The sequence below is a fragment of the Mustela nivalis genome (genome assembly GCF_964662115.1).
Source record: "Mustela nivalis genome assembly, chromosome: X".
In the NCBI taxonomy this organism is placed as follows: Eukaryota; Metazoa; Chordata; class Mammalia; order Carnivora; family Mustelidae; genus Mustela; species Mustela nivalis.
The window spans coordinates 39,239,136-39,381,277 of record NC_139040.1 but is presented as its reverse complement, the minus strand read 5'-3'; the positions used below and the strand labels follow the sequence as shown (position 1 = coordinate 39,381,277).

General features: G+C 49.4%; 2 protein-coding genes across 5 annotated transcripts; both read left to right on the top strand.

The window, feature by feature from the left end:
* The first annotated feature begins 21,365 nt into the window (after positions 1-21,365).
* FRMPD3 (FERM and PDZ domain containing 3) lies at positions 21,366-96,196 on the top strand. 4 transcript variants are annotated; one of them, XM_082716950.1, is made up of 13 exons: positions 21,366-21,520; positions 41,601-41,662; positions 53,965-54,069; positions 57,691-57,798; positions 60,514-60,645; positions 62,288-62,407; positions 67,004-67,140; positions 67,469-67,595; positions 69,693-69,782; positions 71,637-71,816; positions 80,825-80,969; positions 89,728-90,549; positions 92,221-96,196. In XM_082716950.1, the coding sequence occupies exons 4-13, from the start codon at positions 57,694-57,696 to the stop codon at positions 95,253-95,255; spliced, it is 4,893 nt and encodes a 1,630-aa protein (XP_082573076.1). In that variant the 5' UTR covers positions 21,366-21,520; positions 41,601-41,662; positions 53,965-54,069; positions 57,691-57,693; the 3' UTR covers positions 95,256-96,196. The 4 variants fall into 4 exon arrangements, with proteins under 4 accessions (XP_082573076.1, XP_082573074.1, XP_082573075.1 ...); XM_082716948.1 differs by having other exon boundaries at positions 41,601-41,703; XM_082716949.1 differs by lacking the exon at positions 41,601-41,662.
* A 12,096-nt stretch (positions 96,197-108,292) lies between these two features.
* Positions 108,293-128,579, top strand: PRPS1 (phosphoribosyl pyrophosphate synthetase 1). Its single transcript, XM_082717400.1, has 7 exons — positions 108,293-108,580; positions 118,847-119,030; positions 119,991-120,089; positions 121,240-121,364; positions 124,278-124,451; positions 126,596-126,755; positions 127,493-128,579. The coding sequence occupies exons 1-7, from the start codon at positions 108,459-108,461 to the stop codon at positions 127,583-127,585; spliced, it is 957 nt and encodes a 318-aa protein (XP_082573526.1). The 5' UTR covers positions 108,293-108,458; the 3' UTR covers positions 127,586-128,579.
* Positions 128,580-142,142: the final 13,563 nt, after the last annotated feature.

Sequence of the window (142,142 nt, the reverse complement as noted above, 5' to 3'; positions counted from 1 at the left end):
GAAAGGAAAAGGTGTCTGTATCCCAGCGTCACAGTGTAGCTTCCTGCTGGTCTGGTGCCCTAGCCAGGTTTTGCCGTCATCCCTGTCCAGAGACCCAGATCTCTCCTTGCTTCTAAACCAATGAGGATGGGCTGAGGGCAAGGCTTCCAGCAGCTCAGTCTCCCCGCACCTCAGTGTGAAGGAGGAGAGTCACTGGCTGCGGTAAGGGCTACCAGGCACAGTTGTGCAGGTTGTCAACTACATAAAGGTGCTTAGCCAAGGAGCTAAGTAGGAGGCAGAAATCCAGCCCTGCTCAGCTTCCTGAACCCTGTACTCTGGTACAGGGCTGAGTCCACTTGGATGAAGGGGTACTTTTTTTTTCTGCCAAAGCCATACCGTTATTGAGGCTGTGATCACGCAGAGGGAGTAGCTTCCTCTAAGCTTTATACACAAAGGCACTGACAAGACTACTTGTGGCTCTGGCTGCCATCAGCCGTGGGCTCCTATGCTCCGTGGTGACCCATCCCCAGGCTCCTAAGCTTCCCAACTGAGGCTCCCTCCCTCCCCGTGTACGTCCTGGTCCCAGGCTCTTTGTTCTTGCCAGCCACCTCCTGAGTACGAGGGCAAGAAATCCAGCAAAGGCAGGTGTCTTGGAGGCCGGGGACCACCACATGAAGAGTCCTAGGCTTCTGAGCTCCCTGAGCCCTGCATCCTTCTGGCCCTGGGCTCCGCCCACCTGTTCGGTTCAGCTGCCACATCTTGGATGCCTGCTCCCTTCCCAGGAGTCTGGTGCCAACTGCTTCTCTGAATCGGGGCTCTGACTGCCATGGCCCCATCTTCTGTGCCCTCCCCTCCCAGCTGCCTCTCTGTAGTCCGCCGTCAAAGCCAGAACACAGCCCTTAGGCCAGGAGGGCCCAGATGCGAGGGCAAAGGGAGGGGGGTGCCGACGACTCGCCTGGAGCAAGCAGTTTGTTCTGGCTCCCCGCCTGCTGGTCTGGATGGAGGCCTCCTTGTCGATGCTCCGCATTACAGAGGAGCATATGTGCAGGGTAGGCCGGGAGGATGACGGCGGCCAGGAGTCCTTGGCTGGAGAGTTTTGTCATATCCACATAGTGCAGTGGAAGGACCCCACCAGACACCCAGCCTGTTCCCCTGGGACTGCAGGGAAGGGGCTGTGTCAGCAGTAGGAACGGGCTGTAGAAGCCTTCCAGGTTTGAGGGGGAAAGGCGTCCAGGTTGTCCTTGGGATCAGAGTTGCTCCTTCTGGCTAGGCCTAAAATGTCCCCTCCCCAACTCCCGAACCACACAGGCCCAGGGCTTCCAAATGAACTCAGCAGGCCCTTCCAGAGGCCAGTGGATTATGGGGCTAGATGGGCCTGAAACAAACCACCCAACAGAGTGCTGCTGGGGAAGAAGGGGGCCTCAGGTCAGGACCAGCATGGGGCTAGCCAGAGGGGAGGAGACAGGGAGCAGGGGGGAGCAACCAGATTCCTGAAGCCTCTCCACTCTGAACAGGGAGGCCAGCATCTTCTCAGCTGAGCCGCTTCAAGTGAGGACAAGCAAAAGCCCTTGAACAAAGAAGAATGTGAATGGAACAGCAAAGCATTTTCCCTCTCTGCCTCCTCCCTCCTCTCCAAATCCCAGAGCTAGAAAGAGCCAGACAGTGGAAGAAGGGGCAGGGAAGGAAAGCAGAGGGCCTACCATCAATCTTCTGCCCCACAAGCTGCGGGGTCATGGGCGTCACTGGCTCCAGCTGACTCCCCTGGGGAGGGGAGCTGGGTGTGGTCCTAGCCCAGAAGAGCAGGGGGTTTGAGACACACGACAGTGGCAGTTGGGTTCTGAGTCTTAGAGCCAGGACCAGTGCAGAAGGCTGGGATTACCTCCACAGTACCAGAGGCCCCAGCAAGCCAAGTAAGTCCAACGCTGAGTGGATACTAGACAGGAGCCAAGCCCTGTAGAGTCCAACAGCAGTTCCTCAGCTGCCTCTTGGGGAATAGAAACCACTGGTTTCCCAATGCTTCTTTCACCACCATATCCACACATCCACCCCACCCCCACCCCGGGACTTTGCACAGCCCAGGCCATTACCCAGAGGTGGGTGCAAAGCCCAGACAGATATTGTTAGCTAACTGGAAAGGCCAAAGATCTGGTCATGCCAAGTTGCGAGGCTTACAAAGAGGAGGGAACCCCAAATCAGTTAGCTCTCAGTCAGAAATGTCTGCTTCCCGGTTATTTGAACTCTCCTGGAAAGAGCCACACAGCCCGGGAGAATGTTCCAATTTAGTCACGCCAGTGGGCTAAGCCAACGGAGTAATTTGGTGAGGGGGAAGGAAGGGAGAAGGTGGCCTGCAACGCAAGAGCCTCTCATGCCGTGGAGCTTGGGTTCCTCTGCTGGTGAGGCCCTTCTTTCTCAGGAGTCTGACTGAGGACCTCACAGCAAGAACTTATCTGTTGGGATTTTCTCGGGGCGGGGGGACAGTGGGCGGAAAGATGGGGAGTGCAGGAGAGAAGACTGAGACAGAGAAGAGCATTCCCAAACAAGCATCTACCAGCTCTGGAGAAAGTTCCTGAACCAAATTAAATGTTCAGTCCACTTGCTTAAATTTTGTTCAGTATGTTACAAAATATACAGCTTCGTTCTAGATTTAATTGGTTTGCTAGGTCTTAAAAAGCACCCCAGCATAGTATTCCATTGTGTATATATACCACATCTTCTTGATCCATTCATCTGTTGATGGACCTCTAGGTTCTTTCCATAGTTTGGCTATTGTGGACATTGCTGCTATAAACATTCAGGTGCACGTGCCCGTTCGGATCACTACGTTTGTATCTTTAGGGTAAATACCCAGTAGTGCAATTGCTGGGTCATAGGGCAGTTCTATTTTCAACATTTTGAGGAACCTCCATGCTGTTTTCCAGAGTGGTTGCACCAGCTTGCATTCCCACCAACAGTGTAGGAGGGTTCCCCTTTCTCCGCATCCTCGCCAGCATCTGTCATTTCCTGACTTGTTGATTTTAGCCATTATGACTGGTGTGAGGTGGTATCTCATTGTGGTTTTGATTTGTATTTCCCTGATGCCGAGTGATATGGAGCACTTTTTCATGTGTCTGTTGGCCATCTGGATGTCTTCTTTGCAGAAATGTCTGTTCCTGTCCTCTGCCCATTGCGACAACATGGATGGAACTAGAGCGTATTATGCTTAGCGAAATAAGTCAAGCAGAGAAAGACAACTATCATATGATCTCCCTGATATGAGGAAGTGGTGATGCAACATGGGGGCTTAAGTGGGTAGGAGAAAGATGGGATTGGGAGGGAGACAAACCATAAGTGACTCTTAATCTCACAAACTGAGGGTTGCTGGGGGAAGGGGGGTTGGGAGAAGGGGGGTGGGGTTATGGACATTGGGGAGGGTATGTGCTTCGGTGAGTGCTGTGAAGTGTGTAAACCTGGCGATTCACAGACCTGTACCCTTGGGGATAAAAATATATGTTTATAAAAAATAAAAAATTTTAAAAAAAAGCACCCCAGCTCTGTGTTCAATAAGAAAAGAATTCGAGTTCCATGAAGGAAAAAGTTCAGCTAAGTACACGTCTCATTCACGGTTTGCTCAACTCAAGCTCCTATGCCTGGGGGAGCCATGGTAGCCTCTGGGACCTCGGGCTCCTTGCAACCTCACCTTATCTCTAGCTCTTGTACCAGGGTGGAGGGCAGGGAGGGAGGGAGGGAAGGAAGGAGGGAGGGGTACTGAGGAAAGGGAACCCTTCCTCCTTGATCCTCTCCTGCTTAATGGTTCCCCCCCCCCCCCCAGAAGAGCACTTATTTGTCACATTGAGCTTCAGGAGGTATGACAGAATGATCCATCCCTCAGGCCGGGGCCCATAAAAACCAGGGACTTGGCACCTGCAATCTGCCATTCTCTCCCTCTGCCTTCTCTGGCTGCGGCTAAACTACCCCTGAAACGCTGACTCCTGCCTTATTCATCATGGAGTAGCACGGCCTGTAGAGCTTACTTTATTCAAAGCCGCATAAAATGCTGGAGGGGTAGGGGTGCCTGCGTGGCTCAGTGGGTTAAGCATCTGCCTTCTCTGCTCAGGTCATGATATCAGGGTCCTGGGACTGAGTCCTGCATTGGGCTCTCTGACCAACAGGGAGCCTGCTTCCCCCTCTCTCTGCCTGCCTTTCTGCCTACTTGTGATCTTAGTCTGTCAAATAAATAAATAAAATCTTTTTTTAAAATGCTGGAGGGGTAAAGAGTGAGAAGGGCCAACAGAGGGGCAGGGAGGAAGACACTGGTGGCCTGGCCAGTTGTGGGAGGAGCCCTGTGAGGCTGGGATGTGTCTGGGTCTTCCCTGGGGGCTATCCCCGGGCACACCCAAAGAATGGGCCCACCTGTTCCAGACCTTTCTTGGATGGGGCTCTCCGGTAAGCAGCTTCAAAGCCCCTACATGGCGTGCTTTGAAAACGTCCACACGTCCCTCCCGGCCACAAAATACATTCTCCATGCTTGGCCATCATCCCCGAAAATTATATTACTGTGTGTTGAGTCATTGTCCTCCTCTGAAGACCCTCATTAAAAATGGACATTTTTTTTTTTTATGTCTGAGAGAAGTTTTCATCTATCAGACTCATTGGCTTCTACCTGTCAAAAGCAGGGTCACAAATAAATGAGATCCAGGACAAATATAGCCTGATGGGAAGGGGAGACAGGATATGTTTGCAGCGAGGTGGAGTGCAGTGAGCTAGCTAGGTCGTGAGTGATCATCGCTCAGCCAGGGAAGGGAGGACTGGGGACAGCCCAGGAAAAAAAATCGAACAACTGCCACCGGTTATCCCTGGAATCTGGTTGTCCATGTGTTCTCCCCTGCCTCCCCAAGAGATAAGATTCCTTCAAAAATCCATGCCCTCCCAGATCTCTGCATCTCCAAGGAAAGCCTCCCTTCTTGTTCCCAACCCTAGGCTGCAAGCACCTGGTTCTCCTGAGAATTCCAACCACGCTGGTGGGGCTACACCCAGGTTCCTCATTCAGAATCATCTGGGGAGCTTTGAGAAGGTTTGATGCCAGACCCCCCCACACATGCCAAACTAAACACATGAGAATCTCTGAGGGGAGGCCCCAAGGGCATCTCAGGTGATTCGAATATGCAGCTAGCTAGAGATAAGAAGTGTGGGTTTAGACCTTCTATGTCTTGTATCTTTTCATGCCGACCAAAATGTGGAGCCCGGTCCTCTTCCTTAATCCCACCCAAATAACCATCCTCCAGAGGAATTGTGCGTAAAAGGCTTTTCGGGGACAGAGGGAGTGAGCTCACAGAAGCACAGACAACTTAAAATGTGAAGTCAGGAAGCCCCGGACCTAAGGAGTCCGTGGTCACTCTCCCAGTGAGGCTCTCACCTCCCATCCTGTTCCTGCTCCCCTCTCTTCCCTCCGTTTACTCCCCTCCTCTTTGTTCCCCCACACCCCAAAGTTCTGTTCCTTTTCACCACCCAGCATTACGCTTCCTCCTCTGTTGCCTTGGCACCTGCCTACCCGTGCTGTCAAGGCAAGCAGCTTATCAAAAATCTTTCCCTAAAGACAGTTCCAGTTCTCTCCTTCAGAGGGATTCTGGTGCCAACTGGCGAGCTAATTGAAAGTTCACCCCAGATCCACATGGTTTCGACAAGAGCCCTGGATGGCCTCATCGTTTCGATCTCCACTGCCTCCGAGAACCATCACAGATGCGGGCTCTGCTATTTCCATCCAACGAAGCAGGGCCCACATCTTGCAGGGGAGGCCCAAAGTTGGCAAAGCATTTGAAGAGTGACTGTCTGTGTATCCACTTGAGGGAGTCTTTGTGTACTTGTGGGTGTCTAGCCCTTATGGCTAATATTCAAATTTGGCCCGTTTGCAGACTCCCAGGACTTTCCCAGGGAAAAACATCCCTGACACAGGACCTGAAAGAATATATACTGTGACTACAAAACGACTTTGAGGTGAAAACATGACAATCTATTCAGTGGATATTTACTGGTCATCATATGCCAGCCGCTGGTCTAGGGGCTTTGGCTTGGGGGTAACCCAAACCTGTGTGCCTGGTACTTCTAATCTAGTGAGTTCCAGCACTCTCGTTTTTGAGTTCCTCTGTTTGAACTAAAAGGCACGATTTCAAAAACAAACAAAATGAACACTGAGCTCCAAATCAGGAGTTTCCACACACTGGAAATTCTGCTCGGCAAACAGGTGTGTTTCTGTATTCGGCCTGAGCACATTTCCTTTTTATGTGTGTCACATGGTAGCATTTAAAAGACACTCGGTGGTCTTTTGTTAGTCTGTGATTCTCAAACCAGACTGTGAGGACACCTTGACTCGTAAAACCTTCCCAGAGCTCTGTCAAGTTCTCGGACACTGGCTCAACTAGCTAGCTGAATAATAGCTCTCAGCACTTACAATACCCCAGGCACCGAGCTTGTGGCTTCACATAGGTCGCCTCATTCTGCCCTCACGACTGGGAGATAACTAGAATTATCATACCTGTTTTACAGCTGGAAAGACGGCTCACCTACTACTCAGTAGCAGAGTCGGGATTCAAACCCAAGACTGTGTGACCACAAAGCCGTTCAAAACACACCACCTCCTGACACTAGCCGCCAAAGCAGGGCTAAGGGGAAGCAAGCTCCCTCATCATCATCATGGTCACTGTCATCCTGTCACCATCATGTCAGTGATTGTTTGTCAAACACCTTTGTATCAAGCACAGCTTTCAGTAATAATAAACCAAAAGAATATTACCAACAGTTAAGAGTTAGTGAATTCTTATTATGTGCCAGGCACTGTCCTAACCATCTTATCAAGATCACCCTAATCCCTCCTCACTCATCCTTCCTCACTGTACTGCTATCAGATAGATCCTAGTCATAGCCATGCTCTAGAGAAGAGAAAACTGAGGTTCAGACAGGCTCCCAGCAAGCGTGTAGCAGAGCTAGGGTGTGATCTCAATCTGACTCCAGAACCTGATCCCCTGTGTTGTACAGCCTCCCACGTCAGGGGGTACCTGCTTTTCCCTTGCTTTCTAGTTCAGGAGTGCTGCCTGCCATTGGCTTCTGATAATGGAAGAGCTCTCCCAGATCCATCTGCGAGCTGGAGGAGGGCATGGCGTAGCGGACCACCATGGGCGTGAGCAGACACCCTCCTACAGGAGCTGACAGCCCAGACCCTCTCCATCCTGTAGCCAAGGCTGTGAGCATGAGAAATCTGCCCAGAGAGGGCCTTCCAGGCCAAACACTTTGCACAGCAGAACCTTGGGAAAATATGCAACCGGACCTGTATAGGCAGGGGTCAGGCAAATGAGGTAACTCCTCCCTTTGTGTCTTTTCCTCCTCCTTCTCTAGGGGCTGATTCCAATAAGTGTATATTTTCTCCTCATTATGACCACACACACCCTGCCCCAGGACATCCTGCCCACCAGCATCTCTTGCTGATGCCTCCCTCTTGCCCCTGGCCTCCGCTAACTCCTGGGTCCCTCACCTCCTGTCTCCTCTCAGTGTTATTTCTTCATCACGTCCTTCCATTCCCCTTTGGAAAATACCTGTTCCTCTCTGCTCCAAATCACCTTACTTTTCCCTGCTTTCATTTCAGCTCAAGGCACATTAAGGTTGTAAAGCATTTTGGAAAAGAGCAGGCATGGCAGGATGGTAAATAGAGTTTTATGGTGTTTTGCTGTCATTGAGCTTGGAGCCTGAAAACCAATGGCAATCCACAACCCTGGCTTACCTTCGTCTTTGCAGGACTGTTAACTGGCCCCAGATGAGGTCCCCGGGGCCGTGACCCCAAATGTCTACTTCTCAGACGATGCAAAATTACTCTGGGTAGAGGAGTGTCGGCCTAAGCAGCACTTCCCAAACTGGCTTCCATAGTACCCTGAGTTCGAGGAATTAATAGGTATCATGGGGAGAGGAAAAAAAAAAGATTTCTGAGTACAAACAAGTTTGACAAATGCTGGGTTAGAGAAGCTAAAGTTACGACACAGGGCTTTGCGGAGCGCTTCACGTGTTAATGAGAATGGTGAATCCCCAAGAGGACTGACACTTAGACCCTTGCCACCTGAAGTGTGGCCGAAGGATCAGTGCACAGGCACCACCCCTGGGAGCTCGCTGGACATGTAGATGCTCAGACCTCCACCCCAGACTTTCAGAGTCAGGATCGGCATTGTAACAGTATCTGTGGGTCATCCGTGCACAGGTTCAGTCTCAAGAAGTGCTGGTTCAGAGGCCTTTATGGAGTCTCTTTTGTGCCTTGTGTCCTCTGAGACATACTTTTGGGGGAGAGACTAAGGCTAGAAAGGCCTTCGTAGGAATTTCTCATTGTCTAGAGACTCCATCAGAAGACATCAGCCAAAAGGACATTTAGAAATGAGGGGGGGGGGTGGATTCATTACATGGTACCCAAAGACTCACTTTCCTGGGGCATTTTTTCTAAAGATTTTATGTATTTATTTGACAGACAAAGATCACAAGTAGGCAGAGGCAGGCAGAGAGAGAGAGGGAAACAGGCTCTCCGCGGAGCAAAGAGCCCGGTGCGGGGCTCAATCTCAGAACCCCGGGACCACGACCCGAGCCAAAGGCAGAGGCTTTAACCCACTGAGCCACCCAGGCGCCCCTCCTGGGGCATTTTTTAAACAGCACTGCTTGGTCTGTTCTCTGGCCCAGATCAACGTGTTCGTTTCGGAAACCTTGAAGCATCTCTGGAGTACTAGAGCTCAGGATCCGACCCTCTAAAGAGTGTCTCATGGTCGGTCCCCTGCTGTAGGACATTAGAAAGGCAATTTTCTAAAAGCTGGGCAACTTTTCAGTCCGGTGTGTTCTGTTCAGTTAAGCTGTCGCTGTTTTTCTCTTAGGCCTTTAAGCTGTTGTGCCAAACACTACAATAGCACTAGCTATTTTGTATTCATATCTTGCGACTCATTTGGGGGCATTGTTAATATTTTATAAGGAACTTCTCATTTTTTTCCATTCACATTTGTGATTTTCAAGTGTGTGGCTGCATTGCATTCATAAACGTGATTTTTATTAAGTCTCAGGGCTCCATTTTTTTTTCCTCCTCAGAGAAATACATCTCCAATTTTATGTGAGAAGTTAAATGGAAAATAGCCTTTGATATGTGAAAATTTGATTTGCAAGAAATTTGTCCAGGAGGCAGTCCTTCTGTAGAGGAAGGGGCTGCCATGCCCAGGCTCTGGTTAGGACATTGGCAAAACTCAGCGAGGCTTCCTGGTGGGTGTCATCTGGGCCACTTTCTCCTTGGCCACTTTCAGTGGCTGGCCAGGATTGCTTGCTCAGAGCAGTCACACGAGAAGAGGAAGTGACACGAGCAGCAGGATGTCATGTAGGGAAGTGTGAAAGTGGCCCCTCAGGCCAGAGGGCCTGCTGACCCCTGAGGCTTTCTGCTCTGGGTTTGGAACCATCGCTGGGATCTCTCCCGCCCTCCCCCCAGGACAGAAGTGGCAGAGAAAAGAGGGAATAGATCATGGACATACCTCCTCACATTAGTTCGGAAGATCCAAGGCTTCACCCGAAGGTCTTACCTGCTCAGTGATGCTGGAAACGCTACTGTTCTGAGCCCCATCAGTTTAGAGCTTACTTCAAACCCACCCAGGAAAGGTGTCCATCGACGCCAAGATCATCTCAACCTCTCTCATGTGACAAATGCCCATTTGTAATGTTAAAAAGTGTAGGACACTCCCTATGATAGCGATTCTACTTGAATTTTTTTTCATTCTACTGATTGATCTACAATTGACATATTCAAGAATTTTCCTTGCAAGATATCCATAGGCTTTTAGGGGACTGAAGGCACACAGATTGTTCTCTATGCTTTATACCTAGGTGTGAATGAATTAAGTATGGCTTCCATTTTGGGGGTGTTTACTATGTGCCAGGCACTGGGCCCAGCATTTTACATGCAGGACTCATCTAATTTTTGTAATACCGTACTATTTCCATTTTAAAAATAAGGCATTTGAAGCTCAGAGAAGTAGGTGACTTACCCAAAGAAAGTCACAGCGAGTTAGCTGCCAAACCATGAGGAAAGCCCAGATCTAGGGGGCTCCCAAGCTGTGCTCTTTATTCATCAAGCTGGGGGGACTGGCCTTCATGGCAGAGAGCATCAGAAAGCCTCTGAATTCTGAGGGGAGCAAATGGGCTCCCGGGAAAGCGAAAGGACTAGGGTGTCGAGGAGTGGTAGACATGAGCATTTGCCTCATAATTTTGCCTAGAGCTAGGCCTGAAGCTAGCCAAGGTTAAGGTTAAGGTTAAGGTGGACCTCAAAAGCCACCTAGAGGGCTAATGACAGAGCCCAGCCTGATTCCACCTGTATACTCATAGCCATTCATACGCAGTGCCCCAGACCAACTTCCAGGCTTGCCGGCCTCCTTCATAGTCCTTGGTCGCTTGAGACACACTCCGTCCCTGGGTCTTGCACATGCTGTTCCTTGTGCCTGAGAGGATCTTCCCCCTGGGAGCCATAGAACTCACTCCTTCCTTTCCTTCAAGTCTTTGTTCAGCTGAGGAGCAGAGGACTTCCCTGACCGCCCTATTTAGAATTGCAACCATTCATCCAGAAACCCATATCCCCCTCCTTGTTTCATCTTTCTCCAAAGCACTCATCATTCCTTAAAATATCAATCATTTCACCTATTGATCTGTTCATTGTCACTGAAATGCAAACTCTGTGAGAACAGGGATTTGTATCTGTTTTGTCCACTGCCATATCCCTGGCATCTAGAACAGTGTCTGGCACATAGTAGGAGCTCAATAGATACCTATTGAACAAGTGACCAAATACGCAGAGAGCTTTAAACATGGTCCCCCAGGGGCACCTGGTTGGTCAGTCGGTTGGGTGATTGCCTTCAGATAGGGTCATGATCCCAGGGTCCTGGGATCGAGCCCTGCGTCGGGCTCCCTGCTCAGCAGGAAGCCCGCTTCTCCCTCTCCCTCTGCTGCTCCCCCTGCTTGTGTGGTCTTTCTCTCTGTCAGATAAAATAAACAGAATCTTTAAAACAACAACAAAAAACCATGGCTTTCCACCCCTGTCAGATATGCAGAGAAACACAGGCTCTTTGAGCCAAAACAGGAGGTGAACATGAAAGAGAATGAGTGCCTTTGTAGGTGAGAGAATGTGGGGAGTATTCTGTGCACAAAATGCCCATGATCCTTAACCTGGCTAAAGTCGGGGAACCATATCGTGGACCTCTCTTGACAGCAGTTTTACTCTTCACATCCGGTGATTGAGGAACATGGAATGACCACAAACTAATATAAACGTATGCAATTTTAACATGAATTTCGTTAATTATTATGACATCTACCTAATGTTTGGAAAATAGTGATATGTATCTGTGTGGGATGTTTTAGGGTAGTGCTTAAATGCCAGATCTTCGGCATCTGTCAGCCGGTATTCAATTTCTGGCATTGCCACCAATTACCCGTATGATATTGATCAAGTTGCCTAAACCTCTGTCTTCATGTCCTTGTCTGCAAAACAAGGCTAATGAGAATACCAAGGTTCATAGGGTTGTTACAAAGATTCAATGAGATCTTGCATGTCAGGCTTATGTAAAGTCTACGCCATGGAGTAAGTGCTCCTCAAATGGGTGCTGCCATCACTGTCATCATCGTCATTGTCATCGTCATCATCACCATCATCATCATCACCTATTGATTGACATATCCACAGGGGATGCTGCCAAGTGTATGGCTGCCATCCTTCCTGCAGTCTTCTGAAGTCCTGGGATACTGGGCCCACAATTCTGGGAGCCAGAGTGGTAGACAGTGGATGGTTTTGGAAGTCGAGGAAGAAGGGTTGGCTGCTGGGTGAATAGGGGCAGGGGCATGGGCATGGTGAGAGTGGGAAGGTAGACAAGAGGGAGAATGGCCCCAGGCACCTGGGAATGGTGGCCAAGTGCACATAATCAGAGAGGAGGCCAAGCACCTACTCAAGGAGCCTTCCAACCCTTCTGAAATCCTCACTGTTCTAAAGATGGCTCAGGAAGATGGACAAAGATGATTATCACCAAATAGCCCCAGTAGAAGCTGGACGTGTTTTATTACCTCCAAGTGTTAGCTCTTGGCATGTGATGAGGCTGCTGTGATCATCACTGCAGCTGGCCTTGCATTCCAGAGAATCCTGAGTTCCAGATGGTAGCCCATTGGTGGCAGGTTGGTCTGGGTGACCTGGACACTTTCTCTGCGAGATTTTCCGCTCGTCTGCTTCCTACCCCCCAGATGGCGGCTCCAGAAAACTGTTTTCGAGACACTCTGTGGGGGCTGTGGCACCAAGAGCAACCAACCCGCGGATAGTGGATCTAGGAGCAGAAGTGGATAGCAAGTGGGCAGGGATACTTTCTACCATGGCACTTACAGAGCGGGAAACACAGGCTCTTTAATTAATCAGAGGGTTCAGTGAGTCCTGGTGGTTCAAGAGATCAAACAAGAAGGAGGTTAGGGATGGAGTTCAATGTGGGGTGCAGGGGTGAGGAGGAGTGGCCACCCTCTGAGGCTAACCACTATTAGACAGGAGCCAGTCCACCCATGGAGAGAGCATGCAAGCTGTGCCCATTGGCTGATTGATTTGATGAGAGTTGAGTATAGTCGGTGATTTTTTTTTTTCTCAAAATGGGCAGTAGAGCCAATTAAACCTTCCCAGGGAAGAATAGGGAACCCTAGCTTTCAGTTTTATTTTAGGAAGCTGATCTTTCTGGAAAGACAAAAAACTCCACTGACACTTGGTTACATGCCAAAAGGAGGCTTCTTCCTGACCTTCACGTGGAGAGCTCCAACTCTGGCACAAGTAAGGAATGTTTGTCCTCAGACCAAGGATCTTAGAAAGATAGCTTTGTCAGTCTTGTATGAATTGGCCGGGACCCCTTTCCCATTCCTCTGGAAACCTTGTCTTCATTCTCATCATCATGTAAGTGGATCGTTTGTACCTGTCCAGCCCCTTTCTGGACCTGATGGGGCGTTCTCCTCTGGGGCATCATTTGCATAGACAAATGCAAACTGGCATCTGTCAGCTTAGCACCTCAAGCCAAGGAGCTGGAGCTGTGACGGGCAACCTTCTGGGCAAATACCCTAGATATTGGATTCAAAAATGACAGTGTCAAATTTGGGCTAATTTGCATAGGCTTATCAGGTTAATTACTACAATGTCTCCAGGAACTTGAAAATCCTTGAATTCTTATGCAACCAGAATGCTCAAAGTCTGTTGCTATGAAACTTGGAGTGTAAATTACCATGAATACCATTAATCTGTTCACTAGGAGGTTAATTTGCAATTTGTTGGCAAATCACATGTGGGTCTTATAGCAAAAATGTGGGTGGTGTTTTAGTGCCAGCGTGTGGCCCCGCCTATGTCTCTGGGTGTGTGTGTGTGTGTGTATGAGTGTGTGCGCTCCCGCACACACGTGCGCGCATGTGGCATTGGGACCCGCACTCTATGGGAGCTCACGTCCTTGGCTTTCTCACTGCTTGCTAGGTCTCATCGGGCTCTTCTGGCACATTCTGGCTCCTAAGGCATGTGTTCTCAGGGTTGGAGGGCTGTTGTGCCGAGCAGTCTTTGGCCCAGTGCCAGTTTACGAGACATTAGCTCCTCCTGAGACAGGATTGCAAAGGTATCCATTAATGCCTTAGAATCATCTGACTTTTCTGAAAGATGCTCTTTCCAGTTAATGGTTCTCAAGTTGTTTTTGTATGCCAGCAGGTTACTCCTGGCAAAGGAACTCAGTCATCAGGAGGAACCAGGGGAGGGATGTTGCATGGGAGTAGGAGATGGTGACACGGACCACCCTGGGTCGGGGTGGGGAGGAGAAGACTGTCGAGCAGAGCCAGGAGGCTTCCGTGGCTGCCCTGGGTTATTGTTCATGGGGGGGTGGGCAGACAGAGTGGGTGATAGAGATCTCACCCCAGCTGTCCTCACCTGCTCCCTCACAATAGACCAGTATTTACAACAGAGTACGAAAAATCCCCTGTTGACCTAGGGGACAGGCTGTGAGGTGTGACTGAAGGGGTATTGGAACCCCTCTCACCTAGAAATAGCTCCCCAGCTAGCCTCCCTGGGCTGGCAGTCCACTTTGGTTGGAGGCATTGGAGATTGATATTTGTTTTCTGGGAAGGAAGACCCTCATGGGAGGGCCTAAAGGGAATGGGGCCATGAAATATCGCCATGTGGATGTGCAAGAGGGATCCCCCAGGAAGTGCCTGGTGCTTTGGGGACACCCTGAACAGCCTGGGAATGGAAGCATGTGAAGGGCTGTTCAAAGGAACCAGGGCATGCTGAAAAGGATGCAGAGCAGCACATCAGCCTGCCCCTGCCCCACAGGTGAGCCTTAGCATAACCCCCCCCCGGGGGGGGGCATAGAGAATTGATGATGTGAGTTTGAACAGCTTGCGGGGGCAAGCAGAAGGAGATTTAGGAGGTCTGCCAGACCAGAGAGCCCCAGAAAATGTAGCTGCTAGGCTGTTCTCTCGAACCTTCCTCTTCCTGACATCCCCGTGCCCCCTCCCCCTGCCCGGCCCATGTCAGTCAGCATTTCCCAAGTACCTCTACTCTACTCCCTTGCCCTGCCCCCAACAAGCTCACATTCTGAAGGAGGGTAGACCTTTAAATTCGCACCTCCTGGGGAGGCAGAGGAGGCTCAGCGTGGGGGTCCCAGAAATGGTGACTCAGGCAGAGTCCAGAAAGATATATAGGAGTTTGCCAGGAAGAAAAGGGGGTGGGGGGCATTCTGTGTAAGGAAAGAGCAAGTGTAAAAGCATGGAGGTATGAAAGAGTCCACTAGCAGGGCAAGAGTGCCTTCTCCCTAGAGAAGGAAATGCCGTCCTCCAGAATAAAATGTGACCCAGAACTTCCACGATGGCCCCGAGAAGGAGACCGTTTCAGTGCGGAAGAAGCATCTGTAAGATTCACCTTCCCCCGTCTCGTTGACCATCCCAGGGTATTGTTTCGATCAGGCAGACACTTTCCAGACAAAACCCTATATTAAAGGCTAGGGGATGACAAAAGGGAAACCAACATTTGTCAAGGACTTTCTCTGAGCCAGGTGTTATTCTAAATGTACATGTATTATTATACTCACTGAATCCTCAAAATAACCCCATGAGGTAGGCATGGTCCTATAATTATCATTGTGTCCATTTTATAGATAAAGGCCAGGAAGCTAATCTAGACAGCTTGCCCTGGAAAGTACCACCCATCTTTCACTGCCAGGGTCCTCTGGGGACCCATTCTTCCTTCCTAACTCCCAGCATGCCTCAATGGGCCAGAGGCCACCTACACAGTCCCAGCCACCTACAAGTGCCCCCACCACAATGAGCGCCCAGCCTTCCCTCTCCCCACATTAAAAAGAGGCAGTCAAGGGGAATGGGGTGGTTGGATCATAAGCTCGGACACCTCCCAGGGCCAGAGCTAAAGGAGACAATATATTCACTAGGGCAAGAGCAGATGTATGCCCAAGAAATATTTCAGTATCCTCTTTATTGTTCTCTTAATAAGAATAGCACCACAACAGGACCAGAGCAGTATTGAATGGCAGCCCATACCTGACCCCGTGGCTAAGGTACAGAAAGCATGGTAGGGTTTAGAGTGACCTGGAGAGAGCCCATCCCCTCATCTAGAAGGGGCACTGCTCCTTCCCTCCAGCTGCTCACGGTCAGGTGGGACTTCACAGGCCCAGGGTTGCCAGATAGCCAGAAATCTAGATTCTTCCATGAATTCTGAGGATTTTTCAGTGTTAGCAATGAATCAATTGTGTGTTTTGTTTTGGTTATTTTTAATGCTGTGCAGGCCAAACAAAACACACTTGCTTACCAGCTGGGTGAACTTTGGGCAAGTGACTTCACCTTTGGGGCCTCAGCTCCCTAATATAAAGGAGGGGTAATACCACTACCTACTTCAGGGGATTAAGTGAGCTAAAAGAAGTGAAATGGCGGTTAGGGTGATTATTATTCCTTGGGAGTTCCCATCTTTTACCTGAGGAATATCTCTTCCTAGGTGATTGACATGAAAGTCTCCGTCCACCTCCGGAGAGACCCGCAGCCGTACTCAGGGAATTTAGCTCCACCCCTGCCAGCAGAAGATTCTAAGGCTACACTTACACAGTAATTGGCCAGCAAGTATACATGGGGAGGGGGACGTGTCTCTTTCTTTATACCCTTCCACACAGCACGCTCAGAGCCGAGTGATTTACCCAGCCATCTAGGGCCTGGGGAAGGGCTGAGAAGGCCTGCAGGATGGTTCCCTTCAGGCAAAAAGGAGGGAACTGAGGCAGGGAAGCAAGGCCAGCGTCCATATTCTACCTACCTTCAGTTCTTTCTGCAGACAGCCATGGTTTTCAAGAACGCTCTCGGCTGCTAAAGTTTTTACACCCTTGTCTTCCTTCAGGCAATGATTCTCTCCCCACCCCTGGGTGTATTTGAGAAACACTGGGGTAGCTTTTAGAAAAGACTGATGCAGTGGGGGGGCCGGCCTTGAGAGATTCTGTGACCCCCCCCCACACACACACACAATCCTAAACAAAACTGGATATGCATGCGTACGCCTCTGTGCCGTTTTCTGGGCACTTGGCTGGGGCCTCAGAGGGCAGTGTCCATAGTGATGGCCTAAGCATGCGGGTAACAGCTGTGGTTCTAGGATCACACAGTATCTGCCCACACAGACTGGCCTTGTCACCTCTAGGAGCCCCAGATTTCTCCCCAGCCCTGCAGGGCACAGTCATCAACACCCTGTTTGTTTTCTCAGCGGTGGTGTGGGTGGACTGACCTACCAAGCGCCCACAAGGAAGGGCTTTGAAAGAGCCTCACCCCCTCTCTACAGGGGAGGGCCCGTTATTACAAGGTTAAGGAGGGTGTGGGTGGGGAGGTAACAGAGGCAGGAGAGAAACAGCATTGCACATGGAGAAAAGGCCATGCGCGTTAACAAAGCAGCTCACAAATGCGAGCAAATTAACACAGGGCCCAGCCAGAACAGAACATTCGCACCGCAGGGGCAAAGCACCCATTGGAGCAGCCAGGCCTTGGCATGGGGGAGGGGGAACGGAAGAATAGCAGAGGGAAGGGAGACAGGGGCCAAGCGAGGGGGGTTTTCAGTGCTAGGGAAGCTTGCTCTGGCGAAGAGCAGAAGGGAACCATGGGCGGTGGGATACGGAATTAGTGCCCCCTTTGGGGACTAGTAGGAGGACGGGTGCCTCCAACTTCAACACATTTGCCTTCACCCGCTGGCAACTGGATCCAGACCACAAGGCGGAGGGTCACCAGGGCAGCTGCTACTAACTACAGAGCCAGACCCCCCACTTCTTGCGGCTTCTTTATTTTCCTTCTGCAGACAGCCATGGTTTTCAAGACCAGGACCCACATGACTCAGAGACAAGGAGCAGGGTATCCCTCTGTCTGCGAAGCCCTTGACAAATCTTCACAGAGAAATGGCTGGGAAAGAGGGAGGGGCACTAGACACAACTGGAATCCCAGAGGAGGGTGATATTAAGAATATCCCTATAGGTGTATGGCCTGGACACTGACCAGGCAGGATGAACTGCCCCTTAGAACTAGAGCAGTGTTCCTGTGGGCCCCTTCTGGCCAGGCATTAACCCTCTGGTTGCTGGATCAGAAGGAGTCCGGGACCCGTCAGAGGGCCCTGGCGGTGGGGGTGGGGGTGGGGGCGTGTTGAGTGATCACTAAGTCAGGAATGTAAAATCTGAAGATGTGATGGTATCATGGGACAGGTGTTCACTGGTAAGCTCAGCCCTGACCTGGGACAGCTGGAATCAGCCCTGGAGGGCACCAGATGGATTAACCTGCAGAGAGCTGCTGCTGGCCACCTGAGGGTCCTGTCTGCAAGATGGGGCAGGAGCAATGAACAGATTCCACCTTTGTTCGCTGGCAAAGGTGGGTCGGACCCTGGTTGCACTGCTGAACAGCAAGGTCAGGCTCACGCCCACAGCGCCAGCCCTTTGCCCCCATCTAGCTCCTGTGCACACACAGTGCCATGCCTAGTGTTCTGGAATGAGGGCCCGTGCTGGAGGAGATATCAGGCTACTTCAGTGCTGTATAGCCTAGAATCTGAGCCTGGGAAGAATAGGAAAGGACCCTACAGATCAGCTCTCTTTTGACATGGAGAGACCGAGCTCTAGAAAGGGAAAGTGTAGGGCTGTACATCTAATTAGCTCCAGAGCCGGGATGAGCAGCAAGATGTCCCTGCTCCGCGCCCAGTGTATTCCAAGTCTTCATTATAGCCGAGGGAAAATGCCAGAATATCCTCAGGGCCAGCCTTACCCGTAGGTAAACATGATGTGATCAAATATGTCTTTTCAGTTGCCTGTCACTCTGCCTGAAATTTCACCATCAAGGGAGACTCTCCTTTGGATCTTGAAGCTTTCCGGTCTTTCAGGGGGATATAGGTGTGGGATTTATTGACAATCATTGAGAGAAAGACTTTGCAAATTGGACTCAGGCTATGTCATTGGAGGAGAGTAGCAATAGCCGGCCCCTGGAAGAGGACGCGGGTTGAGGTAGGCTTGCGGACTCCGGCTGAGGATCTGAATCCAGAGCCCAGGCCATGGTGGGGGTTGGGGGGCGGCAAGAAGGAGTAATTGATATGCCCACACCCAAAGCTTCCATCATACCCTGGCTCAGGTGCTCAGGAAACGTTTCTCCAAGAGGGTACTGTGACCGAGGAGGCCTGAATCACTGCTGTGTGGCCCATGCTGGGGAGAAGGGCGGGAGAGTGAAGGATAACATTGGGCTATCTAGAGTGGCTGCAGGGGCACTTTATTAAGAGGAGCAGCCTGGGAGAGATGGATGTGACAAGCGAATCTATGAAGACATTGAGAGGAGCCTCAGCTGCAAGAGGAATGGGGCTCCAAGACTGCCAAGGGAGGCTGGGTGTGTGGAGTCGGCCTGTTCGGCGCCTCCCCAAGGCACCTGCCAGCTGAAGGTGCCTTGGCCAAGACTGGGCTCCTTTTTGTTGCCGCCTCTGACTTCCATTCTCCTGTGGCTCCAGAGCTGGGCAGAGCCACTGCAGGCTTGGGCAGCCCTGGTGCCCAGGCTCCTGAGCCCCCTTCCTGTTCCTCCTCAGTTCTAGCACTTTCTTAGGGAAGGGGCTTCAGGGTGACAGTCTGATGGGAAGGGGGAGAGAGAGGAAAGAGGCTATCCGATCTGTCTGGAAAGGGTTTGGCTGGCGTTTCCTTAGAGTCTGTGTTCACTTGGAGTGGCAGGGTGTTGGGGAGAGTGCTTTGGGAACTTGGGGGATTTCGCTCAAAGCTGCATTTGCACAGCAAGCACGGTGTCGTAATTTAGACTGTGGCCTATTTAGGTTGAGGTGGCTTGCTGGGGTGAGCTGAGCCAGCCGAAGACCCTCCTGGAGGCTCCTCTAGTTCTGCTATAGATCTCAGCTAGCCAGGCCAACCCAGAACTCCTAGCTCCCTGCCAGAGAGAGCCTCCACCCTCAATGCCAGCTTGGGCTGTCTGGCATAAGCCTCTTGCTCCCTAAAGGAGTGTCTCTGGAGGCCTCGAAGGGGTTTCTACCCTTCTAAATGTGTGTGGTCCTGGGCTTGGTGGGCTCCAGTTGGGGGAGGGACGTGGCTGTTACCAGGAATTAGAGAATTAGAGACCCAGAGCCAAGACTGTCCCCTGGGTCCACTCAAGTCCCCCAAACAATCTCCCTGGCTTAAAGCCAGGCCATCACTAACCCAAGTGTCAGGGGCACTGCTGAGGGCGGACGATATTTCACAGAGCTGAGCCTCCTGCCCAGGTGCAGGACTGGCGATTCGGGGAAGACGGCATTCAGTGCAATCAATTTGGGAGAGTCAGCCAGGAATTCTTTTAAGCTTTACTTCCCAGCAGCCCTGCTTCCACCTCGGAGAGGGACTAATCCTTGACATTTGTCTAGTGGCTTTATACTTTTCAAAGCTCCTTCGCAACCATTATGTCCACTGAGCCTCACAAACACCCCCGTGAATTAGGACAGGAAGGTGTTATTACCTCTGTTTAACAAACAAGAAAACTGAGGTCTCAAAAGGATACTTGACTCATCCAGGGTCACACAACTATTTAGGCAAAGAACTGGGACTTAAAATCTGTTTCCAAACTTCCAGTCCTGTGTGCCTCCCCCCTCCCATGGGTGCGGACGCCCCCACAGAATCATGGAGGTGCCCAGCATCTGGCATGCTGTCTGGCATAAAGAGAGGCTAATAAAGTTTGCTAAATGAATGACTGAGTGGATAAGCAGGAATGAGGCAGAGTGGACTACAGACTGCTCTTTTCTGTGTGATCAGAATGGAAGGGTGGGAATACTGTGTTGTCTCGTTGTTTTGACCAAAAAGGAAGAAGTAAGAGATGGTTCCCATTTCACAGATGTCACTGTCAAGGTAGGAAGATGAGGATAGCTCCCTTAGGGAACCCACAAGGCTTAATCTCCCCACTGGCTGCTTTCTACGCACACTTGAAAGAGGAATGAGTGACGTGGGCCCTCACTCCGGGACCAGGAAGGAGTCACAATCAGCCCTATAGGAGGAACACCCTCCACACCCCGTCCCTCTGAGTCTCTTCTCTCCTCCTGTCCCTGCCAGAGGCTCCGTTAGAACACTGGCTGCTGGCCCCCTTAGGGCCTCTGCACCCCTCCCCTTTCGATCCTTCTAGCGTAACCCAGACCTCCCAGGCTCAGTGCCTATCTCTTGTATAGCACCTGGACCAGGACTAAGTCCTCTACCTTCTCCGGTGTCCCACAAGGCCAGGCACACAGTAGGTGACTCATCTGAGGTAGAGAGGGATGGCCACTCCCTGGCACCCGGCGCTGCAGACAGTAAGTATCCTGCTTCCCGGGGTCCCCACCTCCACCGTCCCCAGCAAATCAGCTGGAGTCGCTACTTATCACAAGTCCTGTCACAGAAAGGGGGAAACGGGAAGTGGAGACGTGGGTATTCAAATGTTGCTTTGCAGCAGCACCGAGGGGCTTTTGAGGCAGGCGACAGCGAACCTGAGATCCCCCCCCACACACACACTTATTACTAGCCCGTGTATCTGAGGTTATTTGCTTCGACCCCTGGACGTCGGTTTTAATTTCTACGAGCTGGGGAGGATGCCCGAGTGGGAAAATGGATGTGGAGCACGGGGGCCGGTCCCAAATGCTCGCCTGGCCGCAGCTGGATTATCCGCACCGGCCCTCCCCGGCTCCCCCGCGCCCCCCCGCCCCGCGGCCGGAGGAGGGGGGAGGACGGGAGGGGGGCTCCTCCGCGGCGGATTGCGGGCTGCCGAGAGGCAGCAGACGCCGTGTTTACCAGAGGCCTCGCTAGTTCGCCACCTCAGCCGCGGCTCTGGGGCCGAGCCAGTCGCCTCCTTCTTTAAGATTCTAGTCACAGCAGGGGCTGGGTTTCTAAGGCAGTCGTGATCTTTCTCTTCTTACAGACGCCGCGGCCGCTACGGTCGGCGCGGGGCACAGCCCGGGGCAGCGCGAGGGGCAGACGGCGACAGGGTTCCCGGGGCCGGGCAGCAGCCCAGCCCCGGCCCAGAGAGGGCGCCGACAGTAAGTACGGCGCTCCGAGCAGCCGGGGTCGGGCTCGCCTGGGAAGGGGTCGGAAAGCGTGGCACCCGGCTGCGGAGGCTGGGGGCTGCAGGGGACGGGACGGCATGGGAGTGGGGGGCCAGGGCCCGGCAGCGGAGCGCTTGGGCCCCCGCCGGCCCCTCAGAGTGACTCCGGGAGGCGCGGGCACGGGCCCCCCCCGGTCCCGGGCGCGCGCCCCCTCGGCGCCCGCTGTCAATGGCGGGAGTTGGCGCGTCGGGAGCCAACCTCCCTCCACCCGGCCCAGAGCCCCCCAGGGAGCCCGCGGGGCCCCTTCTCCGCACCGAGGAGACTAGAGGACAGGATGCGCGGGGCTGAGGATGTGGACGCCCGTGGAAAAGTGGCGGCGCGAGCAGGAAGTTTTCCGCCGGAGGGGGGGAGCGAGGAGGGCGAGCAGGAGCGAGGAGAGCGGGAAGCCGGGAGGGCAGCGCCTGGCGAGGGGGCAGGGGCGACCCCATCCGGGGCTCGGGCCGCTCCCCCCGCTCCCCCTATGCAGGGCTCCCCCCCTCCACGCCCCAGCCTATCTTTCCCACCACCCTCCCGCCTGCCCCTGAGAGAGGAGCTCCCGTCTCCTCCACTCCAGGCTTCCAGGCTTCCTGTACCCAAGACCCTGGCTTCCCCAGGGCCTCGACCCCCTCGCCTGCCTGCCTTCCTTGGAGTGCTCTCAGCGCTCACGCAGCATCATGAGGCCGAGAAACAAGATCATCCCATGAAGTGGTGCATTACTTGTAGAAACCTTCCAGATCGGGACATGCAGGCACATACCTGCCACTTTCTCTTCTTGAGCTGTGGGGGGGGGGGGGGTTGGGGGACAGCTGAGATCACAAAGGTGAGTTTATCCTAAGTCACTCAGTGCCACCCATGCTCAGAAAAGATCCCCCTTCCTTCTTCTGCCACCAGTCACTCATCTTTACTGACGGTAGGGATGGTCACAGTAGGTACTGATCACTTTTGTGCCCAGCATTGTGCTAACAAGCTGTTTAGGTAGCAGTAAGAATCCTGGTATGATAAGGAAGGTAGCTGGCACTCAGTCAGAGCTTTCTGTGTGCCTGCCACAGTTGAAAGTGCTGGGCATGTATTATATTTAAGCTTCACAACCCAACCCCCCCTTCCAGGAAATAGATCTTCCTATTATCCCATTTGACAGATGAGGAAATGGAAAAGATGGAAATTGAAAGGTGGACAAGCCCCAGGTCCCCGCAGCCGGTGAGAACCAGAGCTGGAATTTCCACCCTGTCTTACTTAGCAGCCCCACTATTAACCGCTAGAAATGTTCTGAGAAATGGGTTTTGCCGAAGTAGGAAAGTGGTTCGTTTTCCCCCACAGAAAAGCTAAGTCCTTTTGGAGATCTGAGGTCAGGGCTCAAGGTCCAGAGAGATCTGAACCACCCTCATTACGTTCTGTGGGGAAAGGCAGACCAAGTGGGCTGCAACAGGAAGGCAGACCCTGTTGGTAGGTGCTTATCTAATAATCATTGCTAATAGCCATGATCAATGGAGCGCTCACTTTGTATAATCAATCTTTACGGAGGTGGGTTGAAGGAGGTACTAGCAGGAGCCCCCTTTTACAGATGAGGGAACTGAGACTCGGTAGCTTGAGTAACTTGCCTCAGAGTTGGGATTCCAGCCCGGATCCACTACCTCCGGAGCCCAGACGGGAGCTAAGCTTTGGGAGATGTGTGCCAGAAGTAGAAATGCCCCGATCACCTCTCCTCTACCCCAGCTGGGCCCCTTGAGCTGCCCCCCACCCTCGCCAGTTGCCTGGAGTTCTGCGCTGTTCCCTCTTTTCCTGAGCCCAGGTTGGTATGAAAGAAGGGATCGTACAGGTTGCAGAAGAAAGGGTTTCCTAAAGAGCATGCAGCATTCTGCATGGATCTGGGCTTTGTTGTACTACTTAATGTCGTGCCTGTAACATCAATAAGTTGTTCTGCTTTATAAGTTTTATTAATTAGACAAGTGTCTGGTCTGCTGGCTTGGAGTTGTTAATCCAACATTATGGCTCTATCTGAGTACCTCTGTTAGGAATTATTTTCTGAAAAGTTTTTGGAGCCTTACTTGCAATGCTGAGCAAAGCTGTCTTCCCACCTCCTGGGGAGGGAGAGGGGGCTTGTTTCTTGGCCAGGATTCCAGCAGCAGGAAACACTGCCTGTACTTGCCTAGTAGAATTGCCCAGCGCTTGTTAATAAGTCATCCCTCCTTCCCCCAGGGTAGTCCCTGTGGGCTGAACAGAATATGGTCAGGTCCCAAGGGGAGGGGCTCTTCCTGCTTCTCTTGTGGTCCTGCTGTGGTTCTGCTGGTAGCTAGCTCCCCACCATGGGCCCCGGCCCATTGGATAGAGCTGGCTTCCACAGGCCCTCTTCAGTGTGGGCATAATAGGGTATGGGAGCATTGTGACTTTGGTCTCCATTACCATGGGTGCGTCTCAGTGTATCTGTAGGTGGTCTAACCTTCCCTCTTCCTTCTGTGATGCGGTGGGGGGGCCTCCCATGTGTACCTTTTGGGTAGTACATAGGGTGCATGGCTGACGACCCAAGGGCTGGGCGGTGTCCCTGGCTGTCAGTGTGGCCTCTTCTGAGTGCAGCACATCATCTCACAAAGCCGCATGAAAGGAACCCGTGGGTCACATAAGTCCTCTGCCCTCATTCCTGCAACCAGAAACTGAAGACTCCCTTCACTTTTGCTTGAATTGGTTCTCTGATTTCTTCTTTTCATTGCAGTGGCTCAAATACCTAGAAGTTTCCCTCTTTCCTAAATCGTCCTTATTATTTGTTTGCTGTCACGTTTGACATTCCTTTCCTGGAATGTCCTTCTCTGCCTTGACCATTGGCTGGACTCCCCCTCTTCACCTTCCCCATTCAGCTTAGCCTGGCAGGGTGTGTGTCTGCTGGAATTCGTGGGGGTGGTAAGCAACGGGCCCTACTCTGGACTCTCCTCACATCCTCTGCTGCCCCTTGTGGTTCCAGGTGACACACGGTTTTATGTTGTTCACATACCTGCCCTCCCCCCCACACACCTTCCACATTCCCCACGCCCCCCACACCTCCCACACCCCCCCCACACCTCCCCGCACCCCCCATTCCAGACTGCAGCCTCCCTCAAGGGCCTATTTTCTCTTCTTGTCTCCAGTACTCAGCACCATGCCTGGGCACATAGCAGGTACTTGGTAAATTTTTGTTGAATCTACGAATAACGCATGCCTGAGTGAATGTATCTAAAAACTGGTGGGCAGAGCCTTGCTCAAGCAAGAGACTCCGCTCTTATTCTTCTTACAAGAAGGGAGGCAGAAACAGACCTTGTCTTGTTCTGGAACAGAGTTCCAGCTCTGTAGATTTTAATCACTGAAAAAAATACAAATACACTGAAATGCCAAAACCCCAAAACCTGAATGCCTGGGGAAGGGCTTTTCTGGTTAATAGAACGTTCTGGGTGACTGAAGCTCAGGCAAAGAAAAACAAAAACAAAACAAAAGCAAACAAACAGAAAAAACCAAAAAACACCCTTTTTTTCTTACCCTTCTCTCTTCTTTCTGAAATGCCTGATTCTGGTTCTCTACCTTAGTGAGTCAACTCTGGGGTCCGTTTTTGAATCTGTGTTGCTGAGTAGGGAGCCTGCAAGCTCTCAGGATCCCCTAGGATAATGTCTCTCCCCAAGCCTGGTTGGAGAGTAGGGCGCAATCTCCTTACCACCACCATCCTCACCAGACAAGCCCACAGTCTCTCTGAAGTTTGCAAATTGACTGTCCCCACCTCCAGGAAACAGGCACCCCCACCCCACCCCAGACTAACATCACAGAAGTGCAGAGTGCTTGGGTGCTCGCTCATGCTCTCCGAGATACTAACTCTGAACCTGCTCATGCCTTTGGCTTATATTCTTAGGCAGAGGGTCCACCAACCTCCCTCCCCCTTTTCTGATTCCATAGGCTCTTCCCTTTTCCTTAGGAAAGACCTTACCATTCCTTCCTCCTCATCAGCGGGGAGAGGCAATCAGGCAGAATAGAAGGGCTCTGCTCCTGAAGCTGTATTTGGCACCTCAGGACACCTCCAGGCTGGGTGATAGGAACTTACCAGGCCTCTGCTCACATAACTTCTTTTATGGAGCTGTTTCTTGGCCCGTTTCCTGCACTGCCCCCACCCAGGTACTCCTGCAGGAAAAGCGACAGCGCAAAGACAGAGCACAGGGGGGGAAGCCGAGGGTTGCTCCCGTCTGCTCCCTCCCAGGAGGTCAGCCTGGTGCCTGCTGGGCATGGTGCCTGGGTTTCAGATACCACCTGCGTCCTGTCAGGCAAGGAGAGGGCAGACGGGCATGGAGGCAAAGCCACGGGATAGGTAGGCTTTTCTTTGTCCAGATATAACTAGACTGGCCTGCCCATCTCCTCACAGGCACCCCACGGGGGCACTAGGGAGAAGACCTTCTGCCCCAGCAGAGCCAGATGAGACAGAGGGAAAGAGCGAGGGAGGAGAGGAGCAAATGTTTACTCTCCATTTCCCTGCGTTGGCTCAGCTTCCTGCTTCCTGGCCCACCACTCCCTCCACCCCCTCCCCCTCCTCCACCCCCTTCCCCACTCCCGCTGTCATCTTCACACCCCTGCCATAGCCCCCCTACTCCCTTCTGTCTCCAGACCAGCATGCTCTCCGTTCCTGCCCTGCGGACTTGCCCAAAGGCAGACCCTTCTCTAGAAAGCCTTTCCCTGCCGCTTCTGGAAGTCTGTAGAGGGTGGGCAAGGGTGAAGTAAATAACCTCCCAGGTCCATGCCAACTGTGGGATTTGGCCGTCTGACCAGAGTCAGGGCCTGGAGGCATCCCAGGCTGGTGGCCCAGGCCATCAGTGCCTGACAGCCTCACAAAGAGGAGGGATACTGCACAGCCAGCCAGCCAAGGAGGCCCCTGTTTGGCTTCAGGAGGCTTTGCTGGGAGCCCTGTACAGCCAGAACCTGCCAGGCAGCCCCCTGAAGGGCGCGATTTGAGCCCTGCATCTTTGGCTCCTGGAGGCAGCCACTTGTTGGGATGTTCCCAGCAGCTCCTGCCCACACCTGCTCCCCCTCTCGGGCCTCCAAGCCTTGTTTACAGTTCAGCCCTTGGCAGACTAGCGGCTAGGATCCAAGAGGAGAGAGAGAGAGCTGGGTGGCCAGGGACCCTCTCCTGGCCTAGCATTCTGTGCCAGAGCACTGCCGCCCGGCCTGGCCTCGGAGAGACGTGCTCACTGAGGGGAAGAATTCAGGTCTGCTGCTCCCTTCTCTGCCAATTCTACTTTTCTCATCATGACCATTCCCTCCCACCTTCTGGAATCCTCTCCCCTTCTGATTTTCTCCAACTGAGTTCATCCTCTTTCACAAGAAAAAAACACAGCCTCTGGCGGCTGGGGAATCAGGCCAAGTTCGGATGGCGTCCTGGGTGTCTTCCTCAGGCTGTTTCAGAGGGGCCGCCTGGCTCACCATGGCCCCATCCATGAGACGGGCAGGGCCATCAGTGGTGTCAGTGGTGCGTAGTCACAGTGCCCTTCCCCAAGGAGCTTGATCACCCCAAGTCCTGTAGCAGAAGGTTCTCGTTGCCTGCCATGTGGCCCTCTCATGGCTGCGAGAGACTGAGGGCAGAGCTGGGGGTGACCTGGGCATTTAAAGAGCAACCTGCAAAGGGCTAATGCAGACTGGAGTTGGTGGCCAAGGGTTCCCTGCCAGGCTTGCCTTCCTCAATCAGGTCCTTTCTCCTTCCCTGTCTTGGAGGCCATCCTCTTGTCTCACTTCTCCATATCTGTGTTTTTCTCTGCCTCTTGTCATGTCCCCTCCCCCCCACCCCGGCCCTGCCTGACCCCCTTTCCCATCCAGCTGTCTTCCCCTCCATTCCTTGTCCTCTCCCCAGGGTCTGGCTCAATCTCTGCCTTTCCCTCCCTCGGAAGTGGAAGTCTTCAGTGTGGTATGTGGACAGTGGGGGCTGGGGTCCCCAGGGCTCTCCGGAAGGACACAACAACTCCTCTCAGCTCCTGTGAGGAGTCCATTGCTCCAGTTCCCCCTCCCCCCATCTCTGCCTGTGACAGGTGAGTGGGGACTCAAATGCGAGGACCTCCCAACTAATTCTGCCACAGCTCAGAGGCAGCCACTTTAGACCTTGTGACCCGCGGTGCCATATGGCATCAGCCTCACATCTGGCACAGGCCTCACAACTGTCACTGGGCTGGCAGCCCCAGCAGGAAGGGTTTAGGAGCGTGTCTGGGCCTATTAGACAATGTGTCTGAGGCTACAGGATGCGTAGCCCCTGAGGGGAGCAATAGGGAGGAGGGGGGTGCTTCCCAGAGGTCCCCCACAATGACCTCCCAGAAGCATCAAAGGGTCAGTCTTTTGTGAGGTGACTCCGGGCTTCCAGGTGTTTGTGGAAGGACAAACAGCCTTTGTCTCTCTACCTGCCCCTCGTGAGCTGCCAGAACGGGTGACAGGTGTTCTCCATTCCAGCCCACTGGGGAAAAGCAACTGTTTGGACAACCAGAAAATGAATCCAGACACCAGCAGGTTTTCCAGAAGATGCCTCTCCAGGCTCAGCTGAGGAGGAAGTTGCAGGGCCATGAAGACCTGGAGGAACAGAGGGAGGGAGGCAACCCTCAGAAAAAGAAACAGATCTTCTACCCAGAGACTGCCAGGAATGGGACGGGCTATCCGAAGTCAGCCTGCCCACCACCCCCCAGACCTCTGGCCATTCTGAAAGGAAGTTGTTTGCCCTTAAAAGAAACATTCCTTCCCTGAGAAGGAGTAGCTGTTAGATTTCCCACCCTCAGGTCCCCAAAAGGACCGGAGCCATGCCAGCTTCCATCTCTTCTTAGATCGCAGCCCTCCCGGAATCTTCCTTTCCTTCAGATCCCTCCCTGCCTTTGTCTCTGCCCAGAGATGTTAAGGAGTTTCTCTCACTGGCCAGACTCTCCAACCAGAAACCTTTCACAGGCTGAGACAGAGCAGTAGGCGTTCGGTAATGCATCACATGGACTGCCCAAAGAATCATGATCTGTACGCTTCAAAATCACTCCAACCCATGCGTCCATCCACCCATTTAGAAAATATTTATTAGTCACCTCCTAGGTGCCAAGTACCATACTAGTTGGTGGAGACACAATGTTGAACAAAAGAGACCCAGTCAATAGTCTTAGGGAGTTTATAGACAAATAATCACATAAATGAATATAGATCGTGATGAGTCTCCTGAAGGAAATGAACAAGCTGTAGCAATGGGAATCACCAGGCCAGAGTTCTCAGGGAAGGCCTCTATGAGGAGGTGACATATGGGTGGAGACCTGAAGGGTGGAAGACCAGCCATGTAGAGATTGGAGAGAGAGGTTTCCATAGGAAAAAGGAATACCAAGCAGGAAGGACTTGAGGTGGCAGAGAACTGGATGTGTTCAGAGACTGAAAAAAGGCCAGTGGGGCCAGACTGTAACAGACAAGAGTAAGAATAGCATGAGAGGGGGTCTGGCAAGGAGGGCAGGAGGAGACCACACTGGGCCTCTTGTAGGCCAGGAGAGAAGAGTCTAGATGTTATCCCAGAGAGGTCTCTGGGGTTGGTTCTAAACAGGGGAGCGACAGGATCTGATTTGGACTTGGCATTATCTCCACGGGGAGAACAGGAAGGAGGCTGCTACAGGAATCCAGGGGACAGATGATGGTCGCTTGAACAAGGTGATAGCCGTAGAGATGGGGAGAGTTGGGCAGGTTGTGAAGGAAGAGCTGCCAAGACTTACTGAGGGATTTGCTGTTGGGGGGCGGGGGAGGGGGTGGTGATGGAAAGGGAGAGACAGGACTCCAGGATGACTCTGAGGTTTCTGGCTTGAGTCATTAAAGAGATGATGGTGCCACATACTGAGATGAGGAAGGCTGAGCGAGGCCTAGGCTAGAGGGGAAAAGAAAATCGAGAGTTCAGCTTGAGACATCTTGAGTTTGATATCCCTGTGAGTCACCAAAGCCGAGAAGTTGGAATAGATCATTGGAAATAAGAGTTTGGGAGCTCACAGAGAAGGTGGGGGTAGACTGAGAATGTGGGATTGTGTGCATATGGGTTGTACTTAAAGCCAGGGGACTGGTGAGATCACCTGGAAAGAGAGCAGAGGAGGGAAGGCCTGGGACTGAGTCAGGAAGCATGGCAATATCCAGTAGTTAAGTAGCAGAGGAGAAGCCCATAAAAGAGACGAGGAAAAAAGCGAGCAGAGAGGTTGTTGGAGACTCAGGAGATCATCGCAGAAGTCAAGAGAGGAGAGCACCTTGAGGGACCGGCCAACTCTGTCCACAGCCAGGGAGAGGTAGAGTAAGATGAGAATGGAGAATTGACCTTGAAGGTCACTGGTGACCCTAACAAGGACGACTCTGGGGAGTAATGGATGTGGAAGGCAGATTATAGGGGATCGAGGGGCAAGTGGCAGATAACAAAGTGGAGACAATAGGTGTAGCAAAGTCTTGAGCAGTTTTGCTGTGAAGGGGAGTGGGCCAAAGAGACTGTGTAAGGGGACCATAGAGTGGAGGGAAGTGATTTCTGTTTATTTTCTTAAGAATGGGTGATTTTCATCAGCATGCTAGCATGATTCCGGAGAGGTGGAGAACTCCATGATTTAGGGAAGAGAGTGAATGCCCAAAGGAGCAAAATCCTTGAGAAGATGAGGGGATGGGACCAGAGCATAAATGGAGAGACCTGCCATTGGTAGAAGAAAAGAAACATCCCCCGTTTTCATTGGAGGGGAAAGGGAATCATGGGTTCAAAAATAGGTGGGGTGCAGTATAGACATGGTGTTGGTAAGATGAAGGGGTTGGGGTAGCTCTCATTTGATGGTTCACGTTTTCTCAATCACATACGGGGCAAGGTCATCAGCTGAGGCTTGTTGGGGTCAGTGGGGGAGGGGGAGAGGTGTGGAAGATCGAGGAGAGAGGAGGAGCTATGATATAGTCATCTGAGAGAGTGAGAAAGTGGTGGCCAGACAGCACTGAGGGCCCACACCAGGTTGGAGACAGTGAATATAAAGTGAAAGCCTTGGACCCAATTGTGTGGTTTTTCTCCAGCTGCCTTCAACTAGTTGGATGCAGGCATGGGGAAAGCATATAGCTGATTTCATCACGGAATGAGGTTTTGCAAGGCAAGAGTAGTAAAGGGAGAGGAAAGGAAGGGAGTTGAAGGTGGGTACGAGAGAATGATCATAATGGTGGGCCAGGAGCTCTAATTTGAACATGAAGGGAAATGAAGATAAGAAGGAGGTTGGGGGACAGTAAGAAAGTAAACAACTAGGAGAAAGGCTCCAGGAAGGCCTCTTGGAGGAGATGACATTTAATCAGAAACCTGAAGGGTGACACAGTCATCTTGCCGATGCAAAGACTAGAGGAAGAGATTTCTAGGGAAAGGGAGTACCAAGTGGGAAGTGAATAAGCGATCACGATGCTTCTGATTATTGCTGCAGTGGGGGTCCTGGGGAGGGAAACTGGCAGGATAAATGGGGTAGTAGTGTAATCTTTTTTTAAAAAGATTTTATTTATTTATTTGACAGATATCAAGTAGGCAGAGAGAGAGGAAGGGAAGCAGGCTCCCCGCTGAGCAGAGATTCCCGATGCAGGGCTCAATCCCAGGACCCTGGGATCATGACCCGAGCCAAAGGCAGAGGCTTTAACCCACTGAGCCACCCCGGCGCCCCAGTGGGGTAGTAGTGAATGGGATGTTGGCAAGGGTGACCAGGGAGGTGGTGTGCCCCAAGTCTAGGTGTGACGATGGAGTGAGTGATTGAGTGAAGGAAGCTGTTGTTGGAGGCCTCCCCATCATCATGTCTATGCTCAGCTCACCAACGATGATATCAAGAGTTGGAGTGGGCACACCCACTAGGACGGTTATCATCAAAAAACAAAAAAACAAAAACCAGAGAACAGTACCACGTGTTGGCACGCATGTGGAGGAACCAGAACCTGTTGGTACTGTGGCTAGCACAGTGCTGGCCACAGTGCTAGCACTGTGCTAGCCACACAGCTGTTGTAGAAAATGATAGAGCAATTCCTTAAAAACTTCAACCTAGAATTGCCATTCGATCCAACAATGCCACTTGTGGGTATCTATCCTGAAAGACATGAAGGCAGAGACTCAGACACTTGCACACTTAAGTTCACAGCATCTTTATTCACAAGAGCCAGAAGGTGGGAACAAGCCAAGTGTCCATTGACACATGAACAAAATGTGGCACATGTATACATTATTATTTATTTTTTATTTATTTTATTTTTTATATTATTTATTTTTTAAAGACTTTAAAGATTTTTAAAAGATTTTAAAGATTGTATTTATTAATTTGAGAGAGAGAGAATGCATAAGCGAGGGGGTCATGGACTGAGGGAGAGGGACAAGCAGACTCCATACTGAGCAGAGAGCTCAACTCAGGACTAGATCCCACAACCCTGGGATCACGACCTGAGCCGAAGGCAGATGCTCAACCTACTGAGCCACCCAGGTGTCCCACATATGGGATATTATTTAAACTTTCAGAAGAAGGGAATTACGACCCATGTTACAACACAGATGACATTATGTACAAATGCCCTACGCATCCACTTATGTGAGAATCCTAGATTCGGCAAATTCATAGATGCAGAAAGTAAAATGGTAGTTGCTGGGGACTGTGGGGGAGAGGAGAGGGGTATGGGGTGTTGGCGTTTTATAGGTCCCAAGTTTCAGTCTGGCATGATGCGAAGATTCTGGAGATGGATGGTGGTGATGGTTGCCCAACAATGTGATAAAGTCCACGCCACTGAACTGTACCCTGAAAAAGTGACTAAAATGGTACCTTTCATGTTCATGTTATATTTTGTCAGAGTAGGGATCGGAGTAGAGGGGAAGATCACATGCAACCAGGAACTGAAGTCCTCAGTGAAGGTGAGGCTACCCAGGAAGCTGTAGAGAGCAGCAATGGGGGAAATGGGGTGGTAGAAGTGGGCCGCAGGCGTGGTCCTCAAAGGAGCAGGATTTCTGGCAAAAGGAAGGGGGAGTACTGGCCTGGAGGTGGCACTGGCAACCAAGGAGGACACCTACCCCCATGTGTAGGTCCTGAAGGTGTTGAGATCTGAATGTGTGTCGGGGTGGGGGGAGCCAGCTTCCATTTGAGGGAACTGGTGGGCAAGTGATGTTTGTTCCTCGAGGAACAAATGAGGCCTTAGTGGGGAGAGAAGGGTGAAGGGTCCGTTCAGAGAAGAAACTGGCAACGTGGGAGAATTCGCTGTTGACTGAGAGTTCCAGAGGGCATAATGGAAGTGTTGGAAGGGAGGGGAAGGGTACCATTAGTGCGTGAACAGACCACTGTGGGGAGAAGAGAGTGTAGGTGTCCAAGGGACAGCCGGAGGTGAGGGGACATCTTTCTGGTGATGACTGAAGTTAATGGGCCCATAGTCAGACCCTATGAGCTGAAGCCCCCACCTGGGAGGGTGGACTTTGAGGCGTGTGAGAGGTCAGTTCTGAGTCTGCAGCATGTCTCCTCCGCTGGGGTGACTCAAGGGAGGCCGCTGTGACAGAGTACAGGGGTGTGTCCCATTTCACTTGTGGAGGAGGGGTCTGCTGAATCCTTCCACCTGGTCTCCTCGATGTCACCTGCTGGGCATCTGCTCAGGCCACAGGTTTTTGGCAGAAATGGTGTAGGAAAATGAGTTGCTTTATCTCTCCTCCCAAAGCTCAGTTTTCTTATCTGTAAAATGTGTCATTGTGGGACCAGAGTGAAGCCATATGTGGACAGAGTTGTTTTCTGCACTTTCCTGTCTTTGTTCATCCTCCTGGCCTTAGTCCTGATGTCTCGCGTCCTCAGGCTGTCCTTCTGCTGACCAAACTCTTCAGTGGAGCTAACTCAAGCCCACTCTCCTTTTCCCTAATGCAACCTTACTTGTCCTATTTCATATCCACTTAGAGCCCTCCCTGTTCCCTGGTTCAGACAGTGAGTCCTTCATTGGCATGATTTTATGTGTCCTTTTTCCAGGAAAGCATTTTTGTTTTAACCGGGGCCTCTGATGCCATAACCCAGTGAAATAAAAACCCCTCTGTTCTCCCACTGGACTGTGACCTTCCCATTGTCTGAGAATTGTGTTCTTTTTAGATCCTTGCTTCTCCGGGTGTGGTCTGTGGACCAGCAGCATGGGCACCACCCTGGAATTTGCTAGAATCTCAGTCAGTTCTCCATCAGCATCATTGTTGCAATACCCCTAGGTGATTTATATGTGCATGCAAGTGAGTAAGGAGCAGCTAGTCAAAGCAAGGCCCCCTTAAAAGAAGAAGAATTGGGGCACCTGAGTGGTTCAGTGGGTTAAGCCTCTGCCTTCGGCTCAGGTCAGGATCCCAGGGTCCTGGGATTGAGCCCCGCATCGGACTCTCTGCTCAGCAGGGAGCCTGCTCCTCCTCTCTGCCTGCCTCTCTGCCTACTTGTGGTCTCTCTCTCTCTCTCTCTGTCAAATAAATAAATAAAGTCTTTAAAAAAGAAGAAGAAGAAGAAGAAGAAGAAGAAGAAGAAGAGTTCGTGCCCGAGCTCCTTACAAGAGGACACTCAGGGCAGCGACGTCAGAACCCCAAGGACAGGGCTCCCATCCTCGACACCAGGAATAGACGGCCTCTCCTGGCGGCCCAGCTGCCATGCTGGATCTCTGGAGCTTCTGGAAGAACCCGGCTCCTGTGATTGGAATCAGAGGGCTAATTGGTCCCACATGGCTCCAAATCCTGCCAGTTGCGAGGGGAATGACAAGACTCCCTAAGGAGCCAACCAAATGTAAAGAAAAAGGAGCCAATGGCCAGGAGAGATGGAGAGCCGAAAGCTGATGCCTGGGAATCTAGCTGTTACATTTCTATCTTCCTGCCCAGAAGTGCCCGGGAAAGAGCATTAGCTCTGAACCAGTCCATCTTCTCAGTTCGCCTGCCCCTTAGCCATGTCCTGCCTAACAGTTTGTCGGTAGGCGCTGCAGCTCGTGGTCTGTCTTTGGATGGCAAGGAGGGATTCGTTTAGCCCACAGAGGAATTAGTGTCCGTGTCCACAGAGAGCCAGGCCACCTGACAGCTGGATTAGGGACGGCGCTGCCTGGGAAGCAAAGGGACCGAGTCCACTGTGGGGCTGCCTCTTGCAGGCAAGGAGTTGATGGGGGATGGGCCTGGGCTTCGGAAAGCCGGAGAAGTTTATCTTCAGCTTCCTCTCCCTGCCCCTCCAGCCACCCAGATCAAGGCTACGGCTAATGTCGCCGCCTCCACAACTATGTGATGTGTATAACCTTCCAAAGTGCTCCTGTAGCCATGATCTCATTTCATTCTCCCAACAACGCTGAGTGAACAGGATCAGAGACAGGTTAATTAGGATGTGGGCCGGCCTTCCAGACTCAGCCAGGACGTGGAGTGCTGCTGGCCGTGGGGCCAGGCCAGCCCTGCAGTGAGGACTGAACAGCCAGAGAGAGGGTCCAGGCCCCTGTGTGACTGTAGGCAGTATGGCGGGGTGGGAGTGGGGGGACGCCAGGATGGAGGGCCCCACCCGAGAGAGATCTGGCTCCAGCTGGGTTGTTATTGTGCTTAGCCTCCGTGGGTCCCTACTTCGTCACCTAGCTTGGAGGCCGGGATGAAGGAGGAGCAGTCACCAAGCCTCTCTGGCAGGATAGTTAGACTGTGAAGAGATAATGGATGTGAAAGCACCTTTTCTCAGATGAGGTAATGGGTGTAAAAATGAAAAGAAGCACTTGGCTATAAAGTGTCATTATCATTAGGCAGAAGAGAAAGGCTAGGCTTTTACCCAGGTCACTGACTAGAAGGGGCAAGCCTGGAGCGGGGCGAAGGGACACCTTTCGGGGGCCTTGGGTAGGCAGAGGTCAGAACAAAGGCATTGCACGTGTCTGGAAACATAGAGCAGGTCCCAGAAACAAAGCTGGGGTGGGAGTGGGGTAGGGGAGGGAGGACCACAAGCTTCAGCTGCTCCATGATTTTGTTCCCGATTGCCCTGTTGGAAGAGATCAGAAACCAAACATCTTTCAAAGTGAAATTGCCTCCCACCCCCCGCCCCAGGAGGGAAGCCACGTGACCCGTGGACAGCTGAGCTCCTGTCATCCATCACCGCTTGCTTTCATTGTCACTCCCAAGTCTCCAGGCACTTAGCAAAAATTTCAGAGAGACTGCACTACTGTCCCTGAAAGATGCAGACCCCAGGAGGGAAGGGCCGACTTCCATTTGCGTTGTAAAACCGGCTTCTGTCTGGTAATGGAGGTGTTTCTTCCCTGACCCGAGATAACTTGGGAAGGCTCAGGCAGTGGAAGGCAAGGGCTGCTTGCTGATTGGGGGAGGGGGGAGGATCTAGTTGGGGACAGTTAGTCCAGCTCGGTTAGGGACAGCCCAGGGGCGAATGTGCTTCAGGCCCACCTGGGAGTGAGACATGTCTGCGGCTCTAGGAGAAGTATCTGGGATTCCTGGGCGTAGATGGGGTGCCTATGTGTAAAAAAACTAGACCTTAATTATGGACCTTCGCTACTGTTCTTAGTTACCACTCTGATTCTCCCGTTCGGTGTACACCTCTCTTTCTTCCCCCACACTAGATTGGAAGCTCTTTGAGGGCAGAGCCCTGCAACTTATGTGTCCCTCGAAGCTCTGAGTAGGCACTCAATAAATACTTGTTGATGAATGACCATGAGTTAAAACAGGAAAGCAAAACGCCTGTGTCACAAAAGCCTCTTAGTGCACTGGTTCTTCTGGCTCCAGGAGCGGTTCTTTGCATCATTATTGGCGGGGCCTTTGGCCTGCCAAGAGTAAAGTGTGCCTGGCTTCAGAAAAAGGAAAAGGCAGCAAAACTGAGCGTGCAGCAGCCAGGGGGTCCTGAGCTCAGGACAGCGTACTGAGTGGTTCTGGAACCCATGCCTGGGAGTTCCTTGCCAGTGTCCCTGCTCTCCGCACACATCCTCCAGCCTGCCCTGGCTGGGGCCCATGTCAGAAACGAGCTGGTGTCACCCTAAGAAGAGGCTCCTTCGGGCGCCAATGAGATGAGAGACAGGAAGGCGAGGGGCTCATTTTGGAAGCAGCCCCTGGGGTGAGGCAAGATAGCAGCTACAGGCAAGATGCTCTCTGTATCTCTTCGAGGCCAAGTTCCTGCCTGCCACCTGGCTCAGACATGAGAGAGGTGCCAGCCTGGGGCCACCGTCATCAGGGCCCTGTCCTGGGAGGGTGCCTATCTTAGGACAGCAGCCAGCCATGGTCCAGCTTCTGAGTGACTTTCTATTGAAAGTAACCATTTGTCCTACCAGCGTGGGAGCGCAGCAGCCAGTTTCTGAATTTGCCTTCAGGGGCCCTGACTACATCCTGGCCAGCCCCTTCTGCCTCCCTAAGGGACAATAGAAACCCCCAAAGCTGGCTTGGTTGGGTGCAGCCAGAGTTGATGTGACTGTCATTCAGGCAGTGTGGTCTGCCTTCCTTCTTGAGGTCTTCTGTGAAAGAGACAAGCCCCAGACTATGTATTTCCCTTTTGTACAATTACTCTAAATCTCCCACCACCACCGTCCCCCCGCCACCGATAAATAATCTTAAAGTCTAATTATCGAATTTGTGTCCTGATAAACAACCTAATCGCTTGAAACCATTTGCAACTGAGGAATCCGGTATCCTGAGCTCGCCAGCAATCATTCTCCCCGTGTCAGAACCTCCCACCTCTTTTACGAACCTTATACTAGTTTGATTAATCACCTCCTGCCCCTCTGTATCTTGTTTTAGCGAGCCCTGCCTGGAACCTTGGTTCTCAGGAATACACACACTGAGGCTAGGGAACTCAGCCCCATTTGTGAGACCAGAACTCTTCTGGGGCTTGAGCGGTGCCACATCCTGGAGCTAAGACTCTGCGAGCCTCTTGCTCTGGTGCCCTCTCTTCCACCTGCACCTGCCCCGGCCTGCCCGTTGGCCATTCATTGCCCTCTCTACCTCCTTCCCTGCCTCTGGCACCTGGTGCCCTCCCAAGCTCCACGGTCCCCATGCCCTTAGCCTGGTCCTTGCTGTAGAACCGTTCTAAAGTCCTCGTGTTAACTTTTCTGAGCTTCAACGACTCCATCTGTGGGCATGGGGAGAGCTGTGTGAAGTCTCTTCCAGGCACCAGGACAGTGATTCCCCGCAGCCCACTGGGGTTCACATCTGCTGGCAGCCATGAGACACAGCTCCCCTGCTTGCCCATAGGAGCCACTTTCCTATTGTCCCGTTACCTGAAGTAAGTCGGCATGACGTACGACTGAGTGTGTACGGTAATGGTCCTCCGCATCAGCACATTGGTTTATATACGCCATCTAAATAGTTTGCTTTTATATAGAACCTAAGGGATATCAGAGTTTAAAATTGCCCAAGGAATTCATGAAGGGCTATTCTGAAGTGACTTCGCCTTCCTTCCCCCACTTACTTGCCCGCCTCGTGGTCCCTTCCTTGAGGTTCTGGTTTCCCTTAGGGAGTCACTAGCCAATTCAGCAGGCGGTGCCAGTCAACCTTTGGAATAACATACCTGCACTTGGGCTCCTTCTAGAGTCCTAGTATCTTGAAGGAAAGGGCTGACGCTAATGTCAAGTTCCGTGGCAACAGATTTTTTTTTTTCCTTTTGGCTCTGGCCCCATAGACGGTGGCTTTTCCTTGCCAGATTCCTCTTTCTCCAAACTGAACTGTGAGGCCGTCGTTGCCTCTGCTGATTCTAGAAGACACTGGAAGCCAAGCGTGTGAGCCCCCATGTGCCATGGCCAGCACCCTCCTCCGTGTCCCCTCCCAGCCGGTTAGGAGGCTTAGTTGCCTTTGCATCTTGTTTTGCTCCCATCTCCCCCTTCCCTCAGTCATGTGATGCAGGAAGAGAGCACAAATGCTATGGAATGGGAGCAGCTGCCAACAGAGACGCTCTGACAAGTGACCATTCACCGAGACCCTCTATATGACTTTGGCTTCATGGCTGGCAGTGAGCGGCCCATGGTGGTGCGATCTGTGAGGCCAGGTAGGTGTTCCTCAGAGTGTCCCCCTGGCCCCGGCTCCTCTTCCCCCAGCACTCACCCATCTTCCCAAAGAGCAGGGCTCCCCCCATTCACGGTGGTGATCCCACAGAATTCACAGACAGCAGGTAAAGTCTCGCTGGCTAAGGACCAGCGTGAGGGAGCTGGGCTTTAAGAATGATGGACACAAACCCCTGAGTCTTCCTGGGGCCTAGACAGAGGCTGCCGTTGATGGTTTAGTACAGTCTTGGTAGAACCTTCATAGTAGAACCTTCATAAAAGAGCCAGGCTGCCTTGGATGAGAAATGTCTATTCAATTCCATTCAACAAGTATCTATAGATTGCCTACTCTTAGGGAGGCAAGATGATAGGGAAGGATAAGACACAGTTCCTGTCCCCAAGCACTTAACCACCAGGCTGTGGAGACTGGTACACACTCAAAAGAAAGATCAGCCACCGAGGGCTGGATTCAGGATACGGACCAGAGGTGGGAGAGGAAGGGGAGGGGAATGAATCTCCAAATGCCACAGTGGCTATAACAACAGCTGCCATTGATTAAGCGCCTACTGTGTGCATTCCTTATCTTGTTCATTCCTCCCAGTCAATCCTGCAAAGTGAGTAGTCCCCCTTCCCTGTATAACCAGATGAGGAAACCGAGGCATAGAGGAAGAGAAATGACGGGTCCAGGGGCACTCAGGTAGGAGGCAGCGGAGCTGGGATTTGGACCTGGATGGGTCAGTCTGATGCCGATGTGGGAAAAGCGGGGCTTGATTGGGACCAGGTGGGAAGGAACAAGTGGAAGCCTGCACCTGAACTGTGGAATCCCGCTGTCATGAAAAAAAGGGTCAATGGCCTAAGTGCCCTTGCGTTCCACATCCGCTAGGCGTTGACAGAAAAGACAGACAGAAAGGAGCTTTATTCCTGACTTTCTGGGCCCGAGGCTTTAGATGTTTACAACTGTTTCTCACTCAGTCAAGAGGAGCAGCCAGAGTACAAACTGGTCTAGCAGAAATTTGATGAATTTTGCAATCCTCAAAGGAAAAAGAAAAAAAAAGGTTTTTGTAAGCTCCCTTTTCAACTAGAGGGCATAAAGGAAAAAACAATCCAGTACAGGAGTTCAAGGCTGACCCCAGGCTCCCGAGTCAGTCGTGCAGTCTGCTGGAAGGTTTTTGAGTCCCTGATCGGAAATCAAATCTGTCCTGGGTAAGAGGAATCAGGAAAAACTTAGTAGCAGGCCACCAGGAGCCCCCACTTTTGACCTCAAAGGAGACGGGATTTACAGGGCCAAAGGATGCCCCTAGACAAGGGGGGATCGGCTTCAAGCCATGTGAAATTGAAGAGGCAGAGTTGGAGGGGTGGGGACAAAGGAGAGCCACAGGTGAGAGCCGCGGAAAACCATGGGCTTGGCAGGCATGGCCCTATAAAGACATTGGTTGCTCCAGATTGCTGCTTCTGGCCCCGGTGGCCCTCAAGTGCAGAGGATTTTTTGGTTCTCTATTTAAGATGGTAAAATGAAAGACAAGCAGCATCCCATAGAGGACCAGTCATGGTGGGGCCAGCCTCCGGGAAAGTGGCAATAGACTGACACCTACCACTGCCGTCAAGAGTTGAGTTTCATGAGGTTGGCTTCCATCAAAAGGAAGGAAGGGAGGGAGTGGGGAAGGGGTACAGTGGCTGCGCTACAAAAAAGATTGGCATGTTGGCAGGAGGAAACAGAAGAAATGCAATGAGTTGAAGGAATTGCCCCCGTTGGAGGATTGTAACTACCATCTAGCAAGTTCGTACTGACATCAATCAACCACCTAAAGTGCTAAGCGCTCATCATTTCATGTATCCACCCCGCGTTCTTATAAGGTAGAGGTACTGTTATCTTCCCATTTTCCAAATGAGGAGAGAGACAGAGATGAAAGGTCTTGTCTAAGTTCACACAACCAGTGAGTCCCAGATTTGGAATTCAAGTTCGAGTCTGGCTAACTGACAAGAGCAGGGCTTCTGCTGACCACAACCCTCCACCCCGCCCTGTTCCCTGCTCCCGAAGTCCCTGCGCTATCAGGAGACTTGGCCCAGGGGCAGGAGCGGTGGCCAGGTCCAGTGCAGGTGGAGTGGTAAGTCTCCCTGGCTGAGCTGCGTCGGCTGCCTCAGCTCACAGGCCCCATGCTCCAGGAGCCACCGGGTCATGCTCAGGTGACAGATTGTTTTGTATGTTCTTGCTTCTGGCATTTGCACAGCGCACTTCTTTATAGAGAGAGGGAACAGTTGGGATCTAGCCCTTGGAAGCAGGCACACACAAGAGCCAAGGCTGGTTCAAGAGTGGGCCCTGTCAGTGCATATTTCTTTGGGGGCTTGAGTTAGGCTGGGCCTGACTTATCATTCTCCCTGAATCTCTGAACAGCTTTTCTCCAAGGCCTTGGCTAAACACCAGATTCAGATTCATCCTTTACCCCAACCAAGAAGGTATGGCCCTCAGACAGGTCTGCTTTCTTAACCTCAGCAAGTAGAGATGGGAAGTGCAGAAAGCCAATTTCCAGCTACCTGTAATTTGGGGTCTGTGCTTGTTCCCCTCACTGAAGAGTGGTGTCTCTCAGAGATGAGAGAAGATAAACCCTCTGGGTCTTTTAGTCTATCCCCCTGTCTTTAGGCAAGTGACTGCCTAAATCATTCCCGACCAGCAAGTAGCGATGTTGTTCAGGTAAGAAGATTCGTTGTTGCTCCTGCCTTCCCTTCTACCTCCTTCAGTGGTCTGCAAGTCATTCCTTGGGCCTGAGCAGATCCTACCTGGTGAAAGGGAAACCCATGTCCCTCTTTAGAACCCAACCAGGAAAGCACGTATTCACCTGCTCTGGGGGCCAGGCCTAGGCTTGGGAACTTTTGCTCCCACACCACTGGCAGCCACAGGAGGTCCAAGCTATGCTCTTTCTTCCGTCTTCTGCCTTCTGTCTGCCACAGGCAGCTGTGGCACGAACACCGCTACCACCAGGCCGTGAGGCCTACACTCTTTCCCGCAGGCTCGGGTACCCGCTTCAGCTCCCTCAGGCGCTGATGGCTCCCGCCCAGGCCTCTGCTCTCCTAGCAGTGGTCCCAAGCCCTCACACCTCTCTCCTCTCCTCTGCAGGAGGCCCCTCTGAGGACAAGCTCCTGGCTGGTGACCAGATTTTGGCTATTAATGAGGAGGACGTGAGTGAAGCCCCCAGGGAAAGGTTCATAGAACTCATCAGGTAACAGGGGCCTCTTGGGCCTTGGCAGGAGCTGAGCACGGACCCCCTCACCCGGCCCACCAGTGACATGGGGCTCTCTCCGTCCTCCCTGGCCCTAAGAGGGAAGCCCTTGAGGCAGAGCAGCCCTAGCCAGGGATCTTGGCTACCCAGGGCTCCAGAGGCCAGCCCTGCCAGGGCCCCAGGGTCCCTCGTGCTCTCTGGCTTAGCTTTCTCCAGTGATGTGGACAGAGAACAGCCTTATGCAGGAGCTCACCTCACCTTCCTCCCCTTTACTGTGTCCCTCACTGAAACCCCTTGGTTTTTGACTTTCAGTGCAGAGGGACATACCCAGTGAGTGGTGAGAACCAAACAAGCCATTAAAAGAACACTCTGGAGGGCGCCTGGGTGGCTCAGTGGGTTAAGCCGCTGCCTTCGGCTCAGGTCATGATCTCAGGATCCTGGGATCGAGTCCCACATCGGGCTCTCTGCTCAGCAGGGAGTCTGCTTCCTCCTCTCTCTCTCTGCCTGCCTCTCTGCCTACTTGTGATCTCTCTCTGTCAATTAAATAAATAAAATCTTAAAAAAAATTAAAATAAAATAAAATAAAATAAAATAAAAGAACACTCTGGAAAAAAAATTAAAAAGGGAGAAAGAACACTCTGAGATAAGTGACGTGTGAGCTAGTTATTTTTTTCTCATCTATCCATATTCCCCAGAACCAAAAACAAACAAACAACAACAACAAACCTGAGGAGAAGAAAATTTGAATCCTTGGCTAATGGGTTGAGGAAGGGAAGCTGCCATTGTGGATTCTGCTCAATGTGTGGGACTTCTTAGCGCCCTCTCCAGATGGGGGCAAGTGAGAGAGAGAAAGGAGTGTCAGAGGCGGGTGACTTTTCCCCTCCTCACCCCTACACATCACACACACACACACACCCCTCCATGCATAGATCATAGATGTGTTGATAAGGAATAAGAGATAGAGGTAAAGGCTCTAAATTCCGTGGGTTGCCTTCAGCTTTGGTGACCTTGGCTGTGTCCCCCCAAATGGAATTATGTGCTTCTCTCTCTCTCTCTGTCTCTCTCTCTGTCTGCCTTGTGTGGTCTGGCCTATCTCTGCCTCCATCTCCTTCAGGCCCTCTTGTTTTAGAATGTTCTTTATCTCATTTGTCTTTCTTTTTCTCCCAAATTCCACCTGTCCCCAGAGACACTCCCTCCCCTTCAAAGGCAGATTTAGCACACTGTGGATAGAACAGCTCCTTCTCACTTTCTCTGGAAGCATTTGGAATGCTCCCTCCCGAAGTCCAGGGCAGGTCTTCCTTGACATGCGCCCCTATCCAGCTTACATCTTGAAACGTGTCTGGTCCCTAATGATGTTTGGTTTGTCTCTCCTCCAAGTTCAGTAGGCCATTGCTTCTCCCCGCACCCAACTCCACCCTTTACCCTCCACCACCACACCAAAATGGGGTAAGTCCTTTCAACCCCATTGAGGACATGTTGGGGTTCTTCCAGCCTGATCATCCAGAAGTCTTTGCTCTGCTTCTAGTGAATATCTTTGCACCCTAGAACAGGTAGCCCAGTTTCGTGAGGGACTCTGGAGCTCCTTCAGGATCAAGACAGAGCTCACTCATTTGATAACCTCAGGGGCTAGCCAATTTTTATTATTTCATTCATTCAATGAATCTATTTGTTATCAAGTATCTACTGTGCACCAGGCACTGTTCTAGGCACTGAATAAACAGCAGTGAATAAGAGAGAAACACCATTGGAGTGTACATTCTCTTGGAAAGAAACACGCCTTAACGATAAACATGATAAATGTGAAATTGTACAGCAAACCGGAAGTGGATGGAGGCTATCAAAGGATAGAACGTGGACCGGGATAAACGGGGTCCTGGAGTGCTGGGCACAGGGGTACCAATGCAACTTTAAATAGCCTGGCCAGAGTTAGCCTCATTGAGAAGGTGACAACGAAAGCAAGACTGAAAGGAGGGAGGGTGTTAGGGAAGTGTCCGTGCAAAGGCCCTGAGGCAGTAGTGTGGCATGTTTGGGGAGCAGGGGAGAAGCCAGGATGTGAAGTGGAGTAAAGAGGGGAAGACCTGTAGCCACTATAAGGACTTTGGCTTTGTTCTATGTGAAATGGGGAAATATGGTAGGGGCTGGGGCAGACAGATCACATAATCTGACTTACGCTGTGCCCTGCCCTGTTCAAGAGACAGATTTTCCTGTGGGGCTTCCCAGGAACACAGCTCCTTCCTTCTCCCAAGAGCTCCCCATCCCTGGACTTGGCCTCACTGAATGTGGAAAATGTTCCAAGTCCTTGAGCAGGAGGCCTTGGTGTTCCTTGAATATCTAGAAGCAAGTGATCTTGACTCTGCTTCTTGAATACCCTTGTTCCCAGAAACACATGAAAAAGTCCAGTGAGGAGAGGGGAAGCTCTTTCCAGGCAAACTCTTTCCATTTCTCTTAGTTATTTTAAAGGATTGTGTATTCCCGGGGGAGAATTTTCATACCTCATGGCCTGTGTGATCATTGGCATAAGTCTTGTCGGAGGAGTTTCAGATTCCTCATCCCTTTGAATATTTGCTGTCTGGAGAGCCTTGGTTCCATCTGTTGCTCCCTGGCTCTCGTTTTTTGGTCCTTCAATTAAAACAAATCTGGTGAGTATGAGTCATGATAACCAAATGACCTCCTTTGGGTTTTTCCTTTGAATTCCTCCTCTTGCTTAAATATCAAATTGCCAATTCAGTTCTATAATTCAGGCCTTCAGTTTTCCTCAAGAATTTTCTATTCTACAGAAAAAAAAAAAAATGCTCCTAAGGCCTGGGGAGTTCTACAGAGCAAACGTGAGAGGGAACTAGAATGGGAAGACCTGAAAAATGACAGCCCCAGAGATTATGGTAATGCCTTCTTCAGATGCCCACATGAACCTCTACGGATGGTTTCCGTTGACTGCCACAAAAAATGGGAGGCGAGGCAGCCGGACAGATATTCAGAGTGCCCACTGGCCTAATCCGTATCCCTGAATGCAGCCCAGGGGAGAATTCTGGTGTTGCTTCTCGTGCGAGATGAATACCTAAATGCGTGATACACGACTGTCTTGTTCCTTCTTCTCTCTGTAGGAGCGCTAAGGAATTCATTGTTCTTACAGTTCAGCAAACTCATCAGGTGAGTGAGCTGCTGCGCCAGCCACCCCTCCTCCCTACAGAGGTGACAGAATCCCATATTGGAAAGTGACCGTGACGGGAGGGCGGGTGGACAGCAAGACTAGAATCCACATGTTGTGAGCCAAGGCGTGAGGAGTGAAGGCAAGGCATACCTTCTGAACATCTGACTCTGCTTTCTACCCTCAAGGCTTGGGGATTTTGAAAGGCTCTCCAGTGCTGTGTTCTGCCCTGTGCATTTTGCTTTACGCTTTACCCCCACAGAGGCCACACGCTCACTGCCCTGGGTCCCAGACAGATTTTCTACTTTTTTTTTTTTTCCTATGCCCCCTCAAAATGTACCTGCCCAGGGTCCAACTCCCATAAAGTCCTTGCAGATGGTGGGTGCTAGCTAGTCTCATTCATTCATTCATAGCAATATTTCCTAGATGCCTTGCAATATATGAGGCCTAGCACCAAATGGGGGGAATTTAATATGATGTTGGTGGGAAAGTACAGTTGGACAGACGGGTTCATCTTTATCCTGGTGTAGTCACTAACTGGTTGTTAAATAGTAATCTCAAATGCACAGACCCAGGTGCAGAAATTTAATGTGCAAAACTCAGAGCCCTCCTTCCACCGCCAGCCTAGTTGTCCCTTCTCAGTGTCCCCGAGACTGCCCTGCCCTCCAACACTAATGTCCCACCCCCATGGCCACAGGAGAGGTCCCACCTTTTGGGGTTAGGAGGCATGAAATCAGGAGAGCCTTCACAGAGGAGGCTGCACCTGAGCCAGACCTCCAGAGATGGGGCAGGATTTCCCAGGCAGAGACAGAGGGAAAGATTTTCCAGAGAGTTGGCCTTTCCGTACAAAGCCAGGGACAGTGTGCAGGTGCAGGGCTCGTCAGTCAGGGATGGGTTCAAATCAAGCTCTGGCACTAACTGCCTTTCCCCATGGCCCCAAGCCATCCTCTGTGTGACACACACACACACACACACACACATTTATACAGGCACATTCTCTCTCCCTCCCCTCCCATTCTCCCTCTCCCTCTCCCTCTCATACTTGCTCTCTGGCAAACAGGCTTTTCTCAGTAGCAATCCTCCTGTAGCTCTGGGCAGGCAAGTTCCACCTTAGCGGGTGTAACGAATAGACCCCTTCCTCCCTCCCTGCCTTTCTGCACAGCAAGTTGCCTAGTGGACAGTGGAGTGTCATTCTTCACTCCCCAGGCTCCTGTCAAGAAATGGCTACCAGTTCTCCCCCTCCCCCCCAAAAAAAAGGAAAGAAAAGAAAAGAAAACATGGTTGTTGTGTTTTACCTCTCCTTGTGGGTTACTCTGTTACTCAGTTCTCCTCAAATGTCATCTCTTAGAAGCCTTCCTTGACTACCTTTTTTAAGTCAGCATCGACCTGTCCCCATCTCCTGATACTGTGTCATTTCTTTCCTCAAAGAAATATTTTATCTGTAGGCTTTTCACTGGGAGATCATTATAGACTCACAGGAAGTTGCAAAGCTATGCAAAGCTAGTATACACAGCCGTGTGTACACTTTACACTGTTTCTCCCAAGGGTTACAGCTCCCAGAACTAAACTTCCATCTCGAAACCAGGACATTGACACTGATGCAATGTGTGTAGAGGGTTCAGTGTCAGTCCGTCACATGTGGTGTGGGTCCACCACAGGGCCACCAGCATAGTCAAGTCACTGGACAGTCCTACCACTACAAGACCCCTCACCTTGCCCATTTTAAGCCACACCCCCTCCCCCACTTCAGTCCCCATCAACCACTAGTATGTTCCTCATTTCTGTAATGTCATCATTTCCAAAATATTATATACACCAAACAATACAGCACATAATCCCTTGGGATTGGCTTTTTTTCACTCAGCACAGCACCCTTGAGAGTCATCCAAGTTTTGGCCAATATCAGCATTCTGTCCCTTGTTAATTGCTGAGTAGTGTCCCATGGTGCAGATGGACCACAGGCTGTTTAGTGACTCACCCAAACCTTATTAGAATAGCAGCTCCACGAGGACAGGGCTGTGTATCGTTTGCTGCAACAGAGTAAGCATTTGATGAGTATGTGTCGAAGGAAAAAGGAGACCCAGCTCCCAGCCATCATGGCAACCCAAACTCGAGTGTCCAAACATAGGTGCAGAATAAAAAGCCTAACACTGCCCCCCACCTCCCATCCCAGTGCCCCCAACACCCCTCTGCCCTCCAGTTCTGATGCCCTCACTGTCCTATTCCAGGACCTCTTTGCTATGGCCAGGCTGCTTTCCTTCTCCCCCAGTCCAGGTCTTAGTTCTTATACCCTGCAGGCTTCTCTCCTTGTACTGCTCCACACTTCTTCTAACACGGGTCTGTTTCCTTGAAGACCTGGCTTGAGACTCTTCCAGATACCTCAGCCTGACCAACCTCAATAAAAGTTTCTCATTTGTGGGTCCGTTCAGCAAACATCTGCTGAATACCTACCATTCAAGGTGCTCTTCTGAGCTGGGAACATGGCAGTCCATGGGACAGACATGACTCCTACCCTCACAGAGCTTATAGTCTGGTACTTGGCCTTATGTTGGAGCATAGCAGTGAGCACAAACACACAGGGGCCATAGTCAAAACAATTAACCCTACAGTCAGAGACTTTCAATCAGAATGTAAGCCAGCCATGGGCACTGGAGCAGAGTCTTGGAGGCCTCCTAACTGGGCCAGGTGTTAACCCTTCAGTTGACCATTGGTAAAGAGATCCCAGGACAGAGGTCAGGGGGCACCCAGGAAGCTCAGGGCAGTGGCTACTTACCAATCAGTGTGAAAGAAACCCTCACAATGGGAATGGCCATGCCAGCACCTCCCCAGTAAATGTCAGCCTTGCATACATGTGTAGTCGATCCTCACTATTCAGGATTCTGCATGTGCAAGTTCACCTACTCCCTAAAATTTATTCGTAACCACCAAACCAAGACCCATGGTGCTTTTCTGCTCACTTGCGGACATAGGCAGAGCATGAAAAATTAGAGTCTCCCAATGCACACAATTCCGGCTGAGGTCAAACAGGGCAGCGCCCTGCCATCTTGTTTCAGCCGTCACACGGGAGGTGTCCGGAAGATAGAGATGGCAGGGAACAGTGCCATGTAGTGCAGGGCACAGGCTCAGGAGCAGTTGGATGGGCTTTGAATCCCAACTCTGGCACCCGTTAGTGGGACAGCCTCAAGCAAGTCACTTAACACTTCAGAACTTCATTTTCTCCCAGTGAAAGAAAATAGAATCTACCAGGATGAGTTGTTTTTAGAATTCAAAATTATCATCTGTGAGACATACACATACACTCGCACTCATGCACACACACACATGCACGCCTGTGTGTACGCATGCCGCACTCACACATACACGCACACACACACGCATTTCCCCCAGGAGCAACTGTTCAGTGTTCATCGGTTCGGTGTTTGAGGTGACTTTGTAAAACATAACTACCATGAGTCACAGAAATGGACTGAGACAGAGAATCTTCTCTCAAGATAATAAGAGCTTATCTGCACCTCCCTGCCCTGAAGCCTGTGTTCATTGTGATTACTGTTTCTTCCAGAAGACAGTCTCCTGGTAGGTCCAGCCTGTGGCCCAGGAATCCTCATACCTCTGAGGTTCCTTCTGGCTTCACATTCCGTGGCTGAGGAGGGTCTAGTACAGTGGTTCTTGACCCTGGCTATACATTAGAACCACCTGAGAAATTCTTAAAACTATTGATACTTGGGCTTTAGCCCTGAGCAATTGAATTTGAAGCTTTGGGGACGGGACCCAGGAGTTGGTCTTTCAAAAAGGCTTCCAAAATGATTCTTATGCAGCCAAGATACGTATCAAGAGCTACTGATCTAATATGCGATCTCTTTCAGATGACACTGTTCTTGTAATAGACTGACATTTATGATGTCAGACCATTGAGGGTGTTTTAGTGGGCGTGATCACAGGGGTCCGTTCCCAGGGCCTGTCTATGCATACTGCCTCTATAGCCACTTATTATGCCCATATGAATTTAAAGGAGTTCCTTAATCTTCGAGTGACCGACTATCCCCTGTGATTGACTCAATATATATGCATTTTGGTATCCCTAGACCTTGGCACATGGTAGGTCCTCAACTGATATTTTTAAAATACTTTGTTGGGACTTAAAATGGCTCTCGTGAAGAAAGTAGACAGGCCCTTCAAATGAAAATAGTTTTCCAGTACTGAAGACTTACCTGTACCCAAAGATCCAGGATCCACTCTGTTTGGAACCACCTGCCCAGAAGAAAAGGCCGAAATAATGAGAACTACTCCAGAAGTATTAGTTTTCCACAGAGCTTCTCAAGGTATGGTGCTTGGCAGATGGTAGGTACTTAGGCCGTATCTGCCAAATTGGTGAACTAATGCATTATGCACCTTAGCAATCAACCGCTCTCTTTAAGTCTGTGCCTACTCTATGCTTGGTGCTAGGGGTAAATAGAGTAATATAAAATCTTATCTCTTCTTTTACAACCTAGTGGGGGACATGAGCTCCGGCAGTGTGGGTTAACCAGGAGTGCTATAGGGGTGCCTGGGTGGTTCGCTTGGTTAAGCTTCCAACTCTTGGTTTTGGTTCAGATCACAATCTCAGGGTTGTGGGATCGTGCCCCATGTCAGGCTCTGTGATGGGCATGGAACCTGCTTAAGATTCTCTCCCTCTGCCCCTCCCTCTGTCTCTTTCTCTCTAAGGGAGAAAAGGGGGAGGAGAGTACTATAGAAAATCTGGGGAGGGGACTGGAGGAATTGGGGAAGAACTCAGGACCAAGGCGGAATTTGAGCTGGGCTTTAGAGATGGCTTTTAGCTAAGCAAAGGGGACACTGGGGGCCCAGAAGGGCAACGATGGTGAAGAGGCAGCATGAGGTGGGCACCAGAAGTGGGAAGCAGCCCAGTGTGCCCAGGGCAGTGTGCCCAGAACAACTTTGTCGGGGCCAGACATGAGGAATATGGGTCATGTGTGTCTTGTAGGGGGCATTGGAAGCGAAAGAGAGAGCATGTTCACCTCCAGGCCCCAAGAGCAGATCAGAAGGCCCTGGGTACCTTATCAGTAGTCCCATGAAACTAGGTTGGCTAGGTTGGCCCTAGGTTGGCTCTCAGACTCCCACAATGGTTACTATGGGGATTGCTTAGAAGGAGGCTCAGGTGTCAGACAATAAACCAGTGGAAAGGAGACTAGGAGGCTGTCCGTGCTGCAGGAACCCAAGCTTTATCCTCTCGCAATCCAAGTGGGGCTCTATCTTGCACTAAAATTTTGGGCCATATACCCGACTTTGAACCCAACCCTGAAATCTGTCCTAATAGAGCCACCAAATTAAAAAGAAAAATGGTCAGAGAATCACCAGCTGCTGAATTCAGCCCTGAGCGGGAGGCAGGCCCTCTCGTCTCTTGCTTATTCCACTGAGCTGCTGGCTTCATATTGGCTTCAAGGGGCTTACAGTGGCCCCCAACGGTGCTTCCTGATTCTGGTCCCATGCTCCCAGCCAAAATTCATTTTCGCCAGCGAGGGGGCCTGTTGCAAGATGAGATTCCCAACTGCTTGAGGGGGAAAAACGGGGTCAGTGAAGAGCTCAGATGTCCCAGCTTGAAGGTACTCAATTAATCTCTGCCTGATGGGCTAGGACATTTTCAACAATATAAATTCCTGTGCCTTATGCTCCTAGAGATTCTGACTTTTTTAAGTCCGGCGTGGGCCTAGAAATCTGTGCTTCGGCAAGTGCTCCCCAGTGATTCTTACCATCAGGAAAGTTTTAGAAACAGTGGGGAGTGCATGCTAAAAAGTTAGTGCGGGGGTTAGCAAACTTATTTCCCCGTAAAGGGCTGTCTAGTAAATATCATAAGCTTTGTAGGTGATGCATGATATTGCAAAAACAAACACAGGTGAAGCCTGAGTATACCAATAAAGAGCACAACTGTATACCAATAAAATTTTATTTATAAAAGCAGGTGGCAGGCAGGATCCAGCCCAGGAATTATGTTTATTACTCCTCCTTGGGACCACATTCATGCTTTGATCGGGGCCTTCCCAATTCTTAGTATTTTCACTCAAGAGAGTGACCCTCACATTAAGAACTTCAGGCCCTGCAGCTGAGCTTCAAAAATGCTTTGGAACAGGACGACCTTTGAGAGCCCCTCCTATCCCACTGCAAGGCAGACATCACCTGTGTGGAGGCACCAGGCTAGACGTGAGTCGGTGACATGTAGTCAGGACCAGCTGGCGATGAGTGAGTCACCATCAGTGATCAAGTCTGAAGACTGAGAATAGAACGGAGTCTTAGACACGGACAGGACAAGGGTCAGTGAGGAATGAGGCACGAACAAGCTGAAAATAGCTCTACCACAGACACCGGAAATTATTACAAGCCCTGAAAATATAGGCAATTCCACTTCCTCCTTCGTGGTTTTGCTCCTATAAAAATATCTGGATCTTCTGTATATAGTCGTATGTGTTGGGCAGGATCCAATCTGAGACTTTTGGTAGGGATCCCAAGGAGGCTGTCCCTTCCTCATAGGTAAAGACCTGGAAGGATACCAGTTGTGGTCCTTCATATGTTCAAAGGTCCATTCAATAGGACCAGCATCAAACCGGAACCAGTGGAGGAAAGATGGGGAATGGACACCCCGCTTCAGTGGGCTATGGGGCCTAGTCACCAATCCAAGATGCTGGAAATCTGGATTCCAGTTTCAGCTCCACTACCAAATTATTTTGATACTTTGAGCAAACCCTACCCTCTTCCCAGGCCTCCGTTTTCACGTGTAAAAATAAAGGGTGGACTACATAGCCCGCTGAGGCCTCTAGAGATGCCTCATTCCCCACGGTGCATGAAGGCATCCGATGACAGATGGTTACAGAAAAAGGAGGGAGTGATGGGTAGAAGTGAAGATTTCACCTGCTTTGTGTCTGTGGTGCCTCAGGTGGACATTCAGACTACTATGGAGACAGAGCCAAGCAGCACTGCCTGAACAGAGTTCCACATCTTTCTATCTTGCCCTTGCCTTGTGCTCCTGCTGCAGCCTGCAGCCCCTGCCCAGGATTTAAGCACCAAGCTGCACAACATCCAAAGGCATTTCTTGACTCCCACGAACAATCAATACTGTAATCACTTTCTGCAATGATCTCCAGGCCTGGATTTTGTTGTGCCATACCGTCTGCTGCCAACAAACCACCTCTGTGGCTCAGGATGAGAAGTCTTCCGTGCCTTTAGCTCAGTGGTTCTCCACAACTTTAGCCACATTTGGAAGTCATTGGAAACTTAAAAAAAAAAAAAAAAAGAAAGAAAGAAAGAAAGAAAATGCCAATGCCTGGGCCCCAGCCCCAGGAATCTGAGGTCATTGATCTGGGGTGGCGCCTGGGCATCAGGGGTTTGGAAAGCTGCCCCACTCTTTCTGCCATGCAGCCAGGAAGGAGACCCACCGGCTGAGGTTCGAGTGCACCTGGGTGGAACAGGTGGCTTCCTACAGTCCACCCTTTGTGGGGAATGAGATTGCTGGCTCCAGAAGAGACCCAACTGGGACCAGGGCCCAAGTCCTGATGAGGACATTTGTTTCTGGTGTGTCTTTATCTTAGGGCCCTCCCTTCCTGTGGCTGATCTGGTAAATGGATTTCAACTGCAGCATTAATGGTGGAAAATAGCGTAATGAATCCCCTTCCCAGTTGGCAGGGGCCTTCGGGAACTTCACTCTCAGGGATTCTTGATTGTGGGACTCCAGGGCTCCATGACAAAGCCAGTAGAGGAGGTGGTTTGAAGGAGCCCCAATCCCAATGTACCCCCTAGTCCTGCTCACCTTAGTAAGTGGCAACTCCGTTCTTCCAGTTGACTCCTCTCTTTTTCTCGCCTCCCACATCCGATCCGTCAACACATCGCTCGGTTCTGTCTTCAAAATAGGTCCAGAATTCACTCCATTTCCATCACCTCCCTTATGACTACCTTAGCCCAGGCCACCATCATAGTTGAACTGTGTTATTATAGGAGACTCCAAACTGGTCTCCCTACTTTTGGTGTCGACCCTCCTACGCTGTTTTCCACACCGCAGCCAGAGGCATCCTTTTAAAATGCAAGTCAGACCCTATCTGCTTAAAACGCTTCAGTGGAGTCAAATCGAAAGTTCTGACCATGGCTGACAAGGCCCTACGTGACCGAGCCCCCACCTGCCTCTTGGAGCGCAACTCCTCCAGCTCCCCCTCCATCGCTCTGCTCTGGCCACACTGGGCTTCCTTGCGGTTCCTCATGCGCCCCATCCCCCTTCCACCTCAGAGCCCTTATCATCCTTTCTGTCTGGGAGGCTCTCACTCCCTCACTTGCTTCCGGTCTCTGCTTAAATGTCCCCTCCTCTGAGAGGTCTCCCCTGAACATCTAGTCAAAAATAATGCCCTCCTCACTCACCCCTCCTCACTAGTGCGTTCTCTTGTGTAGCCCTCCACCCTGCTTGATTTGGCCTCAGAGTCCTTGTCTGCTGCTACCCAAAAGGAACTGATTTGTTTATTGTCTCTCTGATCCTGCGAGAATGATGCTTTTTGAGGCCTGGGAGTTTGGTGTTGCTCCCTGCTGAATCCCTCGTCACCTCGAACAGTGCCTGCAAATAGTAGGTTCTCCCTAAATTTGCCACACAAATGAATAAATGCCCTCAAAGACATGAAGGGAGCCCCTCAGCAAGATTCCTCATTTTCCTTGGTTCGTTTTCTATAATTTCCTTCCTGGGGTCAGGGCATATCTGTGAGATGAATAAGATCATTCCTTTAACTCCTTTGAGGTGCTCATATTCAGATGTAATAAAAGCCACCATTTAGGTATATCTCACACTATGAACACCAAATATGTAATCATTCAGTGGATGTTATTACTAAAGAATTTTTGCCAACTCCCCTAGGCCTAGAGTGTTAATAACGGGATTCAATTTACCCGAATTCAGTGCACGCCCAGCTTTTCTCAGAACACACCAATCGTGGAAGAAGCACTTAGCACGTTGCCTTGCACCTAGCAGGGAATCGATACTTATCGACTTATTGATCAGCAAGGCGAAGTGTACTGAGACATCTTAACTCCAGCGTGGCAAAGGTCAGGTTCTTTCCGGGGATGGAGCACTCACCAGCCTTCTGTTCTTTTTCCAGTCCCCCAAATCTGCTTTCATCAGCGCCGCAAAGAAGGCCAGGCTGAGATCGAATCCTGCGAAGGTCCGATTTTCTGAGCAGGTGGCCGTTGGAGAAACAGACGCAGTAAGTGCAGCTTTAGCTCCCTGCCCTCGGCCCTCAGCTAGAATCAGTCGGGCCCTGGAGCTCTCCCTCTGGAGCAGGCGCTCATCTGCTGCTCTTTGGAGCGGGCGGAGCAGGCGGCCTTATGGGGCTGGACAGGGAGAACCACAGGGCTGCAGGCTAGCAGTGAGTTAGGAATATGTGGGCCCCCCTTAGTCTAGCTCAGGCTCAGAGCCAGCGCTCCACAAACATCCCTGGGCTATTTGACAGAAGCAGGAAGGAGGTAGTAGTTTTCTGAAGATCCCAAGCCAGAGCGGCTGGTGAAATCGATCTCTTCGCATCAAAGTGGTCCTGCTCTGGCCCAGCTTGACCGGAGAGGACATCGGCTAGCAGCCTGGGGGAAATGATACAGACTCTCATTGTCACAGAGCTTTCATTAGGCACCTGCTGTGTCCCCAGCACAGCAAGGGATGCAAAAGAAACACTTCTTCCCTGCCCCTGGATACTGCTCAGTGATGTTGGGGAGTTCTGGGGGGTAGTGGTTTGGGTTGAGACGATGCAGTGTCCCCCACTGGGTGGTATGGTTTCAACAAGCAGGTGATCCTTGACAATCCATTGCTGTGCAGCTGCCAGGCTGGGTGCGGGGAGGTCATGGCCAGCCTGCAGTCTTTCTCATTGTTCTGTTGGGGTTTCCCTGAGCTGAGCTGTCTGCTCCAGATAAGCCCAGAGAAGAGATGGGTGGAGAGCAAGGAGGTGTGTGTTAAGCAGTCATGGATTATGGCCCGAGTGCCCCAGGAGCCTGCAGAAGTCCGCGATAGCCAGGTCAGGGTGGGGGTGGGGGGTAGGGAGAGCTGAGCTAACAGCCGTTTGTGGGCTTTTGCAGGCGTCTGCGGGCTAGGCTCCCGGGAGGCCCATGGCCTGTCTGTACAGAGGAACAGCTGCCACTGAGAAAAGCCAGCAGACCCAGCCTGAGCGGGGAAGTCAGTGGGGTGCCAGGCACTGGTGTAGTTCTTTGAAACAGAGCCACTCAGAAGAAGGGTTGGAGAACAAAGGTGTCTTCCATGGCCTTTTCCCTGGCGCTCATCCCAGCCTCAGCCCAGGCCCTCTCCCATCCCCGTTCAGGGAAGGCTGAGAAGCCAGGAGACTCCAGGGTCCCCCTGGGGAAGCCATCGCATAGTTGGTGTTTGGGCTCCATCTCCGTCAAGAGAAGTTGGAGTTTGGGATCATGATGAAGAACACTCCAAGGGCCAAGCCACTAAGGGGACATGTGTGTCCTAAGCCCTCGAAAAGCCAGAGGAGATGCAAATTGAATCTGGAAAGGACAGACTATCCCCTTTCAGTGTTACAGAGTGATCACTGAAGACCAGGCCGCCCAGTGAAAACCTCCCTTCCATCTCTCCTCTCCTTCTCTCCTCCCCTCTCTGCCTTTCCCTTCTACTCCCCCTTCCTCACTCTCCCCTCCCCCCAACATGACTCCCCTCTCCTACATCTCAGCTAGCCACAGTCAAGATCAAGGCCCGACCCCAGACAAACCTCAAAGCAAGTGCCCCAGAGTGGCTGGGACCCACCCAAGGGTCCTTCTGTCACTCCTGGACAGGCCACCACGTGCAGTGTAAGGCCCTTGACTAAGACAGAAACAGACAGACATCTGTCTTCCCACTCTAGCTGTGCTCCGGAAGTGACCTGATGTCACAACCCCCATCCCTATGCAACCAGTGTGGACCCGAGCAGCCTCACTGTTGCTCAGGACCTAGGGGAGTCCAAGCCCAGGTGACTCCAAGACTGTCCCATCCTCCCTCTGCCTCGGTGTTCCGGGGCTTTAGCAGCCAGAGCACAAATAAATCCAGTGGGCGTTCCTTGCCAACTCTATTTTTAAGCAAAATCAATTAAGTAATTAACTGAGTCCAACCCAGTGTGCTAAATAAAACGTGCCACCACTGGGTGTCATCAGCCTGGGCCTGGTGGGAAAAAGGCATCTCAGGATCAGGCCGAGAACCAGGGAGCCACGTCTTCCCAACATTATACCCACTCCTGACTCTCCACCGCCCCCAACTGAATCCCAACCAGGGAGGACTTGCTTGTTCATTTCTTCATGTCTGTGAGAGTCCCCAGATGTAGACTGATGTTCTTCTGGTCTCTCTAACAGTCCACTCCCACCATTAGATCAAAATCTAATTCACCTCACCTAGGAAATCTTACCCATCTTACACCTGTTGGTTTGGTTTGGGTTTATACTTGCTTTCTAATGGATTCACGTGGCCGTGCCCAGTCTCTACAACAAGATTATAAGACCAAATCCAATCCTCTCTTTTTGCCCGGATCTCATGGAAGTTACTTAGCATAGTGTGAGGTATATACAAGAGGCTCAGTGAATGCCCACTGAATTAAGAATTTCTGGCCATCTTAGAAAGCTTTTTGGTTCCTCTAGAACTGGTGATGGCCCAGGAAAACAATCGGACTCTCCTGGTGATTCTAATCATTTAAGTAAGCACACGTTACATATCTACTGCTCATATATTCAACACCCATGTATTGTGCACCAACTATGTGCCAGGAACTCTGCTCAGTGTCAGAACTACAAAGATTAAATAGTGCTGAGTTCACCATTTGTGAAAGACAGACATTCTTCAAAAATATGCTAAGAGCACTGAAAGAGGTGTGTGTGATATTACCCTGAGAACACATGGGAACACCAGGTCCAAGTGCCTGATGAGTTTGGACAAGACTTTACAGAATTGGTATTTAAGCTGGGTTTTGAAAGATGAGTAGGAGTTGGCCACAGAGGGAAAGAGGAAGGCAGAGAGAACAGTCTTTATTTAACACATATTTATGGAGAACTTGACCACTCTATAAGTCAAGGGACATTGGGCTGAGGCTGAGAAAACTTTTGCTGAGAAGTTACCAGGTGTTCAAACATGGGCTTTGCCAGTGGTCCTCAATCAGGGTCGACATTGCCCCGTCTCAACTTTGGGAAATGTCGGAAGGTGTTGTGGGACATGCCGATGATTTGGCATGCTATTGGCATTGAGCGTCTCAGGGTCAGAGATGCGCAGTGTCCTGCAGGGAGTGACACGGTCCCTGAACGATCAGTTGTCAGAAATATACAGGCTGAAAGGGCAGGTTGGGTACCTGGACTGGCAAGACAGGACTCTGGAGAAGTAGGCAGGGGCCAGGTTCGAAAGGACCTAGGAGACTATGGGGGTTGGCAGAGCAAAGGCACGGAGGTGGACATGATCTCAGCCTGCAAAGGGCCTGGTGGAAAGGGGAGTGTCAGCATATAAGAGCCAGTGAGTGGGTGGGTCCTAAGGAGGCCTTCCATCTGCTGTTTAGGGTACGGTGGTCTCTGTGGGCCAAGCATCACCCCTAGTTGTGGAAGGCTGAGCCACAGTAGAATGGGGGTGCGCCATGATACCAAATGAAAGGTGAACTTTCGATATGGCCCAATGTCTTCGTAGAGCATTTGGTTCTGGTCTGCAGGTAGCATGATCACTGATCTGTTCTTTCCTCTGTCTCCTTGTCCTTCCATACCTTTGGCTCCCTGTCTCCTTCAATCACCCCCTTCTCTTCCTTCCTATACCCCTCCTCTGGCTTTCCTCTGCCTTCGAAATGAGCCCCTCTCCTTGACCTTTCCCTGCCTATTCACAGAAAATGATGAAGAAAGAAGCTCTTCTCCTCATCCCCAATGTCCTGAAGGTCTTCTTAGAAAATGGGCAGATCAAATCATTCACTTTTGATGGCCGGACGACTGTTAAGGTACATACAGTCTCCCTTCTCTCGGGTCAGACTTTGCCCTCTCTGGGGCACACACGGCTGCTCATTCCTGGGTGTCTCTGGGTCTGTGGAGAGTTGCTGCTGGGGAACAAGGTGGCCTTGGTGCTTCTGCCTCTGTGAGCCCCAGGCTGCGAGAACACATAGCCCTTGGATGAAGGTGTGTGGGGGGAGGCGAGAATCTGAGTGCCCAGCTACACATGTCTGGTGTGTGTGTGCATGTGCACGTGTGCACCTACTTGTGCACTGCTCTGTGTCCATGTTATACCGGGTCCTTCAAGGCTCTCAGGAGCTAAGGGGCGTGAAGATCATTAAAACATTTATAAAGCAAAAGTGATTTATATTGCTACGATAACACCTATGTACATTTACACACAGAAATCAACAAACACAATCTCTTGGGAGATTAGCCTAGCCATGCTTTGCTTTTTAAATAACCATCGGATCTTAAGCATTGAACCAAGATTTGAAACGTCCAGCAACAGTCCCTTTGGCTATTCCTTTCTCAAGAAAAGTAGTTACTGAGCTGTGACTCTGAAGAGCTCAGCCAGCTGTCCAAAAGCTGCAGTGATTCCCTTCGTCCTGAGGAGGAGGGACAAGGAAATGAGTAACCCCCAGGTTCAACTCGGATCTGGGACAGAAATCACCACTCCTACTTCTTCTGGACCCCCTCCAGAAAGAGAATGCCATCCTCGGAATGAATTTCCATGCAGCCAATGAGATGGCATCTATCTGCCCAGAAAACCCACTTGGCTCAAAGGCGTCCTGAGGTCCCCAGGCTGGGGCCAAGACAACCTTATAAAGAATGAAATCCCTGGGCCAGGAAAATTGTCTAAGAGGAATTATCAGGTGTTCAGGGTCGGCCTCGCCGGCGGTTCTCAGCCAGGGTTCTCAGCCCCTCCCGGACTGCATTTAGAAATTTGGGGTCATCCCATGGTTTGGGGTGCTACTGACATTGAGTCTCTCCAGGTCAGAGATGCTGAGCATCTTGCAGGGAGTGAGACAGTCCCTGAATGACAAAGAACTGTCCTGCCCAGAGTACCAGTAGCACCCAAGTTATAGAACACTAGACCTACCCCGTGTCGATGAAACTGAGAGTCTCTTCGGAAGGCTTAGGCCAGGGTGGGTCCCCCAAGGGGCCTAGGACCAAAACATATTCCTTAGGGTGTCTTGGGATGGTCTCTGGCCTATTGGAGGTCTCAGCCTCTGAAAGGGACATCAAAACCCAGCTAGGCCACCCAAGGGTGTCCAAGTGCCACCTCCTCCAGATGTGGCTATTTCTCTTCATCAGCATGTCCTCTGAAGCTCTGTCTCCACACCAGAGCATTTGCTCCTCTCGTTCCCCTCAGAGACTTCTCCGAGCATCCCCCGACCTCACAACAACCCAATGACACAACAACATTGTTGCCTCCGGGTACCCCCAGCCTTTCAGGACAGCAGTGTCCCCTGGCTTGTGATCTCATCCTGACCTCAGGAAAGGTGCGGCTGCCATTCCTTGGAACTCAGACAAGCTGCCGAGCCACTTGTCCCAGAGAGAGGTACCTGGGTATTGAATCAACAGCCTAGGACGGGGGCTGTTCCACTTGTCACACCAGCTTGGCAATCAGCAGCTTGGGCATTCGCAATTCCAGGGCAGCTAAACAGCAAAGAAAACCTCATTTGTCCCCGCCAGAGCTCCAGCCACACTCGCGCCTCTGTAACTACTTGAATGCTACAAAGAGACACTCTCAAGTACCCACCAGTTTCCAGTTTCACATCTGAATGGCTTGGCGTCCTTGAATGTTCACGGAGGGGCTTGTTTGGCAACTCTGGCTGTAAGGGAGCTGCACATTCCCGTGCCGGCTGTTCTCCGGCCTCTGGGGGCTGAGTTGTGCTGACTCCATGAACACACACCCAAACACACACACACACACACACAGTGTGTGTGCTGCAGTCACAGCAAATAGATGACAGAAGTCTCAAAACTGACATCTGGGCAGCCCCCAAGGACATGTTTGCAGACATCCTAATATTAAAAGTAGGGCAGCGGAGCAGACAGAGCCTCGATGTAGTCAGATTTATGACTGTACACAAGACACGTGATGTGGTTTCTCTGCATGGACATATTTTTCAAGTTGCTAAATTGATCATCTCCAAAAGCCAGCTACAATCAAAAATGAACATTTTGCCAGTGACTCAAGTCATTCGATTTAGATTATGAATCCAGAAATAGTCTACTTTTTAATCACGTAATTGGGGCTCTTGCTCTTGTACGCTCCTGAGGAAAGGGTTGATGGACAAGCTAGAGTGAACGTCCTGACTTATGCAAGGTGGGGGAAGAACCAGCATCGTGCCTTCCTTATTCAGTGGTGCACTTTGTAGGCACTCCAGAAACATTTTGTTGACTGCAAGGAGGGAGGGAGAGCCATGACCACCTTTTGCCAAATGTCTGGCCAGGCCAAGTTCAGAAACCTCTCCGTCTACCACCCTGCACCTTTGCTGTTCCCCAGAGCCCAAGTACTCATGGGTTACTCTCCTCAGCCTGGAGGAGGCCTGGGCCACCCTAAAGGCCCATGTCTCCGTCTGGTCACTGTTCCTGGGCTCCGCCTCCTGCCCAGGACCATCTCTCTTGGTGTGTGGTCCCCCTCTCCCATGTTTGGTGCCAAGAGTGGTGTAGAACTGGAATGTATCCCCCTCTCAAGGCTCTCTTCTCTTCCACAGGATGTGATGGTAACATTACAGGACCGTCTTTCCCTGAGGTACATTGAGCACTTCGCTCTGGTCCTTGAGTATGCTGGGCCGGAACAGAACCACAAGTTCCTGCTTCTCCAGGACAAGCAGCCCCTGGCTTATGTAAGTAACTCCTTCGGCCTGGCTTGGGAGCTGTCTGTGGCCTCTACTAGAGAAGAGGACTCCGGGCATCCTCTTTCTGGAAAATTCATAATGATTTCCTCAGCCAGCCAGCCCCCAGAAATGAACAGTTCTCAGTTAAGTTCTATACTAACCACATCCAGCAGGCTTTTGGCAGTGCTCCTCGTGACCTGAGAAGGGCATGAAGATTGTTAGTCTCGGTCTCTAGTGGGGAAAGTGTGGGGTGGTGAGTCACGGCTTGGCTCCCAGAATACTGGGATGGAGAGTGGTGTCAAGCCTGCTGTCTCCTGGAGGCCCTGCCTGCTAGACTTCTCTGCCTCCGAGGGGAAACTTGGCCTTCCGTTGAAGGCTGTAATATTAAAAGGTCAACAAGTGGGGTCTACTGAGACCACTGAGGCTGGACAGGTGTGGGCGGAGAATGGGCTAAGTGGGGGATGGGCAGCATGTCACCCACATCAACTTTCAAGGTAGAGTAGGAGAAAGAGTCTGGGGAGACCTGAAATGCTGGCTGGTACTTCACTAATGGGGAGGCACCAGGAGGAACCAGGGGGGCCAACCAGGATTCCCAGAGAGGGAAGGAGGAAACTGGAGAGGGGCCATTGGGTAGAAATGCCTAAATGGACATGCAGCAAAACCCCAAATCAGACATACACACACACACACAGGGATTTTAGGAAAGAAAATTCTTCAAGGTTAGCTCTCACCCAAATGCCGTCCAAAGCCTCATGGGTTCCCACCTATAGCAGGAAGATTGTTAGCTTGGAAGGGAGGCCTACACACCACCCTGGCCCCTCAAGAGGCCTTCTGAATCCAATTGGTCTCTTTTTCTAGATGGGATTTTAAACTTTTTTATTGAAAAAAAAACACACACCTCAAACCTCTGCAAGAGTAGAAGGAATCGTATCATGATTCGTCATGACCTATGGCGGCTTCAGCAGTTACTTATACATACATACATGGCCAACTTGCATCACCTATACCTCCAGATGGGGTTTTAAAGCTTGACTTGCTTTTCATCAGCCACTTAACTTCTCCGACTCTTTTCTCGCTGTGGGGCTAACACCTTCACCTTGTAGAGAGGCTCGGTGTCAGCAGAGTTAACAGGAGCCCCCTCTTCCCATCTTGTGTCTTGGGCCTTAGACCCCATTGTTGACAAAAGCCATGTCCTGGTTAAGTGATTCAAAAATCCTAGTCAGTTTGGGATGGCTTAGTCTGGCAAGAGTCTGCCTTAGGCTCAGGTCATGATCCTGGGGTCCCGGTATCGAGCCCTGCATCGGGCTCCCTGCTCTGTAGGGAGTCTGCTTCTCTCTCTCCCTCCAACTGCCCCTGCTTCTGCATGCGCTCTCTCTCTCGCTCTCTCGCTCTCTCTCAAATAAATAATCTTTTTTTTAAAGGTCTTTAAAAAAAATTTCTAGTCTCTTTGGACCAGAGGGGTAGGCAAGACATTTCCTCAAAGAATAATTGGGCTGGATCGGGTAGGAAGCAATGGCAAGCGGCCACCTCACTCAGCCTCAAGCCCAGCCTTGAGGATACACCTCAAGGTGTGTGTGGCTCTTACCACTACAGCCATAGGCCACAGATTCCCAGATCTCTTTTCCTCACCCCTCTCATCCCTGGGATTCAGGTGGTACAGCGGACACACTACCAAGGAATGAAATGCCTCTTCCGAATAAGCTTCTTTCCCAAAGACCCCGTGGAACTGCTGCGTCGAGATCCTGCTGCTTTCGAGTACCTGTACATCCAGGTAGAGTCTGATTGGGGATACACAGACAGACAGACCCATGGACAAACAAGCAGTCAGGCTGTTCTGCCATCACTCTGAAGTCTCTATGTAAGCTACTCCAACCTCCAGGTGAAGGCTCTCTCCTTTGCTGCTACCACTGTGGGCCACAGCCACCTTGTTCAGCTCAGTGACCAGAGCTGGCTGTGGCTCAAGTCCCGCCTAGATGTTTGGACAGAGCTCCTCGGTTTGGGGGAGCAGGTAACCCATGTCACTCTGTCAGCATCACAGTGTCCCAAGGTTTACCAAGCCCATTTGAGTAGCAGGGGGGCCCTATCCCCAATGCCTCCCTCCCGTGAGGAGATGATGCCCAAATCAGCTCATTCAGAAACATTTGCTGAGCGCTCCCTCCAGAGCACGCCCTGTGCTAGGGGCTGGCCATCAAGATAAACAAAGAATCGACCGAGCCTGCTAAATCTCATGGACAGACATATGCACAAGTGAATAATAAAATAGCGTGGTGGTCCTATGATGACGGCAGAGTACGATGTCACCAGGAGCAGCCAGAAGCAGTTTGCCAACTCTTCTTGGGAGGAGGCCAGGGGAGGCCTCACAGAGGAAGTGATGCATGTATGCTCTTAGCCTCAAAGGATACGTGGACATTGGCCTTGTGTGGACAGGGAGTGGAAGGTGTGCATTCTAGGCAAAGGGACAGGCATCTGCCAACGTTTGGTGGCAGGAACCAGCACAGGATGTTGAGAGAACTGTGGGCAATTTCTCATGCCTGGAGTGCAAAACAGGAGGTGAGGAGCAATAAGAAATGAAATGGGAGGAAAAAAAAAGAAAAAAGAAATGAACTGGGAGAGACCAGAAGCAGGTGGGGAAGGAGCTGGCAGGTCATAACTTGCACAAAATGATTTAGGCCTGCGTTTTAACAAGCCCTCCGAGGGATTATCATGTCCAGTGGTGTTCGGGAACCACTGCTCTAAGGCATTGGGTCTTACCCCTAACTGCACTTAGAATTATCTGAGAAGATTTGGGGGGGAAAAACCATTCTCCTCCACCCAAGACCAAATCAATCAAAGTCCGTGGGAACACGCTCCAAACGCTGATGTTCCTCAGGTGATTCTTGGTGGGTAGCCAGGGGTAAGGAAATTCTGCTGCAGAGCAGGGGTATAGAAATGTGGAAAGGAGAGCAGGTCTGGGCAGATAAGCAACTTTGAAGGATTACATAGGTGCTGAGGGAGGCCAGAACCGGGGCAGTTTTGGATATGGGGGTGGGGGAGAGGATTCAAGAGATAATGAAAAGGTGGAACCAATGGGCTTTGACTCAATACGTGTCTGAGAGAGGTGGTCTCATTCTGCAAGTTAAGGAATACAGGCTGTTTCTGGAATGGGTTTGGGGAATAGATCGGATCACTTGGGGATGTGTTGAGTTCTAGGTGCTCATAGAACGTACAGAGTACTTGATAAGAAGAGAAAAATAACTCCAGACTCATCTCTGATGATGTCAAATATCACGGTTGTCTCTTCTAACAATCCCAAACGTGAGGAACATTTCTCAAAACAGCCCTGGACTCCTCCACCAATACTCTGGCTGCAATGAGTTGTGGCTCCTCTCTGAATTTTTTAAGTTTAGCTCTCTCATTTCGTTGACCCTAAATCTCTTCATCCAAGCTTCCAGGGATCATCTTGGTTCGATTGTTTTGGAATTTGTAAGTCAAGACCATGTCTATTCTGTCCCTCCTCTTCGTGATGATATGAACGTCACCTATAATTTCTTCTTTTTTTATATAGAACAGCTTTATTGAGGTCTAACTGACATATAAACTGCACATATTTAAAACAGCCATTTGGGAGCCTGGGTGGCTCAGTGGGTTAAGCATCTGCCTTCAGCTCAGGTCATGATCTCAGGGTCCTGGGATCGAGCCCCACATTGGGCTCCCTGCTCAGCGGGGAGTCTGCTTTCCCCCCTCTCTCTGCCTGCCTCTCTGCCTACTTGTGATCTATCTCTGTGTCAAATAAATAAATAAAATAAAAACCAAAAAGCAACCATTTGATAGATTTTGACACAAGTTTATACCCATGAAACCATCACCACGATCAAGATATAAAGCATATCAGGCTTCTGTGTCATCCCCTCCCCACCCCTAACCCCCAAGCAACAAATGAGCTGCTTTCTGTCACTATAGATGAGCTCACATTTTCTTGAGTTTTTATATAAATGAAACCATACGGTATGTACATTTATTTTGGTCTGACTTCTTTCACCCGGCCTAATGATTTTGAGATCTGCCCTTGTTATGTATTTCATTACTCCATTACTGTTTATTGTTGAGTAGCATTCCATGGTGTGAATGTACCAGAATGTTTTTATCCATTCCTCTGCTGATGGACATTTGGGTTGTTTCCAGGTTTGGGCTACTAGAACAAAGCTTCTATGAACATTCATGCACAAGTCTTTGTATGACATGTGCTCTCTTTTCTCTTGGTTCAATACCGAAGAATGGAACGATTTGATCATACAGGAGATCTCTTTTTCTTTCCTTTTTAAAAAAGAAACTCCAATACTGTGCTCCAACGTGGCAGTACCATTTTACATTCCCACCAGCTGTGTATGAGAGTTCCAGTTTCTCTACACCCTCATCAGTACTTGGTATTATTAGTAATTTTTTTTCGTCATTTTAGTAGTGTTCAGTGGTATCTCAGTGGTATCTCACTTGTATTTTCCACCAACTAATGATGTTAAACATCTTTTCATGTGTTTGTTTGCCATCATACATCTTTTTTTGTGAAGTGCCTTTTCAAATCCTTTGCCTACTTTTTTATTGGGGTTTTTTGTCTTCTTGTTACTGAGTTATGAGACTTCCTTCCTGGATACAAGTTTCTTGTTGGATATGTTATTTGCAGTTTCCTCTCCCAGTCTGTGGTTTCTTTTTCCAGTCTTTGAACAGTGTCTTCCACGGACCAATTTGATGAAGTCAAATTTCTCAGTGTGTTCTTTGATGGATAATGCTTTTGCAGATCATGCTTGTGATGCCATATCGAAGAAATCCTTGCGTAACTCAAGGTCACAGGAAATTTCTCTTTTTTTTCCTAGAAGTTTTAGCATTTTAGATCTTGGATTTAGGTCTGTGATCCATTTTGACATAATTTTTTTATGCGGTATAAGGTATCGACTAAATTTCTCTCTCTCTCTCTCTCTCCTGTATTATGGATATCCAGCTGTGCCTGCACCATTTGTTGAAAAGACCATCCTTTCCCCACTGTCTTGTCTTTGCACCTTTGTCAAAAATCAGTTTATAAAGGTGTGGGTCTATTTCTGAACTCTTTATTGATCTACTGGTCTATTTTTTATGCCAACATCACACTCTTGATTGCTGTAGCTTTGTAAGTCTTAAAATCAGGTAGCAATTATCCTCTAACTTTGTTCTTTTTCAAAGTTGTTTTGGCTATTCTAGGTCCTTTGTATTGAATTTTAGAATTAGCTTGTCAATTTCTACCAAAAATCTGCTATGCTTATGATTAGGGTTGGGTTGAATCTATAGATCAGTTTGGGGAGAATTGACATCATACTAATACCAGGTCTTCTGACCCATGAACTTGGTATATTTTTACGTTTATTTAGATCTTCTCTAATTTTTTTCATCAGGATGTTCTAGTTTACAGTGTACAGGTCTTCCAATCCTTTTGACAGATTTTTCCCTAAATATTTTATATTTTTGATGCTATTATAAACCGTTTTGACTTTTAATTTGAATTTCCAACCGTTTGTTCCAAGCATGTAGAAATGCAGTTGGTTTTTGTGTGTTGCTCTTATGTCTTGCAGCCTTGCTAACGTTTTAGTAAGCATTTGGTGGATTCCATTGGATTTTCTACGTAGATGATCACTGATGAAACATTCATTTTCCACTCTCTCCTGTGCTGCAGTGATACTACTGTGGCTCCCTAGTCCCTCAGCTCATCCTGGTTTCACCTCAACCAAATGGGCAACTGGTCTAACCGAGGCTGAATCATCAAGAGCTGGGACTCTGACCCTTAGGGTTTGGGGGCTGTCATAACTTTAGCCAGTAGTTCCAGGGGACCCCCTTTAGGATAACAGAGAGGATTGACTCATTGCTGCTTTTGACCTTCGGACCCCAAGGATCAGAATATCTGCCCCATCCCTGCAATCCATCTCTCACTCTGGGCTTTGGGATCAGAGCGCTATGGAGAGCTCCTCCCATTATCTCTCTCAATTCCCATCTGAGCTAGTAGAGGATCCCTGTATGGCTGGGGAGTGAGTTTAGGCCTCTTGGTACAGGACAAAAGAAAGAGAGTGGTGTCGTGTCTCACTTTTGCAATGACCTAGATATTCTGCCCATTTGGGCCTTGCCATTGTGTGCATCTATCCCTGTGAAGCCTATCTGAAGCAATATAGAGTCCCCAAGACCTAAGATTCTTCTGTTGCCTCTCCCCCAAGGGGAGAAACTTCCTCTCCCCTTTTACTAGAATGTCTTACTTGACACCACAGTTCTTTTCTGGGATACAGAAGAGTAGATGGGGCAGGGAGGCTGGAAGGGGGTTGTGGGGAGGGAACACCTTTTTTAACTGACAGGTTTGGACTGCCCTCTCCTGCAGAGTCGGAACGATGTTATCCGCGAACGCTTTGGAATGGACCCCAAGCCGGAGATGCTTTTGGGCCTCACTGCCCTCCACATCTATATCACAGTCTCAGCTACTCGACCTAGTCAGAAGATCTCGCTCAAGAATGTGGAGTGAGTTGTGCCAGGGCCCTTTGGGAAGGGGGCAAATAGCTGTAAAGGGAGAAAACGCAATGGTTGAGCTGTGCTCGGCTTTCCAGGAATGTAGGGCCTGGGGTGGGAGTGAGAATTCTGGTTCCCCACCCCTAGACCGCGATGCCGTTGAGCTCCAGCTTCTACCAGGGAATCATGACCAGTGGAATTCTCTTGCCCCATCCCTCTCTTTTTCTTACAGACGGCATCCCTCTGCCTCTCAGATTTAATTTCTGCCTCACCACCTTCTTTTCTCTGCCCCACTTTGTCACCCTCATTCATTTCTTGCTTTTCTTCTTTCTGCTTTTAGGAAGGAATGGGGCCTGGAGCCCTTTCTTCCCCCCTCCCTCCTACAGGGCATCAAGGAGAAGAACCTCCGGAAGTCTCTCTCTCAGCAGCTGAAGGCCCACCAAACACATCCTTCCAGCGGCACCAAGGTACCCAGTGTCATCCATTGGGTGCCCTGCTCGGGCGCTAGCGGCCATGGGACTCTCCTGTGTGGTTTCCCAGCAGGTCTGGTCTTCTGGGAGAACCCCCCCCCGCCCCCCCCCCACAGTTTTTGACTCAGGTACACATCCAGCTTGGCTGGATATGGGGGATGATGGTGGAGAGTGATTTTTCCCCAAGCCTGAGCCTCGCCCAGAGACCGCTCAGGGCCAAATCACCAGGGGAGCCCAGGATCCTCCAAGCAAAGGGGCCAAGATGCAGGAGGAGGCAGTTCTCAGATCATTCCACCCATTTCCTCTGTGCCAATTGAGCACTTGCTGTGTGTGGACAGCGCTGGACTCTGGGGAGGCGTGTTTTCCACAGAAAGGACTTCTCTGTTCTTCATTAGTTTTCTAATCTGTCAGGCGGGGAATAGGGAATTCTGGGAGATGAAAGCTCAGCCGGGTGGGACACGGCCTGACCTGGAGAATGGGTCACTGGGCAGCCAGTCGAGAGTTCACGTCACTGCAGTACCCTGTACCCTCTGAGGGACTCCCAGTCCCCACCCTCCAGCCCTGAAGGTCTCAAGCCCTTCTCAGTCTTCTGGTTGCTTCCTGCCCAAGAGGCAGGAGGGGTGGTTAAAGGCACCATAATCAACATACAGACGCAGACAAAGGACACAGTGGCCCCCCCCACCAATATAGTACCCTTCGGATTCCCTGTATTACCCACAAGCTTCTCTTTTAAGATGCAAATTTCCTCAGAGACTTAAGCCAGGCCTACCTTGCTGTGCATATTTAATCAAATTGTTTTCCTCCCAGAGGGAGAACATCAGCGCTCCCTGACCATCTCCTCAGCAAACACATTTTTTTGAAGACACCCCCACCCCTAGTGCTTGGGCTGAAGAGGCAGGGATGAAAAAGGCCTGCCTGCTCCCCAAGCTTAAGTCAGGCACAGGCTAGTGGGGAAACACGACAGTCACAACACAGAGCGACAGTCAGTCACAACACCATGCAACAGGCGTGGGGGCTCTGGAAACACGGAGGAGGAGGAACACCCAGCCCAGCCTTAGGGAGATAGGAAAGGCCAGGAATTGGTGCGTTTGATGCCAGATCTGGGTCTTGACAGACAGATAGGGGTTTGTATAGATGAGGGGGAGGTGGGAGGAGGAGGAAGACTTTCCCAGGCAGGCAGATCCATCTGTACAAGGCTGTGGGGGTATAAGAGAACATTGTGCATGGAAATAAATGCAAATAATTCGGCATAAGCAAGTACAGAGAGTGCAAGGCACATGCCTCAAGAGAGGGGATCTGAGAGAAAGCCAGAGAAGCTGGCAGGAGTCAGTTTCTGGAGCACGTCGTGTGCCATGGACATCGGGACAGGACATCCTGTGGGCATCGGGGAGCCACAGAAGGATTTAAGCGGGTGACTGACAGGCTCGAACTGCTGTTTTAGGCTCTGCCCTTAGAACAGTGCAGAGGGGTTGAGGGAAAGGAGTATGGATAGGTCAGAGAGGAAGTTAGGAGATCCAGTCAAGGTGAGATCATGGCTGGTGGCCGTCAGGTGAGAGAATGTGAGGGTAGCCCAGTGTGATACAGGTTTCTGGCTCAAAGGCCGAGGGGAAGTGGTACCATTTCGAGAGACTTTTCTATGAGGGAATGGCAGAGGAAGAGCAGGCTTAAGGCTTAGGGGTGCTCAGGATTAAAGGCATTGATTGGGACCCCGGCTGGGCATGGCTGATACCAAGGCGGCAGGAGGGGATCTCAGGACAGAGGTGCAGACGATGTGGGAGATGTGGGATGTCTGAGCTAGGGAGAGGTGTTGAAATGATCCTGAGAACAAAATGAGTAAGCTGGGTTTTTAAGGTAGGAGGATCAGGAGGTCAGAGGAGGGTTTAGAAAGGGAGATAGGATGGCTGGAGGCAGGAGTTGTCCAAACTGGAACCTTCCCGCAGTTTTCCTGAGGATCTACTCACACACCCAGCATGGCTTGCTGACGCATCTGACTAGCACCCGTCCTAAGATGTTGATGCTCCTTCCTGAGAACACAGGTTTGCTTTTCCTGTGCAACTCAGGCTTCTCACATGCCTGCATGGGTTATTTCCACAGGGCTCTGCGATTCAGGCAAAGCTCCAGTATCTTCGAATTCTGAACGAACTTCCGACCTTCACAGGCGTTTTATTCAACACTGTGGGCCTGGTCAGTGAGGGCCGTGGTGGGGAGGGAGTCTCTTGCGTGCATCTGGGTTTGGGTGGGGGGCAGGAGGGACTCCACTAGAGCTTGAGGGTGGCATTCTCTGTCAGCAAACACTTCTAAAGACCTTTCTCTTCCTCCTCTTTCTCCCTCTCCCTCCCCATGGTGCTCCAGTCCTGCCTCTGGTAAAATGGTCAAGTTGGAGGCCATATTTGTTTTCAGTATCCCTCCATGACCGTTCTGCGTCCCCTTTCCTCGATTTCAGGGCTCAGCAAACTTGTTGCAGAAAGAGCTAGGTGGTGCATATTTTAGGCTTTGCAGGCCATGCGGGGCTCTGTCACAACTATGTAGCTGCCATTATAGCATGAAAACAGCCATAGATGATGCAGACACAAATGAGCATGGCTGTATTCCAGTATCTCTTTATTTATGGACACTGAAATTTGAATTTCATGGGATTTTCACATGTCAGAAAATATGGTTCTTTTGAATTTTTTCCAACCATTTAAAAATGTAAAAATCATTCTCAGAGTGTGGGCCGTGTAAACGCTGGAGTTGGACTGGATTTGGCCCCAGGCCAGAGTTTGTCAACCCCTGCTCAGCCTCATTGCCTTTCCCCCTACCCCTGCAGCACCCCCATCCCCTCCTCTGCCAACTTCAGGCTTTCTGAGTCTGCATACTTCCCCCTACCTGCCCAGGGTCCCCACTGTAGTAACACCCCTCCCTGGTGGCACACAGGGAGGTCCCCCTAAATCTGTGCCCCAGGCTAGTCCACCCTAGTGAGCCATGGTGGAAGGGAATTCAGATCACCTTGCTTGCTGGATGCAGGTGCTTGTCATGCTCCAGGGAACATGCTGTCATGCTCGAGGGTCACACTGATGGAAAGCCGCTTATCAAAGTGTCTATAGCAGACCCAAAGAGGTTCCTTGGGGTGATGCTAATGCCAGAAAATGGGCCAGCAGAGGGCTCAGGCTTGATAGTGCTCAGGTGCAGAGGGACAAATTTACATACGGGTACTTGCAGATCCCTGAAAGCCTACTCCCCTCCCTCCACCCCTGTCTACCCTCCTGCCACTGCTGATATTCATATAGGGTTAAGACTGCTGTTTTGCTGGGATGCTAGTGTGGCTTAGTCAGTTAAGCAGACCTGTGCCTTCAGCTCGGGTTATGATCTCAGGGACCTGGGATCAAGTCCGGCTTTGGGCTCCTTGCTCAGTGGGAAGCCTGCTTCTCCTGCTCCCCCTGCTTGTGTCCCCCCGCCCCCAACAAATACATTCATAAATAAAATCCTTCAAAAAATAAAATAATTTTCTTTTTAAGAAGAAGACTGCTGTTTTGCCAAAGAACAGATGTCTTCACAGGGAGGGGCTCCCCGACCCTGCTCTTAAGCCCCCAGTCGACTCCCAACACCTGAGGCTGAGTGCAAGCTTAGGTGGCTCTTGGGCAAGGAAGTGAAGACTAGACACAGGATGCCACTTGCTTGGGCAGAACACTGGGTTGGGGTACTGAGTGGCCCACAGCAGCAAATGGAAAGCCTCTGGGGCTTGGTGGTGAAAAGGACACTGCAAAACTTTAAAACACAAACCTCCCCTATATCCCGATTTTGCTAGAGCCAGCCCTATCATGGACCACCTCACTCAGCCTGCTGCTGAGGCTAAAGCATCCAGTGACCCGGGGCTTGCCCTGGGAATAGGAGCGTTCCAAGACCATTTACCCCTCATAGTTGTCCCCCTGCGCTGGCCCCTAAGCTCCAGATGTTTCCAGACCTCCCAACAGAACCGATTCAATGCCAGTTTTCTGTTTCCTCCCACCTCCTCTTCCCTTCTCTCTGTGACTGCTGCCCACCACACTCGGTCCGCAGGATGAGAAGCAGTCGGCCACCACTCTCCTGGTGGGACCCCGTCATGGCATCAGCCATGTTATTGACCTCAAAACCAACCTCACCACTGTGCTGTCCGAGTTCAGCAAGATCAGTAAGATCCAGCTGTTCCGGGAGAACCAGGGCGTGGCCCGGGTGGAGACCAGCATCATGGATGCCAAGGTAAGCCCAGCTTTGAGGAGCTGCTCCTCTCCAGGGACAGGCCTTAGGAACAGAGAGAGGAGTAAACTTGAGAAAGAGAGTTTGAGCCTTCCCAGTGAGAGTCAGTGATTCTTAAGTGGTTCAGAGCCTGGGCCCCTTTGGGTTCATCTTTCTTTCCTTTCTCAGCCGTGTGGGACATGCTGTCTTGGCCACATAGTATGGTCAGCCAGTGCTAGGGAAGGCTAGGAAATGTCAGAGCAACCCACAAGGGGTCTTCAGCAGAGGGCATTGGCAATTGGACTTGGAGCTACCCCCAGGCCATGGCTTCCCTATCTTTCTTATGTCACAGCACACACAGAAAATGACATTCATGCGGAATGATGGGATAAATGGTCCAGCCCCAGAAACTATGGCCTCCCCAGGCCCTGTCTGGCCACCCCAGAGGCTGGAGGGATATGCGCACTCCAGCTGGGGAGCCCTCCCGTAGGCATACACACTTGGAATCATGGAGTAGGGGGTGCGTGAATATGCGGAGGCCTGGGGAGACCCGTAACAGGCTGAGCCTAGCCCACATCTGACCTCCCAGAGTCTAGTGCTTCCAGAATCTTAGAACCTTCCCCACAGATCCGCTCCTTCAGACTGGCAAGCACCTATTACCTGTGTAGAGTCTGGCAGCCATGGTCAGCCACCCACTCCGTGGCTCTCCTGTTGAACCCCCAAGTCACCAGTGTGGGGGTGGGGGCAGCCTTGCTTGCCTGCTGGCCGAAGTTGTTAGAGTAGATGCAATTTTCCTTTCCGAAAGGATTTCCCAGGGGGGTGATGTTGTTAGCAAATTAAGAGATGCACTATTTGCTGTTTCTCAAAGACCAACTTATTTATTTTTGTCTTTGTGAAACTCAGAAAGCTTTAATATGTTAGTTTTTCCACCTGTGATTCCCAGCATTCACGTTGGTTTAGGAACCTACCTGGAGCTGATACCTAATTGGCTTGTGGCTACTTCCTCCTCAAATGATTGCTGCCCTCTGCCAGGGTTGTTGGGTAAAAAGCCGGGTGGACAGGTATGTAAGGGAGAGGAAAGACAAGACATGCAGTGTAGATATGGCTTCCTGAGAAATAAAAAGGGTTTAAAACAGAGAAACAACTTTCCGGATGACTCTTCTTCTGTGTTGTATGAGTCATTCTCAACACTTGACTGCCCAACAGACTTTCCTTGAGAACATCTTAAAAGTGCAGATGCCTGGCTCCTGTTTCCAGAGGTTGTGATCAAATTGGTCAGGGTGCAGCCTGGGCATCAGGATTTATTTACTTTTTAGTTCCCCAAGTGATCCTCTAGTATAGCCAGATTTGAGAACCACTGACCTCTGGGTCCAGAGATCCAGGAGGAACCAAGCTGAGCAGGGTCAGTGGGTATTAACTGAGTGAGGGGTGCTATTCTCATTTCTAGGAGCGATCCAGCCACTGGTATGGGCATGAATGCTGCCCAGGTGGAACCACAGTCTTACTGGGGAGGCTAGCCTCACAAAGACACACAACCTGCCTTAATAACACAACATCAGAACATGTATGGAGCTCTGGAATCTGACAGACCAGGTTTAGCTCCCAGCTCTGCCACTTCCTAAGCTGTGTGTCCTTGAAATTGTGTCTTAACCTCCCTGAACACTGACTTCCTCAACTGCACAATGAAATGCCTATCTCAAAAGGTGGTTGTTTGGGGTTAAATGAGAAAATGTAGGCAAAAGGTCTCAGCACACTGCCTGATACATAGTAAGTACTAAACAAATGAGACCTGTTATTTTCTTGAAAAGCAAAACAGCAATGAAGAAAAGTTAACATGAAGTAAATTTTGCAGGTGAGTATGGTGCAGAACATGGAACAAAAGAATGGAAAGGGGTTAACAAGAACTGACTTCCCACAAGAGCATGTTTTAAGCTGGATCTTGAAGTGATAGGCACGGATTAGCACAGAGAAGTGGGATTGTGTTCACTGGCAGAGAGCAAGCACAGAAATAAGCAAGCCATATGTGCAGGTCGATAAGCATAGTTGCCTGGCTGGAGAGGAGACTAACGAGAAAGAAAGATTGGAGAGATTGAGGGTGGGCAGAATAAGCTGGCTAAAAGCTTTGAAGGCAAGGCTAGTGTGAAGCCAGGGAGGTGAGGAGCGGATGCTGGCCCTAGCGCAGGGATTAAGTGACAAGAGCAGGGCCTGAGCCGTACAGACAGCAGTGGTCATGAGAAAGAGCCAGTGTGAAATATACAGACTCACCAAGCGCACGCGCACAAATGCCCACACACGTTCCCCTCTTGTACACACAACGCACCTGTCTTATTATACTTAACTCTGCCTGCCTGCTGCCTGTATCATGGTTACACTGAAGGCTGGGGCTATGCACACAGCACATGGAGGGGCCAAATGGCGGGTGCATGGAGAGATGAGAGATCACATTACGGGATAAATAGGACATCACATGGGTGAATGGAGGGGTCTAGGAGAAGGTTGCACTCTGCTGAGTGGGAAACAGCACATGGTTGGGTGGTAGATAGTTCAGGTATGCCCCACTTGTAGCAGGCAATACGGTGCATGTGAAAAACCACATGGGAATTATTCATTTTGCATTAGAATGTTTCTGCTAGGCAGAATAGTGGCCCGCTCCCACAGATGCCCTTGCCCTAATCCCCAGAACCTGTAAATACCCCATGTGATATGGCAGAGGGGAATTAGAGTTGCAGATGGAATTAATCAGCTGACCTTAAGATAGGGAGATTATTCTGGATTATCCAGGTAAACTCTATGTCATCACAAGGATCCTTATAAGTAGAAGAGGGAGGTAGAAGAGAAGGTCAGAGTAATGGGAGGTGAGAAGGACTCTGCAGGACCGTCTTGGCCTTGAAGATAGAGGAAGAACCCATGAGTCAAGGACTGTGGGTTACCTGTGGAAGGGACGAAGCCCTGTCGATCCTTGATTTTAGCCCAGTGACACTCGAGTCAGAGTTCTGACCTCCAGAAGTGTAAGAGAACAGGTGTGTCTTCTTTAAGCCACTAAGCCCATGTTGATTTGTTGCAGAAGCAACAGGAAACTAACATAACTGTGAGATTCCTTCAAGTAGGAAACTCTCATCCCCTACATTAACGACAGGATTTAACTGAGAAAGTGCTGCTCACCCCCAAGTTTTGTTACATAAGATCAGATGCATCTGGAATCAGAGATGTCTGCTATGTGTATTGCTACAAAGCGGTGCCCTATGAAATTGACAGGATGGTTATTTATACTTTTCGCAGATAAAGCAGCAGAGCCAGGATCGGGGATGCGGTGATGGGAGAAAAAGAGGAAGATTGAGGGAGGAAAAAAAAAAGATCTAGGCTTCTATCTGAAGGTCATTTAGTATGAACTCAGTGTTGCTAGGAAGCAGGCTAAATCCAATGGGAGGTACAAGCATGAAACGAAAAGAAAAACATGGCTCCTTGCCCTCTAGAAGCTCTCTGTAGAAGAGAAAGAAGTATGCCGATATGTGGCATTCCCAAAGAGGGTGCCAAAAAAGAGGTATCAAGAGCATATCAGGATACAGAGGAGGGCAAAATTAATTCTGGCTCAGGGATTAAGGAGGCTTCCTGGAGGTACCCCATATCAGCAGTATCTGTGTTTAATGAGTGGTACCTCTCTCCATATATGTGAACAAAGGGAAGCATTAGGGGGGCGGGGTTTGGGAAATTGACAAAGAATACCCATCAGGACTTCATAGAACTTGTTTAATGTTTCCCAGCACGTCACTGCATAGGGTATACTGAAGAAAGAATGTCTGAATTCCCTTAACTAGGAGCATGAAAGTTAGAAACCAGACGTGGCTCATTTCCTCCTAGATATGCCACTCTGGCCTGGGAATATTCTGGAAGGCCCTGGTGAAGCTAAGAATCTTCACTCAGAGCAGTAGTCCTTAGCTCTGGCTGCACATTAGAGTCATGTACCCCTGGGGATAAAAATATTTAAAAACCACTGGTTGCCTGGGCCCTTCCTCTCAGGCCATTTAATCTAAAATGTTGAGGGGGTGAGGCTGGGGTATATGGGTTTTTCAAGCTTCCCAGGGGATTGTAATGTGTGTCTGGCCTGAGAACCACTGCCTTACAGCAATAATCTGCCTTGTTTCCAGATTGGCTGGTTTTGCCCGGTTAGCCTTCCCCAGGGCCCTGGAGGCAAGACCCCAAATCCCCTGGAACCCAAAGACCATCATCTTGTACCCTTGCCCTTCTGTGTCCCTGGATTCCCATCTTTTTCCAGTTTTCAGAGACGCTGGAGTGCACTGAGGCTTCCCCAAGAAGAGTCCCCTCCCTAGTTGGCATCCCAGAGTGCAGGATGCCTGTGAATTCCCAGAACACTCTGAGAACCCCACAAAGGAGTTGGGGCTGGGGCATAGCAAATTAATCGCTGCTCTATCTTCTCATGGCTGGCCATGCTTCCAACCCCACCCCCTTTTCTCCAGTAATGTTTGAAGATGGCCTTGGCATATTTGGTTACAATTTTCACTCTGCTTACTTGCTGTTAGTGGGTTGACCGTGAGACACTGCAGAGCTCTTTCTCCAATAGACAGCCATGTGGGACTGACACACCATTGGGCCATGACCATACCCCATTACCACAGAAGCACATAAGGGGGAAAAGAAACCATCAAAGAAAGGTCCCAAGGGATCTCTTGTGGCCCGGTGTGTCTCCTGTTATCATGTTTGAGCTTTATTGCTCTAGTGCTTTCTGTAGGGACAAGCATTACATTAGACATCACAATTGTTAAAATCCTATTTAAAATAAAATGTCTTTGAAGGTTCCTAAGAAAACCTATCCAACCTCTTTGCTTGCCTGCCTTTGATTTGATTTTTTTAATTAATTTTTTATTTTTTATAAACATATATTTTTATCCCCAGGGGTACAGGTCTGTGAATCACCAGGTTTACACACTTCGCAGCACTCACCAAAGCACATACCCTCCCCAATGTCCATAATCCCACCCCCTTCTCCCAAACCCCCTCCCCCCAGCAACCCTCAGTTTGTTTTGTGAGATTAAGAGTCACTTATGGTTTGTCTCCCTCCCAATCCCATCTTGTTTCATTTGATTTTTACACCTGCTGGTGAAAAGCACATCTGTGCTCCTTTGACAAGTTCCTTTTGGCCCATGCTGGGGTGTCCCCTGTTGGCCATGTGGGCGTGCAGAGGACGGACACCTGATGTGCTGCACTGAGCCAGCTGGGGATGCCCGGGCCCTTCTCTGAGCATGGGGTTTTGCCTTCATGCTGTTTCGTTACCCATATCAGGCTGTATTTGGGGTAAGAGATAAGCAAGAAAAAGTGAAACGAAGTCAGACAGGTAAGTCAGTTGGCCAGCTGGTTTCTCTGCCTCTGATCCATCCATTAGCCAGCCAGCCAGCCAGCCAGCCAGCTAACCAGTCAGGGTGTCAGGCTATTAGGCATTCTGCCTGTCCTGCAGCCAGCTTGTGAGCCAGGGCATCAGTGAGTCAGACAGCTCCTCAGCCAGCGAGTCAGTCCATCTGTCCATCAGTCAGTCAAGCCAGTCAGCCTGTACTTTGGTCAAATGGAATGTCATTCTAGTCATCAGCCAAGGTCCTTTCCTCAGAGAAGCTCTCTCCAGCTTCTGAAACAGATCGGTCACAGGAGCACACGTTCACACCTACCTACCCACACACTGATCCAGAACATTCTATGTTTTGATAACTCTCTGTGCTTTCCCTTCATAATGCTTATCACACCTTCCACTCATATTCATGTGTATGATTATTTGATTTATGTCTTATTTCCTGTTAGATTATAAGCTGCATGAGGGCAGGACCTGTGTTGGCCCTGTTCTGCGACAAATGGCTGTCATCTGTCAGTGGGTTATGCTGTCCACGAGCTATCCCACCAGCATGTAGCAGTTCACCCGGTGGGCAGAGTTGGCTGCAGGCATTTCAGCCAGAGAGAACAATGTGAGTCAAGCTAGGAAGTGATCAAAGAACATGGCATCTCTGGAAAACTGAAAATTCTGTGTCATTGCTAGAGCATAAGGAGAGGGTCAGGGATGGGAGGAGGGCACAGGTGAGCTAGCGGGAGATATGCCTGGAGCTCTAAGTCGAGTCCAGGTCCTAAAGGGTTTATGTGACATGAGAAGGTAGTAGGTTTAAGGTGATGAGATACATTTTAAGTGAGAGCTGTGTTTTGGAACCTTGGGCAGCAATATGGAGGTGGAGTGGAGGGAATTGAAGTGAAGTGAAGAGACTGGAGGCAGGAAGGCTGATCAGGAGGCTACTGGGATTCCTGAGATTAGTGTGTCCCCACATTTTCCATATCGTGAAAAATGCCACAATGTATGGCCCACTAGAATAAGCAGATGAACCAGCTTGGGACCAGACGCAACAGGACCCAGAGGCCAAGGGGTCGGGATCTCAGCCCCCTTGTCACCCATTCACACATACCTTGAGAAGTTTTGGTGTTGGAGGAGGACAAAGAGGGCCTGAAGTAAAGCAGTGGCAGCAGGAGCAGCCATGATGTCAGCGAATGCTCTTGAGGCAAACCTAGTGAGTCTTGGGTCCTCCTAGTAATGGTGGTAGCAGCTATTCACACCCAAACCTCTGGGTATCTTTCTGCCATTGGTGGCAGGGGGTCAAGGCCCTCTTCTCACCCCGATCCCATTCCACTTCTGTCTCTCCTTTGTTGTACACAAGGTCAGCCTTGTGTTCTCTTGAATGTACAGATTCTGTTGTATGCATTCTGTTGCGACAGAAGCATCCATTCACTAGAGGACAAACACTCCCTCTGCCCCTTCTTAATAATAACCCAAAGGGTGTGTGTTAACTAACTGAAACTAAAATAAAAACTAAAAAAACAAATGACCCAAAAGTGACATCTCATCCCTGGTCCCCTTCTCATTGGAGACAGGAGCCACTTGCTCCTCAGGGTACAGATGGTCCCTTTTCTTCCTGATGTTGTTGAGTGAGTTCCACAGGAGTATCATCAACTCAGCCTGGGAGATGGAATCCAAATGCCTTGCCATGGCCCACAGTGTCATTGGATAGAGAATAACTAAACAATTCAAGATAGGATTTGATCCATCAAGAGACTATATGATAGAGACACAGCACTGAGGTAGGCAAAGAATCTGAGAGGGTGGTGATTCTTGGGAGGCTGTCCAAGAAGAGTGAGCCCAAGAGAGAGATGGAAATGGTCAGGGACTACAGAATGAGAATCCAGTGCCACCTCATGGGAACAAAAGCAAAGAGAAGAATTTCCAAAAAAGAAGGGGATCAGTGTTGGCAAATGAAACAAGCTGAGAGCTGTGAAAATGAGTGTGAACATTGTGTTGGGCTGAAAAGAAGCTTCCCTCCTAGATCAAACCAGACCAGACCCACTGCTTGTTTCTGTGCATAAGGTTTCCTTAGACCCCCGTCACACCCACTGTTTAGCTCATAGATTATCTATGGCTGTTTTCAGGCTATGATAGCAGAGTTACTGCCTAAAGCATTTGCTGTCTAGCCCTTTACAGAAAAATTTGCCAGACCCTGGTCTGATGAACTACAAAATAGTCAACCCGAGCTGTGTGTCAGGATCCTGGCAGACAGCAAAGGGACTCGGGCAACTTAATTTAAAAGGTGAGCTGGTTTGGATTCAGAATTGTTCCCCAGGTGGTGATCCAGGCCAAGAAGGCTAGTCTAATTGGTGACCAAGTTCAACCAAGTCTTCCACGGTGTTGGTTTTATTGCCGCTACCCTCGTGGAGGCTCTCATCACCTCTCATTGAACTGTTGCGATGGCTATTTCACTGGTGAGAGAAGGGATTCATTCCATCCTAATTCTTTCAGTTCTTAATGCCTGGTCTGGGAACAGCCAAAAGTCAAGGTGATTCATTGCCCCATGGCTCCCTCTTCAGCCAGTCTCCATTGGTCTTTATCTGGAGGACACTGCCCTGTCCCAGGACGAATACTCCCACTGCTGACTTCAATCTGACCCAGACTTCTTTCAAGCCACACTTTGACAAAATCACGATACAGATATTGGGAAGGTTTCTTGGAAAGATATTGATTTGGGAGAGGTCTGTCTTTCCTTTGGTGTATCAGTGCCAAGTCACTGAAACAGTCAACCAGCTAATCCTGGGATTAATTTGACTGATTCAGGGTCAAGAACAAAAGTCAACAGAGAGGAAAAAAAAAAAAGTCAACAGAGTATGCCAGCATTTCCTAAAATAGGTTAAAAAAAGTACAACCCTACTACCATGAGATTTTCTGTGAAAATAGATGGCTTTAGTCAAATAATTTGGAAACGTTGGAATCCTAAAGCCCCCTGGCCACACTATTAACATTTCACAGTGCACATTCCTACGTGAAAGTGTCTGAGAGTCTGAGAGTTCCTGTAAGTACAAGTCTCTACGTAACTTTGTTTGACCCAGGGTTTCACACATTTATTGGACCAAGGAACTGTTTCAGGGGGCACCAACTAACATCTTGAGGACACTCTAGGAAACAGGGGGTAGTATGGAGGTCTGAGCAGGGCTGCAGGCCAGAAAAGACTGTGTCCAGAAGGCACAGTGAGGATTTTGTTGCATGGAACATTCTGGGTACTGGGCACAAAGGGCTATAGATGAGCAAGAGATAGTTTATGGGTTCAGGAACTTTCTATCAGGGATGTTCCCCAGTCCAGCCAGGACTCCCAGGTTCACCCCATCTTTCCCAGATGGCCCACACCTCTGCCGGTCTCCCGACAAACACAAATACAACCACACAGCAGGCACATGAAATTATATGACTTTAATCTTTTTTCAGTAAAGGTAGTTCATTAAATGTGAAACTAAAGTTTGATTTAATTTTGATACCTGGGTAGGAGCTCACTATAAGTAAACTCTCAAACCAGAAGAATTGGTCTGTCAGTCCACACGCCTCGGTTTTTGGTTTAGAAAGTATGACTCCTGTACCTCTGCAAGTCATCTTTTCACTGTGGTCCCCCTGGACGTGCACCTGCTCCCCTCCTTCCCATGTCCTCATGGTTCTTCTCGTTTCTCCCCAGCCTCTGGTGCTGTTGATGGAGTGGCCTGAAGCCACCAACTTTGCCTGCCTGATTGCGGGGTACTGCCGTCTCCTGCTGGACTCCAGGAAGATGGTCTTCTCTAGGCCGGCCAGCCAACCTCTTCCGCCTCCAATGATCAAGGCAGGTAGGGCTCAGCCTCAGTTTTCAGTATGCCGGAGCCCCTCTGGGACCCTGGAGACAGGGAGGGAGGGGCTCTGCTGCCTTAGTGCTTACCCCCATTTCCCCAGCACCCTGATTTCCCAGGAGCCAGTGCTATATGGCTGGTTCCTTCCTGGCACAAGCCAGTGGGAAAGACAGCTGACGTTCAGATGGGCCTGTCCCACAAAGGATGCCTGTGACAACACATCACAATCGAGTCAGTGAAAGCACGTAAGATAAAAATAACAAATAAGCAATAAGTAGAACCAGTTAGAGAATTGCAGTAGATCTAAGGCACAGCTTTAGAGGTACAGTGATCTAGGAGAGAGGCATGGGCTTTGTGGAAGGTGCAGGTTGAAAGTGAAGATAAAATCGTTCTCTTATTCATCATAATGGGGATTGACAGAGCTGCCTGGAGTTAAGAGGCCATGGAAGCCTGGGGTAGAAGAGACTGTGGGGGTTTAGAGTATATACCAGAGATATGACGGGATGACCACCAAGAACAAGGTCAAGTGCAGCCCCCAACACCAGGCTTCCCAGTTAGGCAACTCCGTGCAGCTACCCCTCGGAGCTGTCCTGTTGCTGGCACAAACAGGGGCCTTGGGAACGATCAGCCCAGTCCAGATCCTGCTGCCCCAAACCAAGCCAGAAGACCTGAACAGCACACCCTCATGTCATTTTCTCTTCATCACAAGCACCATGACAAGCCCATGTGTACATCTCCTAACATTGCCCACAAGACGTAGAAGGCAGTCCACCAAACAGAGACTGGGGAAAGGACAGGTGGCCTTAAGGACAGGTGGCCCCAAGGCATAGACAGAGGTTCCACGTAGAGAAGCAAAGGAACTGACTAGAAATAGGAAGAAGCCAGGAGGCCGAGTTGCCATGCGTCCTCAGGTAAATAGCTCCCAAGCAGATGGCCATAGGTATTACCAGGCCTGCAGATGGCCAAGTGATGGCCAAGCCTGTGTTAGTTATTGTCATTGTCCCCTTTGGTCCTCTCTGTCATCACAGCTAAGTCAATGATGCTTTTTGCTAAGCAGGATAGGGAGAGAGAGAAAGGGAGAAGGGAATACAGAAGAAGGAGCCTGGAGCCCAGCCAAGAACAAGATGAGGAAGTGAGAAATGGCTCTGTAGTCCCACCTGCCTTCCAGAGTGTTCTGTCATCCCATCAGCACCGTGGTCGGTGCTGCTCTTAAGTATGCATCTCTCTGTAGGGATAATGGCACCAAGTGAGGGCACAGGCTTCCTGTTTCCCTTCAGTCTCACTGAACACGCCTAGAGTTGCATCCCTGTTGCTTCTCCAAAGGCAAATCAGACCGTGGGATTCCCTTGAAGGTGTTGCAGCCTGGAAAGAAGGCTTCTATAAATGCCAGGCATGGTTTCCAAGCCCTTCCCTGATTCCTGAGCATCCCCCTTGGGGCCTGCAGAGGGACAGTGGCTTGGCTGTCGCTAGCACAGGGCCCATCTCGGTGCAGGAGCCCAAGGGACCACGGTGGCATTCTCCTTGTTCTTCTCTGCCTCTCCAGGGGTGTGGGTCCATGCCTGGGCCCAGTACTTAGCCTTTTGAACTGTTAGCTGCTGGCTCAAGGGCAACCACTAAGTGCTCCTGGTGGCTGGGGCAGGGTTAGAGCCCTAGCCCTGCCGTTCGGGGGCTGGCGTGCACATCTGACCCCATGGCCCCAAGACACGAACAGGAGCCACCCTGAGGAGCCCTCCACCCAGGTCACAGTGCGGGGCCATCGGTTCCTGGTACAAAGCTGAGAGATGCTTCCTCCATGTTCCACCTCCCCCACTTTCATCCCAAAAAAGAAGCCCCGGTGCCCAGCTGTTGTTTAGTGAAGATCTCTAGGGAACGGGCATCCTGCAAGCCTCCTCTGGGCTTTATCCTCAGGGCCAAAGCTCCAGCCCACTTAAGGGCTGATCTGTCTGCCTCCGTCCATATTCTTGTCCCACAGCAGCTGCCAGCTAGCCCCACCAACTCAGTGCTCAGCTGCCATTTCTCTCCAGTATCCTGGGAGAAATCCAGCAAAAGAAGCATTTGGGGGCCTCAGTGAGGACCCCAGTCAGAAGAAGTCCCTGATTTTCTGCCATGGTTAGGAAACAGCTTGGTCTGGTAAATTGAATATTCTGATTAATGGCTACCGTATATCCCATGCGTGGCTCACCCATTTTCATGTAGTTAAAACCCAGAAACACATAAGAGATCTAAAGCTTGACTGAACATACTAGGTGCTTTTTCGGGTAATTCAGAAAGAACTTGAGGGCCTCTAAAGGCCTCCAGATCGTCCCTTTGACCAGTATTGATCATCAGACTGAGAATACAGCAAAGACAACTAATAGAAAGCTGTTTGATTCCGTGTTGCACTATGTGTGTGTGTGTGTGTGTGTGTGTGTGTGTGTACACACTGCATATATTTTGAACATAACTCTAGTTGGATCACCAGCCTGTTCTTTGCAAGCATTTTTTTAAAAGGCAGTCTTCTGAGTGGCTGAGTACAGAGAGCTAGACTAGGACATCCCCCTTGGGGAAAGCTGATGAGCAATTTACAGCAGATTTGAATCTGAGAGGCACACTGTTCCAGCCATCAGCCCAGCACACCTGGCTCTCCTAGCATTTCTAACCTTATGTCTGGAGGAGACTTGGGCTTTTCCAAACATATTTTCTCCTTCGCACAGCACTGTATTGCTCCTCGGATCTGGAAATCACAGTACCAAGTGGTGGGCTAGGCCTCCCCTGGCCTTGTCAGCTTGCTGTGGGGAAATGTTCCCACCTTGCAGGGAGGGGAGCTATCCTTAGACCTCCAGCCCTGATCTGAGAGGAGTCACCACCTGCTTTTGGACATGCCCCCGGGAGCCACCTCTGATGGCAGCTTGTTGCCAGGCTGGCTGGGCTGACTGTTCAGCTGTCTCGTAGGTAGTCAGCACCTGGTGCATGGCCCGGACCTGTGGTCAGTGCCTGAGGATAGAAACCTCCAGAACTGATCATTTGTGCTCCTGGCTTAGCTCTGCTGTAGAGCACTTCTTCACTGAGGCTCAAAGGGTTGTGATGTTAATATTCCCCCTGCTGATCCAAAGTACCCTAGATCTAGATACAGCCACCAAGGCCTAATTGACCCGATTACGTGGACTCTGTATTGAAAAGGGCAGTGGGGTCCATGAAAGACAGCGAGGGCTTGGAATCTGAAGGTAGAGACCATGTCTTAGCCGCGTGATCATGAACAAATTCCATAAACAGTCCCAGTTGCTTCATCTGGAAACTGACGATAACAGCTCCTACGTCAGGAGAGATTTGACAGGATTATGGTGAGATAAACCCCATGAAGTTCTTTCAAGAGCAGAGTGCATTTTTTGGCCCTTTTTATAATGATTGAGAGTACACTTGGTGCCCAGTGCTGTGCTTTTTTTTCTTAAATAAACAGCTTTTCTTTTAAAGATTTTATTTCTTGGGGCGCCTAGTGTGGCTCAGTCTTTAAGCATCTGCTTTTGGCTCAGGTTGTGATCCCTGCTCAGCGGGAAGCCTGCTTCTCCCTCTCCCACCGCCCCCCACCCCCGCTTATGTTCCCTCTCTCGCTGTCTCTCTCTCTGTCAAATAAATAAATAAAAATCTTAAAAAAAGATTTTATTTCTTCATTTATTTAGAGAGAGGAAGCACAAGTAGGGGGGAGGTGCAGAGGAAGAAAGAGAGAGAGAATCTCAAGCAGACTTTGTGCTGAGCGTGGGCCTGATTCAGGGCTCAATCCCACCACCCCAAGGTCATGACCTGAAATGAAACCAAGTGTTGGACTTAAGTGACTGAGCCACACAGGCGCTCCTTAAAGAATCAGCCTTGTTGAAATATAATTTCAAAGATAGAAAATTTACCCATTTAAAGTTCACAACTCAGCATCTTTTTTTAAGATTTTATTTATTTATTTGACAGAGCGGAAGATAGAGTATGCACACACATATGCAGAAGGAAGCAGCAGAGGGAGAGGGACAAGCAGAATCACCACTGAGCAAGGAGCCTGACGTGGGGCTTGATCCCAGAACCTTGGGATCATAACCTGAGCTGAAGGCAGTTGCTTAACCGACTGAGCCACCCAGGCACCCCAACAACTCAGCATTTTTTTAGTATATTTAATATATTTACAGGATTGTGTAATCATTGCCACAATTTAATTTTAGAACCTTTTTACCCTTCCTAAAACAATGCTGTACCCGTTAGCACTCATTCCCTGGTTCCCTCCTAGTGACCACCCAGTTCTAAGCAACCATGAATGAACTGGCTTTCTGGGTCTATAGTTCTGCATATCCTGGACATTTTGGGTAAATGGAGCCATACAATATATAGTCTTCTTTGTGGCTTACTTTTTTTTTTTTTTTTTTTTTCATTTAGTGTAATGCAAGCGTCCTTCACGTTGTAGCCTATATCACTAACTCCTTCCTTTTTATGGCTAGATAACATTCCATAGTGCTGAAAGACTGCCTTCCGTTCATCCATTCATCCGATGATGGACAGTTGCATTGTTTCTACCTTGTGTCTATTACGAATAATCATGTTATAAACCTTTATGTGCAAGTGTTTTTGGAGGCATAGGTTTTCATTTCTCTTTGGTATACAACTAGAGCAGAACTGCTGGTCAAACAGTAACTCTATGCTTAACTTCGAGAAACTGCCAGACTGTTTCCCAAGAGGACTGCACCATTTTACATTATCATCAGCAATATCGGAAGACTCAATTTCACCATATCCTCACCAATACTTATTCCTGTCCATCTTTTTTTTTCCTTTGAACATCCACTGTAGTGGGTGTGAATTGGTATCTCATGGTTTTGATTCGCATCATCATAGCTGATGCTGTTGTACATCTCTGCATGTGCTTATTGGCCATTTGTGTTCTTCCTTCATGAACTGTCTATATTTTTAAATTGGGCTCTTTAACCATAAACATGAGGGTTTACTTTCTGGACTCTCAATTCTATTCCATTGACCTATGTGTCTCTCCTTGAGTCAGTACCACACCATCTTGATTACTGTTGGTTTGTATTAAGTTTTGAAATCAGTGTGGGTCCTCCTACTTTGTTCTTTTTTAAAGATTGTTTTGGTTATTATGTGTCCTTTGTGATTCCATATGGATTTTTTTAATTACCTCATCAGTTATTTTCAAAGTCAGTTGGGATTCTGATAGGGACTATGTTGAATCTGTAGATCAGTTTGGGAAGTACTGCTATGTTCGATTGGAAGGCACTCAAGATTGGGTCTTCCAATCCATGAATATAGAATGTCTTTTCATTTATTTAAATCTTCTTTAATTTCTTTCACGAATGTTTGTAATTTTCATTGTACAAGTCTTGCACTTCTTTTGTTCAATTTATACCTATGTATTTTATTCCTTTTGGTGCTATTGGAAATAGAGTGTTTCCTAATTTCATTAGTGGATTATTCATTGATACTCCGTAACAATATAATTAATTTTTGTATTGTCCTTTTCCATGTGATCCTGCTGAGCTTATTAGCTCTAATAATTTTTTGCGAATTCCTTGAGATTCTTTTTCTATACAAGGTCATGTCATCTGCACGTAGAGATAGTTTTACTTTTCCTTTCCAATCTGGATGCCTTATATTTCATTTTATTGCCAAAATGTCCTGGCTAGACCTTCTAGTACAGTGTTGAATAGAAGTGTTAAGAAGAGAAATTCTGGGTTTTGTCATCACGTTAGGGGGAAAGCTTTCTCTTTCACCATCAGGTATGTTTGCTATGGGTTTTTCATAGATAATCTTTATCATGTTCAGGAAGTTCCCTTTTATTTCTAGTTTTTCAGTTTTATCATGACAGGGTGGTGGCTTTTGCCAAATTATTTTTCCGAGTCTATTGAGATGATCATGTGTTTTTTGTCCACCATTCTATTAACATGGTGTATTACATTAATTGATTTTTGGATGCTAAACCAACCTTGCATTCATGCAATAAATACCATTTGGTCATGGTGTATCATACTTTTTATGTTGCTGGATTCAGATTGCTAGTATTTTGTTGAGGAACTTTGTGGAAGAAATATGTGGAAGAAATGTTGCTCTATAGTTTTCTTGTGATGTTTTGTCTAGTTTTGGAACCATGGTAATATCAACCTTGTAGAATGAGTTGTGAAGTGTTCCCTCCTCTTCTGTTTTTTTGGAAGGGTTTATGAAGAACTTGTTTAAGTGTTTTGAGCATTTGCCATAATTCACCAGTGAAGCCATTTGGGCCCAAGTTTTATTTTTAGTGGGGGCATGGGTGGGTACTTTTAATTACTAATTCAATTTATTTCTTTTTATTGGCCTATTCAGATTTTCTATCTTCTTGAGTCAGTTTTAAGCATATATTTCTAGGTATTTGTCCATTTCATCAAGGTTATCTAGTGTTTTTTTTTTTAGCATAAGCTTATTTATAATAAGCCCATATAATCAAGTCTGTACCTGTAGAGTCAGTAGTGATGGTCCTTCTTTCATTCCTGATTTAGTAGCTTGAATCTTCTCTCTCTCTCTCTCTCTCTCTCTTTTTTTTTTTTTTTTTTTTTTTTTGGCTTGGTCTCTACAGCTAAATGTCCATTTTATTGATCTTTTCAAAGAACTAACTTTTGGGGTGCCTGGGTGGCCCAGTCAGGTGAACGTCCGACTCTTGATTTGAGATCAGGTCGTGATCTCAGGGTCATAAGATTGAGCCCCGCATCAGGCTCCATACTGAACATGGAGACTGCTGGCAATTTTCCCTCTTTCTCTCTCCCTGCCCCTTCCCCCATTCACACATGCATGGAAGCTCTTTCTCAAACAGAACAGAACAAAACAAAACAAAACCAAGTTTTAGTTTCTTTGATTTTCTATTGTTTTTCTGTCCTCTATACTTTACTATTTCTTTCCTTCTGCTTATTTTGGGTTTAGTTTGCTCCTCTTTTTCAAGTCTCTTAAGGTGGAAGGTTAAGATACGGATGTAAAAACTCTTCCTTTTTAATGTATGTGTTTATAGCTATAAATTTAATCTCTAAACACTAATTTAGCTAGATCCCTTAAGTTTGGATATGTTGTATCTTCATTTTCATTCATCTCTAAATATTTTCTAATTTCCCTTGTGATTTCTTCTTTGAACCATTGGCTATCTGGGGATATTTGGTTTAATTTCCATATTCTTGTGAGTTTCCCAAATTTCTTTCTGTTATTGATTTCTAATTCCATTATGCTAAAAAAACCCACATATTTTGTATGATTTCATTTCTTTTAAATTTATTGAGGCTTATTTTATGACCTACCATCTGGTCTATCTTAGAGAACATTCCAGATGCCCTTGAGAAGAATGTATATTCTGCTGTTGGTAGGGGGCATGTCCTATAGATTTCTGTGACTACTTAATGTCTACTTAGTTTATAGTTGTTCAGGTCCTTTATCTCCTTGTTGGTCTTATGTTTAATCGTTCTATCCATTATTGAAAGTGGGGTATTGAAGGGTCCAATGATTGCCGTTGAATTGTGTGTTTCTCCTTTTGATTTAGTCAGTTTCTGCTTCATATATTTTGGGACTCTGTTGCAAAGTGCCAACACCATGTTTTTGTGATGGTTGGAAGCTCTTGTGAAAAGCAACACTGACACGCTGACTCCATCAAACTGGAAATTGAAAGGCATTTTGAAGTTTTGTTTTCTAGCATCTTGACTGCCACGATGAACAATAGGGTACTGGTTAAAAACATGGGCTTTGTAGTCCCTGAGACCTGGGTTCAAATCCAGGCCACCATTTATGATTCATGTGACCTTGGATAGGTCACATAACCAAATGGATCCATTTCTCTCTCTGCAAAATGGGGATAGTGACCTCACCTACTTCACTGGCTTCTTGTGAGGATTAAATGGGTTCATGTGTGGTGACCTTAGCCTTCGTTAGTGCTTTCTTGCCATCTGTTCTGTCTGCTGCTAGCAAAATGAATCGGCCTTATCTGAGTATATTCTCCCAGATGACACGGGGAAGAGCCCCCAAAACAGTCTACAAGAGAGAATGCATTTAGAGAGAAAGCATTTCATTCGCTATGGATAATTCTCAGATGTGCATACCGACCGTCATTAAAAAGCTGTTGGCAAGAACACTGCGTAGCATGCAGGCTAGCCCTGCCCAGATACAGAGAAATAATGAGATGTGAGGGCTTGGAAGAATGCCCCCCCCTACCCTCCTCCCACATACGGACGTCCCAGCCTATTTCCCGTATACTTTACACATTCAGATGCCCAGAATACTACCAGTAGCGGTTTAGTCTTCTAGGGTCCTTCTGTAACAGTCCTCTAAGGCACAAGGAACTGGTCATGTTATTTCCTTCTGCTAGTAGAGATCCATAATAGAGCACTGGGGTTGGAAAGGCTCTGAAAAATATGGGGATGGAGGGCGGGAGGGTGTGCTGGGCCAGTTCCCAGGGGGACATAAAACAAATTTCACTTTTTTTTAAAAAGTATGTGGACAGCTGACTTTCAGACCAGGTATACCTGGGTGAGAGCCCAGGCGTACCCAGATAACAAGGTGCTCAGCTCCTTCTCCCATCACCCCATGCCTTTTCCCATGGGGCTGGTCTCCTCACTCTACTTTGAGGGTTGGCAACAACATGGCTGCCCCTTCCCCTAACCTCTAGCGGCCAGGTAATCCTCTCTGTCAGTACCTGCCAATCCAGTGGCACCCCAGATACGCCAAGGGAGCTCAGCCACAGTCCTCGACACCAGGGCTCATCTGTTGATTCTCTTTCTGGGTTTAGATTACATGCACAGTGCCCACCGCCCTGTCCCTGGGGGCCACCTGGGGAAAAAGGAGAGTAGTTATGTGGGCAGCGTGGGCACCAGCCCCCGGAAGTCGAGCCGCAGCACGCCCCCGCCTGCCGACTCTGAGCTTGTCAGCTTTTGCTACCTCCACATGCGGGAACAAAGGAAGGAACAGGAAAGCCGGACTGATGTCAACGAGAACTTAATCTTCTTTGAGGAGACCAGGCCCCGGACCAAGTCTGACCCCACGTCCAAAAGCTCTGGCCAAGGTTACGATGTGATCCCTGATGACTTTGATGCAGCCAGCCTGGACCATGAGCCTTGCGCCAGCAGGGCCCGGTCCTACACCTTGGACAATTCCCTTGGGGCGGAAGCCCTGAATTTCTACTGTGACTCTTGCAAAGCCAAACTTCAGGAGCAGCTGGGCCCTCGCAAAGGTGGGAGGCCCGGCTCTTCTCGTGACAATATGGTAGACTTGATGTCCCTCCCACCCCCTGGGAGTGAGGAGGAGGAAGAGGAGGAAGATGAGAGCACGTCGCTGTTGCCTGCCATTGCTGCGCCCCCTCCTGGCTTCCGAGACAACAGTTCAGATGAGGATGACCCCAAGCGCCGGGCGGTCCAGAGCCAGGAACAAGGACGCCACCTGCGTGGGCTACTGTATGATGAGATTCCAGTGACACTGATCGACAGTGTGCAGACCCGGACAGTCCGAGATCATGCCCAGGAACTAGATGATGCCCTGGTGTCCACTCTGCAGGCTCTGGAAGCCCTGGCAGCCTCAGAGGATGGACCCCACCCCCAACCCCCACAGACTGCAGGTAACGGCCCGTTCCTCCTCCCTCTTGCCTCCCCTTCCTTCTCCTGGCCAGACAGGGCCAGCGGGTGATATTGCTTCTTCCGGAGCAGAGGTCAAAGTCACCGTGGGGTTCCAGGGCAGTGGACGGCCAGAGGTAGCTCAGATAGGGTCAGGGGATCAACAACGCCCAGTCAGGGACCGGCTGCTTAGCTCCGGCTGGAGCTCTGGCTCTCACCATTCCATCTCTGGAAATGTCCTGCAGGTGGACCTCAGGGACTGGGGCTGTGACAGCTACGGAGCCAGGCCAGGATGGAGGATCAGAGCAAAACTGTTGAGAGATCTAGAAGACAGGCAAAGAATATCCAGCACGCACATGACTGGAAGAAAAAACAAAATGACCAACCAACCACCTAGTGCCCTGGGGTCAGGGGAGGCCAGGCGCCATCACTGCTCAGGGCTGAGGTCCTTACCTTGCCTGAGAACATGGGCTCCCAGTCAGAGCCACCCAAGTCCTGGCTTCTTCACTCTTTTTCAGTGCGACCTTCGGCAAGGCACTTAACCCTTTCTGAGCCCCGCTTTTGTCATTTTCAATGGGTCTGGTAACAATAGTCATATCACGGGGGCTTGCTGTGAGCACAAAATGAAATCATTCATACAAAGCACTGCCTAGCACATAGGAATAAAGCTATTAGTCTCCATCATAAGTAGTAGCTAGTAGCAGCAGGTATTATTTGGTAGGAGAGCCATATGATGTGCATGCTATTCCCTGTTACAGACACACGTGCGTCCACCGTGTAGCCATGCATGCGTGTCAGACTGTACCCCTACTCAAGATACATACCTCCACACACACACACACCTTAAAAAGAACAGGTAAATGCTACAGCAACACAAAAGGAACAGGGAAAAAGAAGGCATATGGGAAAGTGTGTGAGGCAGGGGGCACATGTGGGCAGAGAAGAAGAAGAGCTTGGGGTCAGAGGCAGCCTGACTAACCAGGGAGAGACCCAGCCCCTCCCTTTTCTGTATGCAAGGGCATCCTTGGTGGTGGGCAGTCTGCATGCGTTTGGCCACCCCCCTCCCTGACCCTCCCCACCCCCAGCATTTCTCTTTGTTCAGAGTCTGGAGCACCCGCTCCCTGGCTAGCGAGAGGCCCCTTGTGGTCGTCAGAGAGAGGACACACTGAGGCACAAGGGCCTCAGCTGTAGGCTGGCCTGGCCAGATGAGGAGGGCCAGATAGAGAGGGGCCTCTCTCTGCCAGCCCTCTTCAGGACAATTGACAAACATTTCCTCGCTATTGAGTCTAAAAATAGTGATGATTAGCACGTTGTTCTGCATGCGCTGTGCATGGCTGTGCATGTTAATTTGCCGTCACACTGCCCTGTGGATCTCTTCTATGCCTCTTTTGTTTCTTTTTCGGATTCCCGCCCTTCAGGAGCCCTCTTCCAGCTTGTCTCCCTCTGCCCCTCCCCTCCCCTCCTCCCCGCCTCAGCCCTATACCTCCCACTGCCTGCACCCTCCTCCAGGCCAATCCTGGGACTGACCTAAGGGCTTTCTCCCTGGCTGCAAATACTGCTGGCTGCCCTTGCCCCCTCACCGCTCCCCCCTCCCCCCACCCGTAAACCTCCTATGTAAGGCTGGCGAAAGGACCTGATTGGAGTAAGTGCAGCAAGCCCCCTCCCTGTCCCTCTAGGTCTGATTGTACTGGCCACCATCACCCCTGAATCATCGCTGGACTCGGGCCACGAAACCAACTCTTCAGAGCTCACAGACATGTCAGAGATGGTGTCCGCCATGAAGCAGCACCAGAACACCACCTACTTCTTGGCCCAGCACCTCAACAAGGAGAGCCTCCTGGCTCGCAAGGACCTGCCCTTCCGGATCCAGAGCTGCGCCGCCCAGGCTGTCCTCACGGCCCCTTACTCTCTTGGGCGCCCAGATCCCAACCCAGCCCTGCAGCCAGCGGTTACAGGCCAGAGTCCTGGCCCCCCTGGCGCTCGGAGGAAGCTGCCCCCATCAGAATCCCAGCCACCTCAGAGAGAGCGAGCATACGCCCTGGCTGTGCACCCAGCATTGTCCCCACAACTTAGTGAGCAGAAGAATCTGAGCCTGCTGTCCCCAGTTCCTGAGGACAAAGGGCCCGGCCATGCGAGGGCAGGCCTGGAGATGTCACTGAGGGCAGCCACACCATCCCTCAGTGAAGAGCAGGTGTCTGAGCTAAGGGAGAACCTGCCCAAAGAAGTCAGGTTGAGCCCCAAGCTTATCCTGGACCCGAAGGGCAGCGTGACCCCTGCTATCATCTCGGCCGCCCTCCAGCAGGTGGTTCACCCTAAGAGCCTACCTGCCCCCAGTGGGGCCATAGTGACCCCTCCCAGCAGTGGGGAGAGAAGGCTGGAGGCCAGCATGGGGAGGCCTGAGGTCAGCATGGGAAGATCAGAAGTTAGCATGATGGGCAGCAGTGCAAATAAGAATCTGAAGTTCAAAATGAGCCCCGGTGCTCCAGAGACCTCACGGAATTCCCAGCAGCCGCTGAGCCCAGAGGTCTCTTCTGGCTCCAGAGCGCCCACAGGCAGCCGGGCTGACAGCCTGCACCTCTCACCACAAGAGGACCGGCTGCCTGGGCAAAGTTTCCCTCCTAAAAGTTATCTTTCACGAGCGAATCGAGAGTCCCTGAGCAAGCAATGCATAGGGGAGGTAGCAGGCAAGGCCGGGCCAGAGGGGGCTAAGCCTGCCCTGCACAAGCCGGCCGCCATCTCCAGCCAAGGGGAGAAGGGGCAGCTGGAGAGTGTGCCCCAAGGCAGCAAGATCGAGGAGACCAGCCTGGTGCCCCGAGCCAGCTACTCCATGGCTCTCCCGAGCCCCAGCGGCCAGTCCCGAGGCCACAGCCCCAGCAGCCAGTCCCGAGGCCAGAGCCCCAGCTACCAACCCCGAGGCCAGAGCCCACTGAGGCCCCAGGCTGCCAGCCGGCAGGTGAGCACCATGCCCTCCAGGAAGCTTGAGACAACCCTGGATGGAGGCCACTCGGCCTCCGAAGGCCCCACCAAGCCCAAATCCTCCCGAGGGCCCTTCCGGCTCCGCAATTTATTCTCAGCCACCTTTCCAACCCGCCAGAAGAAGGAGACTGATGAGCGGCAGGCCCAGCTGCAGAAGGTGAAGCAGTATGAGCTAGAGTTCCTCGAGGAACTTCTGAAGCCTCCCAGCCAAGGGGAGCTGCCGGGCCCCGAGTACCTGCAGCCCCCCGCGCCGGGCCGCTGCAGCTGCCAACTGCGCAGCAGCCCTGTGCAGCAGGGGCCAGGCATGTCACGGGAACAGAGGCGCAGCTGTGATTGCAAGCGCATCTGCCGTGGGGGCCGGCCACAGGCCCCCCAGACGCCTGTGCCCGGGCTCCGGGGGCGGGAGAGGGACAGGCTCCCCCCTACCCAGAGGCAGCCGGAGGCCGGCCCGGGCCTGAGCCTCGGTAGCCCCACCAACGCCGGGCGCCTCCGCTCCACCAGCCTGGAATCCCGGGAGTGCCGATCAGACCCTGAGAGCGGTATGTCCTGCCTGACCACGTGTGCCTCAGGGGGGGAGTGTCTGGGCGCTCCCAACTATAGGAAGCTGATGCGCCGCTACAGTATCGGTGAACTGGACCAGGGCGACAGGGCCTCGCTGACCTCCGATATCTATCCACACCCACCCCTGGGCATGCTGCCCAGGGAGCCCAAGGAGGTAGAGGCAGGCCTCCCCCTAGGCTTGGGTCCCAAAACCAAGTCCCTGGAGTCGCCGACCCTGGGAGACCCCTCATACGTCCAGGTTGCCCCCGAGACCAAAGGTCCCAGACAGATGGCAGTGTTCTCGCTGCCGGAAGAGGTGTACCAGAAGCCCGCCGACCTGGACGAGGACAGCGAGAGCGGCAAATGCTGCTCCATCCGCTATTGCTTCTACTACCGCAAGTGTGACATGGCGGATGATGCCAGTGACGGCAAGGACGAGCTCTCCTACTCCATCCCCATGAAGATCCTGCCCGGCATGAAGCTGGACGAGCAGGTGGTGCCTGTGGTGAGCAGGACCCTGCAGGTGCTGGATGCTGCCACCTGCAGCAGCAGCAGCCCCGAGGCCTCCCGCACCCAGGAGATCGACCTGCGTGTGTCCACCTTCGAGGGGAGCCTGGCCAAGATCAATGCCCTGCGGGCCCATGCCTATGGCCTGCCCGACGGCTTCCTGGCTGCCAGGCTGGACACCAATGAGCTACTGACTGTCCTGCGCCAGTGCGTGGCCAGCCCCGAGGCCCGTGCGCCGAAGCCCTATGTCTCTCAGATCTCTGAGTACAAGCTCGAGCTGGCTCTCAAATTCAAGGAGCTCCGGGCTTCGTGCCGCCGCGTGGCCAACGTGGACAAGAGCCCTACGCATATGCTGGCGGCCATCACGGGCAGCTTCCAGGTGCTGAGCAGCCTCATCGAGACCTTCGTGCGGCTGGTGTTCATCGTGCGCTCCGAGGCCCAGCGCCAAGAGCTGCTGGCCAAGGTCGAAGAGGTGGTGAGGAACTACACCTTTCTACTGCGCGCCGCTGAGGAGTCCACCACCCGGAACCTTAGCCAGCAGCAGCAGCAGCAGCAGCAACAGCAGCAGCAGCAGCAGCAGCAGGCGGTGGCAGCTGTCAGCGCGGCCACTGGGCACCCCCCGGGCTCCCCAACTTCAGCGACTGTTATGAGCACATTCACCCGCTCCTTAAAAACCCTCATCAAGTAGGGCACCCGCCCTGACCTGCCCCCTTCCCCACTTCCCCCAACCACGGCCCCAGGTTTGAGCTTCGTGGTCTTTGCATCTCGTGGTGAGTGTCCTTGTCTGCCCGGCCAGTCGGGGTCCGCGGGCCTTCAGTCTTCGGGGAGTGAGAACTCCCCGGGTGAAGGCTGTTCCCTGAGGGCTCCGGGTGGCCACCACCCTGGGCACCCTCGCCCCTTCCCCGGCCTCTGGTCGACACTGTGAGGGCCAAGGCCCCTCGTCACTGCGCCTGCCTGCCTGCCGCAGAGCTGGATTTTTATCTCTTCTTTAGGGCTGACAGGTGACATCAGGCTCACCTTCCTGCTCCATTCTGGGGGGCCAGGGGAGCCAGGGCTCGAAGCAGGCAGGCCCACAGGCCTTGAGCTCCTCCTGGCATCTGCTCCCCACCCCCCACGGAGCAGTAGCTGTAGCACCAGACACCATGCCCAGCGGCAGGGTGGGGGGTGCACCAAGGGCACTCCCCCCAGCTGTGCCCGCCCACCCTGGGCTCACACTCACCAGGCAGAAGCCACCCTAGAGGGCCTGGGCCCGGGGGGCAGGTCTACAGAAAACAGCCACCACGCAGGGCTGTCGGTGGCCTGCCTCACAGGCTGGCGGCCTTGGGAGCCCTCGCCCCCCAGGCCCAGTAGCTCCACACCAGCCATCCCCAAAGTGCCCTGTCCCTCGCTGATGGGCAGGGTGGCTCAGTCCACTAGGGAGCAAGCATCTGGGATCACCCCACTCGTTCTGGGTTAGGTACCTGGTGATAAATGTCTGCCCCGGGGAGACCCGGAGCAGGCCCCGGAGCCTGCCCGGCCCAGGCCAGCCCAGCCTGGCCCAGCCCAGCCCAGCGCCAGGGCTGGCGCTCCAGGCGAGCGGTTCCTCTCTCAACATCTACCAGACAGACTGTCCTTAGGAGTTTGACTTAGCTACGGATTGGGGATGGGGGGTGGGGGGAGGGGGGATAGGGGTAGGGGTGGGGGGTGTTGATGACTATATCTTAAACTTCTGGAAGCTAGCGTGATATGTTAATCCTGAGTATATGCTTTTGGCTGTGTATTGACCCTGTGGATTTGTCTCTCTAAGAAAAGAAGCTGAGCGCCTTACCCGGTGCAGTCCTGCACCTCTCTCTCTCTTTCTCTCTTTCTCTCTCTCTCTCCGGAGTCATCTGGAAGGGAATTCACACTGTTTAGCATCCTCCTTGACACACATCTACCACTGCTGCCATGTCCCCACCCCCTCCAGTCCCCCACCCTACCCGGCCCCAGCTCCACCCCCGTCCCCCACAATCTTCCTAGGAGTGAAGACACGGAGTCCCTACCAGCTGCCCCACTGTAGGGAACAAAGAAAGCCAATGTTTCTTCTGTATAGATTGCTTCTTGTCCACCTCTCCATACCTGCCCCACCGTTTGCCACATGCTCACGCCCTGTGTCTGCCTCTCTTTCACCATTATGTGAGAGGTCTGTGGGAAATCTCTCGTTCTTATGTGAGTTTTATAAAGATGTACACTGTGCTTAACCCCCGCCCATCCTTGGTACGCGCCCCCCCCCAGCGCAATAAATTCCCCCCCCACCTCCCCGAGTGGTGATTTCTACCGGCAAGGATCAGGGGAGCCCTTTCTGCAGAAGCCAGCCCCCCATTTCCTTGCTTCTCCTTCCCCCTAGGACCAAGTCGTTCAGTGGGCCAGAGATGCAGCCAGTGGGGAACCCTTTGCCCCGTGACCACTGCAAGCCCCAGGGCTGTCGTGGTCTTCCTCTTCTCCCAACTTCTTGATCCTGCACCTTCGCCACTCAGTCCACCGTCCGCGTCATTCCACCACCACCCTTCACCTCTCCCTCAGCCTCATGGAGAGGACACATTTTCTAATGTCTGTATATAGTATATATACTACATAAAATATATAAATTATATATATATATACTAATTTATGTCTTGTTTTTCAAACAAGAATGATTAAATCTATTCATCTTACTATCCCAATATATCTTTGCAGTGCCTCTTTGTGGGTGTCCTTGTGTCCTTGAATCGCTGGTTGGTGGTGAGCCCCTGCCCCCGCCCCGGACTGCTCTCCCTAGCTTCTGCTCCCATCTACCTGAGCCCCAGCGAGTGACAAGAGCTTAGGACCCTGCTAGTGCTGCCTCCCCTTTACTCCTCTTAGAAGCCTCCCGTGGGTCGTAATCACAGGAATTGAATATGATCTACTCCTTTCTCTTGAGCCTGGCTGTGACCTCAGAGCTGAAGGGAGCAGAGGGTGGGGATTGAAGGGCCCAGGAGGTAGGGGATGAACAGGGTTGGGCGGCTCTCTGGGTGGAGCTGGGAAATGGGTACTCTCCCTCTGAAATGTGACCAGTTGCCTTGGAGTATAGCTTGGCTGACGCAAATCCCCTACAATGCCCTCTGGTAATTTGGGGGGGGGGTTTCAAAAGGATAAGAGCAGCAGGACCCTAAGCAGGGCTGACCTCTCTGGCTTTTCAGAGTTTATAGCTAATGGAGAGAAATGATTTTGCTTCTCCCATCCTCTTATTTTCTTCCAGTAATCACAGGTCCCCAGGAGCATCTGAGGCACCCCCATGCCAACAAGATAAATATTCTCCCTGCCACACACACTCCCTGTGATGAATTAGAAAGAAAATCATCCTCGGGGTGACACCTGGGCACCCGTGGGCACATGGCGGCTTCAGCTCCATCCAGCCTCCCCCGGCCTTGCTGGCCCAGTAGGCAAACAAGACAACCATGTACCTTCGCCCTGATGAATCACTTCCTCCCAGATAATCTCCCGTCTGCAGAGGTCCTGGCTAAAGTGGTTTGGGAGCAGGGCACAGAGGAGGAGGCAGAAACAGCACAGACAGAGACCCCCTCTACGTGTAGGAGGTCACGAGGTAATAGGCCTGACCCCTGCCGCAGAGCTCTTCTGGGGGCCGCCCACTGGGGATACTGTCCCACAACCCCAAGGGCTGGGACTCAGAGGAAGGCAGTGCCAATGTAAAGTGAGACCTGTCAACCACTTAAGAGAACCCAACGGGGCAGTCCAGATATTTGGGGCCCTCTAGCCCAAGGGTGGCTCCCTCCAGTCAGAAAGCATTCTTACTCGGTTCTAGACCCTGGGTACCTATCCATCCACACAGGACCCTGCATGTAGTAGGTCTTCAAGAAATTTTTATGGAATGAATGAGTGTTGGATGAGATGACTGTCATAAGAGAGCCCTCCCAGACCTCTGTACCTCATGCGAAGGGCCCTCACTGCCCTGGGAATGGCTAACCCAGAGCAGTGCAGTTGGATGAAGCCAGGAAGCCTGGCCTCCTCCTGTCAAAGAATGAGAAGTCAGGTCCATCGTCCAGTGTCCCATTCACTCAGCAGACTTCCACACACAACTTTCCCAAAGCTTCAGAAGCTCTCCTGAGATGACCGATGGTCTCCTTTTCTGTGTGGACCACTGTGTGGTATCCCCAAGCACTGGGGGACGCCATCTTCCCACCAAGTATATATCCCGCCATCTTCAGCCTGAACCAGAGCCCGAGGCGGAGGCTTTTCAGCTGCCCCCTACCAGACCTGAGTCCCCAGAGCTTGACTGCCGCTTTCTGGCTGCAGCCAATTATGGGAAAATGGGTTTGTGCAGTTGGCATAGACCCAGGAAGCCCATGGTGCTGGCAGAGTCACATTTTTGTCAAGCTGTTGTCAAGGCACTGTGGATAATAGGCAATTTCATCAGAAATCAATTGAAAGGAACTGCCTCAGCCAGAACTCTCTTTTGCCAAAAGGGGCAAGGGAAGATCAGCTGCCAGCACTGGGAAGGGGCATCGATGTATATACCTTAGGATTGAATTCCTCCCAACAGCTGCTAGGATGAGAGTGAGAACCACATCCCATTCCTCATCCTGTGGGCTGGAGACCAGACTCTGGGTGTGCATCCAGAGCGAAGAGGAGCTCCTCCATGCAGCCAGAGGAAATAACCACTGAGGGTCAGTCCTTGGCCCTGGAACACTGGCCTGAATTCCAGGAGGGTCGCTTAGTTCCAGTGGCCTGAGCTGCTGGAAGCCACTGTGAGGAGAATTATGGAGGCCAGCCTTCTCACAGGACAGAAGCTCTTGAATCACTTCAGTGCTTCTAGCAACTTCTCACCCAGGCCACCAAGCCCTTGGGTGCTTCCCACACTCCCAGTATTACTGAGGCACATTCTGGCACCCTCTCAGACATTTCCAGCTGTAGGTTCTGGACCCACCACTTAGGAAAGCCCTCCTGCCTGTGATGTCTGTCTTTCCCTCTGGGTGGTGACCCCTCATTCTTATTTTCACGGCCTGCTAAAAGGAATATGAGAGAGCCTTCTACAATGCAAAAAAGTTGATCCCTGCCCTTAAATATGCAAAAACAACTGTGTGATCACTTGCCATATGTCAGGCACTGTGCTAAGTACTTTACACACATGATCTCATTTAATTTTCCTAGCAACCCTTTGAGAGAAAGAGAGCATGCAACTTTGATTTCAGGGTCAAGAGTTCAAGCCCCACAGTTGGCAAAGAGCTTACTTAACAATAATAATAAATAATAATATAAATCAAATTATAAATATAAAATGATACAATAAAATAAAATTTATAAATATAAAATAAAATGATAATTATATATATATATATATTTTTTTTAAGCTAAAGTGAGAGAGACTTTGATCATATTCATTTCTCAGGGGCACCTGTGTGGCTCAATTGATTGGGTGTGTGCTTTTGGCTTGGGTCATGATCCCAGGGTCCTGGGAGCGAGCCCGGCTTCGGGCTCTCTGTTTGGCCAGGAGCCTGCTTTCCCGTTTCCTCCTCCCCCTACTTGTGCGCTCTCTCTCTCTCTCTCTCTCTCTCTCTCTCTCTCTCTCACTGTCAAGTAAATAAATAAAAATCTAAAAACAAAATATTCATTTCCCAGAGGAGAAAACTGCGGCCGAAAGAGGTTCAATCCCTAGCCCGAGGTCACACAGCCGGTAAGTGGTAAGCCAGCCAGGGTTCAAACCTACCCAGGCTTTCAAAGGCTGACCCCCACGACTCAGTCCAGCCCCACCTTTGAGGCAGTTCCCCTAGAAACAGAGGCACAGGTGCAGCCACACTCATCAGAAGATGGCCCATCAGTGTTGCTCACAGATCCAGGCAGCAAGTGGGTAACCAACAATTCACTGGCAACACTGGGGTATGAAGTGCAGGATGCTGCAAGCCCACCCGCCCCCCACCTCTCTTCATCAGGCTGTCCCAGTGCCACATGCCCCTTGGAACCCTGGGGTAAAGTAGTACCTGTGCATTCAAGTTTGTGGGTGGAACAGTGTGTCCAAAAGGCCACCATCAAAATTATGGAACACCACCCCCACTCCATGCTCCAAACCAGAGTCTTGAGTCCACACTCCTTATGTATTTGCATTTTTCTCAAAGATTTGGGAGGAGGATATCGTGTGAGTGATATATTAAATATTTTTTTGTGGAAATATACAGCAAGGAATGCACAAGATGCATGCCTTGTAAAGAATACATATCATTTTGGGGTGCCGGGGTGGCTCAGTCGGTTAAGCCTCTGCCTTCGGCTCAGGTCATAATCTCGGGGTCCTGGGATCGAGCCCGTATTGGGCTTCCTGCTCAGCATGGAGCCTGCTTCTCTTTCTCCCTCTGCCCCTCCCCACTGTTCATGCTCTCTGTCTTTCGCTCTCAAATAAATAAATAAATAAATAAGATCTTAGAAAAGAAAAAAGAATACATACCATTTCAGACACTTGAGACTCACGTCTGACACTTCCAGCTCCATCCCCATGCCCACCCACCCAGTGTTCGCTATCCTCTACTACTAGATACGCTTTGGTGGAAACACTGGGCACGCTCCAGGCCCATCAGGTGAGCATGGTAGGACATCAAGGACTGGCCTATGTCCGTGAATCTGGGCACACAGCAGAGGTCAGGGACTCTTTCAGGAATAAGACACCTGGCATGACACGGTGCCGGGAAAAAGTGGGGTCAGCCTCCTTTCCTCCCTCCCTCCCAGCCCCTGCCTCCCATGTTGCCTATTACACACTATAGCAGAGGGTCAGCCCCAAGAATAGACAGAGAGCCAGATTCCCTCCAAGCTGGAGAATTTTGCACCTGCAATGAGCAAGAGAAGCAGAGAGGCCGTGTGGGCTAAGTTGAGCGGTTCCCCAGAATAAGGGCTCCGTGCTATTTTGGGCACAGTCGCTGACTTACTATATATGATGGGGGTAAAAGTCATTTTACCTCTTTGTGCCTCTTCTCTAAAACAAAGATGACTGGGTCTTCAGCCTTTCTTGGTGGCTCAGAAGGCTGAAAAGCAGCTATAAAAATCCCCTGTTCAAGCTATTGGAGCTTAACAAGTGCAATGTGCCCCCTTTGCAACTGGTCCGGAAACTAAGCTTGCACCAAGAGCCCGCGACTAGAAACCCAGGGGCCTGTTTCTTTCAAATCCCTGTCATCCTCGGTCAAAGCCATCTGCCGGTCCGTTCCCCTCAAAAGGGATATGCAGGACCCCTGGCCCCCTTGGGCCTTTCTTTTGACATTGGGCACCTCAGTGGAGAACACTTGTTCTGTGTGGACACGTTCGGGCAGACCCGAGGCTCTTCTTGGCCTTTGGCCGGTGCCCTGGCTCGTCTCCCTGACATCCTCCTATCCTCTCTGCATTCTGCTCCTTGCTAGAAGCAGCCATAATTGAAGGAGACTCGAACTTGTAATTTTTCATCAATGTTTAAGCTTAGCTCATAGGAGAGGGCTTTCAACCCCAAACCCTTAGCCAGTTTTCCAGCGGCAGCTGCAAGGTCTAGCTGCTATGCCCAGTGTTTAGTTCTGGGGGTGGAGGAGGTCCCACCGCCACCCTAGCCATGCGCCAACCTATGGTGTCCTGTGGAGGGCAGCAAGAGAAATGAATTTCAAAGACCTGCGGGGGAGGGTTCAGCTCCCAGGATCATGGCAAAATGGCCTAGGAGGCCAAGGTGGTCTTGTTTCCCATCCCCTGGTGGCCCTCCCTACCCCTTTCTCATCAGGACATCCTGGGTCCTCATGTGTTCCTCTGGCTTCTCATTGATCTACATGCTGACCACCCGCTAGGCCTGGCCTCCCTTCTAAAAGACCTCTTCTTCTTCTTCCTCTCCCCCAGCAGAAACCGGTATTATGATCATATGTTCGGTTTTAAGCCATCTGATTAACAAATAAAGCAATTTGTGTTGTGCCTTAAGGGCTTCCTGCAATGTTAGATATCGTCATACCAATAGGGATGCGGTGAACTGCTCTTTTAATTGGTAGGCATGCTGCATGGCCTTGGTTGGTAACATGGCTGTTGGAAATCCCTTCTCTCATTATGGGATTTTGACCATGGGGAGTGGCCAAGCCACTGAGATAACACGTTCTCTTTGACTTTTCTAGAACCCTAATCACTTGGTACTTCAGCCTGCCCACTTGTAAACTCAGGAGCCCATCTGCTTCTCCCTGCCTCATCTACATTTGAGGCTAAATCTGCAGGATGGCCAAGCAGGTTTCTTGGGAGGAGCTGTCATTCCTTCTTCCTAATATCACTTATAGGCAAAACAGTGTTTGATGATAATGGCAGGACTCTTGGCCATCAAGGACAAAGGAATCAGTAGGAAAAGTGTGAGCAAGGACAGACTTGTCTCTTTCCTAACTTGGCATGGCAGGGATATTCGTACAATGCCCCCCAGGAACCTGAAAAGAAATTCAAAAGAACCAAGTAGAAGGTGGACAGTCCCCCCCCCCCCGCCCCCTGCCCCAAGCATTAGAAAAAAACTGATTTGAATTGCAGGTTCTGTAGCCCCAAGCCCAGGATGCTTGATGCTTAATTCTCGGTGCTCGCTTGGCTCTGTAACAGAGCTGCAAGCAGGAGCCATACACCAGGAGCCAGGAGACTTTTGTTCTACGCAAAGCTCTTCCAAGAACTAGCTGTGTGACCTTGGGCATTCACTTTCTCTGGCTGGGTATCAGGTTTCTCTCTAAGTAAAATGAGTAGGTTGAACTGGAGGGACTATTAGCTTTTAAAAGGCAAATTTTTTGACATTCTTTGATTCACGCATTTTTAAAACAAAGGCAAGTACTTCCTGCATCACCCAAACACTCCCCAAATCAGTCATTAGACTGGGAGGACTCCAAAGCTCATAAAAGTCAAACACCAGAGCAAACTACAGAGCCCACTTGTCCCTGCAGGGTTTTTTTATCCAGTGCTAATCTGCCCAGGGGGTGCTGAAGTCTCCCATCTCTTAAATCTCTAGATGATTCTAGATTCCTGGGACACAGACCTTGTATAATCAAGCCCACAATCACAGGAAACCAACCTATGAGAATCCTAGGAGAGAATGCATCTGAAGGGTCTGGCCAGATCCTACTTAAGGCAAAACAGCAAACTTGGCTTTGTGAGATAAAGCTTCTGGAATGGGACTAGTTTTAAGATGGACTTTGTTAATAAAGTATATGTCCTTTGCTCTTTCAAAGGACTCCTACATGGAATCTTTTAGAAAAAGCCCCAGATACTCACCTCCTCACCTATCTCCCCCACTCCAGGGGTCTGTGCTAGGGGCTATGGGAGAACATGGTCTCTGCCCTCAAAGAGCTTGCATGCTCCCTGAAGACACAGAACGTGAGACTGAGAGTTCAGGGCCCAAAGGAAAGGCCAGCTGCTGAAAGCTGGTGAGCTCAGGGGGGTGACAGCACGTGGGGAACTCTCCAGTTGTGACGCACTTTGCTGTGGCCTCTGAAAGCCCTCCGCTGTGCTTACACGCAAGATGCCCACCTGCCATCACCGAACTATATGAACCATGAGGACAGGTCATGCTAGCCTACAGGGGAAAAGAAACAGAACAGAGAAGACAGAAATGGTTGCAGGATTTCTTTCCCCTCGGTGGTGCCCATGGTTCTTGGTCATACGGCTTCCAAGAATGAAGAGGTAGACCAGATGAAGGGCGGTGGGCAGTAAAGCAAAGTTTACTGAGCGACAGCATAAAGTTCTGGAAGAGGGAGGGGACCCGAGAGGGTTGCTACCGGAGTTTCTGAGTCTATGGGGATTTTTTTGGCTTGTTGGTGAGCTGTTTTAATCCGATTAATCCTCCATGCACCTGTCAGCAAATCAGGAATCAGGCTTTTGTCATCTACCTATCACCTGGGTAAGGGTGGAGGGCTCCTTCCAAAGGGGTGTAAAATCCCTTTTTTTTTTAATTTTTTATTTTTTATAAACATATATTTTTATCCCCAGGGGTACAGGTCTGTGAATCACCAGGTTTACACACTTCACAGCACTCACCAAAGCACATACCCTCCCCAATGTCCATAATCCCACCCCCTTCTCCCAAACCCCCTCCCCCCAGCAACTGGGTGTAAAATCCTTTTAAGGGTGGTTTCCTCTTAGGGAAAGAACCCTTGTCCCTGTAGGCCATTCTTCCCACTGTCATTCCTCATCATTAAAATGAGAAAACCTCTTGAAAGGGAGGGAGCCCTTCCAAGGAAGAGGGTATTTACAAAATTCTCCCAGTGGCCCTGAGCTTTAATCGGATGAGTCCACAGTCCCAAGATCAGTTATCTGGAGAGATAGATGATGCACAGTGTTCACAGAATTCTCAAAGGCAGCCGTGATCTCCAAAACATTGAGACTCACAAATCACATTCTTCCCGACCCGCTTGTTAAACCCTCTAACTAGTGGCCCAGTTGGGGACATGACTAACTTACCTTCCCAACCTGGGTCACCTGCCTCCAATCTCTATTATCCATCCTCTACAGATAAATTTGCCCAAAGCACAATTATGATCATGTCCTTCCCTTTCTCCAGAACAATGGCTTCCCATCACTTGCAGAATAACTTCTCACTATAGTACCTGATGCTCTAGCCAAGGTAGACTACTTCTCCTTCCTGAAAACCCCTCTCTACTCCCTCTTAAAACTCCCTCTACTACCTTTGCTTCAAGCCCAGGGAGACCTCCTCCCAGTCATTGCCTGGTCAAACCCTACTCATTCTTCAGCCTAACTCATGTACTTCGACTTCCAAAAACACCTCCCAGGTTGTGCAGCTCAGAGGTGACACCCCTTACCACTGAGTCTGCATATCACTTTGTTTGGATCTTGTGGCCAATGTCTAGTTATACCCCCAAAATCAATTTTCCATTCCTGCCTGGGCACAGGGCCACCTCCCAAGGTGTTTCCTAGTCTTGCTTGCAGCTAGGTGTGACTTGCAACTAAGCCCTTGCCATGTGACAAAGCTCTTGCCAAAGGGATATGACAGAAAATGAAATGAACAAATTCCACCTGACTCGCTTCCGAGGAGGGCCCTTTGCTGGACCTCTTTCTTCCTTCCCATGAGCTAGAATTGTGGATGCACTCATGTCCTTGCATGGAGCAGAACTGTCCCATTGGCCTAGGCTGGCCAGCATGTGATGTCAGAGAGAAATCATCCGTCTTACTTGAGCTGCTGCATTTGAGGGGCTTGTATGTGCTAGTGTATTAAATCATTCTATGGCTTATAAGTGTCTCATTTTCTCTACTGAGAAGCCAACACCTTATTGGTCTCCCTGCTTTCTGTTATGACCCCTACACTCTATTCTCAGCTGAGATTATCTTTTTTTTAATACTTTTTATTTATTTATTTGAGATGGGAGAGAGCAGGGGGGAGGGGCAGAGGGAGAGGAAGAAGCAGGTTCCCCGCTGAGCAAGGAGCCCGCTAGGGGCTCAATCCCAAGACCCTGAGATCATGACCTGAGCCGAAGGCAGACACTTAAACAACCCAGCTGCCAAGGTGCCCTTGAGATGATCCTTTTAAAAGCGAAGTCAGAGCATGTCATGCTTTGCTTAAAACAACAACAACAAAAACCCATTGGACTGGGTAAAAGCAGAAATCCTTCAAATGGCCCACAAGGTCTTACAAGGTCCATGGTTGGCAGCCTCCCACCAATTGCTCTTACCTCACTGACCTTAATTTTCCTTATTTTCTCTTACAGGTATGCTCCACTCCCACTGCCCCAACACTCACTCCACACCAGACACACCGACTGTTGTACCATTCTGCAAACAAGTTAGACACTCTCCTGCCTTGGGGTTCTTGCACCTGCTGTTCCCTCTGCTTGTCCTACATAGGAAGATGGCTCCTTCCTTTATCTCCTTCAGGTCTTTGTTCAAATGTTGCTTTCCCAGGTTGGCTTTCTCTGACTACCCCACTTAAAACTCCCTCTCCCCTACTACCATCCTGGCACATTAGGCCGGTTCCTTGCCTCATTTTCCTCTACAGTACTTACCACCATTGGACATATTATATATGGTCTTTATTTATCAATAAATAAATATTTCTTGTTTGAGAACATTACCTCATGAGAGCAGGGGTTTTGAACTGTTTACTATCATATTCTTAGTGCCTGGAACAGGTAATTAAAAGTATTCAATAAATGTTTTTTGAATGAACAAATCCCTTGGGTGCAAATACTTTCTGCCTAGCCTGCTGCCTTTTTTAAAAAGATCTATTTATTTATTTTCGAGAGACAAAGAGTGAGTGGGGGGAGGGCCAGAGGGAAAGAATCTTTAAGCAGACTCCCTGCTTAATGCAGAATCCAACTGGGGGCTGGATCCCAGGGCCCATGAGATCGTGACCTGAGGCGAAACCCAGAGTCCGACGCTTAACTGACTGAGCCACCCAGGCACTCCCACACTTCCTTGTATGCAATAAAGCACTCAGTAAATATTTGAGGAATCAACTATGATGGAAGACTACTAACATTCTGCCTTGTTATCTGCTGCCTTCTCCAAGTACCCCTCGACACCTGGGCCTACATTAAATTTCTGCACTCTTAAAAGTATAACAAGAGGACAGAAGGAGAGGTCCTCCGTGGACACTGCTGAACATGGCAATGAGAGAAACACAGGATGGTGCTTTGAGTATTTTCTGCCTTTGCCACTTGGACAAATCCCTTCCCATCTCTGGGACTTAGTTTCAGCATATGTAAGATGAAGCTAGGAGACTAGATGATTTCTGAAGTCCCTTCTATTTTTACAGCTTGTAGTTATGGTGCTCATGACTAAAATTGTATGATTCTAAAATTGTATGATTTTTCTCTTCTAACCTGTGCTTCGAATATGCTGAATGAAAATGTGGTATAGGGATGAAGGCTCTCTTTGATTCCATTAGCGCATGTATCATTATAAAAATAATAAAATACGGTGTAAAAGGCCACATTAGCAACACGCAGATATGACGCTGAGGCTCACATGAGGCAGAAGACCAAAAACTAGGTTTTCTGATTCCTTCCGGGCTCCTTATGTCAAGTCCCATACATATATACATGTATTTTCTCTCCTTTCCAAGTGTTAGCTAAATTAGACCTTTATCGCCAGGGTATTTTGGAAAATCCACACCCCTTCACTAGTTTGAATACACTTGGTCCCATCGCCCAAAACAAAACACAACTTTCTCTAGCCGTGGTTCTGGATGATGGAGGTGGCGTGCGTTCAACCACTTTCCAAACCTTGAGACTTGTCTCCCAGGCAAAGGCAAACAGCATAGTTGCAAAGGGCAAACACGCCCTTTGGATGCACCTGTGCCACGGGTGTCTCTCGGTGCTGTCGACGTGTTTTATACCAACGCAGCCCTTATAAAGAGATAAAAATCACGTTCAGAAACAGGCAAACTTCTGCTCAGAAATCTCCCCTTCGTTCTGACAAACTGGCTGCCATCCCGATCAACAGATTTTCTTAAACGGAACTGCAAACCAGAGCCAGACTTACTCTCTGCTGCCAAAGGGGATAAATAAGCGTGCCTGAATTCCCGCTTGCGAGCAAGAGCTGGCACGACGCGTCACCAACATCCCTCCACCCCCCAATCAAGCGTGGTTCGGCTTGGCGCTTGGGAGCTAGTGCTCCCCAACAGCCTAGCTGCAGGGGGCGGGGCCATGCCTTAGCCTCGCCCTTTTCATGGCCTCCAGCCAACTGGAGGCAGGCAGAGCTGCCGCGAGAAACCCGCCCCTCGCTCCCGCTCAGCTAATCGGGGCGGCGGGGTGGGGACCTCCCCGTTGACCCCGCCTCCCCGGCGCTGGGCAATTTAGAGCCGCGCGCCGGGCGGGAATGTAAGATGGCGGAGTAGCAACGCGAAGCGGTTAGCACTGAGTCTCTTGGCCGACTTCGGGTCCCGTCTCGGCAGCAGCAGTGATCGCTGGGCGGAGAGTGCCTAGGGTAGTGAGCCAAGATGCCGAATATTAAAATCTTCAGCGGCAGCTCCCACCAGGACTTATCCCAGAAAATTGCTGACCGCCTGGGCCTGGAACTAGGCAAGGTGGTGACTAAGAAATTCAGTAATCAAGAGACCTGGTAAGGGCGAAGTTGAGACCCCGACCGGCCTCACCTGCCGGGGCGGCGGGGTTGACGCCGGGGGGACAGAGGGTAGGGGGAATGGGGCCGCCGCGGGAGTTCTGTGCGACCCGGGTGGGGGGCTGGGGTAGGGGAAGGGGCAGCTCCGTGGCAAGCGTGCCCCGCGGGTTGTTTCCGTTATGTTACCTCTCGCGGGAGGGTCACGTTCATTCTCACCGTGCCGTGGGGTGGAGTCAAGATGGAGCGTGAGGCAAAGCTGCTGGGTTTGAAGGCAAGGGCTGGAGGACCCAAGGTGGGGACAGTGGCTGCCTAGAGCGACGGAAAGGGAAAGACGCTTAGCCTCAGCCAAGGGGACACGTGGCTTTGTCGCTTCGCTGTTGAGCCATCCAGACAGGACTGGGTTCGCTTTAACTCTTGGACCAGCTTGCTTGGGAGAACCTTACTGTGTACTGAGCCCTCCCGGTGTTTCTCTTAGAGTCTACGAAGCAGCTTTTCAATTCGAAATGGTGTCGGTCGGGTTTTGTACTGAGGAAAATTGACATTAGGTACCGAGGGCGCCAAAATTATTACTAAAGACTTCCGCTGGATTGGCAGGCGTTCGCTTTTCACATCTTTAGCATCACATCTTGAGAAGCGGAGCTCTATTGAAGTTAAATCTAGCTGCTCAGTTAAAGTGGTGCATCAACTCTGCATCCTGATTGCCAGCATCTCAGCTTGAGCCGTCCAGAAAATGTTAGGTAGGGAACCTTAGTTCTGGAATCCTTGACCTTCCCCAGTGCAGCTACTGGTACGGATGATACATACAGAAACCTGTTTTTCAGTTAGCAGACTCTATCCTGATCTTGTCCACTTCCCTTGGCCCCCGTAGAGAATTTAGGAAACAGTTTTATTATCCCTGAGTGTTAAGATAATGGAGGAAAGATAATGGAGTGCAAGAGCACAGTGCATTGCAGCTTGAATTTTTTTCATTGCCTTGCTAATTAAACTTGCTCCCTCCCCCCACTTTCAACTTCCTCCTGCACCTTGGGGGCCATCTTAGAGATAAACTTAATTACCTGAATTACATTCTCTTCCACCAGAATGTAGAATCTTCTGGTTCTGATATTCATACTTTGTGTTTCTTTGCCCTGTTGATCAAATCAGGACAGTGCCCACAATATCATGGGCACAGTCATCTGTTAAGGGGAAAGTTTACTCCAAACCCAAGAATCAGTTAAATTAGTTAAGGTTGCTTGCAGCATTTATTCCTAGATGCTTTTCCTTTTTCCTTTCTTTAAACTTACTACCCTAGTGTAACTCCCTTACCCTTCCTAGACCTGCTGATAAAAGCATTCATGTGTAGTGGACAGCTTCCTTCTGGATACTTACTGTGCCGCTGGTTGTGATGCAGATGATAGTGCAAACACTGACACAGTCTGTAACCAGGCAATAGCTTAGTCAGAAGAGGCTGGCCAAGCTGCTGTCTTTGGCTGTGACCACACCATTATGACACCATAATAAGAAGACATTACAGGATCAGACTTTGCCAGTGGCAGTATGGTAGGGGCCAAGAATGATTTTCATTTAGAGGGGTTTTCTCGCCCCCTTAACTCTGGTTGTTAAATTCTTTTCCTACCCTTCTAGGAAAAATACAAAGACTTTTTCTTTGTGTTACCCCTTCACCCTCTGCCTAATGCATTATCCTAGAACCTGAAGCTGTACTGGGAGACAGGGAGGGTGAGAATAATTTAGTGTTCTGACTCATCTGAATTCATCAGCAATCCCAATCTACTTTGGAGATCAGGCTGGTTTCATTTTTAAACAGCTGAACAATAGCATGCTTGAAAATCCTGGCTAAGATTAAGCCCAACGTGGAAAATTGCTGACTGGTTTGGTTTCCCTGTTTCAGGCTTAATCATTAGCTTTTTGGTTCCTTAGATGGTCTAAAATCTTCGTTGAACATAATGGACTATGTTACCTATGGAGCTTCCCCCTCTCCATCCCCCTCCCCAACCTTTGGCTCTTCTGCATGACTCCTGGTCTCTAAAGGACATGGACAGAGCGGCTCAGTGGGTACTCTGGGTCATCAGAGAGGGGAACTGCAGAGCCCAGCCTCAAATGAGCCAATTTTACTATCTGTACAATTTGGCAGAATATGAGGGGTGGTGCTCTTTTGAGCAGAGTGGCTTTTCTCGAGTCAAGATCATCCATTGCTATCCAGATATATAGGAAACATGCATACATACATACATACATGTAGGTCGGTGTCTCACACACACAGGTAGATAGGAGGGATTAGAAGTTCATGCTCTGGAATCAGAGAACCGGCATTTGAAATCTTTGCTTTTCTTTGCCCCAGTAATGTCATCTGTAAAGTAGTATCTACCCTACCCATGGAATTATTGTGAAGATTAAATGAGATAGGAGTAAAGGAGAACACTGTCCCACACAGTAAATGCACAGTGAATGTTGATGAGAAGTGGAAGTGATTATATGCAGAAAATGTGGAAAATACAGAAGAGGACAAGGGGAAAAAAAATCCCAAATAATCCTAGCACCCACGATCACCTGTTCACATTTTCAGCTATGACCTTCCAGATGTTTGTGTGTGTTTAAGTACTTTTTCAAAAATGTAAGATGTTTGGGGCACCTGGGTAGCTCAGTCAGTTAACTGTCTGACTCTTGGTTTTTTGGCTAAGGTCATGATCTCACGGTTGCATGATCAAGCCCTGCACTGGACTCTGGTCAGTGTGGAGTCTGCTTCAGACTTTCTTTCCCTCTCACTCGTTCTCTCTCTGTCTCAAATAAATAAAAGAAATCTCTTATAATATTGAGGTGTCCTAGCTTTCATCACGTAGCAATATTTTTTGAATAATTTCTCCCCTTAATGTTTAGTGCACATGGTTTAAAATAGCTGTAGAGTCTTGTCCTATGGTTTTACCATTATTTTAGATAACCAAGTCCCTACTAGTAATTTCCTATTATTAATGCTTTTATATGAAAACATTTGAACATAAATCTTTGTCCATTTCTTTTTTTTTTAAGATTTTACTAATTTATTTGACTGAGAAAGAGAGATCACAAGTAGGCAGAGTGACGGGGGAGCGGGGGGGGGGGGGAAGCAAGCTCCCCACGGAGCAAAGAGCCCGATGGGGGGTTCGATCCCAGAACCCCGGGACCACTACGTGAGCAGAAGGAGAGGCTTAACCCACTGAGACACCCAGGCCCCTGTGCTTTATCCATTTTAATCCCCTCAACCCTGCTGAGAAGTTACTATCCCCATTTTACAGGTGAAAGAACTAAGATTCAGAGGTTAAGTAATTTGCCCAACTCTAGGTATTACTGTTTAAATTTTTGCTGATAAATTATCTCATCTGGCTTTTAAAATTTTAGTATATTCAAAAGGTTTTTTTTTTGTTTGTTTGTTTACTCTCTTCAATAGTGATAAGGGCCTTTGGTTTATTTCGTTACTCTGGATAGGCTGAGAGGGGGACGACTAACTTCGGTTGCCTAGGATTTTCCTAAGAATCATATCCCCTGGTTAGTTAATCCCTTGCATTTTGCACATGCCAGTGTCTCCGTCTGAATTCTTGAGATTTTTCTTAAGACTACTAATTGCTTTCTAGATTTCAGTTGATTTCCTTCTGTGTAGCCTTCCATGCTAGTTGGATGCACTTAACACCTGATGCTAAAGGAAAAGTAAAGGAAAAGCTAGTTTTCTCATTGGATGGACATAGCCAGTCGGGCCTCACTAGGAGATTGGGAGAATGATTGGCCCAAAGCCACTTGGAAAACACACCATTAGCTAGAGGGAGAGAACATGGGATGTTACCCTTTAAATTGCTAAACCAGGTTTTTCCACCTGATAGAGTATATTAAGAGCAAACAGGTTTTAGGCACAGCTGTTCTGTTATTAGTCTTTGCCTAATTTATCATCTCTTTGACTTAGAGGAAGCCATAAGAAAAATACTATATTTTTTTGAGGATTCCTTGAACTGTTTCTTGACTGAGCTGTATAATCTGAGTGTAGGTTGCAGGCTTTTTAGGCTTTAGGAAAATGTGCACTACAGTACTACTGGAGGGAGGGATTGATCTTAATTAGCGAGATCAGTTATGCACAGTAAAATAAGGCAATGTCCTACTTTACTCGCACCACTTGATTTTGATTTATTTATTTCTTTGAGAGTGGGCTCACAAGAGTGCATGAGTGGGGAGAGGGAGAGAATTCTTCTAGCGGATTCCCCGCAGTGTGGAGCCCTGATGGAGCTCCATCTCACAACCCATGAGATCATGACTTGAGCTGAAACAAAGAGTGTAAAGCTCAACCAACTGAGCCAGGCACCCCTGCACCACTTTATTTTGAATATTGTTTAATAAAGAAAATTTCCAAGTTACTAGATACATGCCTGGTCATAACACCTGTCTGTGCTTGAGGGTAAGTTTTAGTACTGAGTTTGGCTCTGGGAAACGGCTGAATGGCTGGGTGATACAATAACACAGAAATGTTCCCAGCGACTGTACAGGGTAGTGAGCTGGTGCTTTTATAAAAATTATTTTTCAAACCTCTGATGTTAGAATATAATTTCTAAAAGAATCACCTCTACCAAAGTATATTCAGCAAATGGTCCTGATGTGTAAGTTGGCAGTGATAATTTAATTTTACAATTCATACCTTATCTGCTTTCAAAAAAGGATTTGAAGCATGTTTCATGATGTGTCACATGTCATGTGTGTCACACGTACAAAAATTTCACTAAGTAGATGCATTAGAAGCCTTCTAGAACAAAGGACTTTTGTAATCATGCCAAGAATTTGGCATAAAGTGATTACTGAAGTTCAGTGTTAATTTAACTGTATCCCTTGACTTCCTGGTAGCCAAAGGGATAAAGATAAAGACATATGCAGTGGATCATGTAGTTTTTATTTTCATAAGATACTTTAGACACTTCCAAGCACAAAATTTTAGGAATTTTATGGATGGGATCCTTAAATAGCGATATTGAGTAACATAAGGAACAATGTAAGCAATTTTGTGGGTGAAGTCAGGATTCGGAGGCTTAACCAACTGAGCCACCCAGGCGCTCCTTTTAGGTATTTTTTTATATTGACCCCGGTAATTGAGGCATTTTTGAAGAGGGACGGCATCATGGTCTATGGATATTGCTTTCTGGTCTTACTTGAAAATAAGAAACCTTTGAAATAGAGACTTAGCCCTTCTCTTAATGCTCTCTTGGACCACTTGTTAAACTACTGTTCCCCTAGCTTCTCATCAAACAACCTGGTTCTGGTTGAGTGAACATCTGGACCATGGATGATACTCTGTGTTCTTGACTGAAATAAGAGCCGTAGGCCTCCCGCATATCAGATGTAGAGACTACCGTTGACTTTATTGGAAATCATTGTGCCTGACTTTGGTTCTACTCCTGGGAAATGAAGATCTTAGTCAAGGAGGTGATGCGGTAGGGGCTCTCACCACAAGAATTTTGAGTTTTGAAGTTGCTCAGATATTTGAAGTACCAGGTCAAGACCCCGGAATTGTGCACCATAAAACGTAGAAGGAGCTCTTGTAGCCTGGAACTTCTCACAGGGTGGGTGGGCAGTGTGAGTAAAGGAGATGTGAGAAGTCTCTTTAAACACCACTGCCTGTTAAAGGAGACCAGCACATGGTCTCCTCCGGGAGGTGTTATTCAGCCTTGTCTGCTTGTGGTTTGTAATTTTTTAATACTCTTTTTTATTTATCCCAGCATATCCCAAAATAGGGTAGTTTTAACACTTAAGTGACATTAAAATTGAGATACGTTGTTCCTTTTATTTATACCATCCTCACAATAGAGTGTATTTTATGCTTCTAGCATATTTCAGTTCAGTTCCTCACACTAGTCACATTTCAAGTGCTTGGTAACCACACAAGTCCAGTGCCTCCCAGATTGAACAGTGCCATTCTAGGACCTACACTTTGGAAACGTGGAAGTTGCTCTCCCAGAAAGCCCCTCCTGGCTCCCTCCTCCTTGTCTATTTGAATTTTTGAAGAGTGTCTTCAGAAAGCAGTTTTGGCATTGGCATAGTTAACATTACCGACAGAGTCTATTGCTTTTTAAGGCTGATCCTTGTGATTAATAGATGGCAGTTCACAGGGCATCTGGGTTGGTCAGTCGGTGAAGCGTCTGCCTTTGGCTCAGTCATGACCTCGGCTCCAGGGATCCAGTCCCACATGGGGCTCCCTGCTCAGTGGGGAGTCTTGCATCTCCCTCTGCTTCTCCCCGAGACTCGTTCTCTCTCTTTCTGTCTCTCTCAAATAAATAAGATCTTTAAAAAAAAAAAAACCAACTAGCAGTCAGTTAAGCTAAACCAGGGTCCACAAAATTGCCATATTGTTCATTAGGTTGCCTCTTGTATCAAGATTGCAGGATCCTGCCATAAAATTCTTCGTAACTCTCCCCACTCTGGTGGGCCCAACAGGTTGTGGTTCTACCCAAAACAAAATCTCTGCCAGCTGGGTATCTATCTGTGGAAAGGGTATGAGCAGATTTATCAAAATCCTAAAGAAACAGGTTGGACCCACTTGCCTCTAGTGTGAAGTGAGTTACTTTGTGAGGGATGATGGAAGCCAGGCTTCTGAATCTTCTCAGTAGCGCACCTGCAGAAGGTTTGCATTCTGACTCAAGTGAGTGGCTCTCAAGGGGCAGCTGAATCCTGAGGGGGTGCTTACTAATTCACTGTGTCCAGAAGAGCACAACGGATCTGGTCCCTGCCTTCACAGCTTGCAGTCCAAGGGAACAGATAACCATTAACAAGTGGGTAAAAAATAAACCCATAACAAGTCATGATAAGTAGTAAGTTGTGAAGGTAGTAATTGGGGAGGGTCACTTTGTTAGGGAACATTTCAAACAAACAGAAGCAGAGTAGTATAATGGTCTCCTCCAGTATACACATCACCCACCCAGATCAGCAGGTATCAATTACTGGCTTTAATCTTGTTTCATCTATCAATCTCCCCTCCCAAATGCCTCCCCACAATTATTTTGAAACAAACATGCATGTTCTATCACCCATATGTATTTCAGTAACCACGATACCATTTTCTTGCCTAAAAAAATTAAGAGCACTAGGGTTCCAAATTTCCCTGTTTCGTAAATGGGGGAGGCCTTGCTTTCTTGAATAGGCATGCAAATGAAGCTCATATGGCACAATTGGTTGATTTTATTTATTTTTTTTTAAAGATTTTATTTATTTATTTGATAGAGATCACAAGTAGAGAGGCAGGCACAGAGAGAGGAGGAAGCAGGCTCCCTGCTGAGCAGAGAGCCCGATGCGGGGCTCGATCCCAGGACACTGAGATCTTGACCTGAGCCAACGGCAGAGGCTTTAACCCACTGAGCCACCCAGATGCCCTGGTTGATTTTATTTTTTAAGATTTTTTATTTATTCATTTGAGAGACCAAGTAAGAACACGAGCAGTGGGGAGGAGGGAGAACTCCCCACTGAGCAGGGAGCCAGACAATGCTTGGCGCAATCCCAGGACCCCTGGATCATGACCTGAGCTGAAGGCAGATGCTTAACCCACTGAGCCACCCAGGCACCCCGGTTGTTTTTTTTTTAATTCACTTTTAATCTTTTGGTCCTCAGGGATGTCACCTTTTTTTCAAATTAAGATAGAGGGCACACTTTGATTGTAGACCTGAGAAATAAATGAGCTGCTCACAGAAAGACCATTCCAGGTAGTGGGATGAAGTGCAGGGCACTGACGTGAGGAGGGATGAATACAGGGAACTTAGAGGAAGACAGACCATGTGACTGCTGCATAGTAAACTAGGGAGAAGATATTTGGAGAAGAGCTATTTATCAAATCAAAAAACCGAGTTTTCCAGATTCCCTCACCGTAGTACCGTAGTTTCTCAGAACGTAATCTAACTGGACAAGAGGGGCGTAATGCCCTTTGTTGTTAAAACCAAATTTCACAGCAGTCGTAGATTCACATGTAATTGTAGGAGATGATACCGAGAAATCCTGTGTACCCGTTTCCCAGTTTTCCCAAGTCTCCCAACCAGAGTTCTTCCAAACTATAGTTTTTTGGCAGAACTGTAGTGTTAATGCGAGAGGCATGATACTGCCCTTGAGGCAGTCAAGATACAAAACCATCTTGTCACCACAAGGCTCCTTCCTGTTGTAACCACACCCACACTTCTCCCTCTGTGTAGTTTCCTTAGCTTGCTTTTGTCTGCTTTGGGTGTCTCGCAGATACTGGCCTCTTAAAATGTAAAATGCGTTGCCTCATCTGTGTTCTGGAAAAGATGGTGCACAATTTGTGTTCATTCTTCAAATGTTTGGTAGCGCTCTCCAGTGAAGCTGTTTTCTGGTTAGTCTTGTTAGAGGTTTATCTTTTTTTTTTTTTTTTTTCAAAATTTTTTGAAGTTTATTTAACTAATTTCTGTACCCAACCTGGGGCTCAAACCCACGACTCCAAGATCAAGAACCACTGAGCCAGCTAGGTGCCCTGAGGCTTATCAGTTTAATTCCCCTTACCCCAAGAGTCAGCTTTGTGTTTCATTGGTTTCTCACTTTTGTTTTCCTGTTTTCAGTTTCACTGACTTCGCTCTTACGGTAATTTTTTTCTGCTTACTTTGGGTTTATTTTGCCCATTTTCTACTTTATCGGTATAGGAACTAAGATTATTGATACTAATTTTTTTTTTGCTTTTTTAAAGGTTATTTATTTATTTGAGCTAGAGAGTCATGAGCAAGAGGGAGAGGGAGAAGCAGACTCCCTGCTGAGCAGGGAGCCCCACGTGGGGCTTGATCCCAGGACCCTGAGCCATGACCTGAGCCAAAAGCAGACACTTACCTGAGTCACCCAGGTGTGCCTTATTGATATTGATTATTGAGAAAATAATGCACTTTTAATGTGAGGCTCCCTGGTATAAAATACTTCTTGAATTCAGTGCCTGAAGGTTTATCTCCAGATACTCCAGACCAATGTGTTTTCTTTTTTGTTCTGGCTACCAGGAATCTCAGCCTCCCTGTTCTCATTGATTTCTGGCTTGATTTTTACCATTAGCACTTATTTTTCTTGTTTTGTAATATAAACTAATCCCATTCTTTTTAAAATCAACTGTCGTTTGGATTGGAAAGGAATAAATATTAAATAATTATCTTCTGTATCACCTGCTTCTGGCAATGGAATTACCTCCCGTTGAAGTTTTGCTCTTGATCGCTAGAAGTCATCAGCTCTCTAGCCTAGTCCTGATTGATACACACTACATACTGTACACACACATCCGCAAATAACCCCCACCGCCCCTGCAGGTTTAATTCGGGAAGTGGTTTTGCTGTGAGGTGTCACGGAGGTTATGATTTTTTAATCCTAAATTATTCTTGGTAAGGAATCAAGCCTGGCTGTTAAAACTTTCTTTTTATGGTAAAGTATAGCCCTACTCCATAATTCCTGTGGAATGTTTTTTAAACAAGACTTACTAATTGGACAGAATACAGTTAGCATAAAATGGAGGCAAGGGCCACATCTGTTTTGTTCTCCATGTGTCCCTGGCACTTAGCACTGTGACTGGCATATGAACATGGACTATTTGTTGAGTGCAGTGCCAGTGTGGTAGATGTATTGGCTTCTGCAGAAGGCATCATTATAGAACAGTAGTGACTCACTCCTTACGTGATCCTTCTGCTTTTGTTCTGGGTGGATTGTGACAGTCACAGATTTTGCATGCACATGTCTTGTTCCTCTCTATAATGAGATACAGGCAGCTCACTGAAATTACGTTCCAAGTACTTCTGAGTGCTTTAGCCAATCTTCCTGCCACATCACATGTAAAAGTAGCTATTTGTATGGCATACTGGAGTAAACTGAGTCAGTAGACTGTTTTCAGTACAGGGGCTCTCCCAAAGTGAGGGGATGTGTCCACATGACCCCCACTGGGCTGTAACCCATGAACAGCACAGTAGTAGGGAAGGTGTACTTTTTAGACCTTGCTGTCCATAGAAGTGTAGTATAGTGCTTTAAAATCTCTTGTTTTTTGTGGCTCCTGGGTGGCTCAGTGGTTAAGCCTCTGCCTTTGGCTCCGGTCATAGTGCTGGAATCTGGAATCAAGTCCCACATCAGGCTCCCCGCTAAGCGGAGAGTCAGCTTCTCCCTCTGACCCTCCCCCGCCATGCGCTCGCTCACTCTCTCTCTCTCTCTCTCTCACTCTCTTGCACTCAAATAAATAAATAAAATCTTTTTAAAAATTTTAAATAAAATATCTTCCTTGTTTTTGCTTTCCTTCCTTTCTCGTTGTAGTGTGGAGATTGGAGAAAGCGTACGTGGAGAGGATGTCTACATTGTTCAGAGTGGTTGTGGCGAAATCAATGACAATCTAATGGAGCTTTTGATCATGATTAATGCCTGCAAGATTGCCTCAGCCAGCCGGGTTACTGCAGTCATCCCATGCTTCCCTTATGCCCGACAGGATAAAAAGGATAAGGTGGGAGCAGAATCTCCTTTAAGAAAAAAAAACAAACAAACTTTTTTTAATCATATGAAGCACTTGCCCAAAGTCACAAAAACTCCTTAATCCTCAGACCCATATGTAGAAGATGTATTACTTTTTTACCACACTCTCATAGGTATCACCCAGTGTTCAGAAACAATTGACGTGGGGTTGGTTTATATAAATCAACACATTCATAGTCTGTGTTTGTTCCACCTATTCATATGTGACTTCCAGTTAGTTCAATGCGACTTTTTCATTATGTCAGTAGGACTAAGCACCAGCTACCATGGAGGAGAATTATTTTTTAAACTCTAGTAGCTCCTCTGGGACCCTCTCAGGGTTCCAGCTGTGACCTCTTCATCAAACTTGGAAGTCGGTTACACGAATGCTTAGTCTCATTACACACATACACATCTCACCTCATTTGTCTGCTGTATTAGAGGCTAAGGTAATACACATAAAACTTTGCCAGGACTGTTGTAATAATCGGTGCTTAGATTTTGCATACAATGTCTAGGAGAAGGCCAGATATTTTTATTCTGAGAGAGTATAGTGCTCCCACAGAGTAAAGCGCAACGCCTTTGCTGTTTTATAGTGCAGCAGGTGTATTTGCCTGTTCTTTTTTAAGTCTGCCTGGTTTAAATAATTGAGCATTGCAACACTCGATAGGCTGAAACTATGCACATTGAGTTAAGAAAACAAAAGGTAGGAAGGTATTTTTCTTTTCGGAAAGCCTATCCTGATTTGGAAAAGGGATACTCCACTTACTCTTCATGCTAGACTGAGCTACTCATGAAGTCAGTGGCCACGGCACTTTCTATGAATTTCCTGGCAGCACAGTGCCTTGAACCTAGTAAATGCACATTAAAGGGATGCTTCTCCAGCAAATGAATTGTTTCTCAAAAAGGCTTGTTTGGTTTTTTTGTTCTTCTTTCCTCCACCTCCATTTAGAGCCGGGCTCCAATCTCAGCCAAGCTGGTGGCAAATATGCTGTCTGTAGCAGGCGCGGATCATATTATCACCATGGACCTGCATGCTTCTCAGATTCAGGTATCTGGAAGCGAAATAGTGGGCAGTAGAAAGGGGGTTGGGGAGGAGAGAGCTGATAATGCTGGAGACCGCAGAGGAGCAAAAACCTGCTCAGGTGCCGCTCAGATTAACCAGTACACTGACACCGCTGCAAGCACGCTCACCGTCAGCATACTTCCTGACCTTAGTCTCTGGGGTGGATGGGTAGGGGAGGCTGGCTGGGATTCGGAGAAAGAGCGTTGGGTTTGGGTTCAGACCTGGTTTGAATATTGGCTCTGACAGTCAGCGGCTTTTGTAACCTTGGGCAGGTTATTTTAACTCCTCCCGAACACACGCTGCATTGTCACTGTGAGTACGAAATTTATGGTGGAACGCTGGCCCAGGACAGGTACTCAATAAATAGGAACTGTTACTGTCATCATTAAATTGAGAGGCACAGCTATTGGAACCTACTTCCTAGCATAAACCCAGAGAAAGGGGAGTGGAATACTACCTTCTATTTTGTACTATTTAAAGGGACTTTCAGATCCTCCTCGGAGGCTTGTGGCAATCCAGTGAGGTACCGGAGTAGGTGATTCTACCCATTTCATAGAAGAGGAACAGATTTGTTGAGAAACACAACTAATTAATAGCAGCTGGAATTAGAGTTACTCTGTGTGACCATTTATTATAAATACATTTATATTTATATATTATATTTATATATTTATATTTATATTTATATTTATATATTTATATTTATATTTATTATAAATACCATGTATTATAAATACATTACTAGCTTCTCTAACTGGTTTAGCAGTTAGCTCTTGCTCCCTAACAAACCAGCATTTAGTGGCATAAGGCAGTATGACCTCACGAGTCTACACATTGACTGGGCTGTTCTGGTATCGGCTGAACTTGGCCATGCTTCCCAAGGGCTCACTCATGTCCCCTTCCTCAGTTATGGGTTAGCTGAGGGCAGGCCTTGCCCATCTTGGCTGGACTCTCTTGTGCCGCCCAGGTTTGAGGAAGCCATTTTTAGTCTCCTCCACCAGGCATGCCTCCCAATCAATCTGAACGTTACAGGAAAGTATTCGTTGGGCAGATTATTATTAACCTCTTTGTATTGGTCATTTATAAATGGAAGTGCAGAAAAACAAAGCAAACACGACTCAGCTTCTTTCTACAGGGCTTTTTTGATATCCCCGTGGACAATTTGTATGCCGAGCCAGCTGTCCTGAAATGGATAAGGGAGAACATCTCTGAGTGGAGGAACTGTACTATTGTCTCACCTGATGCTGGTGGAGCAAAGAGGTATGGCTGGAATGCATATTATTCTCAAAGTGCTGGGGAAGTCGTTCAGACAATTGTGTCAGAAAGTGGTATTTTTCTTTCTTTTTTTGTAAAGATTTAAGAGAGAGAGATAGCGAGAGAGAGCATATGGGTGGGGGAGAGAGGGAGAAGCAGGCTCCCTGCTAAGCAGAGAGCCTGGCCCAGGGCTCAATCCCAGGACCCTGGAATCATGACCTGAGCCGAAGGCAGGTCATAACTAACTGCCCGCCACTGCCCCGCAGTTGCCCCAGAAAGTGATACTTTTCTAGCAGGTGACAGTTTTTAAGTACAGTTGACCCTTGAATGACATGGGGGTTCAGGGTGTCGTCCTCCCCACCCATGTGGTCAAAAATCCACATAGAACTTTTGACCACCCCAAAACTCAACTCCTGACAGCCAACTATTACCTGGAAGCATTCCCAATAACATAAACAGCTGATTAACCCTGTTGTATTTGATGTGAATTACATAGTATATTACAAGAAAGCAAGCAAGAGATAAGAAAATGTTACTGAGAAAATACGTTTTCAGTACTCCACTGCACCAGTAGAAATCGGCTCTTAAGTGGACCTGCATAGGTCAAACCCATGTCTTTCAAGGGTCAGCTCTACTTCAGAGTGGGTGGAGCTGGGGCACAGGCTGGGCATAGTTTTACTAACCCTCTTTTACTGGCCTGAGTCACGCCTGAAAGGCAGGGCAGCACAAAGGGGGCCCTTAAATAGTTACCATGTTGTAGGCTTGACTGAAACCCATGAGTCAGCTTGGCACTGCAGAGCTAGCCACACCACTGGGAAGCGATCCAGAATGATGGGAAATTGGGATTTCTAATGAGTGGCACCCGCTTTCAAACTACGTGCTATTAGTGGACAAGTAGGCGTTTTTCCTTGCCTGATGATGCTGGTGGTTAGACCATTTTCATTCTGGCATGAAGATAATAAGCAGCAAGGAAAATAAAGTGGAGTAACTTTATTTAAAAACTTTATTTTAACATTTTAAACAAACTGATTGCCAAGGATTACCAGTTTAGGGGCTTTACAGTTCACCTGGTGCAGACTGAGCTCTTGATTTCCTTGGTGTGTCACTCAATAGTAATGCGTTCAAAAGGAAAACACGTGTTCTTCTTGTTGGTGGAAATAGAATGAAGAAGCTACAAAACACAGATGATTAGGAAAAGCTAATTCAGATCCTTCTGAAGCCACTCAGATTTTCAGTGACTGTTTCCCAACAACCTTATTACTTCACTAACTTCAGCAGAACCACCAAACTGAGAACTTGGGTTCCGTTATTCAGCCAGAGGCATGGCTTCATGAGTCCCACGTAATTGCTAGTTACCATCTATAACAGCGGTGCGCCTAAGAAGCATCCCCCTACTGGTAGTTGTCAAACTTGTCTTAACTTGTTGGCCAATATTTTCCCATCTTGCCATGGGACATAGAAAATAGTCATGTTTGATTTAAATAAATAATCAGGCAAGCTTTTCTTTCCAAAGCAGGGTACAGGAAAACTGCCTTCAGTAGGTGACTCTTTTGTGTGTGTGTTGATAATGTTCTTACAGCAGTGGAGTGTTTTCAGAGTGAGTGGCTGTTATCACTTCTGCCTTGGTAGGGTTTTCGGAGTATACTGGTGGAGATCCCCGTGTGCTGGTGACTTGCAGTTTCTCCCCTCAGGGGTATAGGGAATGACTTTTCCAGCCCTTCTGCTTTGTCGGTCATTGAGTTTGTTGGCCATCGAGTCTGGACGGTTGGGGACACTTGAGCTAATTTGATCATGCATTTGTTTTGGATAATAAATGTTCCAAGCAGATGGGTTATTCTTGATGTTCCTCTTGCCCACCCAGTAGTCAGGGAGAGCACAGGGTGTGGTCCCTAGGTCAGGGTACAGATGCCATCCAAGTTGTGGTTTGGATCTTCTGTGTTCTCTGTGACAGGCTCATGCATTCTCCCCTATCCAGCACAACACCAGTCACGTGACCATAGTCATAGCAGAAACCAGGCATAATGCTCTGGTTGGAGCAGTGCTGCATTTAAAAAAAAAAAAAAAGACCCAAGGCACAGGCTTCTTCGTGGATGGGGGGAGGATGGCACAGCAGACCACGGGCCTGCATGCCATTTACACTGAGCAGCTCGCTGTCATTTATGCTGAATCGATTTCTGGTTGAGTGAATTATTATACGGGACTTGGTCATTAGCGATCGGTCTTCCTGTCCCACCTTCTAGTTCGGTTTGTATTATTGTGTAATAGCAAAATGAGACTGACGTTTTGACTTGGAGATACTTTGGGCTGTGCGGCCAGATGTCCAGTTTTCCTGGTTAATTGGTATAACTTTCTTTCTAGCGCTCCTAAAAGGAACTTCCAAGCTTGGTGTCCAGGTACAGTTGACATTGACAGTTGGTGGAGCACTGAGGGGAGTGTGGTGAGAGCACAGGCATTCTGACTCCTCTCCTGCCAGGATCAGGTTCACTTCTCACAACATCCGCATGTCAAATTGGGCCAATCTGTGCACTCGCGGCCTTAGTTAATGACGTCTTCTCTCTCTCCCCCTTCTGCTGCCAATCTATTAAATGAACGTGCCTTCGCATCCTACTGCTTCCTGGGACTGGTGAGGCATCTGGCTATCCCCCGCTCGCTGTAAACCAGAATTAATTATAATCGAAGTCTGACTAATACGCTCATAAACTGCTCTCAGGATAGGAGGCTTTAGTCTATAAAACCCACTTTGTGCCTTTGGCCTCTGAGAAGCCAATCAATGAAAGCTCTTTTCTTCCAGCCCTGGGAACAGTTTGGTTTCAAAGAGTGTTCCCTCCCTCTCCCCGCACCTCCCTGCCGGAAAACAAGCCCATCGTTTAGTCCCTGTCTTTCGTCCTTGGGTTTAACTTCGAACACCCTGTTTTGCAGAGTGACCTCCATTGCAGACCGGTTGAATGTGGACTTTGCTCTGATTCACAAAGAACGGAAGAAGGCTAACGAAGTAGACCGCATGGTGCTGGTGGGAGACGTGAAGGACCGGGTGGCCATCCTAGTGGATGACATGGCTGACACCTGTGGCACAATCTGCCATGCTGCTGACAAGTGAGTGAGGAGAGGTGGGGCCGGTGGTAAGAAGGGGAACACGTAGCCCGCTGCCATCTCAGTGCCTTACGCCAGCGGATTCTCATGGAAGTGAGTCGAGGGGGATGGTAACTAGCTTTGGGAGATTTATCACCTGAGGCTTGAGTTGCAGTGTGCATACGTTAATGAATATTTCCCCCCATATCTCCTGACTTTATTATGCTAAACCATACAGAGTATAAAATTGGCCGTTTTGAACATTAGGTGTACAATTCAGGGCCGTTAATTACATCGGCAGTGTCGTGCGACTGTCACCACTTTATTTGCAAAATGTTTTGACCACTCTGAATACTCAACTTTTTGTTTGTTTGATTGTTTTAAAGATTTTATTTTTATTTATTTGACACAGAGAGAGAGGGAGACAGTGAGAGCAGGAGCACAAGCAGGGGAGTGGGGGAGGAAGAAGCAGGCTCCACGCTAAGCAGGGAGCCCAATGTGGGGCTTGATCCCAGGATGCTGGGATCATGACCTGAACTGAAGGCAGATGCTTAACAACTAAGCCACCCAGGTGCCCTTGAATAATCAATGTTTGGTAGTTTTAAAAAACAAATTAAGTAGATATGTATGGGCCTGAAAAGATAGGAATTGGCCCTTCGTACAGATTGGAATTGTGGGAGTCCATTTATGCATTTTGTTTTTATAAATACAGTGCAGTACTAGAAATGTATTTTCCTTGTGATTTTCTTTTTTTAAGACTTTATTTATTTATTTGAGAGAGAGAGAGCACAAGTGGGGGAGTGGCAGGCAGAGAGAGAGGGTGAAGCAGAACTCCCTGCTGGGCAGGGAGCCTGATGTGGGGCTCAATCCTAGGACCCTGAGATCATGACCTGAGCCGAAGGGAGACAGTTCACCAACTGAGCCACCCAGGTATCCCTTGCCTGCACTGTTCCAAGCTGTGCCTTCACTCTCTTCATTCTGCTGCTAGCCACCAGTCTCTTACCTCCCCAGTCCATCTCTCTCATTGCCTCCCCACTAGCTGATCTATCTGAAACTAAGGCTAGAACCCATCACTCCTCTCCTTAAAAACCTTAAGTAGCTCCCCATTGCTTATAATCCACACGACTGTGGAGAGCCTTGTTTCTCCTAATTTTTTCTTAAACTCGGGGTATCTGTGCCATGCCCAGGGCCTGGCATATAAAAGGGGCTAAGAAAGTGTTCGTGGGCTGAGCAATTCCTGATTGGGATCCTGGAGTACACATTGATAAAACTCATATCGTCCTTGTATGATTAAGGTGACCCTAATGCCTATAGCAGATCAGCTCCCTGAAATGTCTGTTCATTACCATGATAGTTTCTTGTTCCTGGTTTACTCTGGTGCAGGTAAGTGTCCCTCTTTGGGTTTTGTGGTGCTGCATCTTTAACATACGGCTTCCAAGATTATTTTAGAAGACATTTCCAGTTTTGCCAGCCAGAAAGAGAAAACAAGAGCATGGAGAATCACCATGGAAGATTCTTCTAAGCCCAACCAGTGGTATACATTGCATCTGCCCACATTCTGATAGCTAGAATTAAGTCACAGGGCCACTCCTAACTTTGCAAGGGAGGCTGGGAAATGTAGTCCAGCTGTGTGCCCAGGATAAAAAGGCGATGGATTTTGTTGAGCCTAGCAGTCTTTTCCAGTCTTAATTCGTTAATCCGAACCTGTTCAGGTAAGTTCTTAGTCCAGTTATTTCTCTTGCTATGAACTGAATCATGTCCCCCTAAAGTTCACTGGAAGCTTAGGACTTCCAGTGATGGTATTTGGAGATGGGGCCCTTGGGAGAGGTAACTAGGTTTAGATGAGGCCATGGCAGGAGAACCTTATGATGGGAATAGTGCCTTTGTAAGAAGAGACACCCAAGAGCTGGTTCCCCCATGCATAGGTGCACACAGAAGTCATGTGTGAGCACACAGTGAGAGATGGCAGCTGCCAGCAAGCCAAGAGAAGAGGCTTCAGGGTGACAGCTACCTTGTCACCACCTTGATCTTGACCTCTAGAACTGAGAGCAAGATGTGTTTTTCTAAGGCACCCAAGTTCTGATAAAATCCCCTCCCCCCTAACTCAGGCCCTTTAGTAACAAGTGAGACAAGTGAGTAATCCAGAGCAACTCTGCGTTTTCTTCTAGACTTCTCTCAGCTGGAGCCACCAGAGTTTATGCAATTTTGACTCACGGAATCTTTTCTGGCCCAGCCATTTCTCGCATTAACAACGCATGCTTTGAAGCAGTAGTTGTCACTAATACCATACCTCAGGAGGATAAGATGAAGCATTGCTCCAAAATACAGGTGAGGAGGGGACTCTTGCAAAAGAAGTCTCTGTGAGGTATTTTCAGGAGGCGGTTGCCTGTGGCGAGTTGGGGGTCTGGATTCTGAAGATGTCCTCTTTGCCCTTAAGGGCTGAGTCTGTCATCAGGACCTGTGACCCCAAAGGGAAAAAAAAAAAAAAAAGCACGCTTAAAAGTTCAGATTGCAAGGCGAACCTCTGGAGGACAGAGGACTCTCTCAGTGATGGTGATACACACTCCACTTTGCAAGTCCATGCTTTATTTACACTGTGCGTATGTCACTCTTAGCTGTTGGCCCCTGCAGACACAGTGGGAAACCTGTGAACGGGGTGGGGTACACCCCTCAGAACTTCAGTGTCTCAGAGCCTGCTATGGAAACAGCCTAAGTTAATTACCTAGGGTTCTTGTTAAAACACAGATTCCTTGGCTCCATTTGAGACCCACAAAACCAGGAGGTCCTGGGACCACTTCTTTAATTCCCCCAAGTAATTATTTAAGAGCTGTTGTGCTGAAAGAACAAGGCCTTGCTTCATTAAAAGTGTGTACAAGAATCCCTTGAGTCTCTGAACTTCATGTGGAGAAATACTATGCAGAATATAGCTGGGGTGGCTCACGAGGGGACGCAGCCCTGTGCTGCGGTCTGAAGGGGAAGGCTCCCTGTGAGGCTGCTCACCAGTGTCGGCCAACGGGTCGGTCGTCTGTGTGCCACTAACCTGATGCTCCTCTTGGCTCCCGCAGGTGATCGACATCTCCATGATCCTGGCAGAAGCCATCAGGAGAACTCACAACGGGGAATCCGTTTCCTACCTGTTCAGCCATGTCCCTTTATAATAGAGTAACCGCTGAGGCTTTTTACAAAGTGAACCCCACCCCCTGTTTTCCCTTGGTATTTGATGACAAATTCCACAGAAGGCCCAGCTTGCTCCAGCCAAGCTTTCTAAACCCCTCATCGGGTGTATTAGTATTTCTCCTAAATGTAGAGAAAGATGGATTGAGACGAACTGCTGCGATTTTCACCCCCCCCAACACCCCCCCTCGCCTGCATTGTCTCATTCTGGCTTCACGCTGCTTTGAGCCTTGTAGCTTTACCTGTAGCCCAGCAGCGAGATTTCAGGCTCTGGAGGGCGCTGTGCAGGGGTGTTTGAATGTGGCCCGGGGAGGAGGGGGGAAAGCACAGACTACTTTGCATGTGAATACTTCAGGGTTTCCTTGGTTCAGAACTCCTGGCAACAGAGCCACCCCGGTTCCCCCCTCCACCCCCAGCCTGTGACAGGTTCTCAAAAGTCTCTGTGAAATGACAGCAAGAGCCCTAGGCAGCCCCAGCTTGGGCCTCTGAGTCCTGTAAGGCCACTCTCTGGAGGGGGTGGGGGTGCCCGGGGTTGGTTGGGGAGGCAGCACACAGGGCAATGACTGCTTCTTGGGAGGAAAAAGCCTGATCCTTCATCCCCTGCTCGGGGATTGTGTTGCTTGGATTCTCCTTTGTGGCCATTCCTTTCCATTTGGCTTGACCTTCAGCCATCTTGCCCTTCCCCTGGCCAGATGTCCTCCGGGCGCAAGTGGTCCCCGTACCAGTCTTCTGGAAAGCAAAGTCGCTTCCTGCTGCGTAATCTCTGACATTGACACGGATTATTTTTGTCATAGAGTAATGTTCCGTAGCCCGCTACCACCATGGTAGTAGGTTTTAGGTGGGGTCGTAGTGCCTTTTGATTAATTTAAATATTTCTTCCTTCCATCTCCTTGGTCTCTCCAGTGACCTGAGATTTCTGTTAAAAAGACTGATGTTATTGTCTCTTGTAGAGGAAACTAATAAAGTGTCTGTGTTTGATTTGTGGGTCCTTACCATGTCTGTACCGATCTTTCTGCTGCAGATTTGGTCTAAGGGGATCTTGCTGCCCAATGATAGCTCTTCTGCGTCTCTAGACTGTTAGCTGCATGGTTCAGCCAAGAGAAGACCTTGGCCACAGTTCTGTTCAATAGTAAGACCTTAAGAAGTCTGGGGTTTACCGAGAACTACATATGGTGTGATTCTGTGCCTTCTATACCAGAGGATACATTGCATGTCAGGCCTGCTGGATCTCTGGTTCTCCCCAAGGCTGGACATTCAGTACTTTCTCATAGGAAGAGTGTAGTTTCTATCATTTATTCATTTGGAACCAATTTTGCCAAATGCAAAATTTCCCTCCATTGGTAGTAGACACACGTGTGGCATTTCATATCAGGCCTCCTAATTAAAAACTGGGGAAGATAAATGTGTACAATTGAAGAATGAATTATAATGCATTCCAGAACATTCAGTGAGGTTTTTTTGTTTGTTTTTGTTTTTGGTGCTTCATTAAATAAGGGTGCCCTTTTTCTTCTGGAGAAGCCACATGCTTCCAGAGCTTTCTGCAGAGCTCCGCGCCCCTTTATCTTTGAAGCCTGGTTCTGCTTTTGTTTGCCTTGGTTGCACTTTACGTTGAATATTGGGATCTCAACTTTACAATGAGGCTTTTGGGGGAAAAAACGGGGTGGATTCCAAAGAGACTGAGGTGGGCTCTGAAGTATGTGCCTCTGACCCGCTAGTCCTCATTCACCTGGTCGGGCTGCTGCTCCAGGAGCCACTGACGTGAACCATCAGTGCCCTAACCTGCCCATCATGCAGCTTCCTGAAGTACTGGTTCAGTGGGTCAGGGCTTGCTGTGTCTAAACATTTCGACTACTGTGGGCCCCCTTGGGTCACCCAGTTCCTAGGATGAAGTTTTAAGGCCACTCAGGAGAGGCCTTTGGTCCCCACCTTTGGCCCCTCTGCCTGGGAGAGGGTCAGTATTCAGTCCCCTATGGCACCCAGCCAAGTGCCACAAGCTCCTCTAAGCGGGAGAGCCCCCAAGTGCCCTGGAAGGCAAGTGGGTCTCGACTAGGGAACAGCGGCAGGAACAGAAGTGGTGGGGTGAGAGGGGAGGCACCAAAGCCAGGGTCGATCGGCCTGCACCTGTAAGGGCCCGATGCCTGCTGCTGAGTGAAAGGCATCCCCAGCTTCTCCACATCCCTCACCTTCCACCCTCTGAGCCAGAGGAGGGGAGAGGCCTTGGAACAACGGAAACCTCACCTCAATGGAGTCCCCAAGCTAATGCCTTTATAAGAGATTTCATTGCAAATTGGGGCCAATCTCCCTGCCAGATTGGGAATAGAAGCATCTTCTGCTAGAGAGTTTATTTAATTGGACTGTTAATAGCATGCAGCCCTTGACCTGAGGGTTATAAGGCTCATGGAGAAAGGCTGCAGTTAAAAAAAGAAAAACCGGGGTGCCTGGGTGGCTCAGTGGATTAAAGCCTCTGTCTTCGGCTCAGGTCATGATCTCAGTGTCCTGGGATCGAGCCCCGCATCGGGCCCTCTGCTCAGCAGGGAGCCTGCTTCCCCCTCTGTCTCTGCCTGCCTCTCTGCCTACTTGTGATCTCTCTCTCTGTCAAATAAAATAAATAAAATCTTTAAAAAAAAAAAAAAAGAAAAACCTAGGGTGCCAGGGTAGCTGTCGTTAAACCTCTGTCTTCAGCTCAGGTCATGATCCCAGGGTCCTGGGATCAAGCCCCACATCGGGCTCCCTGCTCTCGGTAAGCCTGCTTCTCCCTCTCCCATTCCCCGTTTTTATTCTCTCTCACAGTGTCTGTCTCTGTCAAATTACTTAAAGAAGAAAGACCTGCCCGTCTTAGCGATCTTGCCTCCTACCCTCTCTTACTAGCTCTGGTTGTGGGGTGGGGAATAGGCTTCTGGAAAGCGATCTGGGTATTGGAAGCACACCCCCAGAAAGAACTTCAGAAGTAAGGATGAAGGAAGAAGGTTCTGCCCTGCTTTGGGGCCCCCCATGCAGACTAAAGACCACTGAAGGAGTAAATGCCCTAGTTGTGAGAAGAGCCATTACATTCGGTTAGGAAGGGGAAGCAGCCTCCTACCTTTCAGTGGGCACCTCTAGCCTCCCGCCAGATGCATCCTCCAGGGAGGCCAAAGTGCCGCCCACCTCTGCCCATCACATGGTAACAGCTTACCAGAGTCCTATACTGCCCTCAGTAGCTGCAAATGGGAGAAGGGAGGATTAGAATTAATACAACCATGGGGCAGGAACATACTGGAAGTTAACTGACACCTCATTTTCAGGCCAAGGATTGACCTTGTGCCTCTTAGTCATTTGCTGCCTTTTTGCCAACTGCTGGCTCTCCCAGAAGGCTGTTGTTACAGGCTCAGCCTTTTGCCAAGGCTTTTATCCTAAAGAACACACTGGGGGTCTCTTCCCCCAACCCGCCCCCCACCGCCCACCCTACAGCTGCTTGGAAAAGGTGGCTCCTATGATGACGTCAGGTCATGATTTAAAGGCAAGAATGCTACAGCTCAGGACTACCCCCTCCTCTTTTATTCCTGCCATGTTTTGAGGCCTGTCTTTCTCCTGCAGACCTTTTTTTACTACGCTGAGACTGTTTAGGAGTAAAGGAAATTCTGCCCCAAATCCTGATGGATAAAGTGCAGTGTTCCACAGAATCTTTGATAACATGTGTCTTCTAAGTCCCCTTTTTCAAAGTCTAGGTATTTGTGGGGCAACTGTGGTGGAGCTAGGATAGCCACAGGCATATTCAGACCCAGCATACCCATGGTAATGATTATCTAGTTCTGTTCTCCATGGCCCCAGTGATTGCAAAGGGAAAGGGCTTGTGGTGGCTGGATTGATTCCTACGACCTCACCCTTCCGGAGATCACTTTGTGTCTCAGCACCAAGGGCTCCAAAAAAGCAGACACTTCTTCCTGATCACCATCTTCCATTCCCCTCTCTGCCTTGCTCTCCTGCCCGCACACCTAAATGCCCTTGGCCTCTGAGGTTCCTAAGTAGTCTTGCCATGAAGCTTCTTAGGCCCACTTGTCTTTTTTTTTGAGGATGTTCTCTTGTGTTTTTGCTTGTGAGTGAAAAGAAAGGAGAGACCAAGGGGCAAGGTAGCTTTTTCCATTGCAGCCCTTGGTTACCTCACCAGCTCCCCCGAGACTCAGAAACCTGGCCGGTTCCTTGCTCCAGCCTGAGTCTGTGTGAGTGTGATCCTCTTTGTTGCTGGCCTGTTGGATGCCCCTCAGTGACAGGCTACTGTTCCTACGCATGCCCTAAGCCACCAGAGTGAGGCCCTTCTGCCATCTTTCCCTTCCCCTCCCCGCCCACCTTTCTTCCCCAAGGCCTTCCTCCAGTAGCTCAGCTACCAACTATGAAATTCCAAATGGGGGAAGGGAAAGCCCGTTTTGCAGCAAAATCAAACCAACGGGTCTTCATCCCATCCCCTTCCACCCCGCTTTGTGTTTTCAATGGACTCAATTCTTAGATTTTCCAAGTCCCCACAGCCACACTCGGCGCATCCACTCATGTCGCAGCTGGGTCTTGTCGTTTCATCCACAGTGTTGCCCTGAGCTCACTCACATTTTGTGGCTCGGGTCCAGGGTTTGAATATAAGACAAAAGAGGGCAGCCAGGCTTGACTAATCCATTTTGCAAGGGCAATACACGGAACAGCAGTTTTCTACCTGCCAGCATGGAAGTTAGCCTGGAGCCACACTACCCGACTTCAGTCCTCACCCTCAAAGCTCGTGGGATAGGACCTCGTGGGGTAGGTCCCCGTGGATGGGGCCTCTGTGGCTGCAGCCAGGCCAGGCAGGGTAGGGCTGCTCAGTAGGAGTTGAAGCCAGGCTGAGGGCGCTTCCCCCGCCTATCTCTTTCCTGCCTGGGCCAACGTGGCCCACGGGACCGGTCACTGCTGCCCAGCTGCCACTAGGGGGAGCCAAGCAGAGGATGGAGGGAAATAGGTCCAGCCTTGAGAGGCGCCTGCGAGTCTTCCAGGTCCGCTCTTCCCCTTAACACCCCAGCAGCCAGGGGGACAACAGGGTGCCTGATTCCCATTCATTCAGCAAACAGGAAGGTGCACAAAGTTTCAGTGCGCAGCCCAGTGCCTTTTTGCAAGCCAAGCGCTGTTCTAGATGCTAGGGGCACAGAAACGAGTCTGACAAGGGCCCCCTCCCCCAGGAGCTCTGGTGCAGAGAGGAAACGGCTTTACAAGTTGGGTGTGATTAGGACTGTGAAGAGGAAAGAACAAAATGCAATGTGGGCACGGGGCAGGCGGGGGGGGGGGGCGGGGACGCCTCAGCCAGTGTTGGGAGTCAGGAAGGCATCCTGGAGAAAATTATTTTGACCTTGAAAACAGTTGGTTAGAAATTCGCCAAAGGGAGAATGGGAAGAAGGATCTTTCAGGCAGACAGAATAGCATGTGCTTAACGTGGGCACCCGAAAGACTGGGGGGGGGGGGGAGGTGCGCGCGCGCATGCGTGCCTGTGTATGCCTGTGTTTCAGGGTTTGGTAGGGAGTGGTGAGGGGGGATGGTGCTGCTGAGACCACATCATGAAGGATCTTCGAAGTAGAGTGACCACACACCTGTTGTCCCAGTGTATTTATAGATGGCACTACCTTTCGCTCTCAAAAGCGCCCTGGTTAGGATAACAGTGTAAGCTTATTTTGTGGTTGCCATAAGACATGCTGTGGCGTTTGAACTTTATCCAGGGAGCAAAGAGAAGCCACCGGAGGGGTTTAAGCAGGGTGCTGGCAGGATGGGAGTCACTCAGTTACAGTGGCACTGATGTGAAGACTGGACTGGGTGGGGGGTAAGAGTGAAAGAGAGAGGCCAGGTAGACAGCTGTGCAGTCGTCTCAGGGGAGGGGATGAGAGAAGACCCGTTTACAGTGGATCCGGGAGGAAAATGCTGCAGAACCTGGTGATGTTTTGATGTTGGGACTGAGGGAGGAGGAGGAGTCCAGGGCAACTTCCGTCTTTCTGGCCTGAGTGCCTGGTGGACCCTGTTACCGTGGACTATGGGAGATGAGGCTGAAGTTCGGCTGAGGGGCTGCTCAGTCCAAGGTACCGGGCCTCGGGGCACCTGGCCAGGAGGGCTCAAGGGGCAGGCACTGCAGTCAGTGGAGAGGTGGCCATCCATCCATGTGGGCCCAAATGCTCTCTCCAGATAGTCCCGGAGTGGTGGGGCTGCAAATTAGGCCAGGCTTGAATATTCTGGGTGGTTGAATTCAAAGGGCAAGCAGAAGTGAAGGTATGGCTCAGCAAAGCAGGAGCAGCAGCAGCAGGTTACCTGAGGAAGATTACAATAACAGTTTAACAAGTCCAAGGCCAGACTTCGAAGGCTACCTCAGCAACCCAGATAGGGAATGGCAATCAGAGACTCATGGAAAGGGAGGGCGGGGCGGGGCGAAGGCTCCAGAGCCTTGTGCTGGTACTGAACAGAGTCCCTTTTCCTTTTTTTTTTTTTTTTCATTAAAATGCTTATTCTGAGATAATTACAGATTCACATGCAGTTGTAAAAAATAATAGAGATCCCATATGCCCTTCACCCAGTTTCTCCCAGTGTAATATCTTGCAGAACTGTAGTGTAATATACAACTGAAAGTGATTTATTGATACAAAGAAGATACAAACAGGGCCATCACCAGAAGGAGTCCACCACTGCCTTGAATAACGATGACCACTTCCCACCCAGGGGACCCCCCCCCATGAACCCCTGGCAATTAACAAACCAGTGTTCCATTTCCAAGATCTTGTCATTTCAAGAAAGTTGTATAAATAGAATATGACAACATGTAACCTTTTGCCTTTTTCTTTAAGTTGCAGCCTTATTTTCTGGAGGTTCATCCAAGTTGTATGTTTCAACAGTTTGTTCCTTTTTAGTACCAGTAGAATTCCATGGTATACATGGACCAATTTGTTTAACCATTTACCCGGTGAAGGACATTTGTGTTTCTGAGTTTTGGCTGAGAATAAAACCACTGTTGACATTCACGTATAGGATGCTGTGCGAACCTGTTTTTACTTCTCTGGGATAAACACCCAGAAATGCAGTTGCTGAGTTGTATGGTATTTGCATGTTAAGTTGTTGTTGTTGTTTTTTTTTTAAGACACCCCCAAACAGGTTTCCAGAGCGGTCATGCCATTTTGCATTCCTACCAGCAATGAATGAGTGATCCAGTTTTCAAACCACTATAGAAACATAAAGATGGATGAAAATTAAGGTGGACACACTAATGCTTCAGTAAGGCTTGACTTTGAGCTGAACGGATTTTTCTCTTCCTCATTCTTGAAGCCTCCCTCTCCCCTTTGCTTGTTTTTCTGTAGAAACCTTTGTTCCAGCAGCTCCCTATTGATATTGACATCTCACTGACCTCAATGTATACTTAGTAACGAGACTGGGATGGTCTGGCACTTGTGCTAGTCTAGTCATGAGACTACCTTGGAGACATGATCCAACGTGGCTCACAGCATGTACTAGATTCCTATCAAAACCACCCAGAATCTGCATTTTTTCCTATAAAACCCTTCAGCCTTTTCCTCCCTGGGCGGGTCTGCAGTTTTGAAAACATTAGCCTGCTGCAGCCTCCTTTCCCTGGCAAAGTAATAAAACTATATTGCTCCTCTTAATTTATTTAATTTTTTGAGAGAGAGAGAGAGCGCGAGCAAACAGGGGTGGAAGAGCAGAGGGAAAGAGAGAGAATCTTACGACTTAGAGCTGGATCCCACGACCCTGAGGTAAGCACCCCAGCCAAAATCAAGAGTTGGATGCCCAGCCACCCAGGCACCCTTATCATTCCTCTTTACCCACAAATTCTGTCTTTGTGTTCTATTTAATGTCCAGAGCCCAGAGATCAGTTTTCCACAAGAGTTTTTCTGCATCCTCACCAGCATTCAATGTTGTCACTATTTTTAAAAGATTTTATTTATTTATTTATTTGAGAGAGAGAGAGAGAATGAGAGAGAGAAAGAGAGTATGAGAAGGGAGAGGGTCAGAGGGAGAAGCAGACTCCCCACCTAGCAGGGAGCCCAATGCGGGACTCGATCTCAGGATTCCACGATCATGACCTGAACTGAAGGTAGCCACTTAACCAACTGAGCCACCCAGGCACACTCACTATTTTTTTTTAAACTACTCTGATAAGTGTGTAGTAAGGGGTTATGGTGGCTTTCATTTTCATTTCCCTAGCGGCTAATGGTGTTTTATTTACATCTTTTCACGTGTTTATTTGCCATCCTTCTATCCTCTTCGCTGGAGTGTCCCATCAAGTCTTTCAAAGCTCTCTCTTTTAGCTGGTTCCCTCTGACACTGTTTCAGCCCCAGAAGGGGAAATTGTCATCATCTCGGGATTGCCAGCTGAGGGTTGAAGTGCAGGTCCCACTCAGCATCTGCTGTCAACCAAGCGGGGAGCCTCCTTGTTCCTCCAGGTGCGATTGGGAGTAGCAGCTTCCGCCAGGCTTCCATTGATACTTCCTGGCTTGGCGGTGGGGGGGGGGACTTCCTTGTAGCTGCTCTCAACACGACCTCCACTGACACCACAAGGTTGGAGGAATGTGGTCTCGCTACTGCTGGGTGATGGTGAAAACCTTAAAGTCTCCACCAGATCTGATATTACCCAGCAGGAAGGGTAGTTAATATTGCCTATTGGGGATGGAAGTCGGGCCACCCCACGTGGTCTCCACTGATACCGCTAGACGGGAACCTTCATTATCATTCAACCCGATGAAAGCCCCCCTTCTCTACTCGCTCAGCCTTCTCTGACACCGCCTGGAAGGGGGTGCAGGTGAGGGCTTGGGGTGCTCTTTACAGCCCGAAGTCCAAGTCTTTGCTCCCTGTGTGGCCTTGGCTGGTGGGGGTGGGGCCACAGTTTTTCCTGTGCTGTCTGGCTACAGTAGAGAGATTGATATCTAACACTGTCTGTTTTCTTAGGCTGTTCCTTTCCTTGGGAGAGATGCCTTTGCTGGGGTTCTTTGCCTACGCCCATTGGCATTGCCCAGTCGGCTTCTTCAGCCTCAAGTGTGGAATATATGAGGCAAAAGGAAAGCCTAGGGAACTCACGACCATGTTGGTCCTTGAGTCAGGGACCCCTACCTGCTCTGCCTTCTGTCCACATCCCAGAAGTCTTCTGTGGTTGCTTCATAGCTAGTGTCCAGAGCTTTCAGCTGGACTCACCAGAAGGAAAAGAAAAAGTATGTCTACTTGGTCTTCTCAGAACTTTGTATGTCTCCAAAGAAATCAAAAGTTTTTGTCACATAATATATAGAGAAGTTGACAATTCCCAAGTTTATTGCTCACTGAATTTTCACAAACTGAACATACCCAGAACCCAGATCAAAAGACAGATCGTGGGGCGCCTGGATGGCTCAGTTGGTTGAGCATCCGACTCTTGGTTTCGGCTCAGGTCATGCTCTCCAGGTCATGGGATCCAGCCCCACGTGGGGCTCCACACTCAGTGGGGGGTCTGCTTGAGATTCTCCTTCTCTCTCTGCCCTTCTACCCGCTTGTGCATGTGCACACACGTGCGTATTCTCTCTGAAATAAATAAATAAAGTCTTTAAGAAAAAACAAACAGAACAGAACCTGACCAGCACCCTCGTGACTCCTTCCAGCACCACTGTCCACACTAGAGTAGCTGCTACCTCTGGTCCTTATGTGGCTGCCCCAGCTGAAGTGCGTCAATAGCTTGAGGTGCACTCTGACCCCCTTCAGTTCCCCTGTGTTTGTGTGTGTGTGTGTGTGTGTGTGTATGTGTGTGTGTGTGAGAGAGAGAGAGAGAAGGCCTCTTGCGTGTAGGCTTGTGGGTTCAGGCACACAACTTTTACCAATCTGACTTCCTTGCCTACACCTGGGGATTTGAAAGTTCTTCACAGACCCAGATTCAGATCTGAATTCCATTATTTGCCAAGAATGACTAAGAGTGTGGGCTTCGAAATTGAACCCGAGTTCAAATCCCAGCTCTGCAGCTCCTCAGCTGTGTGGTTAAGGGGCAGTGGGGGCTCCTGGGTGGCTCAGTGGGTTGAGCTGCTGCCTTTGGATCGGGTCATGATTTCAGGGTCCTGGGATCGAGTCCCGCATCGGGTTCTCTGCTCAGCAGGGAGCCTGCTTCCCTCTCTCTCTCTCTGCCTGCCTCTCAGTCTATTTGTGATCTCTCTCTGTCAAATAAATAAATAAAATCTAAAAAAGGGGGGGGGCAGTGATGGGGCACCTGGGTAGCTCAGTGGGTTAAGCCTCTGCCTTCGACTCAAGTCATGATCTCAGGGTCCTGGGATCAAGCCCCACATCGGGCTCTCTGCTCAGCAGGGAGCCTGCTTCCCCTCTCTCTCTGCCTGCTGCTCTGCTTACTTGTGATCTCTGTCAAATAAATAAATAAAATCTTTAAAAAAAAAAAAAAGAAAAGGGCAGTGATAACACAGACCTTGAGGCTGTGGCATGAGGATGAAATTAAATGACTCATGCAAAGTGCTTAGAACAGTGCTTGCCGCAAAACCCAACACTCAGTCAGCGGCAGTATTACCATTATACGCAGTAGGACGGTTATGAATATTGACACAAATTCTAGCGAGCACCTGATACCGTCCCTGGCACTCAGGCTCTTCCTGGCACTCAGTAGGCTTGAGTTCACCTCCTTCTTCCCTGCAGGGAGCAGCAAGGAGTTGTACCAACTAACTCCCATGTGTTGGAGGGAGGGAGGAAGGGAAGGAAAAGCTTCCAAAGAGGGGGAGAGTAGCTGTGTTGTGCTGTCCTTCGGGGGGGGGGGGTGCCTCCTGAGAATATGCAACATGCTTCCTTTTGACAAACTTCCTTCCCCTTCTGAGGAACAGGGTTAACTCCCACTGCCTCTCTTCATGCCCCTACTCAGGAGTCTGTCCGCAAAGGCCTGAATGGAGTAGAAAGCAATGGGGAAGGAAAGCCAGCCCATTTCCGTACGTTGAGGCCTGCCTGCTTCCCTCGTTCTAACACTGTTCTACTTCTTTCTTAGTCTGGCAGAGTAAAGGTTCTGGAAGTTTCCAGACTAGCACAACCCCACATCCTGGCTTATGTATCTGTAAGTCCTTTCCTCTCTCTGGAAGATAGTACGGGCTGCCGTGCCCAGGCCTGCCTTGGGGAGGGCCCAAGGTGGCTCTCAGTTCCCCAATTTGGGTGTTAATGGGAGCGGTTGGCACTAAAAGTCCAAAGTGCTGTTTGACCTGAACTTCATATTTAAACCGTGCCACTATACCTCTCTGTGAGGAGAGAAAGAAATGGTATGCTGAAGTTAAACAGAGCTAGGGTGTTCCAGCTCCCCAAAGTTTGATCCACCTTGTCCCCACCGCCGCAGAGAAAAGAGAAATTTGCCACAGCCTCCAGATTTATGGCACTGCCTTTCTCTCTGCAGACAGCAGAGGGCATCATTAGCACAAACTCCATGTCACCGGCAAATCGATGGGAAGGGTGGTTTGCCAAGGTTCTAGCACAGTAAAACTTTGATTAACAGAAATGTGCAAGAAAACTGGCTGTTCAGCTGAATACTCTCTCTCAAGAAAAGAAGTTTATGAGCTAATAGGGGCTGAGAAAACCTTATCGTTCCACTCCTTGTAGTTGAAAAGGCGTGCAAAATTCCCATAATGTCTTTACAGCCTCAACTAGTAATAGGGATCCTGGGTAGGGTTGCCTGCTTTTGAGAATAAAAATACAGAATGAGGGACGCCTGGGTGGCTCAGTTGGTTGGGCAGCTGCCTTCGGCTCAGGTCATGATCCCAGCGTCCTGGGATCGAGTCCCACATCGGGCTCCTTGCTCGGCAGGGAGCCTGCTTCTCCCTCTGCCTCTGCCTGCCATTCTGTCTGCCTGTGCTCGCTTTCTCCCTCTCTCTCTCTCTGATAAATAAATAAAATCTTTAAAAAAAAAATACAGAATGAGGAATACGGGACATTATATAGTTTAAGAAATAAGACTCTGAGGGTGCCTAGGATGGCTCAGTCAGTTAAGCATCTGCCTTCGGCTCAGGTCATGATCTCGGGGTCCTGGGATCGAGCTCCCTCCTCCAGTTGGGCTCCCTGCTCCACAGGGAGTCTGCTTGTCCCTCTCCCTCTGAACACCTCCCCCACCCCCACTCATGCTCTGTCTCTCACTTTCTCTCTCTATCAAATAAATAAATAAAAATCTTAAAAATAGAGGAGACTCTGAAAGTCAGAGTGAGAAAGCAGAGTAGCTAGGGTCCTCGTAACACGAGCAACAGCATAACTGGGGAGTCTTCTGGATTTTCTTTTTGCTTTGCATATCCTGGACTGGGCACTGGAGACACGGGCAATCCAGAAACGCCAAGGGGCTGAGACAAAAGAAGCCCGAACCAAATCTGCCACTTTCTAGGCAAAAGAATGGGAAAACAGACGGTCTAACAAGACAGAAAACTTACAGACAACAACCACTCAAGGGCAACCGGATACCGCAAAGAAAACCAGCTCTACCTGTCCCAAGCCAGCAAAGACCCAGGGGGAAGCCAATATTTCCACCCTTGCTAGGCTGTAAGGCGGTGTCCCTAACCTCCCACCTGGGCCATTTCAGGAAGGCCTAACATGGGTCCTCCCCCACCCCGTGCTCTTGGCACAGGACCATAATGAGGCCTCTCACCCCATATTGTCAGTGGGGGTACTCCTGCCCCTCAAAGAGGGGCCTCATGAAGATCCTCAACTCCCACTCCCATTCAGCCTCTGGGTGTTACTGGAGCCTGAATGGGAGCCCTGGACTTCCATCTCACCTGACTCGTTATGAGACCATGTCTCTCTTCTCTCCCCAGCATGGGTTTGAGGCAGCTAGCTGAAATAGAAGCTTTAAACAAGATCCAGAGTCTCATAACACCCCACATGTCCAAACAGCTATAAAAAATGACTCATATTTTCACGAACCAGGAGGATCTCAGGCTCACTGAGAAAAAGCAATCAATAGATGCCAGCCCCAAGATGACAGAAATGTTAGAATCATTTGACAAAGATTTTAAAGGAACCGTCATAAAAAATGCTTCAGTGAGCAAATACGAACACACTTGAAACCAGTAAAAATAACAGACCGTCTCAGCGAAGAAATAGAGATATAAAAGGACAATTGGAGATTTTAGAACTGAAAAATACAAAACAAAACAAAACAAAAAGCCAGAGACAAAAACCCAATGGCTAGGCTTAACAGCAGAATGGAAGGACCAGAGGAAAGTATCAGTGAGTGAACTTGAAGATAGAACAACAGAGGTAACTCATTCGGAACACCAGAGAGAAAATAGATAGAAAGGAAAAAGAACGAAACTTGGGGACTTTTATGACTCTTACCAAAAAAATCTAACATTCACTACCTCAAAGTTCTAGAAGGAGAGGTGAAAATGGTGTGGCTAGGGTCACCTGGGTGGCTCAGTCATTGAGCATCTGACTTCCTCTCAGGTCGTGATCCTGGGGTCCTGGGATTAAGCCCCTGCTTGGCTGGAGGCCCGCTTCTCCCACTCCCACTCCCCCTGCTTGTGTTCCCTCTCTCACTGTCTCTCTCTCTCTCTGTGTGTCAAATAAATAAATACATTTTTTTAAAGGGAGTGTGTGGCTTAAAAGGTATTAGAAGCAATAATGGCTGAAAACTTCCTAAATTCAGCAAAACAAAAACAAAACCCAAAGAACCATACACCAACAGATTGAAGAAGCTGAGGGAACCCCAAACAGGATAAACCCAAATATAATCCACACTGAAACACATCACAGTCACGTTTCCAAAACCCAAAGACAAAGGAAAAAAGATCCCAAAAGTAGGGAGAGAGAAATGATACTCTACCTGTAGGGGAAAAAAATTCAAATAACAGCAGATTTCTCATCAGAAACCAGGGGACGAGAAGGAAGTTCTGACAGAAAACTAGCAACCCAGATTCCAATGCAAATACCCTTTAGCAACAAAGGGGAGGAATCAAGGCATTCTTCAGATGAAGGAAAGCGAAGAACAGGGAGTCATCATCAGACTTACTCTGAAGGACTGGCTAAGGGCAATTCTCTGAAAAGAAAGGAACTAACAGAAACAGGAATCCACTCTTGGAACATCACGAAAGAAGAAAACACAGTAAGCCAAAATATAAGTAAATACAAGAGAAATCCTCCCCCACCCCCGCCTGAGTTTTCTAAATCAGGTTTGATGGTTGAAGCCAAACTGTATGACATGGTTCTCAACATATGTATTATGTTTAAGACAATTATATGCTGGTTGATTTTACTTCAATAAAGCAAGAAAAAATTAATGGATAGGATAAAAGACGGCTATGAATGAGGGAGGGTAAAGAGACGTAAAGGGAGGTAAGATTTCTATGTTTCACTCAAAATGGTAAGATGGAGATGTCAGCAGTCCGTGATCAATTATGTATATTTTATATCGTGCTCAGAGAAGTCACTTAAAAAGTTATAGAAAGAGATGTAGCCCAAAGCACTATAGATACGGGCATATCTTGCTTTATTGTGCTTTACAGATTTTTTTTTAAAGATTTTACTTATTTATTTGAGAGAGACAATGAGCAGGAGCAGGGGTAGAAGGAGAGGGAGAAGCAGACT

What these genes read in the sequence shown, in the direction of transcription:
- PRPS1 (XM_082717400.1), top strand. Translation starts at nt 108,459, where the DNA reads ATGCCGAATATTAAAATCTTCAGCGGCAGCTCCCACCAGGACTTATCC. An exon ending in TTCAGTAATCAAGAGACCTG is followed by an intron (nt 108,581 to 118,846) that starts GTAAGGGCGAAG and finishes TTCTCGTTGTAG; the next exon opens with TGTGGAGATTGGAGAAAGCG. An exon ending in GACAGGATAAAAAGGATAAG is followed by an intron (nt 119,031 to 119,990) that starts GTGGGAGCAGAA and finishes ACCTCCATTTAG; the next exon opens with AGCCGGGCTCCAATCTCAGC.
- FRMPD3 (XM_082716949.1), top strand. Translation starts at nt 57,694, where the DNA reads ATGATGAAGAAAGAAGCTCTTCTCCTCATCCCCAATGTCCTGAAGGTC. An exon ending in ATCCTTCCAGCGGCACCAAG is followed by an intron (nt 67,596 to 69,692) that starts GTACCCAGTGTC and finishes TTATTTCCACAG; the next exon opens with GGCTCTGCGATTCAGGCAAA. An exon ending in GCCTCCAATGATCAAGGCAG is followed by an intron (nt 80,970 to 89,727) that starts GTAGGGCTCAGC and finishes TTCTGGGTTTAG; the next exon opens with ATTACATGCACAGTGCCCAC.